Source organism: Centropristis striata, chromosome 7 (assembly GCF_030273125.1).
Source record: "Centropristis striata isolate RG_2023a ecotype Rhode Island chromosome 7, C.striata_1.0, whole genome shotgun sequence".
Classification (NCBI taxonomy): Eukaryota; Metazoa; Chordata; class Actinopteri; order Perciformes; family Serranidae; genus Centropristis; species Centropristis striata.
Genome location: NC_081523.1, coordinates 13247528 through 13371721, shown reverse-complemented (window position 1 = coordinate 13371721; position 124194 = coordinate 13247528). Strand labels below are relative to the sequence as shown.

The following is a 124194-nucleotide window of genomic DNA, read 5'->3' as shown; positions in this document are numbered from 1 at the left end:
GTACTCTTATGTGGTGAATGAGAGAAAGAGACAAGGTGCAAGTCTTGCCTCTGGTTCTGAGTATTATATTAAACTACTGTACTCCATGCTTCATCTGCATATTACAGTAAAATGTTTCAATAGATAAACTTGGCTCCCTCCATAATGCCCATAAGAACAGTGCTTGTAATGCCAAATTATTCAGAGAGGTTAGTGTATGATGGAGTTTGAATGTTCAGGAAGAGAAGGATTACTATTAAACATTTCAAAACCACGACACTGGGCAGATGGTGCAGCTGCTTATTTTTTTAGTTTTGTTTTATTAACTTTGTACCTGTCCCCTCCACACATCTGGCATCCTGCCTGCCAGCCACAAGACAGTAAACGATATGTGGCAAATGGAGCAGAAGTACAAACACTGCAATCTGTTCATGTGCCCTTAGAAAACTGTCGGACCTCCGTGAAAAACCCAGTGACCCACACACCCTTCCATTAAGAACAGTCACTCCCTCACCGCATGCCTGTGAGGATGGAGGGGAGAGGGAAAAGAGAGAGAAGTTTGACTTTGAGAGGAAGTCAGAGGAGAAGACAGACGTGACAGACCTCATGCACTTGGAAGACTTTAAGATGTTCCTGCTTTGGTCATCGAGTCACCGGTGAGACCCCCCCCCCACACACTTTTAAAGACCCAGATCTTGCATTAATTCAATATGAGCAATTCATGGGTGTGTTCCTGTATTTTTCATTAGAGCAAAACAAAAACAATGACAAAGAATTTAACAGCTCATGAATATAAAGCCCTCTGGATAGAATTCCAAACCTCTAGCTCCCTGCTGAACGTCATAAGTCACGTAAACAAGACACAGAGAAACAAAAGGAAAGAAACAAAGAGAAACAATGGAACAAATAAGGAAGGAAAAAGAGCGAGCAGGAGAAAGACAGGGGTGGGGGGTGGTGGTTGGGGGGGGAGACAGAAAGAGATCAGAGTTTGTCTGGAAAACACAACCAATGGATGTCAGGGCAGAGGTAGCCGTGCTCGTCGCTGTTTCCATGGCGACCCGAATGTGCTGTCGGTGCAGTGACGCCAGTTGGGAGCATTGCGCTGCGGCCGTGCTGACATGAGCCACACGTGCCAATGCCCAGCTGACAGCACTGAGCATACGCCAGTGTCTATTCATAGCACCTAAGTGACACCCGGGAGGGACACAGACAGCCTGGAGTGCGAGCCAAGGAGGCCAGGTGCCCAGAACTGGGATGGTGCTGGCCCAGAACTGGATGGTACCCCTTGATGGAAGTGGATGTATGCATGGAAAGAGAGATGAACTCATAGTGGGGGTTATGTCATCCTTTCTCTGATCTCTGTCCTCACTGACAAAGTGACATCTGGCCCCTCAGTCACGACAAAGAATTGCACAAATCCCTGCTTTTTTGAGGTCTCTAAGCATATGCACATGCACAATGTGTGCATATGTTCATGGACACCATGGAAAGCTAGTCCACATGAACCTGGTGGGGTCATGAGGGGTCAGCAGCATTTAATTGAAGCATTTTGGTTCAGGGTTAAAATAGGTCTAGGTCAGATGCAAAAAAGTAGTTTACAAAAATGTAACATGCTCTGAGACCACATAAGAGCATTGATAAAGTAAGCATATGGCATAAGGAACAACACTAGCACAAATAGCACCAATCTAGGAGGTAGTACAGCAGATAAGAAGGGCTGTAGAGTTTTGGGGCAGTTTTTTTCTCCAAACTGCCAGTTACTGCAAGATAAGATTAGGTAGTTAGTTAATATGAAGAACTGTCAGTCACCACTTCCTGTCTCAACAGAATGATGGGAGATGTTTGTGCTTTCTCACTCTCTGACGCACAGCTATTACTACTTCATCTCAGTCATATTTCCTGTTTTGTTCTGAGATGTGTAATTGAAAGAAGATTCCCATACAATTTAGCTGTCTTAAATTAAAAGACTGAGCTGTGGTTCAGTTGGTAGAGCGGCCACCCACTCATTGGATGGTTGTGGTTTGATCCCTGACCATGGCAGCCGACATGTCGAAGTATCCTTCGACAAGATACTGAACCCCAAATTGCTCCCGATGCTGCGTTCATTGTGTGAATGAATTCCTGATGGTGGCAGGTGGCACCGTTTAGGGTAGCCTCGGCCACCAGTGTATGAATGAATGGGTGAATGAGCGTCATCTGTAGTGTAAAGTGCTTTGAGTGGTTGCAAAGACTAGAAAAGTGCTATATAAGTGCAGTCCATTTACCATTTATATATAATTTTGTGTAAATATTACTATCACAAATAAGGAGTGCAGCTTACAATTTAGTGTTCCTCCTCACATCAAAGCAGACTGGCACTTTGCAAATAAAGTAGAATTGTTTTACTGTCAAATGGCAAATATGTGTCTCTTAGTGGTTTTACATTTCTTTGACTTCTTTTTTTATCTCTTCGTGGTCAGGACATCTTTCTTCAAATGACAATTTGCTGGTAGAGGCCAGGGCAGGTCCTTGACATTTTGTGCCTGCGGGCCTGTGCCCGGTAGGGTCATTCAGTAATCCATCAATGATAATCACCTAACTAAACCTGAATCTGAGACTATGAGTCATCTCAATTGGAAAATCTCATAAAATAATTATTTAAAAAATTCATAGCTATGCAACAAAGTCAAGTTGTAATCATCTTTCTGTGCATGGCTGCATGTGATGCCAATTTTACCTTCACACCACATTGCCCTGAATGTGGCTGGCAAGAGTGCTGGAAACACCAAGTCAGTGCCTCCTTTGTGAGCGATTGTTCAAGCTCAATTGGTACTTCTCTAACACTGCTTTGTCTGAGAGATCAGGCAGAAGAATAGCAGAGGCTCTGAGGCAAAGAGAGGCCCATTGTGGTCAGTCAGCGCCCAAAGTTAGATGTCATTGTGGTCATTCGATGGCTGGTGTCAAAGGCCATTGTGGCTCCTAACATGCCACAGCGGAGGTAGAAAGTTGCTGAGTGAAATTGATCTGAGCAGGGACAAAGATCATCGTTTTGTGTGTATTTTGTATGGTTTGTTTTATGTGTGTGCATGAGCTCGTATGTGTATTTGTATGTGTGTGAGTCTGTATTGAGTGCTGTGTGCTATATTTGTTTGTAGAAATTCAGCCGACGCAGGCCTTTCACACCCCTGGGATCAGCAGTTTGCCCCCTCAGGAGAGAGACTGACAGAGAGACGGGTGAACCATGTGGACGCCCCCATTGTGCCCCTATTGTGCCCATGTGGCTGCATCAATAGTGCTATAGAAGAGGCCACTGGCAGTGAAAAAGTGCTGTACAAGACACTTTGAGATAAAGGTTCGGTACACCTGTGTGCTGCATGAAGAAGAGAGGGGACAAAGAGTCTAATGAGAGCAGAGAAGTGGATGGACTGGATACACACACAGTCATATGACCTTCAGTGTGTCGTATTGAATGTCAGCAGAACACAGGAGACAAAGTATATAGAATAGAAATGGGGCATATCTTTTAGGATTTACAGGAATAGTTCATGCTAATGATATCCATGTCATGGCTACAACATGATGTTCCACCACACGTCTATACTGGCTTGTTTGTTTCTGTCTGTATGTGTGTATGTGCGATGAGTCCCATGTCCGCTAGCCACAGCCTGAGGATGGTTGCCTAGGACTTGCATGCATGCTGAGATAGCAGCAAGCCCGGGCAGGTCGCTTCGTTCCCTTCACAGGACAATGGCTGTTTCAGATGCTTGGCTGAGCAGGAGTCTTAGAGAATCTCTGAGAGACAGAGGGCCTCTCACAGCCCCAGCCTGACATTAAGGCTTTTGCCAAGTTCAAGATGGAGTATCTGCAAATCTACACAGAGAACAACATTTTTTATGAACCCTAGTGATAACAGGGACAGCTCAAATAGTAAGATGACGCCAAATATTGACAAAGTGACACAAGAGATTTTGTGTTGTGTTACTTTGTACATGGACATCCTGTTCCTACTTGTTTCTAAATTAAAGTTTTTTTTACTTTGTAATTTGATTAGATCTTTATAACTACTTTCAGCAAAACCTTGAAAAACATTAAGAGTCACTAAGTTTCACACAAGCTATCTCACTATTGTCAGTGTGTGGCAACTGAAGAAGTTCCTCCATACAAAGTGACCCAAAATGAACCCATACAGAAGGATCTTGTGTACTGCTGTCATGATGTTTTATTAGGCATTTCTGGTGTATCAGTGTCACAACAGTTTGAATGTGTTCGGTTTTAATCTTCCTTGAATTTATAAAATTGGCAATGTAGTACCACTGATAAGAATGAGCACAAGCTGGGAAATTAGTCTTAATAACACAGACAGGGCACACTCGTGGCACATTATTGAAGAGTGATTAATAGTTTCTACTGTACACCACAGTATTTGTACTGAACAATGGCAGCATCCTCCCTTAGGGTGTTAACCTACTGTACTACACAATGGCAGTTTATCCGACTTGAACATCCATCCAAAATAGTTTCTAAATTAATCGGGTGGATAGTTGTTAGGATCAAAACAAAGGTGTAAAAATGCAGTTCTCCAACCTTGCACAAACAGGCAGGTTCAGCAGGTAAACATAATGAAGTCAGCAATGTGACCGACTGAGCAAGGAGGACCTGCTTTGAAACTACAGAGATGGAGAGCTCCAGCCCTACTGAAGGGGGTGAACAACTTCCTGTGCATTTTGTCAATGTGTGTATTGCTATCAAAGTATATAAATTGTCACATTTTATTGAAAAGGCAACAACCAACAATGATTTTTGAGTAATTATATGATTACTTTCCTGATTATATGTCTTTAAATGTCTTGTTTTGTCAGACCAACAGTCCAAAACTAAAGACATTTAACTAACCATCATAAAAGAGCAATATATATATATATATATATATATATATATATATATATATATATATATATATACATGCAATATATATATATATATATATACACACACACACACACACACACACAGATTGCCTAATAGCCTACAATCATTTACCTCACATATAGTCTAAAATAAAAGCTATACTGTAATTCTACATGTGGACACTGGGTACAGCTGCCACGTTTCTCACCAATGACCAATTTTAAATTTCTTTCTTTCAAAATTATTTGTATTGGATTTTCCTTGGATGCATAATTATATCAGCTGTCAGAGCAGTTTTAAGCTATTTAGAATTTCTTAAGATGGTATGGCAAGCCATACAGTATTAAAATGTACTATTCTTTTTCTATTTAGAATTTGAGACGTATGATATGAGGCATGTATGAGATGCTCGACTTCCCAAAAGACTATCATGACCGTTTTATATGTCCCTATAGGACTATAATGCATCTCTTACTACGCCCTCACCGTGCGCACTGTCCGGTCTGGAGGCTGGCACTCTCCCTACTTTATGAATGGATGGGTGTGGCACTGGTGACTAGCAATGAGGCTTTCGTCACTGCGCTGGCGTGCTGTGGGTGAAGGCTGGTCTAGAGTGAAACATAACTGGGCTCTGCCACCGCTTGGGAGAGACAACGAGAGAAGGAAAGGGGAGGAGAGGAGAGAGACAGAGACAGCAGCGTCAGCCCACTCCCCAGCGAGGACTAAACTTCTGGCGAGACATTTGGTGAGATAGATAGGGGACTTGGGTGCGGTATAAGAAAAGTCAAACAGTCTTTCATTTTACGCTGTGTTATTCTTTAAAATGGGATGTAAATAAATACAATAAATATAAATAATTAGAGACGAGATCAGACAGATGCGACGTGGATGAAATGCATGTGATAATATTTCGTGGACAAATCCCTCGTGCATCTGTGATGTAAAGTCAGAGACGAATCATTTCTTAAGAAAAAATAAAAGACTCATCCAGCCATGACGAGCAGCGCTGCTGTGTAAAAACAAACAGACAGACAAAAGAAAGTCGAGGTAAGGGTCCCCTCCTCCATGTGCTCCCTCCTTGTAGGTGTGACAGAAACAACAAAGGGACGTGGAAAAAACTCGCATCAGGACCACAGGCGGACACCAGCCCAGACAGATCGCAGAGCACAATAGCGCGGGCCTGCAAAACAAGAGCATGTCTGCTGCTTTTGCAATATGCAGCAGTCTTCATGTAATTACATTCCTCCTGGCGTCTCTCGGCTGCAACAGTCGGGAGTATTTTTCTTCTGTCAGTTCTGGCAGATCTTCACCAAACACGCGCATTTAGAAACGAAGCCGATAATTTGAGGACGTTCAAGTCCAGGCTGAGACGGAGCAAGTGTTTTAACATGTGAGTTGTGACTAGATGTTGTCATCCAGAGGAATGCTCTGAAGTGATCGCATGTGTTTGTGCCTTGCAGTTTAATGGGGAGAAGCGAGAGACGAGCGCTGCCCAGAATAAACTGAAAGGAAAAGAGCAGCGGAGAGGTGTGAACTGAAAGTGGACGTCGAGGAGAAAGAGACCTGAACTGATTCCAGAGGTGAATGTCTGTCAAAGGTAGGAGCCACATGGGTTATTAACTTGTAAACTGTATATGCTCGCAAGAACTGTCTACAGTGCAGACCACATGTGCATAGATAGGCTATGGGTTGCATAACAGTCCAGTCAGTTTGGGTTCTTCACAGGTTTGCACTTATGAACAAACCCCATGCTTTTTTTCCACTTCTGCACCGGACAATGTTGATATGTTGAGCTTTGTTGGGACATTAGACCCCCAAAAGATGCCTTAAGGCATCTCAGTGTGCATTGGGCTGTCATCTGTATGACAAAAATGTCTGCAAAAATGTATAAAGTAAGAATAAAAAAAAAGGTTTTAAGCTTAGGCAAGGATTAAAACTTTATTAAATTAATTTGGGTGTGTGACTTGAAGTCAACCCAAGTCAAAAATCTGTTAGACGTTGATAAGAAGTCACATGACTTCTGCCCCAAGGAGAAATTTTATTTTATTGCAAGTTAACTTTTATTGCCTGTTTTCATACGGCTTTGGTTCTTATTTCTTGTTAAAAGTTTTGAGATAATGAGTTAATAATGGCTGACTCACAAAGGAATATTCAGTAGATGTCACGCAATGTTGCAATGAGGAACGATGATAATAGCATTGTAGGAAAGTCAATACAAATTACTTTTTATGAAAAAAACATGATTATAATTAATAATATGCCTACTGTATGCCATCAGTATTACAGTAATCCAGTGATGCCAAATACTTAAACTGCCACAATCTTAATATCATCTCACTGTAAGTACCTCACACTCAGTCTATTTCCCTGGGGAAATATATTTTAAAAGGCCTGCATTAGATAACTTTCTTTGGTTAAGCCCAGATCTGCTTTATACCACCTTGATCTTGCTCTCTTTGTTGATACTGTAATCAATCAGTAAGTCAGTCTTTGCTATGCAAAAGTCTAATTTGCTTGGCCTTGTTAAATACAGAATCAGATAAGTCAGCCACCTGTAGCCTGGAAGATTGAGTCCAGCTCAGATGCATAGCTGAGGAGCGCAGTCTCTCAGTGTCCACAGAGCCAAACAGTGGCTGCTGCAGTTACTGTATATGCTAAAGCACACAAAGGCCAAAGCATGGGTGGAAACTTGGTATCTCTGACAACAGCTAAAACAGCATTCAGTTATCAGCTATGCCAGCAATGCCCACAAGATTAGAATATTTCCCTCTTTTTTTGTCCCTTCCTCTTCAGTGTCCTAGAACAGATGGGTGTGGGGGGATGGTCTGATAGAGTTGACATCAGTTCCTCCGCTCTGTCCCACTCTACTGTGTTTTTCTATCAGCTGTGGAATTTGAACCATTCTTTCTTTGGGGTGAGGCCCGTCCCTCTGTCTGCCCCTGCTCAGAGGAGTAGGTTGTCTCCAGAGGAGGTTGTGAGTGAGTGTGTGTGTGTGGGTAACTGGGGCTTTCCAGTAGAGTTGCGCACCAAACATTCCTGGCTGCTGTATGGCCGTCTAGTGGGCCAAGTCCACACAGCTGGGAATCATATAAGAAGCTGTGTCTTTGTGTGAGTTAAGCAATATCGCACACACACACACACACACACACACGCACACACACACACACACACACACACACACACACACACACACACACACACACACACACACACAACACACACACACACACACACACACACACACACACACACAAACACACACACACACACACACACACACACACACACACACACACACCGAGAGTCTGCTTCGAGCCCACACTTCCCCTGAACTGGATCCAGAGTGACTGGGGCCTGTGTGATGTGTGCACGAGATTGTACCAAATTTGTATCATTTGTTTTTGCATGCATGTGCATATGTATGCAAGGACAGAGAGTTGTTATTATTAAAGTACTAAGGCTAAACTCATTGAAAGACACTGAAATGCACAGCCTTACACACAGCACAGGCCATCATGTAGAAAAGGCAAGACAGAGACTAACAGAGACTCACAGTCACCATACAACAGTGTCTACTTCTCTTACCAGCACCACATGATGTTTGTCCTCTTGAGTAAGTTTCGGAGAGAGAGAAATCATGGTGAGGGGAGCAAGGGAGAGAGAGAGAGAGACAGAGAGAGAGAGAGAGAGAGAGAAGCAAGTGATTGTGCTTGTGATGGCAACTGTACAGTTTGTTTCTCTCTTATTGGCTCCCTCTTTGGTTGTTTTTTAAACAGGGTGTCAGTGAGCAAAGAATGTGTATGCAAGAGCAGAAAGCAGAGCAAGGCAGCAAGGGGAAAGTTAAGGAACATAGGCATTGTGTGCTGGGAGAAGAGAAGGGAAGAGAAGACAAGAGCTAAGAAGGAGAGATTGTTTGAAAATGAATAAGAGAGAAATTGAGCTGTGGAGAGTAGAAAGAATGGAGGAAAAAGGAGTGCGGATCCTGAGGAAGAGGGACTCGAAGGGGTTTTGGCTGAGGGGAAACTAGAGCAGAGCAGGCTGAGGGAGTGAGAAAGAGAAAGAGAGGTTGAGAAAGACAGCAAGTGAGAGAGGGTATGTCAGGCGCTAGGCTGCATATAGCTATAAACACACTAAATCGGGGGGCAAAACATCACATCTTTTCTTCTAAGTTTAAACTGAAAAAAAATGCAAAAGGAAGGACTTAAATAGAAAAAATAAATTGGAAACAGTTAACCTCTCTTCTTCTGGAAGAAAATACTTTACTTCTCAGAGCAAAACAATAAACTCTTCCCAACCTATTCTACATGTAAAACTCATTTGAACATCTGTATGACTTTATCTAATGTGATAATACACTGCACTGTGTCACTAACACTCTCTCTGTTTTTACTATATGTGTATAAGAGTGAGTGTGATTAGCTTTATAGGCTCCTGCAGCTGGTCTGACTTACGGAAAGCAAACAAATGTCATCATTACTTTGGTCCACTTTACAATAAAAACATAATTATTATACCAATCAAACACAAATTCCTGCAACATTTTCCACCTAATTTTATGTATGCAGGAAGTAAAACACACCTTTACAAGGCCAGACAGCTCTTGCATCAGGTAGCAGTTTGTGTTTGTGGTGAGAGACTTGGATAAGAAGGTGTCGTGTCGCCAGCGAGGACAGAACAGAACTGGGCAGGGTCGGACCAAGAGGGCGAGAAAAGATAAGAGAGCCAGTTCATTTCAGGGAGGGTATCTTCGTCCGGTCGTGGCCGCTCAGACAGCTCCAGGCTGAGCTGAGGCCAGGGTCTGACAGGGGGGGTTGTGTCCAGAGATCCAGGATGGCTGCACTGATACGGAGGCGTATTACACAATCTCACTGTTGACAGAATATGGGGAAAGAGTTCTGGGCCAAAGGTTTTAACCCAGAGAGAATGTAATTATTTAACAAAAGCACACAATTTTGCCTCTGTATGTCAAAATAGTTTCTTAAATCCACTTAAATTACTTAACTTAAGTCACCTTAAAGTCCCTTTCTGTGCTGACGGGTTCTGTGTGTATTTCTGTTTCCTGTCATCTGTAGGAAACTCTGCTGTCTGCTCACGTTTGACATTGTGTGGCTTCAAAATGACAGATTACCACAGGCCTAATAGGGTCAGGGTCAGGTAGCGTTCCAGCCGAAGAGGAGCGAGGCTGCTCTTTAAAGGAAATGGCTGGTGGATTGACTCAGCATTGACTTACCATAATAAAGGTTACTGCTGCTTTATTTCACTCCTTAACCCCCACACAGTATAACACACACGGTGCTGATTGCATTTCTTCTTTCGCCAAATCTATGTACCTTACTGGGTTGTATGTGGGTACTTGTGTGTGTGTCTGCATGTGTGTTCAGAAAGAGACAGCATGTTATGCCACAGACACCAAGAAGCACAGCTTGGTTGCTTGGCTGTAGCTCCTCTCTATTTATGTTCATGTTTGTGTTTGTGTGTTCGCTTCTGTGTATCATGGTGGTGTGGATGTATCACTGCAACAAATATATCTTCCTGTGCATCTGCGTGCCATTATGCATGCATATTTTTGAACGTGTGCATCTCTGTATGCAATTTGATCCCTGGGTGTCTCTTTCTTTAGCATCTGCTTCCCTCGTTTGTGGCGGAAAGCCGATCCCCTTGGGTGAATTGGCTCCAAAGTCATATGATTGAGGATATGCCAACTAGGTATTCGAATGTGTGTGTGTGTGTGGTGCAATCACAGATAGCATTCCACGCTATAGGAGGTTGTCTGAGGGTTTTTAAGGTAGTTGTGTGTGTATGTTTTGCTGAGAGCGTGGTTGGACGGGTGTGGTTGTCCTCACATCCCCTACAGGACTTAGGAAGCTGACCCACGCACTTATCACTTCCCATGTCTGTATGGGACCAAACAGCCCCATATGTCTGGCTTATGTGTTTCTCACACGCAGTGGTAATCTCGAGCGTCTCTCGTTTTCAATGCCTGCAAGCCTCCGCTGTCTGTCTCTTTATCTTCCTGTTGTTTTCACATCTTGTCTGCCTGTCTATCCACCTGCCTTCCTGTAATAACTCACATCCCATCCCACACGCTATTCAGCGTCTGTGGCTTTCATTAATTAGGAATTAAGAAACCCCAATTAGCACCCTCAGCAACATAAGTGATTGGCTGTGTTTGTTCACAGTTCCATTTTCTTGTTTATCCATGAAAGAGAGAGAAAGATGGTGAAATCTGGGATCTGCCACTGCATGTTTAATGTCACGTAGGCATTTGCTCTCATGTCAGTTTAGCACTGATTGCGGGTGTTAATGGGACACTTAAAAATGTGACAGAGACATAGAAATAGAATAGGTCCTCACAGTAGTTTCCCATTTAAATCATTATAGCAAGATGGTCAGAGAGGGGGAACTTTTTCGGCTCATATCCTGGAACTGTAGAACAATAATTTAATTGTTTTTATAGGTTTTCTGTGAGCTCTACTGCTGCTGTGTTTTGGCACTTACTTTCTTTGTTTCCACCCAGAAAGCATCTAATTCCTCTGAATGCTCTCATCATATTCCTCTTACACTAGTCCCTACTCTGCCTTCCCCCGAAAGCATCTCAGGGATGCATCCAAAAAATCACTGAAAACACCCAAACTCATACGTGCAGACAGGCACAGATACAAACACAATGACTCACATGGAGTATCACATAAACTCCAAAACCCACACTTACAAAACGCTTTCATATAGACATAAACACATTGACACATGCATATGGTCTCCGCCTGTCTACGTGCCTCAGTCTCTTCTCTAGTAAGAGCTTGAAGCTTTAAACTAATGTGTAGTGCGAGAAACGCCCAAGGGTGCCATTCCTGCTAATCAGGGTCAGACCAGTTTCAGTGTTGGCAAAGGCACTCATGAAACCACAGGCTTTTAAGCTCTAATTGTTTCAATATGTGAGTGTGACTGTACACGTTCACAGGTTAAGGTGTTCCCCTTCACATCTATTTTTATGCATACGCATTGTTGTCTTTGCGCTCGTAATCGCCCACATGACATTTGATCAAGGACTGCCTGATTTTTGCTGTTTCAGGAGGCTGATGCAACCTGACTGACACCATGTGTCTCTCTCTCACACAAGCACACACATACACACACATGCACTGGAATGAATGAATCAGATTTGCTAACTGAGGGTAGCAAGTTGCAGATGAGAGCTCTGTCATCCTCCCAGTCAGTGTTTGTCTGACTCCAGTTGTGGTTCGCTAACCATAAAAAATCTGAAATTGACTCACCATGTATTTTGTGGTTTGACCAGTTTCAGCTTGCGTCTATTTTTAGTTCTTGCATACTTCAGGAACCTTTCCCTTAATTTAAACAAATTGAAGGGGAAAAAACATAATAATAAAGTTGGTTCGCCGCTTTCATTTGGCCTTTTTTGTTCATTAAATGAGACTACAATGGAAATATAATTCAGAGTAAGCTGATTTTATGTAAATCAATAAAATTCAAGGACAACAAACTGACACATTGTTATTTTCTTTTAGTTATAGCTTTTATATAGATCAATCTAGATACTAAATCAAACTGTAAATCAGTCAAGGAAAGACATTTTTTTAATTGTCATACAGTCTGGCAATACAATAATCTCCCTCTTTGTTTTTCTCTCTGTGTCTCACTAGAATACATCTCTCTCGTTTCAACATAAATAATTAATCAATATCATCAATATCATTCCTATTTAATATCATGTGCTACTTAATAGCGATGCATTTCTCAACAGAGGTTATGCAGAAATATTGGCTTCCTGAGTGGTGTTATGCTCCATTATGGCTGTTATGGTTCTCTGTTAAATTGCTTTTTACTTCCCCCTCGCCGCAATGATCAATAGTACAGTAGGGACATAGTGTTTATCTAAACCACATGGTCAAAAGCCACATTGCACAGAACATTTAGAAATATGAATATGTCACACTTTGTGTACAAATTCCCACAGTATCTCAGTGAGTTTCATCTGAGCATTTCTCTGACCTCTGTTCACAAGTGGTTTGGATTAGCTAGGATCAACAGTAATGCACCATCCAAAAGAGCTTCCACCCTATTGCCCCTTGCCCTTATTCAAATGATTATAGCCTGTGTGGCAGTTCTGCAGCTTGGCAAATGAATGACATGTGGTCACAGTGTGAGGTGACTATTGTATGCCGGTTGTATCACCATGCTACGGCGCGGCAGTGCGGAAATAACCGGACACCAGTATAGATTTTTCCATCACACTATTTTAGGATGCCTACTGTGCATAGTGTTATACCCTATTGTGTGCAAGCATGTGTGTGCATGCATTTGCTATCTTGTTTAACAATATTCCTGCAATTGGATATGCATATTGACTTCCAATTTTGACAGATTCAGGCAGCATGTAGGGTATTGCATTTCACTGCTGTCAGGTGAAAATCACTTCTCTATATTTGGTGAATTCTGTGGCCAGCTGGAGGATTATATAGCTCCTCTACTGCCTGAGAAATGCTTTGACCTCTCGGGGTTATAAAACCCACTTAAAGCCCTACTGGATAAAATCAAAACTGCATTGCCATTGAGATAAATGCGTTTGCTGTTTTACCCTGACTGTGAGATGCAAGGTTTTCAACTCACAACAGGTTTGTTTTTGTTTGTGCAAGTGTGATACAATATGAGGAACTCAAACTAACAGAATGGATAAACAACATGCAGGCTATTTGAAGTAAACACAACAAAGGACCTTCCTGTTATGCCTCAGCCCTCTGTAATGTGGTTTATTTGTCGGTCTGTGTCACAGTCTGTCTGTGATTTTTGCTTTTTACACTCCTGTTCTTTCCCTCCCGTCCATTTCCTCCTCTCTATTTCTGTATCTGTGAGCAACAGCATGGTTTAAATAGAGGCAGAGGGATACTGGTTTTCTCAGGCTGATACCAATATAGATATTTATGCTGTGTGATATTGAAAAAGGACAACATATTGGAAGATATTAACATTTTACATTAACATACATCCCAAATACCAAATACAATAGTTACAAATTGCAATGTAATTTTCATATCTGGCAACATATATGACAATACTGATATACTGTAGTGGTTCTCAGCCTGGGGGACTATTTTTAGAACTTCCTCAATTTTTTTGCTTTATTTTTTAGGAATTACTGGATAATTTTAGATTCTTACGCCTCTAAAAGTTATTCACACTAAAACTATGAAAATAAATCACTCTTGGTCACAACTGGTGGACATATGCAACCGATATTGATCAGGGGTCCTAGGTAGACTTTGCGTGATTTGAACGGGTCAAAGGATGGAAATCTCTGCTATACTTTGCAGATTTGCTGGGTTGTTGCACTCACTGTGTGCAGTGTGATCTCTGCTTCTCTGTGCCAGACTGAAGTCCAGAGGTGTTTGGCTTGGCTTGGCTTCTGTTTGATCAGGCTGTTTCTAGAATACTGCCTGACCTGTGCCAAGGCCAAATGCATCACTCTCCTCACAACGTTGGCATTTTTCCTGTTGCCTCTGCTGCCCCGACTCCTGGTGACTGTCACGTAGGTCATAACTTTGCACAATTTAGCTCAGTTTTAAAGAATTATAAATCTAGCAATATGGCTGTCCATGTATGTTAATGCATTAACATATGATTGCAACTTTAAAAAGAAAGGTTTTCTTTTCCGGTCCTGTGCTTCAGAGAATTGAGAGCTCCATTTGCCCTCCCACACCTTTTCCTGTTTGTCTGATCTCAACCCCAGTCCAAAGTTTACTCTGATAAATTCTCACCAGAGTGGGAGAGTGTCTGCAGACCTGTCTGAGGTTCAGAGAGGTCAACAACATTCTCAACATCACCACAATTAGCAGTAAGGTGTCAGCACCCAGTAATAGATTGTATGTAATATTGAAAAAACCTGCTGTCAGATGACAAATTACAGTAATTTGTTGTTGACCACCCATTGATCGGCCATTAATGGGCTGGTCAATAATGCTCTTAAAGGTACCTTATAGTATACAGTGCTACAAAGCATGATGTTAGCTATAATGGTAACTTATCTGCACTGAAACAGTGATTATCTGCTGTGTGCTGGGTCAGGTAAGGCTGAAAAAGAGGAAACATCCCCCCTTAAATCAGTAAATGCTATCACAACAAATGCCAATTTGTAATATATCTGTTTGTTGTTTTGTGGCACATTCCCCTTTTCCTGCAAAGTTATCTGGTGACTGCAAATGGTTTTTCATTTGGCCGGACATTTTTTTAATGCCATTCAACTGTTGCTCAGAAAGAGAAAAAAAAATAGTAGAATTGAAATAATAAATGTAGGCAAATGCCACAGTAAGTCATACCAAAGTAACACCTGTACCACTTTGTTTTCAGTTTACCGTGTGGGGGTCCCTCTTTTCCACAGGCCAAAAAACGTTTTTAATATCTCATCCATTTACCTTTTCCTGGCTTTCACCATATTAACGAGCTCCAGGGATAAAATATTTAAGGCACTTTGCAGGTAGTCCGTGATAAGCTCCCTTCTTATCCCTGCTGATTTACTAAAGGGCATATTAAGAAGTTGCTGGGAAATATATCTGGTGGATTAAATCAATTTCAAACTGACACTGAACCCACTGTGTATCCGGGGAGTAAGTGTTATAAATCTAATCAGATGTGACATAGAGAACATGTTCAGTGGATTACACTTGTTAAACTTGTTAAAGGCATGATGTAGCAGAGATGTTTGACATTGTTATGACCTCGATGAGTCAGAATCCCACCATCAAGAACCAATCCTGGGTCTGTTCTTTATTCGTCAGTGTTCAGTGCTGTACTTTGCCTTTCTGCCACTTGCGGTGCAGTCAAACATCTCTAAGGAAAGTGCAGATCAATTGTTTACAGGTGCATTGTGACTGTTAATATTTATTTTATAAACTTTGGTATTTAAATGCCCCCAAAGGGTAACATTGGACCACCTGAATACTGATAATAGCATTCATATTTTTCATATTTTAGACCAGGTCTAAAATCCCAAATTGGTCAGGTCCTGCACAAGATCATATGAGACTTTCTGCAGTTCATAAGCATTAATCTAATATAATATAATAATCATTACCTGCTTCTGCAGTCGATGTCCTTATAGGCAAGCGCTACAGATGTGTGTTCTCTTGCTAATCTAAATTCTGTCCTCTGCTTCCTCTGCGCTCCCAGTTTTAGCTCTGGTCCTATATCCACTTCCTTCCTAAGCTTCATCCCCATTTCCATATCTGTCTCAACCTGATCCTCACATCTCACCTTGATGTCATTTCCAGCCTGACCCTTAACCTAAGCACCTAGCTTATCCTCATCCCTATAATATCCTCCGACCTGCACAGCAAATGAATCCACCAAGTCCCCTAACTAGCTCAGTACTCACTTCGCAAGGTAATTAAAGTGATCTTTCACTTTGATGGAGCATTTGCCACACCATCTACGTGCTGTCTTATGAGTCTACCAGCAACTGTGATCTATGAAGATTCTATGTGGAGCACTCTATGGATATCTTATTCTCCATACTTCATTTGCTTGCATTGTTTTTAGGAAGTCATACAGCTGATCTAATCTAATATAGTATTAACAGGACACTATTTCCCCCAGCAAAAGGGCAACACTTCAGGTTTTAAAGATATGCTTGAATTCAAATGTGCTAATTTTCCACTACCACTTTAAGAGTTTGGACCAGTAGCTGAAGAGAGCCTTAATAAGATTAGCCCTGCCACTTGACAGCCACAGCTTAAGAGGCACCTCCACTGACCTGTGTGTCTCTACCCAGCAGAGAGTGTGCATGCGTATTTGTGCGTGTCTGTATTCTAAAATTGTGTTTGTTAGTGAGAGAGCCTGTTTATTGTGTCTGCATATATTCCCGTGTGTTTGATTTGATGCAGAAACCAAGAGTCAGTGAAGTCAAGACTTTTTTTAAATGTTTGTGTACGTACATCAGCTTGGGCATAGCAAGACATGCCTCTGCAACCCCAATCCCCTCAAGTAAGAATGCAGACATATATCATGCCTGTGCTATGCACACTTTGTCTTTTTCACAATAGATTTTTGCCATTCAAGAATTTAAAGCATGCACTCAACCCTATAACCTCTCAAATACCCCTGTCCACCTTGTCTGTCATTAGGCACTCTCTTATCTTTGGATGTGGTTTTGAATAAAAGAGGCTAAAATTACAGGAAAGCTATTCATCACACAAAGAGGAATCACTGGAATTTCTCACCAAAGTGTTTCCTACTTAGCACTGGGAGATGTCTTAATCACTGTTGCTGCTCGAGGCCGTGCCACGGAAACTATAACCACAAGAAAGCTGGGGTTAATTTACATGGTTACTGTATGGGTTGTTGATAGCGATAGAGATGCTGCTGGTTGTTGGGTGTGCCCGTCCCGATGCCACATGACTCTAAATGGGCAGTCTGACGGCAGCTAGTTAGGCACAGTGAGTAATATGCAGCACTGTGTTCTTGTTCACCCCAGGCATCGCTTGGCGAAAGCCAGGCACCTCACTAGGAAACATTTAAGTTGGCATTAATAACATAATCAGAGGCCTGTTTATACTCAGGTGGGCAGCAGGCAGTTAAACAGCCACCAACTACCCCATCATACACCCTCAGCAGTGCTGCTTTTCTCATTCACATCCCACCCTCTCTTCTGTTCAACTGTTCCCACCTATATCCAGCCTTTGCTCCACAACCTCAAGCTACTTTACATTCCCGACATATTCCGCCGTCAGGACCCATCATCACCAGCACAGACCTGACCTGGTCGTACATCACTATTATACAGGACCTCAGACTCAAAGGGGAATAATACTTGTGTATGTCAACTGAAGGGTTTTTAAGTTTGATGTTCTGTTTGGGATGCTGAAGACCTTGGACTCAGTTTAAGAACTAATCATTTCCCCCCCATAATTGGTTTTGAGGGGACAGGTGTTAAATTAATTTTAAGTTATCCAGTTGGTGGAAAATTTGATCCTTTAACATGAATTACAAGCACTTGTGAATTTTAACTAGTGTGTTCTCTAAGAGAATAAAGAAATGAAGGTGATACCTACAAAACATAAGATTAAGTTACCTGGTTTATAAAAATGATGTTAAAAAGCTTTTTCGACATGAAAAAAATATGCTAATTTTTTTTTTTTTTTTTTTTAAAGAATTAATACATTCAGTAGCTGTCCAATGTGCTCTAGTCTTTTACACATGGTAGTGTTTTTCTGTTTTCTTTTTCTGTTGTCAGCAATGGGGTGATATATCTTCATTAGGATATAATGAGGCAACAACAGCTGGTCACATACATGGAGTTTTCCAACTGACTGTAGATAAGACAATCTACTGATAACTTACTAAGTAAACAATATCCTCAGTCTCTCTGTCTTGCACTCTGTCCGTCTGTCTCTTTGTGTATTTTCTCTCAGACCTTATCTAGTGCTGAATGTTTTTTACTTAAACTCACACTCTGCTAACATGCAGATCACCCATCGCCAAATAGGCCGGCTGTTACAAAACACTCTGTTTCGTGCCAGGGCGCCAGCTCTGGCAACACATCTCAGCCACCTCTCCATGTCAAAGTGTGTGTTTATGTGTGTGAGAGAGAGAGATTAAGAGTGGGAATGTAAAGGAGATTCAAGTCAGAGACTGACAGACATATGTGCATTTCTGTGCATTTCTCAGTTTCTCACTCTTCTTCTACCACTCCTCATTTTGGAATGCCAGTTTTGCACAGGCTCCTTTCACTTTAAAACCCTGCAATTCCATTCTTACCCTTCACCTTTGACCTCTGAATTTTCTTCCCAGAAGAACAAATTTAAATTCCTGTGTTGATGCATTCTTTCTCATCACTTTGCAAAACAAAAATGCATCATCCTACCAAACAAACAAGTGAATGATCTTATACAGTATATCTAAATATTTGTTGTTTGTTCATGTGTGTATCTGTCCGGGCTCAAGGTAGAATTTAATCTTTGATACTGTTATCAGTTCCGTGGGGCTGGAAGACTGTTTGAAAGACCCACTGCAGCTCTGACCTACTTGTGTCAGTGTAGAGGGCTGCATGTAGACTGTTTTTCATTGAGTGTGTGTTGCTTGTGTGTGTGTTTATTAGCGTTGAGGACGGTGTGTGTTTGAGGCGAACTCTCTGTGTACGTGGGGAGTGTGAGAAGCTGGGTGTTTTGACAGCTTTAGAACAGTTCCAGTACAGTGCTGAGGCAGGGGGTGTGCGGGCCTGTTGGATATTTGGGCGAGCTGTAGGGGTGAGAATAGGGTCAGTGGAGGAGTGGACAGAAGGGGATGAGATGAGGGGAAGAGTTTCATTCCAAAGTGCTCTATGACCATAGAAATGATACCCGATATCCATTGCTTAATATAAAATAAACTCATGATGTCATAGGAAATCAATCCATCTGAGCCCGCTTTCACCATAATGTAAACAGAACAGTAGAGAATTTTACTGAAACACCAGCAATTGTTTTTTTAAAAAAAGGTGTCACGTTTTTAAAATGGTTGATCATTGATTGCAAAATGAATCCTTATTGAATGTTTGATGAAAAATGATACAAAGACATTTGCACAAGTAAGATGAAAGCATTGTAGAAGGAAAAATGGTTTCCCTAGGATAATAATAATGTGATAATAATGTGTTTTACTGAACTTGAATGAAAGGGCAATTTTACAACGATTGCAACCACATACCGCATGAAATCATGTGTTTATGTATTCACACACACACATCATGAACATTTGATCTCCATGCTCATGGGTGGGTGGGTGGGGTGTAATCTGCACCATCAACACAGGAACGGTCTGCTGAGACCAGTGCTGCCTTGCAAAAGTGTCTCAAACAAACGGTTAATACATTATGAATTGGGGAGAGGATGTGGGGCTAACTCATACCGTTGAAGAAGGAACTCTCTGCTGAGACCCATGATGCCTCCTACAAGAGTCAACAAGAAAAGGGCTTACCCACACCAATGAAAAGGAACTTTCTGCTGAGAGCAACAATGCCTCCATCAAGAGCTTACGACAGACCGTTCATGAGTCTGGCCATGGTCCCTGTATCCATTTAGAAGTTATGCGCCTTTTTTGTTATAGGCCACTCCCACTGTCACTCCTCCTTCTTGCTGATTGGCATGAACAGTCAATCAGTCTTCTGGCTCATAAACAACTTTCCCACAAAATCTTGTGCAAGTCTGTGAATCCATTTCAAAGTTATGCTCCTTTTTGTCATAGGCCCCTCTCTTATTAGCGAGCCCCTTTTTCTAGCCAATTGGCATGACAACATGTGCACACCTTCTCACAAACATACTTGCGCTCCATACCAAATTTCATCCTGATAGATGGCTTTGAGGACCGACCGACTGACCATGACCAAGGACAGAGAGACTTATCTGACCTGACTGATCAAATTCAATCTTTCAGTACAACTTGTCTAACATTGGATGGCAATGAATATACTGCAGACTGCACTGAGTATTTGTCCAAGCAGCAGGACACTAATGTCGGGGTAGGTTTGCCAAAGAATGATCTCAGCTCATTCTCCCAACTTTAATCTCACCAAAGTGTAAAAGCAATGGGAGTAGTCTTCCCACACAGTTAATAAAAGAGCGATAAAGCTCATAAACAAAGCCACTCAGTCCTTTCCTTACTACTGTAGCTGAAAAGGCCAGACATAAGCTCAGCCTGTGCTGCTTGAATGTTCTCTCACAAGTACACCTCTCCAACAATGGGGCTGCCTCTCCACATTTCTAAGCCCACTCAGTGCCAGTGCTGTTGAACCCCTGCTTTCTCCAGCAGCATTCCAGCCTATCTTTCATGCTGTTTCATTCTGACCATGCCAGCCAGGTCAGGGGCCAGAGTTTTCTCAGGGCCTCAAGACAGCACTGGACAAATAGATTTAAAAAAAAAACCCATCCCCACATTGACGTTTTGTTCACTTAACCGTGGTGTTGTTGCTGGGTCATTGCATGTGTGCTTTTGCATGTTGTGTGCAAGAACATACATGAAAACACACATCCTTATTTGTTTGTGGGGATAGACTGAGGAGCAGAAGGCTCAGGTCATAGGTTTGTGATTTCTTATAGCATCATGCTGCTTCATTTAACTCTTTCACTCGAGGCATATAGTCTGGCAGCCACTGCTGATCCGCACTAGGATCTGTCACAAAGATGTAGACTCTCGTTGCAGTGGCCTTGAGTGACAGCACTGACATGGTGTAGCAGAGAGTGCTTATACCTCCTTTGTTATAGAGACGTCAGTACCAAAGTCTACCAGTAGATGTCGGTCTTCAGTCTGTCATGAAAGGAAGTTGGTAGATCAGACTGCCCCTTGGTCCCCTGCATGGCCAAACACTGCAAAATGTCCCAAAGGAATTGTAAGATAAAATTTAACCTTATACAAATTCCACTTTCATGTCATATCTTGGATTACAGGCATGCCTGTCATGAAAGGCAGATGGATTCAGATGATGGCTATAAAAAAAAACATGCCTGGGCAAAGACCTCAGCTGGATCAAATCATATTTATAAAGCAATTTAAGTTTAATGTTAAAAATAGTTTGTAGGCTGAATATAGAGGTATTTCACCTCCTGGCAACATGGCAGCATTTTTCTTCTCTGGTACAGCTTAACATTCCAGAAATGAATTCCCAGACATCGAGATCTTGGAAAAATGTGAAGGGTAAAAGGCTGGGTATTTTCCGCAGCATTCCATGATCAGCCTTTTTTCTTGGCTCCTGCATTGGCTTTTGTAGCAATACACAAGTGTTGCTATGTGGTAGCTAGTTGCTATGCCTGAATACCCAGAATAACCATAGAAGAAAAATGCTCTCCATTGCCCATGAGTAATAACACATGATTGCATCATTTATCTGGATTTTAGTTTGATAAGGGGATGACTTATATGCTTGGGCATTGATTAAAGGAGAAATAAAGCTAAAATCTGATGGATATTTATACTTTTACACATTTAATACTTGATTTTCATTAATTTAGGTAAATGTTTGCGATGCTTTTCTGTGCCCTATCCCTCGTGTTACAGTAATGAAGCGAGTCATAATGACAGAGTCTACAACCAGCAAAGCGGTGGATGTGAATGCTCCACTAACAAAAGGCAGCATGCTCTGCGGGATGTATTGAGTTAACAGGATGGAAAGAGCACAGTTTCGGGGCGGGGATACTATCGTCTTTGCACGATATGATTGGCTCTTGTGTCCTAATCTCTTATGAGACCTTCAAGTGGCCCTCTTCAGCTCCAACATCCGTCATCCAAAGACTTAAATACTTGATTGGGATGTTTATTCGCTTTTTTGGGTGGATGACTTTTTATTTGGTGGATGACTGTCTAGCCCCAAGACACACAGCACAGCAAAACTGAAATTGCAAGAGAAAATGCAAACGTCAGGGGTTGAATTCGATGTTGGAATCAATGCATAACCCAAACGTTGTATACAATTTTTTTCTTCCCAATAGTGTCTTGCTGTAAGCCATGTCCTTATGCTTTGTAGTTTGCCCCAAATATGTCACAGACTCGTGGCTTAGGTGTCTGTTAATGTGGACATGGCCTAAGGCGCCGTTTTACTCCAAATATATTTATTTCTGACGGCACCTGAACGCAGCACAAAATGAGTTGGGCGACTTGTGTCGTGACGCGCAGTCATGGAGGCGTGCCTCTGATGAAATCAGCTGGGGAAACAACAACAAAAAAGGAGGTGGCTCAGACCAGAAATATCTTTATGCCAGTTATGTTTACATTTCATTCTAAACAGCGTCCGATTAAATCCACATCAGCTTTACACCAGGTCTGCTGCAGCGAGTCGCTACTTGTTGAGGACTGTGAGACGCTGGATTAAGTAGGCAACGAGAGGAAGGGAAGTAAGAGGATATGATGTGACAGGGCAGAGGTCCTGCAGTTATATGCGCTCTTTGACAAACAACGGGACCACCGCGACCACATCTTCATTCCCCACGCGTCTTTGTCCGGCTTGAGTGACCGGCTGAACCACCAGCAGAGTGGAATGTGGGTCAATTCCGGAACCGTCGGAAGGTAGGGACCCCTCCTGCAGCAATACTGGGTCACATGCTTCCAAAGCAATTCTTGTACTGCACAAAGCAATCCACACATTGCTTGTAATATTTCTTATTGTAAAGATTGTGAATTCATCAGCTGTATTTAATTCATGTCACGGTGACTTTATTGTACTTAATGGGGTTTTAATCTCTCCTCTTAAATCTCTATAATGCCCCAGTAATGATCTTAAATGTTCTTATATTTTACATGTATGACATTATTTCAGCAACAGACGTTACAATGGCAGATTATTTTTTTTAATCCCACGCGTGCAGCACAGGCTGCTTTTCGATTCAGTGCAGCGGATGGGCTTGGCACATTACGCAAGACTTATCAGCGCATCATTTGGGATGTAGGCTGACATCCACCTGCCTTTAACAACATAGATATGTGAAAGACATTTTACCACGGCGCTGAATGCGGTGTGTAGGTTGCATTTTATTTTCCTGCACACTGGGATGCAGATACAATAGATTGTCTGGTGTGTTGAATTGGTTTCCACCAAAATATGAATGAGCCAGGTGGTTATGAATGGCTGCGGGGAGAGGGAGCGCACGAGGTGCTTTTTCATTGATGAGTGTACTAGTGATACTACACCACAGTATTTAGTGAAACAGCATGCGGATCAAAACGGTGACAATACAAGACGTGCATAATCTCAGTTGGTAAGAATTCACATGCACTCGTGCACGCACGCGCATGGATACTCGCACACACACACATACACACTTGTAATGCTGATCCTGTGGCTATGACGTCACTAGAGGGATTGTGTTACGCAGGTTGCTGCTTGGCTGCTGAAGAAGCCTCTCACTTTTACCTGACAGACTGTTCATACAGGAGGAGCTTTTATCTGACCATATATTCATTTCCAGTCATCAGCAATTAATCATATCTGCAGTATGTGGTTGCATAAACAATTTGGCACACGTCTCCTCCATATTGTGCAATCTTTGTCTTTTGGCCAGTATATCTTCTCCTGAAAAGATGTCTATTAATGGCCACCCTGTGACTGTGGCTCATCCTTTTGTGGAAACACCAACTGTTCGATTTCATTATTTATTTTCGCATTACTAAAAATTTTCACATCCTGGTAAAAATATTTTTTTTAAGGTGTTTTTTTTTTTAACCTACTACTACTGTTAATGAATCAGTGATGGGGGCTGTCATTATGTGTAATGTCAGATGGATCTGGGACAGAGCTACTTATTGTCCTGGTTAGGCACTATGCCCAACGCTTTGACTGTGTCAACAGCTTTGAGATAACATAGTGCAGCACTGACAGACCCACATGGAAGAGTCAGCCAGCATTATATGGCTGGCTTGAATGTTCTGACCCCTGTATCAGGCTGAAGTGGAAGGTACATGGGGGTAATCGACCTTGCAGTTTTTTATATTTTTCATGTTTTATCCTTGTATCCTCCTCTGTCTGAATCCCAGTATGTTATTTAACATTAATTGTAGAGCTTTGTTTAGCTCTTGAGGAGGTATGATTGTAAAGTATATATTGTATCATAGTTTGACAATCAAGTCCGGACTTCTTTTTAGTTGGAAGGATCAGAGTTTTATATTCGAGTCCGTTTTTAAAATGTATGTCACATTATATCCCCTAGAGATATGCGGCCTGGAATATTGTCTTCCAGACAAACTTAATCCACCTCCAATTGAATAAAGTTGCAATAATATATGGGTCACTGCATAAGTCAATTTCAGACAAAAACACAACACAGTATCAAAACATGATATGTATCATCGTTGCTTTTGAAATACCACTTTAAAAGTATGTTGTCAAACATTAAACATCAAAACAGAGTATGCAATGCTAATTGAAATGTTTTACATCTTGTATGTAAACAGAACATTTTTTATATAATGGAAACAATTTTGCTAATAATAATGATCTATTTGAGTGGACACTGGAAAGAATACTGGCATGAAATGGAAACAGGTTAAGACAGCAAGAGAGATGGAGGGAAAGAGTAGGTGGAAAATATGGAAAAGGGTGGAGGAGTAGGAGGAAGATGGGGAGGGATAAAGGAAATTAGGGCATCAAGAGGAGCCTTCCTGTGTTTACAAAGCATTATTGCAGCAGGGACGAGGAAGGCTTTCTCAAGCAGGCTGACATGCTGCTCCCAAACACCCTCTCATTCATTAGGATTGATGTGTACATATCGCCGTCTGCCACAGGCCGCACAATAATACCAGTACCATCTGCAGTGGGTGAGGCAAGTACGTGCCGGCATGCATGCGCATGTGTGTGTGTGTGTGTGTGTGTGTGTGCATCTCTGAGCTAGTGTGTGTGTGAGTCTGAAGTCTACTGTCAGCCATCCAGGGAGCCAAGCAGAGGCTACAGACCAGGTTATGTAACCAGTCTGTGCCAGCTGCGCCTGTGGCAGCCACTGTCTCAAACACCCACATAACGCACACACACATTTACTCCCACACACACACACACACACACACACACACACACACACCTGAAAAGCATACACAAGTACGAATGAGTAGACATTTTCTTTCACAAGAGCAGACGTTGGACAAAAAAAGTTCAAAAAGAATTAGATTGCATAGATGGCTGCACATGTAGTCATCATTTCTTCCAACAATTACACATGGACACTTTGACTATGCAGTCAAGCCTGTGATAGTGTAAACCCCATAGCTCTGTGTGAGTGCGCAAGTGTTGGCCCGTGTATAAAGTGGGCGGTTATTGGGGTCATTTTTTTTTTGTTGCAGAGTTGGATGGAGGGAGTGGAGAGGCAGGCTGCTCAGTCAGGGTGTATGGGTGAACTCTAGCCCCAAGGAAGAGGAAAAAAAGAGACGGACGGGGGCTGTGAAGGGTTTTGGGATGAGTGGTTGCTGCCAGTGGATCGCTGAAGGTGTTACATAACAGAGAGAGGGAGACAGAGGGGGAAGCAAACCGGGTGTGGGAGGGATGTCTGTTTAATGCTGCTCCTTGATTGCTATCCAGAAAAATGAGGTCATGGATAGATAGATAGATGGATAGATGACCTCTAATAAAAGGAAAGAGGTTACTAAAAGATAATGAGGCAAGTAAAGGATGCAATAACTGTGAGCTGGAGCATTACATTTGGATGATGAATATAGAATAGGAAGGAGAGCGGAGAGAGTTTGTGAGCGGGTCAGGAGGTGTGGTTGAGTGGACACAGCTGGGAACAAGACAGAGGGATAAATGAAAGGATTTAGACAGGAAGTGTATAAAAAAAGAAGAGGTAAAGATGCCAGGAAATGTGCAGTGAGGTAGAGCTGTAAGCCATCTCCTTATGAAACCCCCTCTGGCCTTAAAGCAAAGCCATACTGAGACGCTCACTATCCAAATTATGCATGAGCTTCTTTGTCTGTCTGGTTCTCCTGCAACGAACACACACACACACACACACACACACACACACACACACACACATTGACTCAATCCGTGACATTCCAGAGTAAACCAGAAGGTCGGTGTTTGTGTGTCGAGTGGGCGTTTGAGTTCCTGTCACAGCGTTTCTATCACTGTAGTCTTGCCTACACCCATCAATATGCCACTATAAGAGTCAGAAATACATGCACAAAAAGTGGGACAGAATCTCATTGTCTTTTCTCACATATTTTATTCTTACATGCCAACAATTATTTGCCCTTGCAGCCTCCTGTTCTCTTGTTGGGAAGATGACACTGGGCAGCAAATGAAGTCTAGACGTCTATGTACAGTTTACTATAGGTCGTTGGCTAAAAATGAAACCTGAGCTGTGCAGCTTCTCTTTCTGCTTCTCTGAGCTGCACTGCTCTGCCCTCACAGTCTCGGGCTTCTGCTCATCCTTTAGTCATGCAATTAAAAATAATTGTTGAAGTTTTTGAAAGCCCATACAGTTTAAATATAACCATGAGAGCAGGTGCATATCCATCAAGTGCAGTGGTGCGAAAGTAAACATTTGTCTTATGTGTGTTGATCGACGCATGACCAGACTCTCGCTCGGAGCGTGATGCAGAGCCTCAGATGGAGGATGATATCTGGGAGCCGGGTACTCTTGATCCCCCTGAGAAACTGTCCGCACCACCACCACCAACGCCGCCTCCTGGTTACATCACTGCTAGCATCATTCCATGCCTCACAGACCATCCCTAAGCTCATTACCACATGCGCGCGCATGCACGCTCACATGCCCATATGCGTCCCGACTTCTAGAACACTGTGGGTCAGAGGTAGAGGATCTGAACATCTTTTTCTCTATCTGTCTTTCACTCTTAGAGAACCACACATTTGACGGCAAAGAGAAGCCGCAGCAGGAAAAGCTGTGATATGTTCCCATGAGCAACCTTGGTTATTGCTGGTCTTGCCCTTTTGATCCCAGTGGCATGACTGACTGATTCTAATGCTGGGATGACAGTCTCTCTCTTTCTCTCTAAGACTCTAATAATCCCCTCCCTGCCTTGTCTCGCTTGCAATCCCTTTAGCTTATCTGCTATTGCTTTGGAAACGCAATGAATTACCAATACTACACATCCTCTCTTCCCCTTTGCCACATATTGTGGCTGTTAGAGGACCACTTGTATAATATGTCAGGCTTCATACTTCATCCCTGTTTTCCTAATATGGCACAAAGAGGACTGCTGCTTTGGCAGCTGCCATGACTATTAGGCGGATAGCTGTTAGATAAGTGCAAGGTTGTGGTAGTTTTTATTGCTTCGTCTATCTCCTCTACCTGTGGTACGTGTCTCTAAAGGTGTCGCAGCCAGATAGGTGGCAAGGGAAAAAGGTTATTTATAACTCTGTAAGGCACAGTTCTACCTGTTCTCTATGGACCATTCAGGACTTTTCTTCAGCTGTGATAGACAAAGGTAGGCTTATTGTGCTGTACTTCCTGGTTGACAAAAGCTGGACTCCTTTTGACAGAAGGGATGTTTTTGTCATTGTTGATAAGTGAAGTCGTTGTCTGAGGTCTCTGGGGAAGAAATAAGTTTTATATCGCAGCAGGTGAATTATTGAACAGGTCGGAGGTGTGTGGGGACATGGAGAGCAGGTCATGGCTGATTAGTTGGGTGCACACATGACTCCTGTGTCCGATGAATAGATGCCATTTTTAGCTGCTGATGTCTGTCTATGCTGGACTGAAGTGTTGCACTGGCATCCACGTCAATGGAATAGCAAGCAAAGGCATTTATGAATGTTTCATATGCTCTATTTATGGGGCTTGGGGTGGGTCTTTGAACTAGTTGCGAGGACGGGTGGACTTATTAGCTGACTACAGGTCTAACTCTTTGTGTGTGTGTGTGTGTATGTGTGTGTGTGTGTGTGTGTGTGTGTGTGTGTGTGTGTGTGTGTGTGCGCGCGCTCATGCGTGCGTGCGTGTGGGCTGGTTATGCAATACAGCAGATTCCTCCAGGAATGTTTTAGAAAATGGGTATTAACATGTGTTTTGACATGTCAGAAATGTTTGTAAGCAGTTTATGGAAAGGGGATTTTGATAAGCTTTTCACAGTGATGTGTGGTTTTAAAAGAGGAAGTCAGTTGAGCTGTGTACATAGCCACATAACCACTTCTGTCTTGTGCCACAGTTAAGTCAGGAGTTGACATGTGGTCAAACATGCAACAACATTTTTTTTGCCCCCTCTGTATAAGCCTACAGTAAATGTTTGACCCTGACACATGATGCACAACTTCCCCCTGGGCTCCCGAATGACCTAAAGGGTTAATTACAAAAGCCTTTTATGAAGGATTTTATCGTCTTTCTTTTGTGCTGCCAAGGTAGGTGTTTCATCACTTTGTGTTCAGTTTCTTCTGAAATGAAGATGCTATCAATGCATCAGAAAGGGGAACAGAAAGGGCAAAAGACAGATAAGGAGAGAAAAGGACAGTGAGCTCAAGGTGAGTCTCTGTCTTTCTTTCTCTCTGTGCTGTTACAGAAATAGCTCTGCGGTCCCTCCATTCCTCAGCCTGCGAACCATGTGTTCTGTTGAGGAGTTTGGCAGAAGCCTCTGTACACTGGTCAGTACAGCTACGGGTGCTTAGAGCCTTAACAAAGCTTCCCTAGCCTGGACACGGCGAGAGTTAGAAGCTGCTGTGCTTGGTGCCGGTTACTTTTGTTGTCAAAATGCAGTGTCAGTCCTCCCGGGATGCGTTATCAATGTGATTGTAATTTTCCATGAATACTGAATTAACCTCTTCTCCTCTCTCTCTCTCTCTCTCTCTCTCTCTCTCTCTCTCTCTCTCTCTCTCTCTCTTTTCTCCTCCTCTCCAGGGCCCTCTCCATGGATATAGACACAGACTATGAGCGGCCCAATGTGGAAACCATTAAATGTGTGGTGGTAGGGGATAATGCAGTAGGCAAGACCAGGCTCATCTGTGCCCGGGCCTGCAATGCCACCCTCACACAGTATCAGCTGCTTGCCACCCACGTGCCAACCGTCTGGGCCATCGACCAGTACCGTGTATGCCAGGAGGTGGGCACACACATACACATAAACACACAGCCAAACAGAGTGTGGAAAGAGCCACACATAGACAAACTCTGGTACACTTTTTTGACATCGTACCTAGGTGAATTTGGCTTATTGTGTATATGTATCACAGGGACAAATATATCTATTTTCAGGTCTATGAATTACAACTTAATTTAAAAAATGCAGTTTAACTCTGAGCATTGTGTTTTTTTTTTATTTCCTGAGTGATTGCATAATCCTTCAAATCCACTAAAAACAAAATCACATTGAAGTTAAGACTTTTCGACGTGCTTACAGAGATATGTGTTTGTGTTGCAGGTGTTAGAGAGATCTCGTGATGTCGTAGATGAGGTCAGTGTGTCCCTGAGGCTGTGGGACACATTCGGGGATCATCACAAAGACAGACGATTTGCCTATGGCAGGTGAGCAGACATGTACATAAAAACAGGCACACATACACATATGGTTTCAGGCGTTCTAGCAGTCAGAACCTAGTTACTGACCCAAATAACACAATTTCTGGCTGACTACAAGGTTAACTACCTTGCAACATGTTCCTTTTTCACAACTGGTGCGGCCAAGAGATTGCTTTGTCTTGGCTGTAGAATTTTTAAGACCTTGATACAGTTTCCTTTGTCTAATATGCACCAAATTCATTGCTGGCTGGTTCAGGAGAAAGTAACTTCCAATGAGAATATAACTAATCCATCACACCCACATGAACATGGCCACATAACATTTACTTACCCAAAAGTTGTTTTTTGTGTAATCCAGCTGCCACGCTTTTAAGTTGGCCTCTGCCCTCATGCTGTTACATCCTTCCTCCACCAGACATGATTGGATCATCGCTCTATCCTCTTACTCCCTGTCCCGTCATCAAAGCTGCTTTATTGGCATGAAATTCAAAAGTATTTGTTGCCAAAGCAAAATCAACATATACCAATTCGAACGACAGTGACCAAACTTGACCACACGACAGTAACATAGAAAACAATGTTGGAGATATCAGCTATAGAGATCTCTGTAGCTGATATCTCCTACACTGTGCAACTCACAAAAATGCAATCTATATTTAAAAATAGCACTACATGTAAGCATCTTTCGCATCATCTACATATATTCCATCTACCTATGCATATCTTTTATAATTTATTGTGTCTGTACATAGTCATACACCAAAACCAGACACAAACATCAACACATGCATGTGCACATTGTGGGATCTGAGAGTCCTCCCAGGGGTGGGGGGTGCACTTTTTGTAAGGTTTCACCCTGTCACCTTTTTGCAAGTGTGTCTGTGTGCCAGATGGTGCATTTGTACATTTGTAGGCTGCATGTAGTTCAGTTTGTGGCTCAGGATTCCTCCCCTCTGTGGTGTTCTTTCACCCTCTCTCTACATTTGCACAGCCTCTGTTTGTGTGTGTTTTGGTGTATGTGAGCGTGTCTGTCTGCATGTCCTGTATGCTTTGTAAGCCTGCAGTCAGCTGATAAAGACACAGTGCCAGCTCAGCTGTTTTCTGCCTCCCTGGCGTCTGCAGCTCCAGGCACCAACCCCCCTCTTCCTCCTCCACTTCCAGCTCTGTTCATACTCGTTCATCTGGGCCATGCCCTCTCCTCCAACCTGCCCTCAGACTCCTCTCCTTTACCTCACACCACCTCCCTTCTCCCCCATCTTCCTCATTACCAGTAACTTAACTCCAGTCATTAGCCTCCTCTGTACCTTTGACACACCGCTGCTCCTAAACCCTGTCCACTCCTTCCAACACTCTGCAGCCTTTTGTTGATATCAAAACTCAAAACATCACAGTGTTAGACAATACCCAGACTGTCACATGCCTTGTTAGGAGAGGAACATTCTGGTTTGGAAAACAATCTCAGCCAGAAAATAGGCTAAGCCAAACTTAACCTGAGCCAACCTCAACATTTTTCAGTCAGCAGAAAAAAAAAAAAATCTAATTTTGCTTCTAGACTCAATAATATAATATTGCACTTGTAAGCATTGTTCTTGCAAGCTGTTTTAGTAGCCTGTTATTAACTTTCATAATACTGTTGTGATAGACTTAATGTCTGATGAGGGGTGTCATACCAGGCTGTGTGATTGCAGAGTGATACATATGTCTGCATGAGACCCATTAGTTTTTTATTGCAACAGAAAATCTTATTATCTGGGACATCTCTACTGTGTTTGTGTGCGTGTGAGTGCCTGTTTCCATATATGTGTCTCTTCTTACATAATCTGGCAGCTGATGACCTTTGGAGTTTGAAGCTACCACACACACACACACACACACACACACACACACACACACACACTAAATAACCAGTAACTGGTGGAGCTATTTATTATGAATTACTGCTGGTGGTAAATTATTATTGACAGCAAACTGGACTTGTTTGTGCTTTCGGATTCAGATGAAACTATATGTAAATATACAAACATCTTCAGTGTTGCAAACATCCAGTAATAGTCCACACAGGTTTTCCAGACCAGACTGTAAACAGAGCAACGACATGTTCATACATAAATACAATATGTAGGTCATCTGGGTTGACTTGTGGGTTGAACCTGGAAATGGCTCTGCAGTTCAAAGCAGCAGTATTAATGGATTATTCTGGTACTAATAATTACCTCACCTTAATTCTCAGACTTATGAAACATGATTCAAGATTGGAAAGATTCCAAAGCCTTTTGGGCTACACTGTTTATATTTCAGTACAGTGCTATGCTAAAATAAAGTATATTGGCACACACTATGGCAGTACAGCTTAGGTTTTATAAAAAAAACCCTTTAACCACGAGAACAAAAGCACGTACACATAACATGACCTCAAACAAACTAAGCCATGTAATGATCCTTTGACAAAGTGTTAATGGGCATTCCTGTGTGTGTGTGTGTGTGTGAACTGTGATGTAATGCTCTGATAGTGTATATTATGTCCTTGGGAGTAGGAGCTTTTCAGAGATTACATTAGTGGGAGTAAAGCTGGACTATGGAACCTGTGTCTACACTGTAAAAAAAATTCTTTTTCATTTTTCATTTGGTGATGCATGCATTCATAAGTAATTCAACTTGTCATTCAGGTGCATGTTTGTAATGCTAATAGAGTGTTTCATAAAACCTCTTTCAGGATCCTTTCCTTTTTTTTTTTGAAGATTTTCAAACACTTGAAACTGTTGAATTTCATCCAAAACAGATGGGATTTACTCTTTGTCTTTTTATCTGATTTGCACAAAGTAAAATCAGCTTTTAAAATGAAATGGACAAAACTTGCAGACATAATTGATTCTCTTTTACAGTGGAGCCTTTATCTGCTCAGTAAATAGGCCATGTTTGCAGGAGCACAGGTATTTTGCCCACCAGAGGGGACAAAGAGAAGTGTTAAAGTGGTGTGCAATGTTGAGCTCAAGTTCAGGATGTGGTTTAGCACCTCAGATCATCTCATGTATAACACATGCTTGAGAATTGTCAAAAACAGGAATACATATTTCATCATCATTATTCAGGCGATCAATGATGGTTGATGTAGCACACTAGTTACATAAGTGATGTTAATGCGAAATAGGCCTTGGCTTGTGCTGCTGGGGTCACAAGCCCTGTGTTGTTGTGTTGTTTTAAGAAGTAGATCATTTATCAATTATAGATTATTTCAATGTCAGCATAGTTCTAGTACTAAATGATCCATCTTACTGGCAAAGCTTGATTTATCATTACCCAGAAACAGAAAAACATGCATGAACATGCCACAGACGTTTCAGCACCAGAGAACAGCTGTAAGTGTGACTGTCTGCCTGCTCAAACACATCGGTTGAGGAAATGAATTTGAATGTGTGTGTATCCTAATCTATTCTTAGCCTTCTCTTTGTGGTCCATGTAGCCTTGGAGGGCTTAGGGATATTTACGTAAGAGAGAGAGAGAGAGAGATGGGCCACACAGATCACCAGCCCAGAGGCCCAGAGGCCCAGACACACACACATACACAGTCCCGTCCGCCCACGCACACGCGTCTTGTGACCCCAGCTTTGTCGATGGCACTGTCCATGCTCCCACAATGCCTTGCGGTAGCTGAACAAGCTTCTTCCATACACATATCACACATGTTTTAACATAAACTGACAGGATATTCAGTGACTCAGTTCTGACCCCTTTTTTCTTTCTCTCTCTTCTGTCACCTCTGCTTCATCAAAGACCACATGTCTTCTTTCTGCTGACATGTCTTGCTCATGACACAACAAATCAGCTCTCCTCTGCCATCGTTTTCTTATCTTATCTATGGTTTCTGTTGGGTTTTAAGTACATGAGATAAAGACTTTTCTCCCCCTCCTTTCCCTGTAGGTCTGACGTAGTGGTGCTTTGCTTCTCTCTGGCGAATCCCAATTCCCTGCGCCACGTACGCACCATGTGGTTTCCGGAGATCAAGCACTTTTGTCCCCGTACACCCATCATTCTGGTTGGCTGCCAGCTGGATCTGCGCTATGCCGACCTGGATGCAGTTAACCGTGCACGCAGACCCCTTGCCAAGTAAGACATCTTCTTCTTCCACTTCTTCAGGCATTAACAGACAAATTCAGATAGATAATGCACTAATGTTGCTTTCAGTGAATGTTGCATGTGGAGTTGCTCCAGTTATTTATGATAGGTATTTGCAGCATAACAATAACTGAATCTCTCACAATTTTGCTACCTAACATTCATGTTGTGAAGAAAAACCTGTAAGGTGTTCAGAGTAATTTATTGGCTCCTAATTCTTCCATCATATGAATCAATAAAGATAAATGTTATTAAAATGAGTACTGAGATGAAGACAGTCTTGTTTGTGTAAATTGTGAAGAAGATGCTCAACTTCCTGTTTACTTTTTATACTTGTACCTCTTCTTTAATTGTGGCTTCATCTGAACACTGTCATCTTTAAAATCATATTTGCTTCCTGTCCCACAGACCAATCAAACCTACAGATATCCTTCCCCCAGAGAGAGGCCACGAGGTGGCAAAGGAGCTTGGGATTCCGTACTATGAGACCAGCATTGTTGCCCAGTTTGGAGTCAAAGATGTTTTTGACAATGCCATCCGAGCCGCCCTCATCTCCCGTCGTCACCTGCAGTTCTGGAAGTCCCATCTGAAAAAAGTCCAGAGGCCCCTTCTCCAGGCGCCGTTCCTGCCTCCTCGCCCACCTCGTCCCATAGTGGGCATCCCAGATCCCCCTCCCACAGACGGCGAGGGCCCTGATTCCCTTTTCTGCCAGCCACTGTGTACAGATGTTCTTTTCCTTCTGCAGGGTGGTGCCACTCGCGTCTTTGCACACAAAGTATATCTGGCTACTTCCTGCTCCAAGTTCTATGACCTCTTCACCCTTGATCTTGGTGGATCAAGCGTGGGGCCGCGGGGGGAGGAACAGGACAACAAGGAAAACTTGGAGAGTGGGGAGGAAGATGAGCAGAGCAGGAGAGGAGCCAAGGAGCAAGCTGGTCGCACTAAAAGCCTGGACATTGATAAGGACGGGGTTGATGGAGGAGTGCGGGGCCTGAATCGACCCCAGCTGCTCCAGCAGGGCTCTTTGAGGACTTCCCAGAGTGATAATGCACTCCCTTCACGAGCCCACTACTCCCTGGGAGCACTAGGGACTGGTCGAGCACTTTCAGGATGGGGAAGGGGGTTCCTGAGTGTGTGTCTGGAGCATGTTGATGATCCCATGACTGGACGACCACGACTCATGACTGTGGTCGCCATGGATGCGCTTATCCAGGAAGAACCATTCAAGGTGATGGATTCAAAAGCACCAAGATTACAAAATAGAATTTTTATACTAGAACCCAACTGGTCTGGGATTTTTGAGACAGATACCAATTTTAGAGTGAAAAAAATGACAATGAAATTACTGATATGGTGACAAATAGAGTGAATATTTTGAGCTAGAATGAAAATAAACGCTTTTTGATTGTGCTCCTATTTTGCACCTGCTTTCATAAATACAACTAGATTTTTTTTAAACATTATTAAACATTTTTATGCATTACTAATACAATATTTTGCATTGTCAATCTATTCTAGAATATAAATTATTTAACAAATAACCAACCTCATTTCGAAGCATTGTTTTCTGCAATTATATGTTCTGTGAAAAACATTTTTATATTGGTGCATTTCAGACAACATACAGTCATGGAAAAAATTATTTGACCACCCTTGTTTTATTGTGTGATGTGAATCAAAATCATTATCAAGAAAACCACCTTAAATTAAACTCTTATGAGCTATTTATGTGGTTATCATTATATTTGTCCAAACAAATGTACCTTCAGTTGTACCAGCCAGGCATTAAAATGTACAATAAATTGAAGAAAAAGGGTGGTCTAATAATTTTTTCCATGACTGTATACACCGATACAGGGCTCTAATTCATACTTTTCTAGGGAGGGAAAATAATATAAATTTGTTGATGTGAATATCAGAAATGTTATGCATCTTTTCATAGTTCTCTAAAATCTGTAAATCTGACTTCTCAATTTTCTCTGTTTCCAGGCGGTTCTCCAGTACCTGTACACTGGCAGTCTGGACGAGGGCCGAGGGGATCTGATGCAAGTGGCCACCATCGCAGAGCTGCTCGAAGTGTTTGACCTACGCATGATGGTGGCAAATGTCCTCAACAGAGAGAGCTTCATGAACCAGGAAATCACCAAGGCTTTCCACGTCCGCAGAGCAAACCGCATCAAGGAGTGTCTCAACAAAGGGACCTATGCTGGTAAACCACTGTGCCAACCATTCAGTTTCTCAGTACTTTCAACTGGTGTCATTGTCGATGTTTCTCATGTATGCATCAGTAGGTGTTTGTCTGTAGGTGTGTGCATGTGTGTGGGGGTGTATGTGTGTGTATGTAAGAGTGTAAGATTATGAAAAGCTGATGAGAAGAATGTACTAGAAAAGATTCTGCTAATTTCCAGCATTCTCTTTCAGTCTCTGGAGATGTACACTTGGTGTACATTTGATCATACTTGCCATTGAATATAACATATGCATTTTGTATGTTGTGGTTTATCTGTTTTCTGAACTCCTTTAAAGTCATCAAGTGATTTGATGACTGTTGTTTGAGTCTGCTCGTTTGTCTTGTGTTCGCTCTTGTGTGCTTCCTGTGTGTCTTGTGTTTGTGTGATATTGTCTGTTCCCCTAAGCGGTTGTGTATGCATGATGCCACAGCATTTGCAGCCAGAGCCAGACATCAGCTGTGTCTGAACAAAGCCTGTGTCACATTCACTTCTTTCCATACTTTCTCAGATGTCTTCATAATAATAACAATGGGAATCTTTCCTATAAAATGCTTTGAAGAAATTCTTTTGATAAATGAAGCCAATGGAACAATTGTATAAACAGATCTGCTTTATCTCATTTATGATTATTCAAGGATTGATTTAAAGGTCCTTTGTATTTCAGATTTAACCCATTACAACTTATTACACTGACATAGTTGCTGTGTTTCCTATCAATACTTTCTTTACCAAAGCTCTAGTCCACACAGGGTTCATGACCTACTACCTGCGTCCGCTCTCCTTCCCTTACTCTGTGTCAAAAGCTGCTCTGCCCTTCTGTCAATTTATCTCTCTGTCTGTCTACCTGTGTCTATGTCTCTGTGTGTGTGTCTGTCTGTCTGTCTGGCCTTCTGCCTGCCTGTGTGTGTGTTTGTCTGGATGTCTGCCTTGTCTGTCTTTCCCCCTCTGTAGCTTGGGCTTCTGTGGCACTCCACGAGATGAATGCTCTTTTCCCACCCCGGTTTTAGATGTGGTGTTCCGACTGGACGATGGCTGCCTCCCGGCCCACAAGCCCCTGCTCATCTCCAGCTGCAACTGGATGGCCGCCATGTTCCGTGGCTCCTTCATGGAAAGCTATATTGAGGAGGTGAGTTCAGATATAGCGGACGGAACTTGAGGATGGAGTTACCCTTAAGTTTTGAGCAGAGATTTAGTTTCTGTTTCTGTGTCCTGAAGTCTTGGAAGTAAACTCAGGTCAGCCATAAATTAAGGGCAATCTAATCAACAACAGGAGTAACATCTAATAAAAGACGAGATTAGGCAGTAGGTTAGAATAGGTTGCCTGGATAAGGTTTATTACTTTGGAGATGTCTTACCTTCATTACATTGTACAACCTACACATTGTTCCCACTTTGAGCTTCTGTTATGAGAAAGTTTACAGCTCAGGATGCCTTTTACCAGATTGACCTACAAACCGTTGTTTCACCTACAAATGGGCTTGAAGCTCTGCAGTTCCCAGAGCTCGGTAGTCCTTGCAAACATAATGAGCACATAAATACATACATACTTTGTAACATACAGCAGGGTAGCCAGCAGGTGGTTGCAGATGTAATTTCTTTCTCTGTAGTACGGCTGGACGAAATATCGATATAAAAAATATATCAATATATTTTTAAATGTGATATTGAATTAGACCATATTGCCTATATCGATATAGTTCAAATTTGCGCTGTGATCTTTGCCCCAGTCATGCTGCTTTATATGTAAATGCTGCCCTTACAAGGGTATATTTAGTCATATTTATGTCATATTTAGTTATTTTGTAATGGTCCTTATTCTTTTCTCATATAAATATATTTATTTCAGAAAAAGATTGGCATATTTTATTTCATAGACTATTTTTATTTAAGAAATTTCTTTATTTAAATGTGCACTTTATGGAGCTTTGATTTAAAATAAAAGGTACTCATGTTGTTATACAGTATTTATGTTCACTTAAATAAATGGTTTCTATAAAACTACTTGTGACCTGTCATATTTGACTTTGACTGAACATTTGCTCTCACTTTGATAAAAATATCAGGATATATATTGTATATCGATGTTCAGCCTAAATATATCAGGATATGACTTTTGGTCCTTATCGCCCAGCCCTACTCCGTAGCATTGTTATCTCGTCAACAGACACAATAAACCATTCACTTTTTAACAGATCAATGGTTCATTTAAGGTAATGCATCCTCCCCGCTTAATTTAAGTGATACCCCCCTCCCTCGCCACTCGACATCACTTATCGCCAGATCGTGCCCCAGCTATGAGAAGGACACACTCAGATGGGGGGAGCTATATTCTACTGAGCTTGCATGTCACATAGGAAGGGGAGCCAAATCTGAATGGCTTGTTATATCTATTTTCTGCCCACAAAAAAAACTGTCTGGATTGTCTTATTTCAGAGTCAGTAGGCACTCTAGACACATAAATATATGTGTGCAAGCACTGAAAATGTGAATTGTTCATGATATGTCCCAGTTAAAGTAAGCCCAGATGAGTGCCTCTTTCGAGGTCAGCATCCTCCAAGTGGTAGGTCTGATTACTTTAGGTGTACTCTCACCTGAGGTTCAACTTCTGGTCCCATGGTGCTCCTCTGGGGCCCCAGCCTGTGCACCGGACCTGACCTAATCAGAGAGGAAGTTCATGTCTCCGTCTGTCTTTAAGTTGCCGCTCCCCGGACTGTGTTGCAGAACCAGATCCCTTGGGGTATGGTTACTTTCAAGGTCAGCGGGGTTAGGTTACATAGATTCAGGCCCTCAGAAGGATTGGAAGTGATCAGACAGTGAAGGACAAGGAATACAAATGTTGTGTTTATCTGATTCAGTTTAGGTGTAAAGCGCAGAGTTATAGAACGTTTGTTCGAAGAAAACTGAACCATTTAGTTTTTGTATTTCCGTGTGCATGGCCTGGATTTTATTCCAGAACGCACCATGTGAGTGGTTGTGAAAAAAGCCTTTGCAGCTATTGTGGATGGTGGTGAAAACAGGACATCAGCATCACTGAGGGGGCACAGTGTTTGCTGCTGGTGGGCTGCCGGTGTCTATGGTTACTCTCAACGGTTCATGTTAGTGACTATTGTGGCATTGTTTATGGCATAAAGCTGGCGCAGCATAGAAGGCAGGTGCCCTGGAGACAAAGACTCAAAGACTGACTGCACAATGAAGCTGTCAGCACACTTTCAGTGTATTTATATTTACATGTAAATGTATCTGCATTTTTACATCTCAATTAGTACATTTGATTTTACATGCTAACAAAAAAGCTGCACTTACCGGATCAAATAATCATAATTAGATACTTTTTTCAAATCCCTAGTAGTCTGTTGGGCAGGACACAACAACTTTGACACAGCAGATAATTCTATTCAGTTACTCTAAAAGACAATCAGTGCTGGTGAAAGTATTAAGAGATGTTGCTATTGGAGAACAAAGAAGATCTGGTAATCAGAGAGGCAATTATTGTTTATTGATGTTCAGTGGAATCATTTCTATATGTTATAGTAGTTATACATTTATTTAAAGGTTATATGCTTAAGCCACCTAATCGAGTGACAAGATGCAGCTAAAAATGGGTCTCATTGAGTCCACTACCAAATGAAATGAAGCACAGTGCACTAAGCATTACATGTTAACAAATCAACTATGCACTTTCTCTAAATTCACTCATTTACTAAGTTTTTAAACAGGGGGATATTCTTAGACCTTTTCAAAGAAGATAAAAATGTTAATTTGCACAAAATGTATCAAATTCAACTGAGTGGGCTTTGGTTATTTAAGGACACAGCAACATTAACAGTAAAATGGTTTAAGCATTATGCATATTAACAGTCTATATCCTCATATTATCATATTTTCTTAGGTTTAGGTTAGATTATTACATAAATCTTTTATATGAAAAGTCATTCAACCTGCAACTATAATTGTGAGAGCAGCATGTGATCAGCCAGTGCGGTTCTATTTTCATGCTCATGGTCACACTTCCCTCCCAGTATTTTTAGGCTCACACATTTCAGTTTTCATGCTGTTGCATGGTGACTATTCTATTTTGTGCAGAACAGTATTAAGATAGGTGTTTCAAACTCCATTATTTGCATTGTGATTATTCTTTGTTGTATCATTGGTAAACAACATTGTGAACACTTCTTTCAATGAGCGTTTGTGAAAGGCTTCATGGGCCATAAGTCATAGTTAAAAAGATTTTATCTGTGGTGTAGTATTTAAAAACCATGAGTCAAAAGACAGGTTTACAGTCTGGGTAGGCGGCTACCACTGAGTGTGTCATGATACACCCCTGGATCATGTTTGAGGTGTGTGTTTTTGTGTTTATCACGTGAGTGTGCATCCCAGTGGAGTATTACAAGTTGAGAAGCTCCTGTCTCACTCAGTAAAAAGAGCAGATTTAACAGGACATCTTACCTGTGAAAAGCAACATTTTTTCACTGTAGAGGCAAAATGATGTCAGGTTTCTTACTCTATCTTAAACTTAGTATATTATCAGCGGTGGTGGCTGGTAACTCACTGTTTTTTCCTCATCCACACATTATTTTGAGTTATGACCACAATGTATTTGAGAATAAAAAATAAAATAAAATACATTTTCAATTCCATTCAGGTGAGGTTTTTTATAAGCCCTTCAAGGACTGATTAGATTTAATCATTGTTTTTCACTCACAGCCTAAGATTTATAGACATGCAAGTAAAATAAACTTGCACTAAACTATTAATTGAGGTCTAGGACGGTAGACTGAGGGGACAAAAGAACACCTGTCAGTACAGCTGATAGGTCTTATCCATAAATGTCCTGTCACTGTGAATGTGTCCACTCATTAATGCTTCCCGGTCCCAGCTGGGGCTTCAAGCTCTAGAGACCACCCTTGTCTTGGTGTTGTGACTTTTTAGTCGTAACGAGAGGTCGCGCCAAGCTGACATTCTCTTAATTGGCTGTGGTAGTGGAGGTTGGAGAGCGTCTCAGTGGGTACACTCAGAGAGCTCCTGGAGGGGTCAGGTCATCACTGTTATCATCATTTACCTTACTTCCGTCCTTCCTGGGCTTAGACTGCATTACCTGCTGCTGATTTTCTGTTAGTCCCATGTGGTTAGGCCCATAAAAAGGTTTTGGTCATTTGTGTGCATTTATATATATAATTCCATATGTAAAAGTGAGATACACTAGAAAAGCAGCATGACCACTGCCTTTCACGGCTAAGGTCTTATTGAGGGTATGGCGACATCTAGAGGTCATTATAGGTAAAAGCTCCACTAAAAAAATATTGCCATAATGGTTGTTTTACCCTCATGTTAAACATGTAAGGAGTGGTCCAGTCAGCACTATTAATCACCTCAACCTTTTGGATATATCTGTACGTATTAGGGCTGGGTATTGTTTAAAAAAAGGACAATACCAGGACCAATACTATTTCTAACTCATTCAACACCCCATATGCCAAATACACCACTCCAATCTCTCACATGTTGCATTAAATCAAATAATGCTTAAAAATGATTGGCTAGGAGCAAAACCATACAAATTGTATTTTACCATTTAACTGGAGAAGGTTCAAGACTTCTTGGGTTATTTCAGTTGGTACCTTAAAGGTATCAAATACCAAAAAACATCCCTGGTAGATAGGTCCTATGTTCATATATTATTTTCATTTTATTATGCTTGTGCATAATGTAATACACTGTCTTAGGAGAACATTGATAGTCTTTCTGGGTGACGCATTCGTGAAAAAGGTTAGATTGCACGGTTGCATGTGTGCACTTTGGGGTCTTTAGCATTAACCGTATTGCTCACATCACACGCCACCAGACAGTGCTTTCATCTGAGCCTAGATCAAAGAGAATCCAACCAGAACAGTGTGTCCTCTGCCCTTTACCTCCAAATATTACTGCACTGCTTTCATTGATATAACTGTTTTTCTGCAATCCACCCTATTTCTAGCCATTACACTGAATGTAGCATATATGGATGCAAACATTATTTATTACAAATATGAAAGTGTTGGAGATGATACACGCCTGCAGCTTTTATGGGCTTAGTATGAACTCGTGTATATATTTTCATGAAAAAAAATAGGAATTCTTGAAAATTGATGCCTATATTGAAGTCCTACATACAGCCCTTCCTTACTGATGTTTGGTGTGTTCTGGTCATTTTCCAGGTATCCATTCCTAACACCAGTACAGCCTGTATGCGTGGTGTATTGGAGTTCCTGTACTGTGGCCTGCTGACGCCCTGTCCTGGTCTGGATCCCATGGAACTAATTGTTCTCGCCAACCGTCTGTGTTTGCCACGCCTTGTCGCCCTCACAGGTACAGACTCTCTGCAGTGTTAGAAATTGCATTGTTGCCAGTAGAATTTTATGATTTATGACAGGGAGATAAAAATGCTTGCTCATGTCAGAAGTGCATGTAAACAGTAATACTGACATGATTATGTGCATTTTGTGCACCCACAGAACAGCACGCTGTGGATGAGCTTCTCCAGTTGGCAGCGAAAGGAGGTGACATTGATGGACAAGTGTTGGCTTACCTCGAGCTTGCACAGGTCTGTCCTTGCAAAACTGTCATTTAATTAATTCATGTATAATTTACCAATGAATAATTCTAAGTTTTATTTTTAAAAAACGATGAATAGTAATCACGATAGAGTCATCTGTTAGAATTTGTGCCATTTTTGTCTCTTATCTCACCTTTTAACTTTTACCTTGTCGCTTCTTTCACAGCTGTAATAACTCATGTCTCCCCTGTTTCTCCTTTTGCAGTTCCACAATGCCAAGCAACTATCGGCTTGGTGTCTCCATCACATCTGCACTAATTATAATAGCATCTGCCGCAAGTTCCCAAAAGACATGAAGGTTATGTCTCCAGGTACGTGCACCTCGCCTCTCTTCTGCCCTGATAATGTGCCTCTCCCAAATCCCTTTCACACGTGCAGCTATCTTCTCTCAAAGAAAAAACTCTTCTAAAGTTTGCTTTGCTGTGCTAGTTTGAACAAAACTAAGTTTTCTGGGTTAACCACACTGCTGAGGAATTATAGCATGCTGTGACTTGTTCATGGCAAGCATTTGGTTGCAGTGGGAGGGCTGATGCAAGGAAGCTAAGAATAAAAATAATAGTAGGAGAACCATATGATCCCCACATAGGCAACATCTGTCCTCATGTTTCATGAAGGTGTGAATACAGGGAATTTGACCACAGGGAAGCACAACAACTGCCATAAAGCCAAGCACTTTGTTCTCATAAGTTTATGTGTACTTGCCTCATTCAACGTCCTCACACCAATAATGCTGTTTATATTCTTGTGTCAACTTTTTTGGTGACTAAAATGATTCCACAATCTCTCACTGTTCAACATTCTTCCTTTACTTTATGATTATTTCAAATCTGAAATTAAACCTGAAATCTTTCAAGTCTTTTTTTTTTGTCATCTATTTTAATCATTTTTCTGTACATATTTCTTGTCCCCCTCCCTGTAGAAAACCAGAGGCACTTTGAGAAGCAGCGCTGGCCTCCTGTGTGGTTCCTGAAGGAGGAGGATCGCTATCTGCGCTCCCAGAAAGAGCGCGAGCGCGAGGAGGAGATCTTGCGCAAGCAGCACACCAAACGAGGCTGGTGTTTCTGGAGACACCCGTCCTCCTCTCCGCACATCTCCTAAAGGGTTTCGTCCACTGACTTCTTCATCCTGACCTGGGTCATCCCACCCAGGATAACTAACCCCCCTGTAATGCATATAGAGGAGGTCGACTTCCAACCCTCTATCAGTGGAGAAATGACTCTGAGTGTTACTATGCCTGAATGTCAGCATGTTTGGGGGAATGTATGTGCCTCTTTATAATTGTGGGTGACTTTATGAGTGCATTTTGGTATGCTTGTGTGACAAGTGTGGACTTAACTGGTATGTGCGTGGATGTGTGAGTGTATGTTTGCGGTTGGCATGATTGAGTGATGCTTCCGAGTTGAGTGCTTCCCAGACGCCCTGATCTTTAAGGGCCTGCAGCGTTGCAGTTGTCCCCTCCACAAGAGCTCTGTCCTTCCACCAGCACTCACAGTGTCCCAGCCTTTGAGTGATTGGACTGGGAGCAAGGGCTCTCTATCTCTCTCAGTCTCCTTCCGTCACATTGACCTTAATGACTATTACACATTGACCACTGCAGCTCCTCTCGGGAGCTTACCTCTGCCTTCACTTCTACGCAGACTGTTAGCTTGCACACGCAGACCGGTGCAGAACATCCACCCCTCTAAAAACCAGCACTGGATTCCCAGGAACTGACACTTAACAATGTAATTATTATAATTTTGCTATTATTTGACCTTTTTGTATATTTTGTTGCGCCTTCTAGAACACTCTTATCAGGGGAAATGGCGCACATTACTCCCAGGAAGTGTTGAGAAACGTGATTGTCATTGCAACACTGGGACTAATTTAGAGCCCAGGTTTGGGTGTAAGGGCAACCTTAAAACCATAAACAAGTTGTGATGCTCCAGTCAGGAGGCTTGATCACAGCTATTAGCCTCGAGTGTAGTATTGAAGTGGTCCTCGGTGTCCATCATCCACCCCTGCACCTTCCACCCCCCTCCTCCTGCACACCACATGTGCAAAAAAGCAAAACACAAGCTCTCCTTGATGAGTTGGATTCACCAATCTGCACTTCAGAGACATTCAAAGTGACCACTCTATAGCAATGATGGGGGTAAAGAGGGCTAGCCTTACTTGATACCTCTGCCATTGAGGAATGATGGATGCAGTATTAAACAAATGCGCTTGTAACGTCCATGACCACTTGGTTGCATTAAAGCACCTCAGCCAGCCTGCCTTTACACCCCTACACCACTAGGGGCAGCACTGCTCAGGGCCCCAGCATTAACCTTCACACTAAGTAACAGGAGTTTTTGTGCCTGTGATTGCTTCACTTTAGATTAAGATCAGTATAACTTCAATCCTTGCAGTGTTAGGAGAAAGATAAAGCACAGTGTTATTAGTGCATTTAAAAACGGACTGTACCTGACTATTAATTTTCACCTAATTCTGAATACCAAAGCTGTGATTCTCTTTCTTCCTCGCTTTCTTTATTTCTGTGTCCCTGCTTTCCTTGTTGGTGAGAAGGGATGGAGGAGAAAAAGAGAAAGTGGTTTGCGGGAGAAGGAGGCAGTATGATATAATATTTGAATCCCTCCTTGTGGTGGCGTTTTCAGTCTGTGGTGTCAGGAGAAAAGTGTCCCTGTTGGACATTGCCTTCCATTCCTTTTGCTGGAATTGAAAATGGTGCTTAAGACACAATAAGACAGTGTCCACATGAACACAGAGACACACATTATATGTTCACAGTTTAAACGTCTGTCTAGTTGTTTAGTGTTTACTTGCGATGACCGTGCAGATTATTAATGATGGTATTCAGATTTGACACATTTTTTTAAACCTCAATTTTTCTTCTTTATGTGCTTACAGTCTGTAAGAGGTCATAATAGGTCACTGATTTTTAGAATGTGTAGATTTTGATTTTACATACAGTGGTTATACCTTTGTACTGTCTTTAACTGCTTTTTGAATTCAAAAACAGTGTGATCTGTTTTGCTTCCTTGTTAACCAGGAAAATATTATTATTTAGATTAAATTTGCAATTGTGAGTGTTGTCTCAAAGGATATGATATGTAACTGCATATGAGAGAAAATCAGATTTTCTTATAAAGGGTGCTAATTTGTTTGGGCTTTAGCACCGAATGTGAAAACGAGACTTTGTGGTGATGAGTTTCTATTAGCACGTCGTTCTATTTGTGGGTTTGCGCCCCTCAGCTTTACCCAGGCAACTGTAGGAGATAGATAGATTGTGTGAGACATGTGGTGCGTTCTGCCGTTCTCCATGGGAGATGTGTTGAAGTCATTGTCGGCTACCGAAATAGAAGTCAGATAGGATCTCACGAGACCCAAGTGAGAATTAAGCTGATTCCTCTCTGAAAAGAGTGAAAGTGGAGTAAAAGTGAACAAGTCTCAGTCAACATTACATGCAACCTAAATGATTAGGAATTACTCCACAGATATTTCAGACCTATCCCAGTGCATTGCTTCGGGAATTTACAAAAGAGACATAAAGAGGACAAAGCTAGGGGACAGTTTTTGAGACTTTCATGGCCCCCTTTTAGTTACCCATAGAAGGGAAGGCAATTTGATTTATCCTATTGATGGTTCTCTTGGTCCGTGTGCCTTATAGATGGACAAAACTAAAAACTAGATTGGGATTTTAGCAGCATCTTAGTGCAAACCTGCAGACAGGTTCTGCAGTGGTTGACATGATGGATACAGTAGACAATGGCCATGGTCATGTTGGATCTGTATAATGGGATATGGTGTTGCTTTATGCACTCTCAGCCATTGTCCTTCCTGATTTTTGAGCAAAATGGAGCCATGGCTGTGGAGAATCTTTAGGGCCTAATGCTTGTTTTTATGCAGAAAGGCCTTAAATTGAACTTTCGTAGATTGTAGAACAGTAGATTGGTCTAATCATATGGCCTTGGGTAAGGATGTTTTCTAGATTGCTAATTATTTGGATGTAGTAGTCACACCATGGTGGGATATATCCACTGGTGATTGAGAGGTAGTGATTAAATTGACTTACAGGTTAATTCCTTTACTATTAAATTCAAAACCACTGACTTTGAGAAAGCAAAGCTTTTTGATGAGCACTGGCTGGCCTGTGTGCTGGGAGAGTGCAACCACTTTTGGAATGTGGTTAATTTGCATGGTGGCCTAACTTTTGTCATTATAATGACTCTTGGTGTTGGAATGCACTTTCTTCTTTTTTTGTCTATGACTATACCTTTCTGTGCTTAGCATGAATTGTTCCTTATGTAAGATTGTTTTTAAACCTGATGATTGTAGCACGATATTTCCACTTAAGTCTTTCATGATTTCCCACAACTTGCTCAGTGAGGAGCTGAATCACCTGTCCAGCTTCTTGTTTAAGGTCTAGTTGGCACTGAACCCCAAAGTAGCTCTGTGTCTTTATGCACAACTCAGTTTTATGAAATAAACTCAGCACAGCTCAAGGTAGCATTAATTTAAATCATATGTTGGGACATTTGCATGAAAAACGATTGCAGATGATCTCTTGCTGCTGTGCAGCTGTCCCCTCTGTGCTGTTACTGTAGTTACTAGAAACAATCAAGCTTATTCTTGTGATTTTTAAGATAATGGATACAGGGCCTAAAATTGAAAATCATAAAAATCAAAATTCAAACTAAGCATTGTAATGCACATATTATAAGAATGTCCTAAATGGCTGAAAGCCAAGTGTAATGTAATGTGAAAGAGGAATTGGGTAAAGCATGATGCATGTTTTTGGGGTTAGACAGGGACGTCTGTATATAAAGCAGCGTTTCTTAACCTTGGGGTTGGGACCCTGTCAGGGGTCTCTTGGTATGCATATGGGGTCGTGGGAAATTTCTAAAACTGATATAATAATATTTAATAAATTAAACACTGTAGACTTGAAATATATGTCATAATCACTATAATATTTATTTGAATATTTGAACCTCCAGTTAATTGAGTACTTATTGGTGAAATTTTAGAGTTGTGGGAAAAAGAGATGGAGTCATGGGCCAGAAAAGGTTGAGAAACCCTGATATACAGAGAGATGTGAAATTTTAAACCTTGCCAGCTTTATTCAGCTCTAAATATTAGCTCCACACTGACCCCTACAGGCCAAAGTCCCATTCTGATGTAGGATGTAGGGTTGTGTTATTCATCTGGATTGTCTTGTTCTATCTTATCACATCCTTTTTACTGTCACATCTCCTCATTTATATTGGGTGGAGTTTTCTTCCTTCTTAGCAGGCCTCACCTTCCTTTTTAAATGTGAGGCCTAGCAATTCAGAGAACACCTTGTTTTTAGTCTTTGGTGTCTCCTTTCCTGTGCCTTCAGTGAAATCTCACTCTTTTGGCTCTGTACAGGCTGACGGTGCTGCACCTGCAGCCTTCTGGGCTCAAAATAAAGTCGATTAAGCCAAGAAATACACACGTGAGCACAGAAATAAAAGTAGGCAGCTTTCTTTAATGTACAGTATCTTAGCATAGTTACCGGCTATTTGGGTCATAGTGATTACTTCCAATGACAACACAGATAAGGAGCTTTACAAGTTCAGTATGTAGTATCATTATGCTAATGCTACGCAACTTAAATTATGAAATGACCAAGAAACCCAGCAAACCAGCAGTTTAAAAAAAATAATGTTTTTGCACTGTTTCTGGTGCCTGCACTTTCTATTATGTAGCCTAATACAACTTTTTTGATAAGTATGTTAAGTCTTTATATTTACCAGTTTTCTTGATCAAAATTATAAAAAATATCTTATTACTTTTCCACTTTCTTGTGATCTGTTTCTCTCTAAGCCAAATTCAACGTTATACCCTATTGCTTCCACTATTTAGCTGCAATGTACTATGTTGCAATCATGCTTAAAGTCAGTGTATTTTAAGTTGGAGAACAGCATCTGTGGACTACTGGTTGGATAAAAGGCAGATATTAGCTGTGAAAACTATAAATATGCTTTAATGAAGATAGTTGTTATCCAAAGTACAGTACAGTGTTGTAAATTTGAGTCACAGCTGGAATTAACCTCTCACCTTGTAACTGCTCGCCACACTGTATGTATTTTCTAAGCTGGTGTATACATAGGATTGTGTGCACAGGGAGGCCCAGGACAGATGGGGTGTTTATATAGACATATGTGGTGTGATTAACCCCTGGTCTATACTGTCATTTTTAAGTGGATCGTATATACTGTATAGTATTGTTATGCACTTTTGTTTCCATTGACTCATAACATCAATCAGTAACATTACCTACTCATGTTATTGTGTGTATTACAAATAAAGGCAAAAGAAAAGAGCACACCACACTTATTAAGGGCTTTCAAGAAAATATACAACAATCAGAATGTTTTGCTGCTGTTGCAAAAATGTTTTGAAACTAAAAATTTGTAATATTTTTGAACCACTGTGATTTGTACAAAATTAAACAAAAACAAAAAAAAACTAAAGTTAAAAAAAAAAAGTTTTTTTCCTTTTTTTGCCATTTCAGTATTTTGATGTTTGACATGGATTTTATTAAAACTGTTAATCTTTTGAATTTGTCTCAAGTGTTTGTTATTGTGTGTTTTTCTGTATAATTTATAGAACAAGCTAAGTAGGTAACTAGCTACTGTGTAAAGTTAGTGTATTGAGAGGAGACCCCTATTTACTGTAACACCGCGCAGCACCCGGAAACTTTTAGCTGCACACCGTTATCAAGATGCTGACAAGTGAGTTGAACTACGGCAAGCGTTAATGGAACAGCGGAGCTGGAAGACCCGTCTGCAGGTTTGCAGTCAGCGACAACAGCAACAGAGAGAGAAAGTTGTGTATAACAGGACGGTGTGTCGGCGTTGGTCCGCCGTTTTAAAGAAATGTTTTACGACTTGAATAAAACACGTCCAACATGCTAACGCCATTCGACAGCGTCACTCAGGTGGGCCAGTCACCTGAACCGGAACACCTTATCAGCTTTAATGACCAAGTAAGTGTTAACACAGGTATATCAAGACACTTTTTTTCTGTTGCTGTCAATGTACTTGCACACAAATCGACATGCAGCTAAAAACCAAGGACAACAAATCTGAACAGGTAAACAAACATTTGACTACTATATACATATATATATGTATGTATGTATAAATATATGTGTGTGTGTGTGTATGTATGTATATACATATATATATATATATAACTTTTTGTGTCTGGTAGTTTTGCTGCACAGTGTTCTGTAGCGCCTATAGGGGAGAAGTTTCATATTATATCGTCATCACTCTTTGCTTTATTTGATGGTAACTACTCCATGGGCTACATCTCCATTGTGTTATCTCATTCGACAATACATAGTGACTCAACAGATCTTCGATGTTGTCGTTTAAATGATGCCAAGATGCAGTTAATGTGATGGTCTTCTAGGTTTAAATAATTAAGGAGAAAAAGTCAAATATATCTCACGGTTGTGCATGAAAAAAAATCAATAACATTCAAAAACGAATCCACATAAATGTTCTTTGTTGTGAATGTATACTTTACAGTACTTTAATCTAATGACAGATTCTATATTGTGAAACGTGGTAATTTTAACATGTCAACATAAAAAAGCAAAAAAGTATTTTACTTTTGTCTCTTTCAACCATTTATCTCACACTATACATGCAAGCCTACACACACTGCAAGTTTGATGCAGCAGTGCCACCTAGTGGGAAAAAAATAACAACAAAGTACATAAAATACACACCTATTTTCTTCATGTTTAGGCAATCTATTTAAAATCTAAATTTTATGTTTCAGAAATGCAATGCTAGTTTTTCAGTTTGAATGAAAGGCTTCATGGTACCTCCTTTAGCATCTCACATACATGCATAAGCAGACAATCTCTCTGTTTTGTTTTTGTGATTTAAAAAATACAAAAAAAAACCCCATAAATACTACAGAATAAAATCTTGGGCCCAAGAACGTGTCAAGGTTTAAGAATTTGTAAACAGCTGCTGTCTCCCAAATCATCAAACACCTATACATATTATTTTATACTCTTTTGATATTTTCTTGAAACTCTGGATCAAAGTGAGACTGAATCAGGAACTCTCGTCTGAGCATATGCATAATCAACATCAACATGCTGTGAGCTGAGATTTTTAATAGAGTAAGTCTGGTTAGAGATCCCAGAAAGCCACAGAAACATGGGGGTAGTGGGCCGAGTGTTGCCATGGTGATGTTTAGTGATGTGGCTGATGATGAGTTACTTTAGAAGAGTGATGAGGGAAGGTGGTGGTTGCGGGTTGTGGAACTTGTGTATCCATATGCCATCTCAACATATATGTGTGCATGTGTTTTACAATAAGACTCTTATAGGAAAACACAGCAGTAAAGCTGGCGACCACGAAACTCTTAACAACCAATGACGTACACCAGTTTTCCCCTCATTCTCTAGTAAATGGAGGAATTTACTAGCGTGCGTTTTGCAGCAGCACAGACCTCAGCGTCATCCTTGGTCACAAGCTTCGGTTTGAATACTGATTACAGACCTTTATGCTGCGTCAGCTGTTTGATCTGTAGGCTGTGTTCAAGTTTCCCATCAACCTTGCCCCTGCTCTCGCACCGCAGCCTCGCTTAACACAGCTTGAGAGTCACAGACACGCGCTGACATCACCACATCTGGCTCTCATTTTCCAGGGTTCCCTTGGGAGCAGATAAGAAGATCTGACTGTGAGACCAAAAGACAAAACACTGCCTGAAATTTGTGAATAGCACAATGTGAATGGGACTCTTCTTAAACCATATAGGTATGATAGAAACTGAAATAATCAGATAGTAGGTGAATCTTTGCTGCTGAAAAGGAGGGAGTTTTACATTTCACTGAGCAGGGATGGGAATCTAAAACTGGTTCCAGTTGTAAACCAGTTCCGAATTGTCTGATCAAGCAGAATTGTATACTTCCAAGCATTTCAATTCCTTTTTTAGTTTTATGACAGTTGCGCATTACAAAACAATGTCAAACTTGTGCATCTTTGCTACTGGAAAGTTGCAACAAGAGAGAATCAGGGTGGAAGGAAGAAACGGTCCAAAGCATGGCTTAATTTGTCCATAAAATGATCACACAGTATGAAGTAAGCCTGGAAACACCAGCAACAGGCAGAAACATCTTTCTATGCAACAAAGATTTAAATTACAGGAATGACATGTTATTGACACCCTTTATACAAGTGCAACTGCTTCCGAACCAAGCAGCACATCCATTTACTGAGGACACATATCATATATAATTTTCTTTGATGAAGAAAACATGAATGAAAATGAATTCTCTACAAATATTCTCTGATTTCATCTGCACTGTGTTCAGACTCAGAAATGAGAAAGTAATTTAACTGACAATGAGAACCTGTGTAGGCCTAATCCTTTATTCACACAAAAACTTGATTATGAATTAATAAAAATCTTACTTTAAAGCAGAATTGATGCTGCCAATACAATCGTATCATCCCTTTCAGAGAGGATCAGACCTGGGACAGCACGTTTTTATGTTCACAGTCTTAGCTGTTTAAGGGCAGATTATATTTTCAGAGCTTCCAATAGTTCAGGGTTAAAATAATACACATGCACATGCCATAGACATTTTATTAAATAAAGTGGACCCACAGCTAATAACAAACATACAAAGGAGGTCCATTGCTTAAGGAGTGACAGACGCATTCCTCTGTATATTTCACCCTCCTCCAAGTGTCATCTCATCTCATCTACATGTTGTTGGTCCAGACCTCCCCAAGGTCTTCTCCATAAACAAAACTGTCTGCCCCCACTCGCACACATGCATACACCTCTAAATCATGGCCTCTCAGAGCAAAGTTTATGAATACTTTATCAACCTGACACCATGGTCTAATTTAAGGCCTGTTTTGTATGGGAAGCAGACGCTGAGCTCCTTTTTTTAAACAGAGATTTGTGGTCTCTTTTTATTTCCGCATAGCCCTGCCATTTGTTTATGCTTGTCATATTTCACCGAAGCCTCGAAACCATGAGGAAGTCAAAAACTTATGTTGACTAAGTTTAGATGAATAAAGAAAGACAAAGTCAAGTAGAAAGAAGCAGCACACTGTTTTCCAGTACTTGTGTTTTTCTGTTTACAGAGTTAAAAATGTGATTTTAAAACTGTACACAGCACATGCATTTTCACAGAGACTCACACATGCTCATTTTCACACTGAGGCTCAAGGGGAAGATTTCTCAAGGTTGTTATGAAGGCACATAGCTGAGCAGTGACCTCACCTGAAAGCCTGATGAGAAGACACCCAGATTCACAGAGTGTAGATCTTTTTCTTTGTCTGTCTCTCTCTTTCTTTCTCTCTTTTTCTTTCTCACACACACAATCAGAGACAACGGGTATATATTTAGTGACCATAGTGAGTCTTTTCTTTCTCTTTCTCTTTCCAGTAAGTGCCTATTGTTGCCAATTTTGCTGCATATCTTCTGCTGCTTCCTTCCCTTATCGCGCCTGTCTGGCACCTGCTTTGACCTCCATTGTCTATCAAGGCAGAGTCGTGGTTTTGCTGGCCCTGAGCTGCTGGTACTACATTTGTGAGGTCAGCTGTCAGATCAATGTGCGTACACGACATTGTATCACTAACTTCCATCATCACCACCCTTGAGCCTCTCCCACATCCACCTCATTATCTACCTCCAAGAGAGCAATAACACGACTCCTCCACTGAGCTTAGAAAGGAGGGTGCAAATCACAGTATCTTCAGACTCCTGAAGCAAGAAATCACACACATTCACATCTCATTGAAACAAGAAATATAGTGAGTTAAAATTTGACTCAAGTTAGCAAGCTAGAAAGTTAATTTATATGATTTGTATCATTCACACACATGTGCATGGGCAGACTTTATACTTGTTGAGTTGTTGATGGCTCTTTGTTGTCGTTTTTTTAATCTTTGTGGTTGTTTTGCCCAATTTCATATTGGTTGCAAGGCTCTTTGTAGTCTCTTCGTGTTTCTTTGTAGTCTCCATGTTTCTTTCATGTTTCTTGTGGTCATTTTGAGTCTCTTCCTCTTAAGGGACTTTTCGGAGTCGAAGGCCGGGGGGGCCTGACACTTTGGTTGTTCAGTAGTCCATCCATGCACCATTGCCCAGCCAATATGGACTTATAAGACACCAACACCAACCACCAACACTGTTGTGTAACATTTGTCATACAACTTCTTACATGATAACATCATGTTGCAGACCACTTCTGTGCCAAGCGTTGCACACGAAATATGTAATAAATAACTTCCCCTTCCTAAAACATAACTAATTTTTGATTCATTAACCCTTCTGTTATGTTAGTTATTTCAGGAACAGCAATAACCCTGGTCATGTTTAAGTATCCAAAAGTGTCAGAAACCACAAAATCCCATTGAACATTGTTTATATTTCATTATTAACGCCATTACTAACCATTTCAATCAATATTTAGTGCAATGGTGTTGTTTACCTCTCAAAGATCATGGTTCAATGAGGATAATTCAGTCTTTTTTCATAAACTAGTGCAGTGCCCGTAGAAAGTATGTATTTGTATAGTGGGAGATTAAGTAGATTTTTCAATTACGGCCAAATCAAACCTTGTAGTGCACTTTAAAACTCCGAAAGACAGGTAGGCTAAATAGACTTACAGATGAAATGAGTCAGGCATGGAAATCCAGAGCGAATTGAGTTAGTGACCAGGTGTAGGCCTATCACCCAATGGCGCGGAGCTCCCCTAAAAGGCGCCCGATCAGAAACAGTGCAATGCCGCAACACGTCCTATGTAAATAATGATATTTTGAAAAAATAATTCAAAAATTTTCAAAATCGAGGATGCACACCTTCATGCCATGCGCAAGCCACATACGAAATAGACACACACAGACACACACACACACACACACACACGCAGTGACGTAGGGACGTAGGTCATTTTTGATTTCATTTTTAGATTTTTTAAACTTTGAAATGGGTCAATTTAACCCACAACATAAGAGGAGGGTTTAATAATTTGTATAATGGCCAGTAAAAACATGAAATGGTTTCAATAACTACTGTTAATTTGCACAAGCTACGGCCCTTGATGGATTCCATGGAATGAAAAAATGGTACAGCAAGATCTAACTTGTTTGAAATACGGCTGGCACATAAGACACTCAAAACGTTAGACACATTCCAGCTGTTCATACTGTAAAACAGTAAATTCACAAGACAATCGGATAATGTTATAGGAAAGGCTATATTTATGACAACTTGAACAGAAGATTACAGCCATTGCAATAGTTCATACACACGCAAATATGTCAGCACATGCTCACACATAAGAAGACAGGTAGAGGAGAGGAGCAGTGGTAAACATATTATTAGTGAAGTGTAGAACAACAGGAGGACAAAGCTCAAGCTGTGACCCCTGAACCCAAACACATCTTTGACCTTTTAACACCGCCCATCAGGTCTGAACACACACAAACCTGCCACGCAAGCCTTGCCCCAGGAAAACAGGATTTGGACAAATCCATGTCTACAAGGAAGTGGTTTGTTTAGTGCCAGAGGTTTATTTTGTCAATTCAGAGGGAGATTATGTTTTGGGTGTTATGCAGTGCCACCCATCATTAGATAGTGGAACACTCACATGTACAATAACTCACTGAATTATCTGAGAGACTTGCTGATGAAGGGATCATGGATTTAAGAGTGGTCTGAGAGACTGTCAGAGGATGTTGCATGTGACTTGACCACTCAACACTCTGTCACCCACACTCTGTTAGTTTAGACTATGTCAGGAAGGCAGGAAGCTGAACAAAATGCCTGTGACAATTAGAGGAGTTTCAGTAAATGAGAAGAAAACCCCCATTAGCACACGCACACGCACACACACACACACACACACACACACACACACACACACACACATACACACACACACACATGCATACACACACCTCTAAAACCCCACTGGACATACAATCAGTCCCACATTTAGACCCCACCGCACCCCAGCAGAGGAAATGCCAAAGTCTTCTGAAGTGGAGCATAACAGCTCTGCAGTTCACATCCACAGTGAAGCTCTGAGAGGCTGGAAGGGCAGGAGAGCCTCTAATAGCAGGAAGTTGTAAGAATAATAGCGGCATGGGGATGTCATGCCCCCTGTCCCTCTGGCATGCAAGCTTTGGCCCAAACAGCACAGTCTGTGTATGATGCATGCTTGCTTTCACAACTAATGCAACATTTTCACACAGCTCACAGTAAGGGTTTACCAGATATGGGCTTTTTGGTGAGAAATATACAATATATACAAAAAAGTGGTGAAAAAACAGGCCGTTAGAGTGTTATGCAAGATTTGTATCACTATTTTTGATTTGTCTTCAAATTATGGCAATTATATGTTGTTGTTTTTTACACACCGGAGAAAAAAAAATATTGGCCCTGGTTTTTTGAATTTAGACAATTATTGACAAATTCTGAAAAAGTTTTGTGGGATAAAAGTTCTGCTTGGTTTTCTAAATTAATGAGACAATTATCTAAATTATGTAAAAATGAAAAAACAACAACATGACGATATTTTCTTTGATTGAAATTTCTCCGAATTCTGAGATAATAATCTTGTTTATATTTTCCCAAGCAAATTAATTAAGCTTCTGTAGTATTTGCAGTATAAACTTATTAATCATTTCCGTGACATTGATAAACAGCTGCAACCCTAATAGTGACTACAAAGATGGAAATGTAAACTCTTTGCCTTAAAAGGTAATTTTCACAAGTGATGATGTTGAGTGACTTTCAATCCAATATTCACCAGAGGATTATTCATGAGCCACTATAAATTATTTCCAGATCAATTATTAGCAGTGAAAAGCACAGCAAAGAATACTAAATGTTGAGAGAAGTGATCTGCAATCAGATGTCATCAGGTCAAATCCGCCCTGAGCCTGACACATTGGAAAATAAAAAACTTGTGACTTTTATCCTCTACATCTGTCCTGGATTATCTAAGAATGGCTGCTAAGTAAATTAGGGAGCTCAGGAACATTCCCATAATCCAAGATCTTAAACCCCTGTGCCACTGACCCATAGTGGAATACCAGTGCATGAGTGTGTCTGGAGGGAGTTTGTCAGGAGTTCACAGCTTGTGCGTGTGTGCATGTGTGAGCCTGTGCATCAGTGCATGGCAATGTTTGTGTGTATGTGCGCATGATCGTGTGGTCAGTGTGTGTGTGTGTGTGTGTGTGTGTGTGTGTGTGTGTGTCACTGCTGGGCAGCCACGGCACAGACCCCCAGCCGTTGTTAAACACTGAAACAGCCTTTTTTTTTATGTGCAGCCTGCTTCAGACTCAGTTCCCATGAAATTGGCTCTTCTTTGGCTCGTTCAGAGATCGCCTGCACTGTAAATGGCTTCTCTGGAGTCTGCCAAGGGCCAGTGGGGGCCGATTCAAAGACAAAAAGAGACAAAGAGAGACTGACAGATCCAAAGGTGCCGCCCTGCCCCTGCAGCCCCTGTAACCCACATCAACAATTCCTATTCTGGATTGGGCAAACAAAAGTTAAGCAATCACAATTATAAAACAAAACACAAAACAATAATTTGCAACGGATATATTAGGTTGTTTTATGCTGTTGACCCTCAGCTGTCATTCATTTGCTGGCAGTATTGTGTAAAAAGTTGTGATGTGGTGCAATAACTCCAGTGCTTACACTTTCACAATAAAAGGTAAATTGCCTTATAGAACACAAGAGTTACCAAGTGGATATCAGGGTAAGGAGCACGCACGAGACAGCGAAAATCTGTACTTGTAGCTGAGCTCTTTCCTCCTGGTGACCCAGCTAGTGAAGTCATTATGCTTTCCACTCTCTCAACGGGAGGTGGGGCTTTATAGTTAAAACGTATTCTGCCCCGCTGCACAAAGACCAGTGTGCAGTCGCAGTCCCCTCCACGCTGTGAGTGCGCAGCGCCTGCACATACAGCTCCAATTTGGAACTTTAAGCCCACATTGCATGAACCTGCACAGCTTTACTGCAGTTTTCTTGGCCGTGAACGACCCTCAGTGATCCGCTGTGGCTGTTTTCCAGCAGAGACTCCGACCCTGAGAAGCGTCGGGACCAGTGAAGAGAGAAGCTGCGGGAGTGGTCTGGAAACTTTTGCCATCATGAGCTCGCGGACGGTCAACCTTGATACCTACAGCCTGTCGTTGCTCACGGCCAAAGAGGACATCCTCAACCCCCGATCCTCCACCAACTGGTAAACACACGGTGCTATTGAGCAAAACTGCATCTGCTTCTGCCTTACCAGAATCCTGTTTATCTGCAGTTTAACATATACTATACAATGCCAGTTTAATATATTTAATTATAATGAAAAGAGTACGTAGACGAACAGAATTAGTAACTTTAATGAAACTTTCATGTCCCCCATCTTGTTTTATTGTGTGAGTCGTGGTCGTTTACGCACAACCAGGTTGGCTGTTGCGTAAGCAGAGGCTTGATTTCAATTAATCCAATGAGGAATACGTAGGTGGCTAGCACAGGCGCGGCACGCAACCTGCACTATATTTACAAGCCCACTAATGACATGCATGCTGGTTTAGTAGCACAGGGATGTATTGACTAGCTCCATCCCCTCAGAGAGCTGATGCGAGGTGTGGATTGCCGTCCGTTACGCACGCCGGGCGGCTGCTGTGGCTCAAAGCGCAGCACCTGGCCGGCGGCCTGCTGCCCTCACACGGGCCTGGTGCTCCGTGACTTTGCTATTCTCCCCCAGGAGCTGTGAGGCTTCATTCTTTGTGTTCAGGATCATGTTTCTGCTGATGTGCTGATCTCTGACAGGGGTTGTCTTTCAGGGAGAGGCTCTTTAATTTGACAGACAGCACTGTACACATGCATGAGTTTCCACATGATTAACCAATAATAGACTAATGATTAAGATGTTAAGCCATCACCAAGATGTGTAGAACAAGTAGGTTATTTAGGGATAATAAAGAGTAAACAGTATTCAGACTACAATCTATTCAAGTATAAGTAAACACCCATTACCAGAAGAATTAGTTCACAGTTTTAAATTTCAACTTCAATTGTGACTCTAGATGATTCTTCGACACATGAAAAGTTGAAATGTTTCATGTTCTGACGTATGTGAGACCACCTCATGCTCTAACCCAACCACCAGACACTTGACTTATTTCTTTTGTCACAGGGTTTGGCTGTAACTATAGTGACCTATCCATCTTTCCCAAACAATACCATTCTCTCGGTCTTATCCTCTTTCTCCATTTCCCTCTTTTCTTATACTATGTGTGTGTGGTATTGTCATCTCCAGCTACAGACATGTTGTCACTATTCTCAGCCTGCACAGGAAGAATAACACATACTGGTATGTCCCTGCTCTTTCCACGTCCCCACTCACTTTGATGAAGTTATAGTTTATAGAACTAGGCCAGGGCCCTCACACACACACACACACACACACACGTGTGCTCATGTGGAAGTTGAGGTCTGATTCTGTCCATCTCTGTTTCATCTTCCTCTGCTTCACATCTCTCGCTGCTACAGGGTTTCCATGCCTACTTTCTTCCTACCTTCTTCCTGGCTTTTCATGACACCATGTAGACTTGAAGAAATGGGCTTCAAAACAATATAAGTTAACCTTGACAAAGTCAAATCTGACATCTTCATGAATGGAAAGAAGTTCCCCATCCAGGCAGAACATGCTCAATTTCCATTCTTTCTTGCATTCGGAAAATCTCTCCATGTTCAGTATCACTATGGAGCTTTGGTCCCATGACAATACCTCACACACTGATACCTCACTGATCCAGCAGTTTCTCATTGGAGAGCATTTCCCTGAAGTTTCACTGAACAACAGATCTGGTTTGTGTCTCTGCCAACCCGCTGCCTGTCAAACAATCACACAAACTCACACACACACACACATGCACGTACGCACGCACGTACAGATGCATCTATCCTCAGCAAACACGTGTTTGGTTGAGCTTACAAGAGAATAAAGAGAGAGAAAGAAAAATAGAGACAGAGAGAGAAATCCCCCAGCATTCACTGAGCTCACTTTAGAGGGCTAAATAACTCTTCTGGGCCTGAATAGAGAGGAGGGAGGGGGACGCGATGATGTCATGATTCCCACTGTCAAAACCACCAAAACAGACACCCACCTCGCGTGCGTGTGTTGAGCGGATTTTATGTGAGTTTGCATGTGAATGTATTTGTCTCTGGTTGTGCATATGCATCCTGCAGAGACTATTAAAGTAAGTTGGGGGCGTCGTGAAGTTTGCACGGAGAGGGGTAGGAGGCTTGTTTTGTTGAACGATCCCGCCCCCACTGTGTGGCCTTGAGGTTCCTGTATGTATTATCTAATGACCTTGTGTCCTGAATGGGAAACAGACCCATTGTGGGTGAGACTCTGAAGAAAAGAGGAGCAATTTCAATGCATCCTTCATTCAGACCTCTGTGCTCAACATACAGCCTTGGAGGTCTCTCCTCAGTCTCCCAGACCACTGAGGACTACAAAGTGTCTCACTTTTAGGCCAGAAACCAGCACTGTCTGCATGTGTTTTGTGTTAATGTGTGCTTTGAGAGACAGAAAGGGAAAGAAACAGTGATAATGCATGTTCCCAAGGATATTGTCCAATCCTCTGAATAGGAAATACCTCTAATTCTTGGTGCAGAGATCCTGATTTATGTCAAAATAAGCATATCAATTACCCACTTTAGGTAGGGTCAATGTGGCGATGCACAAATGTTAATGTTTTCTATTCCAGAGCTGCAACAACTAACAACTAGTTGATTTATTCATTAATCCTTTAGTTAGTTGACAGAAAATGAATTGGCACCTATTTTATAATGTAATAAACATTTCAATCATTTTTTAAGCAGCACCGTGCATTGTAGTTCTTGTTTTGAAATCAGTTTTTTTACAATTCAATAAAATACCTCTTTTTTCTGCACATTTCAAACTCAGCCAATAAGACCAAAGCAGCATGCACTACCGGAGGTGTCTTCCTGCCAAGTATCAAATAGAGTGCAGCACCAGCGTAGCCAAGCATGATAAAGAGGGCGAGAAATAGTTCAGAAAAATGTTTACAGCATTGTTTCGGCCACGCAGAGCATATCAGATGTGAATTCCTATTGAGCTGTGCAGCAGTTTGACCTTTATTTATCAGACTTGGGTGTGTATCCAGACATCTTTGGGGCCTGGTGACTCTGAACACACCTTGTTCATAGACTTCTTTCTTGCTGTCCACACATTGATGCAGTGTGCTGTGTTAAGTGTTTCACTATGTTCTCTCACAGGGATTATTACAGTCAGCAGGCAGTGACGCATAAAGTAAATATCTGATTTCATTGTAGTAACAGAGTGATTCAGTTTAGACAGAGTTTTCAGAGAGCAATCAATCTTGTCTTTATTCATTCCAGGTTAAAAATTGAGTTCTAAACTTCAGAGGTCAGATATAATGATTTAAATGTACTGTAGCCATCAAAACAAGCAGTTTAGAAAAATGACATTACAGATTATATTATTACATTATTAAGGTATTATTTTTTATAATTTAGTGTTCCTAGATTTAGTGTTCCTAGATTTTCGAAAGTTAAAAAGAACTTACTTTTTAATGATGTTAATTCTCCACTTATGAACTTGTCTCGGAAGAATGATAGCTGCAAAGTGATCCATCCCCAAATGATAATGGTCAAGGGACTCCAGATATTAAGTTCAGTTTTCATTATTTTGAAATAGAAATTCACCTTTGGCAACACTTATTTTTTTAAATGCCTGCACTTTATTTTCGCAATGCTGTATAACAGATATCCAAGATGGTATCTAAGATACCAGGTGTTGGAATTAAGCCTCCAGTATAAAACAACATGTCATTGAACCCACTGAATTCATTAATTATCCAGCTACAGATCATTTATTTTTATTTTTACCGTCATTTATCTTTTCTTTGATTTTGACAGTCTGTGGGAAACGTAAGTAATCACTCTTACCCATTTTCATTTAATAAGCAACACACTATCCTCTCCTCTCCAGGTCTCTGATCTCCTGTGAAGGGACTCTCCCGTTGATAAATGGAGGAGCCTTTATTTCAGCATCGGCCCGGGGTGTTTGCTATGCTCCTACTTGCCAGAATTTCCACAGGCTCATGCATGATTAACCGAGACCTAAAGAGTTCCTGGGTCTAAAGTTACACACTACATGGAATACACCTGTGGTTGTGGGGAGAGGATGGGAGGGAGGAAGGTAACACGCAGGGCTGCCATTGTGCATGGATGCACATGTTTAGTGTTTCTGCTTGTGTATAGGTTTACAGAATTTCCTGACTCCGGAGGGAGGTTAGCTGTGCGGCAAGTTAGTTATCTTGTATGTAAAGATAAACAACTATTATCATCACACTGTTATCAAGAAGTTGCTCACTGCATGAACTTCCCTGCACTTGGTTCTGCTTTTTGTTCAGTTCCTTTATTATCCAAAATAGCCACATGTCAAGAAAGAGACTTAATGGTGTATTAGTTTTAGCTGTCGACACATGAGCTGTTGTGTAAGCTTTACCTAGCTTGGTAAAGGTTGTCATAGCTTTCTAAGGTGAAACTGATCACCTGACTGTGGAATCCCGCAGACGAAAAACAAACAGGCTGGTTGGTTTCCTCTGGCTGTGCAGGATAAGGCTTCAAAGGCATCACACAGTGTAGTTAACAGGACATGTTTGATCGATCGTACATATAAATAGCAGTATACTGTAAATGGGAAGTCAAAGGGCAGTTGCACTGGACCAATGCCCAGTCCACTCTCTCACTATCTCTCTCTGTTGTCCTGTCTCTCTCTCTGTCTTTGCTACTTGTGCAATACTTTGCAGTAGCTTTCTGTGAGACATAGGTTCATCCACTGGTTTCCAAAGAAGCATGCATCCTGTTGCTAATCACACTGTTGTTGCTGTGAAACCCAGCAACAAAGTTGCAATAATGCATGGGCTGAAAAATCCAATGTCGTGGCTGCCTTTTTTAGCCCAGTAGCCAGAAAATAAGGTTGGCATTGTATGTTTCTGCAAACCACAGATTTGTTTGATATGAAAGATTTTCAGCAGCCTTTAGCTTGGGAGGCAACATAATTATGGGTGGTTGGATGGGTCAGACAGATAGTGGACATTCACACAGAGACTGGTATTCAGGTCCTGTTTGTGTCCCGTGTGAAATATATAGTCAATTTCAAGTTACTTTCCTTAAGTTTTAAGTTCACATGTCAATTACCTTCTAATCTACATAACCTACTTACATGCGTCCAGCAGTTTTTAAAATATGTTTATTAAAACTACATGCAGTAATACATACAGAAATTGTTTTTAAGCCTTTCTTTTAACATTTTCTTAACCTTAACTAAGTACTTTTACTACCTAGAAATAACCGGGTTTACATTCCCAATGTTAGCCATGGGTTTAAACCTGTGACCCAGTGCGTCTGTATGTTTTATCCTCCCAAAGCCTTATAAGCTAGAATGGGTTGTAGTGATTCACAAAGTTTGAGTTTCAGCACATGTTTCAGAAACGTTGAGATTGAACGTATCTGTGGTTTGCAAAATGTACAATACCAACATTTATTCTGATGACCTGATTGGCTTTTTTACTCTGTGGTGTGAAGAGTTTGTAAGGGGCAGCAGTGAAAATTACAAGGGATTTAGTGTTATACTTTAAGTTCACACCATCGTTGCAAGAGCAAGCAGGACGGGAGCTTGGCCCCATCAGAGGGGCTTTAATTCTTGGCTGGACACTGGAGTACTTGAGCACTACAGTAAACTGGGCTGACCAGAGTGGTGCTTGGGCCATTCAAGGGCTTCTAGTTTGACGTTAGGGCAGAAATGAGCATGAAAGTGTCTCATTAGAGCACCGACTTTTCTTGGTTAAATACACGTTTTTTAAAAAGCTTTTGGATACCACCAACATAGTCCTTCTTTCGCAAAGTTTGCCCTGGGCAGCAGCAGTGTGTAGGTTGTACTGCAAAAGAGTACCATCAGCTTACCTAGCTGCTTGTGTGAGTGTGTCTGTGGGTGGCATGTTGAAAAAATGATGACAATGATGGCTTTAATGGCTGTTATATGTATCTCTGTTTAGATAGACTTAGAGAATGATTCTAACAGTAATCACTAAACAACTGCTTACTACTCTTTTAAACATTATTTAGGTTCGTTTGGGGTCTAAGATGAGGCTGCAGGGTAATAGCAGGTATCAGGCATGATGAGGCACGACTGCAGAAGGTTATACTGTATGTGTGTATTGTGTGTGTGTCTCTGTATGTTTGTGTGTCTTTGTGTGCAAACTGTTGGGTTCAAGACCACAAATTGACACTGTGTTGAAGTGTGACTTGTAATTGCCCCATAGAAGATGCAAAGCCTTGGTAATAAATGTTTCATGACTTGGTGGCACGGCTGCTGTTATTCTTCTTGGTGTGAATTTCTATTGGTAACAAAATCACTTTAAGACAAACACAAAAGAGCTGCTACCTTTTGAAAAAAAAAGTATCCAGCAGGTGTTGTCATTATAGTAAAAGTTTTATATAAAGATTGCTGTGAACAATAACCGTCAAAGTATTTTGTCAGTCGCCCTAACACCTGACCTTTGTATCAAATCCTCCTTTTGTTCATTCAAGTGCCTCAGAGCAGTTGACCTTAATCCAGATGCCCCTCTGCACATTGTTTCCACACTGGAAATCTGTCCTTTTTATGCCTACAGCAGTGAACACAACAAATGCATTATTGTTTCCCTTGCAGTTCAAGATCAAGGCTGAGACTCTCTGCTGGAAAACTTTGGCTGTGTGTTTGTGAAACCAGATGAATTGTTCATGCAAATGCCATGAAAAATGGAAGCTCGAGTGAGGTGAATTGCTTGTTTAATCTAACTAATGGGCCTTGAGTGTAGCAGAGAGTGGTATTTCCAAGGGTGTGTCAGATAACTGTCTGAAAACATCTGTATTCTAGTGTTTCTTCAAACATTGGCAAGAGGATGAATATGCTGCATGGTGTGTGTTAGTTTACGTGTGTGAGGCTCTTTTAGGGGAAGTCTGAGTAACAAAATTATATCACAGAAATAGATTCTTCTGCTGATATTTACTTTTTCTGAGCTGCAGAGTTTTCCAAAGATATAATCTGTGAAAACAAGCCTTTGGCACTCAAGTACATTGCAAGTCATATTCTAGCGTTGCAGATATGAGTGTGACCTACCTACATTAAAGTTGTTTCCACGCTTGGATTGCAAAGTGCTGAAGCAGGAGATAGTGAGACACAGTGTTCTCTTGTGTTGCTCCCACATCCTCCAGAGTAGCTCCCACACAGCTGTCTAATTGGTAAAAAAAAAAAAAAACACCAGGAAAGATGGTCTTAGCATCAGGAACCAGAAATAAACCAAATATGTGATATCTAGAAAATGCTCTACTTCTTACAAAAGTTATGATGACTCCATGATTTAATTCTGGCACCTTTGGCTACTGAATGATCAAAAGCCTGCATTAATGTTGTGAAAGGAGTAACCAGGTGCAAGTTGAAGCGCCTCGTCATGTTCTGTGTTGCTGCGAATCGTCTTTTTGCAAGCGAGCCAAGCACAACACCAGCGGTGTCTGTCAGCCACAAATCTTTTGACACACGCTAACATATTTATTGTTATTTTGCTCTTAATTACGCAGTTATGAGATCATCAGACAGACTCTCTGACATCTTCATGCATATTTCATACAAGCGTGCACCGACACATGCAGAAACCTATCTGTGCACACACAGACAGAAACTGGGCAACTTCATAAGGACACACCCCTCTCTCATTCCCACAGCTGTCCAGACACTGTGAGGTATCATCACCATGTTTGCCCAGTTGCTTAAACAATTTCTCCTGCTTTACCATGGTTACAAACAGGACTGTGGTTGTAATCATGACATTCTTAGGGTTAACTATTGAGATCTTGCAAAGTCACACTGCGGGGCCTTGACTGGGAACTCCACTTTCCTTTTTGCTGCCTTATTTGTTCACTTGCTTGTGGTGGAATTGGGTGGTGGGCGGGTGAGAAGAGTCGGGGGGCTCTGTTGTCCTGACGACCCTGGTGGGAAAGCTAGGTTGTTTGTTAAGAGAGAGTGAATGAAGCGGGTGTGAGATGTGTGGAGAGGGACTGAGGAGGCTGGGAAGGGTCCACCAAATGAATGGGTGAGGACACTTAGTGAGAAATATAGAGGAATAACGACATGAGAAAGGACAACACGTGAGAGGAAAGAGTGAGTGAAGACGGGGGTGGTCGTGATGAGAGGTTGTTGAAAAGCAGAACGCTTGAAGTTGGGGGAGTGACGGAGCTAAGAGGAGGGAAATATGAGAGGACAGGTGGAGGGGTGAAGAGGAATGAGAGGAAGATCAAAGCATTAAGAGAGGCAGCAGAGAAGACGGGCCAATGAGGACTAAGTGGGTATGTGATACTTGGGAAAGTTTACCGAAAGGAAATGCTTGACGATAAGATGCCATCATGTTTTTAATGGTACCATAATAACTGTAATATAGAGACATGAGGCTGTGTGTGTGTGTGTGTGTGTGTGTGTGTGTGTAGCAGTGTGGGACAGCATGCACAGGAAATGCCAGAGAGATCCCAGTGGAGCAGGATTTAAAAGGATTTATCGTTACTCATTCCTCTCCTCTCCTCTCCTCTCCTCTCCTCTCCTCTCCTCTCCTCTCCTCTCCTCTCCTCTCCTCTCTCTTGTCAGGTGTAGGAAAAAAAATGATATTCCCATCCACTCTCCCATAGCTCTCTGACAACAAACCATATACCTCCCTGTAAGAGTCATAACAATTTACCCCATGGAGACCCCTGTAAACGTCCATCAAGACACTTACCCCCAAAAACCACATACTCTTCTGCCCCCTTGGAAACCTCCAAAACACTCAGGCTGTTTCCCATTGTGCGCCATTGTTGAATGCGCCCCTCTTACCCTACCCATTTATACCTATCTACATCCCCTGGTGCTTTTCATCGCTTTCCCCAGTGTGAACCCTATCTTTGAGTGGCTTTTCTCCAATCTGAATAGGTCGGTACCCCCTTCTCCATGTGCCCCATCACTCTTAAGCACACACCCTCATGTCACTGAACCTCATGTACCCAACTTTTATTAAACACTGAACACTCATTTCACCACTGTTTTAGCCCCCAGTGCTGCTGTCTATCCTTAACAAATACAAAAATTGTGCAAGACTGAAAATGCTTTATCAGACTTTGGCTGCATGTTTGAGTAATAGAATATGTCTCTGCACAGCATTTGCACATGGAGGGACACACTGAAGAGAATGTCAGTTGTGCATACACTTTATATTCAATGGGGAAAACCTTTATCATTTAAAATGAATTTGTTTATGATGCCAATGCTCACTTTATAGTAGTCTTTTCTGTTGTATGTAAGTTTACGACAATATAAATGCAAAATGTACTATTTTATCTACTAAAATACATGATGATTTAGTGAACTGTTGAGTTATAGTTGTGTTACACCTTTAAGTGTAAACATACATGGGTCCTCTCTGTTATCAGCTATGGATCACCCAACAGGGAAAGTCTAGACAGTTTCCTCTTGCTGAATTGATATAAGTCTTTTAGTTCTGAGAGAGAGGGATACTGTTTCTGTGAATCTCTTTAAACCCAGTGAGACTCAGCTGCTCCAAGCCTCAGCCTGTCCAAAGTTTAAGATATAGTGCAACATGTCATGGTGCGGTAATAAATATTGCTCTCACATTCGGTGTCATTCTGACACAAGCACCTATACTGACACACACTTGCCCTTCTTGGTGGTGTGGGTTGTATTACACGGGGAGAAATATGGTAGCAGAGTAATTAGTACATGTGCAGCTCTATTTACACAATGACTGGCTAGTGTTATCTGTGGATTAACCCGTGGCTGTAACATGAGATCAACTGTTGTCTATGCAGCCCACCACTGCACGCACTGCCTCGCAGTTTATCACCTGACAACACAGTGTTCACTCCTGCCCAACTGTGTCATACACCAGTCTTAATGATATGTTGTCTGTATTTGTTGTTTCGGGACATTTTGAATTTACATTTGCCATACAGCAGCATGCTTTTTGCCTCTCTCTCTCTCTCTCTCTCTCTCTTTGTCCATCCCCCGCTCTTTTCCATCCGCCTCAGCACAGAGAGGGCTGTTTTCTCTCCCTGGTCCTTGGCACTGATTTAATTACTTATTTGTTTAGTTTGTCATATTCTAAACTTCTCTGGCTCCGTGTTTTGCTGAGAACAGACATTTTCCTCCCTCCCCTCCTCCTGTCAGCATTCCATCCAGTCTCTCCCTCTGCCCCTCTATGCTTCACCCCCCACTGACTGATATTGTATGCACTCTGTTGTTTTACTTTTTTACCCACGTTTTCTTACATTTAATTTAGCTACACTTGTGTTATAATTTTGCTCTCCAGCGCCTCTGTCATTTCTCTCCCTATTTACCATTCCCTCCAGGCCAAATAGCTTCAGTGGTCTGTAATAGTCTCCAGGGGAGTCTGCTGTGTCCTCCACCCAGTCAAATACTGTACAGATCAGTCAGTGTTACTCAGTGGGTGGATCTGAGCAAGTGCTCTTATGGGTCAAATAGGCCGCCAACTTATACTTCAAATTAACTTGTGCAGCTGTCGTTGAAAGGGGAGTCAAACATGATTTATCAGTATGAGAATAACTCCATCATTGCAAAATAAATAAAGCAAAGACATATTTTCATGGTGACAAAGTACAGGTTCCTTTAATTTATCTTGCTCAATACATGTAGAAACAGATCCTTTTAGCGTTGACTTTTCTTATTTATTTTTGAATGAATAGCCAACACAAGATGAGATAGGACACACCTAAGAAAAAGACAGTTGTGACTTTGTGAGGTCACATCTCTACCCCAGCATGTCTCAACATCCTGCAGTTTGCCTGTCAAACTTTTCAAAAGTATTTGAAACATGCAAAGCAAGCAGTGGTTTTTGCATTACTTTGTTTGCTCTGGAGTCACAAGAGCCCTGCAAGTTTCCTTGACTGATTTTTACTGATACATGATTTTTTAAGAACATTAAAAGATAATTCATGTCAATTCATGCCAATACAGAACTCTATAAATACTACTTTTATGTTGTGGCTTCTAAAACAAGTTTGATCTAACCATTTTGTGTTGATCTGACTTGTCAGAGCATAAGATAAAGCTTTTCAAAGTTTTCTGTTTGTTGCCATCATGGTAGGATTACTGCAGGCGCCTGGATTAAAATGAGTTGAAGATCAAGTTTTTGTGTTGTGAAATGTCACTGAAGCATGGTGGGTTTAACTGAAGTATTGTTTCTTATGTTGCATCATTTTCATTATTGAAATGGGAGTTTGCATGTTTATTCTCAGAGAATATTAGCCTTTCATCTTCAGTTACACTGCTATGATTTATTAAACCTAATTTTAGCCTTGACTGAATGTGAAGTGTAGACTTAATGAAACTCCTGCTGTACAAGTGTGTGCGTGTTTCCAGTAGGATATCCTGAGCGTTTGGCCAGTGTAAGTGCTGGGACTTGGCATGGTTTGGTTATTGGATCGAGGTTCCTGTGCTAGGCACTAGCGTCACATCATAACCCAAATGTAGAGCCTCTGCCAGAGGTTTACATAAAGCCTTTTCCTTGGCCGGCTTTACTTCTGACACAATAATACATGTGGAATAGACCAGACACAGAGTTTGACAGTATATGTTTTATAATGAAAGCTTGTTATTTCTTGAATAATCACTGCTTTTGTTGTACACTGGCCTTCTTGTGGGGCATTAGTTGGATCCCATCTCAATGGGAGAGGGGCATGTTTAGTATTGTCTTCAGTTAAAATGACAGCAAAGGGATATTACACCTTACTTCATGAACCACATACTGCTGCTTGGCTTGTTCATATGTGACTTTACCTCACATCATTGCGGGGATCCAAAAAAATGTCCCCTTAGCTATTGTCTTTAGTTTCTGTCTGCTCTAAACTTATAACTTCATCAGAAGATCAACATTGTTTCCCAGTATTTCTCTATTCAATTAAAAACCAACATGCATTTAATGAATGGCAAGTAGAAGAATATTACATTGCTAATACAATTTTAAGTTGTCCTTCGGGAAACTATAGTGGCGTGTTTCAATCCCCTCCTGCTCAGCAGCTTGTATTAAGGGGCCCTGCTGCTTGGTCTGCAGGGATTACAGTGGTTACAGCCCACTCTCTGCAGGGCACCTGACTGAATCCTCTGCAGCAAGCCAAGAGTATTAGAACCAAGACAATCCACAAATATTCTGTGTATTTCCCTACTTTGTTTTCTTTGCAACTTTCCTCTTTCCTTTATGCCTTTCTGTCCCATCTCTTCTCTCCTTTGCTCACTCCTAACCCGTCTCTGTGTTTGGTTGGCACTCTTTCTCTAAGTGGGATATTTAATAAGCACAGAGATGTTCACGTAAACACCATCCCTCAGCAGCAATCTTCATCCTTTTGACATCCACGCTTCATCACTTGATGAGGGGCCATAGAGAAAAACACTGGGTCACTGCAGTTGTAAGCATTAGGGATTGTGGATGATGTTGGAAAGCCTTCATACCTTGTGTAAGGCTTCCTTAACCAGAACAATATAAAACCTAATGAACTCTAGCAACATCTTAAAGCACTTTACAACTTCAACATACCTGTGGTTCACTGTTCTACGTTTTTCAGTCATGATGCATCACCTTAGAGCACACTGTACCAAAAGATAAATGTACTATTCTCTCTTTTTCATATTCTCCACTTTCCTGCCGTTAATGCTCCATCATGCACTGATTTCGTCACTTCCTCTCTATTGCTCACATTTCTCAACCTCTACCCATAAACCTCCACATGGCTCTGCAGTCCAGACGGATGGAGGAATGTGTGCACCACTGGGGTCGGCGCATGGACACTATATGACTAACATGCCGGACAGGGGGGGAAATGACTTTTCAGCAGTCGAGTCTGGCTGGACTTTTTTGCCCATGTTTGGAGAGAGGAAATGAGCGCTGTGCGCTGTGGGGACGTCTCTGAGTTCCACACTCCGGCACAGACAGAGAGGTAGACGGAGAGACTAAAAATAGCACAGGGAGCCCAGGTCAGCTTTGAGCCAGTAGTAAGAAGTTGGGGGGCTGATGGGGGAGGGGAGAAAAACATATGATGTAAAATGAACAGAGGGAAGCTTGTAGAAAGGTAGATGGAAATACAAGAGCATTTAATAAGCATTCAAAAGACTGCATGCTAAAATCACAGGTCTTGACAAATGCCTTACATGAGAGTTGGTGGGACCACTGGGGATGTGAGTGCCGTATGTGCAAGGGTAAAAGGAATGAAAAGACTGATCTGATGGAGAGCTTAATCTGGGCAGTGAATCCTGGTGGGAGCTCCCAGACTCTCATCCATTTTCTCGTGTCTTTCTCTTTTTGCGCAGTTTATCATATCGCAACAGCGTGCATAACCACAAATCTCTCATATCTCCCCCGCTGGCAACGATGGAATGAATAAATGACCCACGAGCCCACAAGATCTTCCTGTCAGAGAGACACAGAGGGTAGGAAGTGTGGAGTCGAGGGAGAAAAGATGAGGATGAGATATTGCTTCGGTTTGTGAAAGAGGTATGTTGTGCTACAGGATTTAAAGTAGGAGGGAAAGAAATATGTGTCGTAGGAGACGGGGGTCAGAATAATGAATTTAGAGTAGTAATGATGGCGAGATATCAACAGAATATATGGAGAGAGGTAGAGTGAACAAGGAATATGACAAACTATTATTGGTTCTGGGCCTCGAAATACATTCTCATAGGTTCATTTTGCTCTTTCTTATTGTCCCGAGTACAATGAAATGCATTCCTTGAGAGCATCAGAATAAAATTGGATGAGAAAAAGAAAATCTCCTGTAAAGTCTCTTCAGAAATGACAATACAAGAGAAGTGTGCACATTGTGTTCAAGTATTTCCTGCGTATTACCACACTAAAAACGGTTCATAGTTAAGCCTGGTGTAGTGGAATGCTTGCATAAGTGAAAACAAGGCCTTCTCCAGCTCAGCTCACCATCTGCTTCTGTTATGTTCATCTTGAAATGGTAGAGCGTAGCATGTTTGGAGGTATTGCAGGGGCTCTGGTAGTCCAAAACAAACAATCCCTATTGTTGCTGGCTCAGGCTTACAGTATATTTTGTGTGCATGTCTGTGTTTATGTGCTCTATGTATGCCTTTGTCTCTGTATACTCTGAGATGAATGGCTGTTTATTTGCTTTATAGCTGCACTGAGTGGTTGGCTGTGGTAATGATGCACAGATTTCATTCCTCATTGTTAATTACTTTAAAAAAAAAAATTGACATGGTTTCAGATTATTCCATCATTGTTTTTTCTTCTCTTTGCCTCACCCTCTCCCCTTTTCATGCCCCTCACTCCCCTTAAGGATGGCCTCTTTCCCCACATTTAACACTTCTCTTCTCTTCTCTTCTCTTCTCTTCTCTTCTCTTCTCTTCTCTTCTCTTCTCTTCTCTTCTCTTCTCTTCTCTTCTCTTCTCTTCTCCACCCTCCCTCCCTCTCTCCCTCCCTCTTTCAGAACTGAGGTCATAGCTGGCTGAGTTTGGAGGTGGGCTGGAGTGCCGACATAAGAGAGTCTGTTTTTCTCATCAGACAGGGCAGCTCTCAAGAAACTTACATGTGTGAAAGAATAGGGATCTATCTTCTCGGTTAGTTGGGCAAGACTGTTCTACTACGAATGGTGCTGCTGCAACTCATAACTGTAAACACAAAAACCTACATTCACAAACCTCTAATAGTGTTCAGGACATGTAGCTACAGAAAAAAACTTTCTTATTGTGCAAAAAAAATGCATTTAAGAAAAAAAAGAACATTTCATATTCACAACATAGTACAAAACAATTTTATACTGTACCGCAAATATCACTGTACAGCAATACAGACGAGGGATTGAGGGATTCATTCTGCCTCAGCATCATTCTTTGTGCTGTGTCAGGCTGGAGGACTTTGGCAATTGGGCCTTCTGGTGTGCTGGATCCAGCCATGACAAGACTGCTCAAAATGGGTCATAATCTTTGTTCTGCTTCTGTCATCATTATTACATAAAGAGAACAAGGTTTATCACAGTTGCTTGAATTTCATTTGAAATAACTGTTCTTGTTCTTCCTCTTCCCACTTTCCTTCCTCATTGTAAACCATCTCTTACACATACTCTTCCTCCTCTATGTCTCAGACTCCAATCCATAGTTTCAAGTCTTTACATTCCTCTTACCCAGACCTTGGCATTAGGCGGCCCGCGGGCCACATCTGGCCCGTTGGCTGTCCCTGTCCAGCCTGCGTGAGGTTACCCAGAAATTAGAAACCAATATGTTATTATTAATGTATTATAATCATTATTATGTATTATTATTGTATTATTTATTTTGAAGGCGATTCACGTATGTTCATTCATTCATTCATTCACCTTTATTTAACCAGGCAGGTCATTAAGAACAAATTCTTATTTGACAAGCGACAAGGGCTACTTGAGGGAAGGAGGTATTCTTACCAGTAGCAGCTCAAAATCAGATAATTTACTGCATTTTACAAAGTGATTAAATTCATTTTGAGCAGAATTTAGTTCAGAGTATTGGTCCGGGCCTTCGCAGTGTCTCATGTGGCCCCTTGGGAAAATGAATTGCCCACCTCTGCTCTTTCCTGTGTGCTCTCTGAACTGGCTTATATTCTATTGATTGGTTTAATCACATCATTATAAGCAAGCGTTACCAGTTTTGAGTAGTTGTGTGTAAACTATGAAAGCTTTGTTATAATTGTATTCAGCTTCTACCACATGTGGTTTGCAACACAAGTGCAAAATGTGTTTCAGTGATTGAGCATGTTTTTAGAGTTTTGCCAAATGAGTGAATGATTTGATAGATGGGTGCAAGGCACTGAGGATTTGTTTTAGAGAATGACTTTGGTGTTTTAGCAGAGAGAGAATAGGCATCTAGTTGGCTTACTTGGATGTTGCATAAAGTTAGCTACAGAGGAGTGACCCCTAAAACTGTTTTGGGTGCTTTGTCTTGCTCAACAACACTTCAGAAGGATATACACTTGTATTGTGAGCTTGAACCCCAACTGTCTGTGTACTCTATAGAGGGAGAACCATCCCTCTGCACTTACTGCACCACACCGCTGGCATATCCAGATTATCAATCAATGGTTTACCACAGCTTCTGACAGCATCCTCTGCCACAGTAAATAGCAGTGTAGTAGAAGTGCAGTTTTAAAAACATGTAATATCCAGAACTGTGAACTTTTGCCGGCCTTCTTGTCAAAGATAATCCTCATTTCATGTCAGCATCGAGGTTTCACTGAACCATCGAAATGCAGTAATGGCAGGTTGTATTTCAATTTCAACCATGCAGATAATCTTTTGATAAAACCAACTGAGGGTGCTTGAAATGAGACTTTCAGGAAAGGAGAAAAAGGTTCAGGATTAGGGGGGTGACGATACACGATACTGGGTTCACGAGAACGAGTCGAGACGAGATTTTAAGAAAACCACAATGACACAATATATGACTGGACCAACAGACTTTTATTTAACCGAGTTGCATATGCATTTTGAAATGTTTTATTATAACTCTTTACATGCATGATGTAAGCATGAGCTTTTAATTCACTTCTCTGAAACTAAAACTAAAATGTATAAAAGTTAAAATAAAATAAATTAAATTAAACATTTCTTTCTTTTTACAAGTGCAAACAATATGAGCCGCGTTTCCTTTGAAGAGTGGCCACCGAGAAAATCTCAGACCACGCCCTCTCAAATGTCTGCTCTCTCTGCGTGTCTCCATTACAAAAAGCATATATATCTATGACAAAACGAGACTCCGAAGGTGACGTATGGTCGATCGTCGCATAATCACTTAGCAACAGTTTCGACCGTGATCCGTGGTCACATAAGCAATGGATTAAACACGGGAGAAGCAACTGTGGCCATCGCCGCTAACTGTGCACAACATCAGCAGCTGATCAAAACAAGGCAGCATGCCTAATTATGCATAGTCACTGATCACAAACATAGCGATCTTGAATTAACCGGCATCGCTAACTGTGCGTGTCCTCCCGACGCTTGTCGTAAACAAACAGAGATTGCTAAGTGAACACCTCGTGCAGCTGAAGCACATACACACTGTACTGCTACAGAGCTAACTGTTAGCCTGTTAGCAGGACTGTGCCGCTTCGATTCGTTTTTACTCTTCTTAACGAGCTGCCGGCCACTGCGACATCATTCTGGCTGCTTGCTGCTTCCCCTCCTTCTCCTCCTCTTCTTGTTTTCCTTTTACTGCACCCACAGGTCACAAATAGAAGTTTGGATAGCTCACAAATCTCGCGATACAGATTTTTAATGCTACGAGAAATATCATCAACTTTAATCTCGCTAGATCCACGAGATCTCATGAAACCCTTATTCAGAGACCCTTATTCAGGATGTAACTTGATCCCCTCAATAAACTTTATTGTGCCAGTGCATTTCAGAGTTATGTAGACTTCCTCAAGGCAGTAAAGAGGAGATTGGAGATTCTTCCAAATGTTTAGACACAGATTTAATACATTTTGACCATTTGTTTCCTTGGTTGCTTTTGTAAAATCATTGCATTTGTAATTCCTGACCTTAGTTAGTATCTAATAGAAAATTAAGTAATGTAGTAATGCAGAAAATGCTGGTAAATCTTTGCAAACTTCATCAAGCTGTGGCAGAACAAAGAGTCTTAAACATCACAGTGTATCCTCATGTGTGAGCCTGTTCCCTGTGGGTGGAGAATTTGCACATGCAATTAAGACTCCTTCAGAGGCAGAGTGACCTTTGACCTTGATTGCTTGTGAATGGTGACCTTTAGGAATGTTTTGAGGACCAAGCGTCTGTAAATGTGGATTGGTGTCTAAGCTCTAGATGCTGGTAAGGCTAATGAGGGAGTGGAGCGTGTTGTTTAGTTATTGTGGCTAGACTAATCCCTGAAGAGACATGCGAATGATCCGGGTGGCACAAAGCTCACATAATGCTGCAGAGCCTTGGAGAATTTTTACAAAAATGTCTTCATATTCTCACCAAACCTTATGAAAATCCTCAGTTTTGCTTGATGATATGATATGATATATATACAGTAAACATCTGTTGCATTTCAGCCTGCCTCATCACACATGCAGGGACAGCGTGCAGCTTGCTCAATAGAGTGCACAATATGGTTATTGTGTTCTCAGCACACTCACACACACATACCGATTGACTTTTGTTGCTCTTTGTTCTTTGGACAAACAGAGACTTGTTGTATCTGGAAAAAATAACTTGATTCAGAGATGCTTACTGAGTTAGCTGGCCAGTTGTTTTCCTGTACACCAAACTACTGTTGTTTTTACTCTAGATTTATTTTGTATAGTATTCCAAAATCTTACGCTATATAAATTATTTCTTTTTTCCCTCCTGCCCTGAGTCTCATTCTCCCTGTCTCTCATTCCCTCCCGACACACATCCACAAACACAGGCCATTCACCTTTGGCCCATTGTAATAGCTGCTCATGGCCTTACACTCTTGCTACCCAGCTCCAGATGTTATTGACACACCCCCAGGAGTCCTACAGAGAGAAATTTACACAGACACACAGTCAGACACATACCCATACACAGTCCTATAAAGCTTTGACAATTCATCTCTCTGCAGGCCACCTCGTAAAGTCACTTAGACTCAGACACACACATTTACCCCCAGTAGGGCTTCAAACACACATATGAATCAGGATTATGTTAGAAGCACGTCATGTCAAATAGCACATGGGTATCATTTTGGCAGCCAGGAGGATGTATAACATTACAAGCACCAAAGTAAGAATCCCATTTCTCTTTTGGTTTGTTTCTTTTTGGTTGATTAGGGAGTTACACAATAACCCCTTAAATAATCAATCTGCACTTAGTTTGTTCAGCAGTGGATTTGTGTCTCACTGATCTCATAAAAACACATCATGAGTTGTTGAGTTGCCACAGTGACCTGCAGTTTGACTGACTCAAGGGTGCGGTAGGACAGGTTTTCACCTGCAAAATGTCAAAAACCCTGTAGCTGTGAACAGCACTGACTGCATTTATTTCACATTCAGGGGCCATCCATCTCTGAAGCAAACACTATGAATGAAGGTTATTGTGCTTCTGAGTACCTTGCTGTTTTATTCTCACACTGTTAAGGCCTCTGGGAGAGGAAAAAAGCGAACAAGTGCATTTGTCACAGTTGAAGAGAATTCATTTTCGCTGGTGCATTGTAGGGATGCTTTGGACTGGAGGGAAACTTGTTATAAAGTCTGACAAAGTCTGTGCAGTAAAACATCTGGCTATGCATCATGTGTGCGTGCCTGTGTGTGTTACCCTGTGAACAATGAAAAATTGAACACATGGTGAACCCAGCTGTCCACACACTCATGCTGAGATATGACAGTTTTGGATGATCTTTACTCTTGGGCGTATGGAAATCAAACAACTAGTAGTTTAGTCCAGAAAATTCAACCTGCACCTTGTTGACACTGTCATGCTTTTGTTACCGATATTTCTCAATAGGTGACCTTTGTGTTTGTATGTCCACAGGGCAATATTCGCATATGATGGAGTCACTAACAAGCTCAAACTGGCTGACTCAGGAGGTAAGACAGACTGTCGTATATGGTATGTTTATTAGAAATGTAAGATTTGAATTTCTAAGCCCTAAATACAATGGAACTTATCAGCTTCCACACTTTGGCCCCAATGGAATTCACATATCCTCTGGGGTTGTAAGAATATTTTAACATTCTTACAATTTGTTACTTACTACAAAACCAGCCCATTAGTCTCTTTTTTCCTTTGTTCCCTCCAACTTCTCCCTATCTCTGTCTCCTTTCTCGCAGCGGGTGGTGTGGCAGAGCTGGCAGGGAAGTTTCACATCTCCAAGACTCAATATGGACTGTGCAAAGCTGGAAGTGTAGAGACAGGAGGCCCTCGGATTGCTCTGATCAGCTGGGTGAGTGGCTAATGGGGCTTAGCTCATGTAAGCACAAGCTTATCATGTTAAAGAAACACACACATACCAGCACAAATAACAGAAACACACAGAAGCTTTGCACATACATATGAAAAAGCAGGCACATACACACACACACACACACACACACACACACACTCAGACATTTGCATTCATTTAGATACAGCAAAGCCATTTAGCCATTTAGCAGTCTCAATATAATAGGTTTAAGTGATCACATATAGAAAAAAAAATATATGCGCTCATTATTCTGTAAAATGCTCAGGAGAAAATCTTAAGCTACTTGACTTATTCATATTCTATGGTCCTGTTTTGACACAGGCTTATTTGGCATCTGACATGTGGGAAAATACTGTGAGAATGTGATATTACGTCATTGTAGCACACATGAATCACAGGGCATGTCTAATATGTGTCAGGCAGTTGTGGGACACAACTCAGAAGGTGGGGTTTTTAACAGGCATATTGGCCTTGATTGATTGACAATCTACCTTTTCCAAAAACTATCTAATCATGAATTGGTCCAAGAAATTGATAACTGGAATAAAATGGAATCTATATATTAATATATTATAACATTTTTCCAAGTCCCCACAAGCGTTACTCATATTGGAAAATTGAAGGCTCCCCAAGCTATACATATTTACAACTATATTAAAAAAAAGGGGGGAAAAAAACTCTATTTGCCTGATAGCATACGGTCCTAATGGACTCAAACTTAATCCATGGCACTTGATCATGAGTCATGAGTTGTCTTTTGACTTGTTCTTTGCTTGTGTTGTATGAACTCTCAACTCACGTTGCTTTGGATAAAAGTGTCTGCTAAATGAAACTGTAGAATTGTAGAATTTACATTTTTACAACCTCACTTCTCGTCTCTTGACCTCTCCTCACTGCTCTGTGTAAACAGCCTTCATTTCAGTTGAAGTTTCACTGAATTTTCGTCATGTGGCTGTTGAGTCATTCGTGGCATTGAGGAGCTAAACACCATTTTTTATTTTTATTTTTTCACCATTAATTGAATATTGTGATTTTAATGATATCACTATTTTAAGCTTAGATTTGGTTATTTTTCCTCATGGAATCATTTATCTCACATAACTAATTTGAGGACCATTGGAAATGCTAAATCTATCTGTCTCTTATTTCTGTTTTTAGTGCTTGGCTGCGATACATTATGTAATTTTGGCTATGATGAATCATGTAATTGTGATGATTTATGCTAAAGAAAACATGCCTTTCAAACCTGCCACAGGGTCGTGAGGTTCAGACAGTTAATAATCAAGCTTTTATATTTTTTAGTCAGTCATCTACTGAAATGTTGAAACACAGATCAGACTACAGCAACGTGAATCCTATTGTTCCTCATCTCCTCTTCCTCCTGTTTTTTCAGTCCCCTCTGAGAAAGGTATGATATGAATGTAAGTGTCTACATCCTGTGTTTGTCTGCAGGTCGGCCAACATGTGGAGGACTTCCGAAGGACAGAATGTGCCAGCCACATTCCAGCCATCAAAAACTTCTTCAAGGTGCAGTAAATCACAATGTGCTTAATCACAAATCACTAACCTTTGTGCACTTAAATCCGCTTGTTTATTTTGTCTTAATTGTGCATTAAAGATAATTCCAGCTGAGACACGTTTAGCATTGAGGAGGGGCAGAAGCAGTCCAGGTCATGAAAATAACATACCTGGCACGCTTTGTTTCCCCAAATCCCTGGTATAGAAGGAAAAATTATTTTCTTCATCCCTCGACTTTAGACTTGGTACTCACAAATGCTATATTTACTCACAGTAGTTTACTCTGTATTGTTTTGAGAGTTTCCTGTCCTCAGTCCACTTCCTGTTGCATTGCAGCGTTGGTCATGGCGTTTGGTTATGTGACTGATCTAACTGCCAATGTCGCTACCAGGAGGAGACAGCTGAGTTTGGGCTTGAAAGCACCATTGTTTGTCGTGCAACCTGAAGTTACGTCACAAACTTAAATAGCGATAGGAGAGGCAGGAAGTAGAGGGAATAAAGAATAGAGGACCTCTTTATATTTTTATCATTCATGATGGTGTGTGAATCAGCAACTCCGCGCATCACCATGTTAGCTGCAACTTCTCCTCTCCATCTGTTTCCCGCAAACTGTGTTTATTTAGCGTTTCAATCTAACTAGGAGAGGTTCAGCTGACCCCCAGGTTTACCAGTTTCCATATAAAGGCATCACCGAGTCAACTGCAGAAGCATCTGTGGAATGTTTGTTGTTTTTTGTCTCTTTTTTTTAAACAGCGAATGTCGAGTCTGGGATTTTGTGAGCCGATGTCTGAAAGCGCCTAACCCCTCTGTGAGATTGTGTGTGTGTGTTTGTGTGTGTGTCAGCACCCTTGGCCCTGTGTACATATTCATGTGGGATTTCGGAATTGTAGATAAATGATTACATGGTCAGTATAGCGTGGAATTAAAAAAAGTTTCCTTTCAGGGTAATTGTGGGAGAATTATGACCCTAACCTTAGCAAAGACACATGTACATGAATGAACATGATCAACTTGTGGTCACTGCTGTCACTACTACTGTTATTTGGGCAGTTATTAGCTTAAACTTTAAGAACTAGAAAAATAATGTACATTTTGTTTTCTTTACACAGCAGTTCAGATTTATTAGTTATAGCTGGTTCAGATTAAAATACAGCATACTGTATAACTTTGCACAATTGACATCATAGCCAAGCATATGGATTCCATTTGCACAGGCTGTAAAGATGATACTTAATGTGTTATCCGGTCTTTGGTTCATTCTAACTATGCTAGGAGACGTGACATTTTTCACAGCCTGTTAAGGCCACGTAATCACTTTTACTCACCTTTTCCATCATGGTCATTGTTCATGAACAAAAAAGATCTTTGAAAAATTGCTTCATATGCTGTCAACATCATGGGAAGCTTGTAAAACAGAACAGCAGTCTGCGTCATACTTCTGTCTGGGAAATTATCTGGGGTTGGCGTGTGATAAATTCCTGAAAAATTATTACTCAAACCATTTTGTTTTAAAGTTCTTATCAGTCTTCACCAAGATATCACAGCCACCTGGCAAAAAATGTCAGTCCAAGACCTCACAAATAGCTTATGTGTTAAGAATAACAAGAGCCAAATTACTTCTATAGGAGGCTCCATACAATGACTCTTGTCTATTAAAATTAAGCAGCAGCATAATGTTGAATAATTGATTAGTAATCGATCAATTGATTATTTTGTCAGTGCTAATTTACAATTCAAACTCTCTTATTTACTAAAGATCAGAATTTGGTGCTTGTAATTTAATGGATTTTTTTCTACTTTTTTTCTGCTTTTTCCACCAATGCTAATGCAAAGTTCAATACATTACATTACATCATGCAGTTATGGGAACTTATTGTCTGCTTGCTTTAAGGTTAATCCTCTCTCGTTTTGATTATTTTGCAATCTAAATAAGTTGTGACTGATTTAACATTGTCTCAGGGGACCTACAGCACAACTTATTTTTAGAAGAAAGAAAATGAGAGAAAAAAGGGAAAAAAATGATAACAGAGGGGTTGTAGGATATGTACTGGTATGTGTCACTAAGGCATGGTTGTATTTTCCTGTTGTCCACTTTAAGCAGAAAATAAACAGATACCACAGCCTTCAGCAATCCTGACTGTCAGCTAAATTCCTACTTGACCTTGCAGTGACCGGGAAACAAAACTACTGAGATAACCCACATACATAAATTGAGTGATGATAATAGCTGAGGGCTCAATTAGCTTGTTTTCTTAGAATCTTGGCTTTCACAGCCTTGGATATAGTTAGTTAGAATTTCCCTCGGCACTTAGTTAGTTTGTATTTGTTATTTACTCCTGGCCCTCTCTCTTTCCCTCTTTTTTTCCACTTTGTCTCTTTCTGGCTTGCTATGCTGCATGTCCCAGCTGGCAGTGAGGGGGTTTTGTTAAGGCGAGTCTGCAGCAGCAGATTTGGCTATGTTACATACTGTACTCCAGTGTTGCACTTAGTTATGAAAACTAAAATCTGAATAGGGTGCAGATGTTTCCATTGTTCTCCATTTCAACTGAAATAATGGGAGAATAAAATGAGTCAGGAGGGTGTGTGTGTGTGTGTGTGTGTGTGTGTGTGTGTGTGCATGGCATGTTGATACTGTGAGCAATACACTGGAGGTAGGCATGAGAGATCTAATAAACAGTAGTCAGATATGAGTATGGGCGTAGAACAGGAAATAAAGACGCAGGAGAAGTTTAATCTTTTCTGACCTTTACATTTATAAAATGCATGCTTTAATGAATCAAACAAATTATAAGCATTATCATATTTGACCGCATGACATCCTGGCAAAACGCCAAATGTCTTTTAAAGTGGAGCAGGAGATTAAGATTGCAACAAAGAACACTACTTCTATTGTAAATAAGGGATAAAGCAACATTTTAGGGTCATTATACTAATCCCTGAAACATTTTAGATAACTCATGTCTGTCATCTCGCCCTGACATGCACTTAAGAAGTAAGACACTTTTGTCAACCAGCATAGGCCTACATTGCTGCTTTTTTCTTATTTAAACTGAGGATCAACATAAAAGTATTAATGTGAGAACATTTTTATTCAGAATTCTACATGCAAATGTATGACATTTATCATAAGTGACCCATCAGTCAACTGGGTCAGACTTCAACTGGGGACACTTGAGTATCCCCACATCCACCTACTGCCTCTCACAGTCTGAGCAACTCCTGACTAGGAGAGAGGCTGTATGAAGCAGTTCCACAGCAGACAGTTTGTGCAGAGTTGAGCACAATTATATCGAGCTGGCAACTCTCAACCTGTCACATTACCGCGGGCTCCTTTTCCTCTCAGGGAGGTTATATTCTTATACCCATTGTGAGTTTCTATTGCCAAGGTCATCAATGCCACAAATCCTAAAAAAAAGATTGTTAGTTTGCATGCATCATCTCGCTTGGACATTATGCAAAGATTTTGCCATGAAAATATCCAGGCAAGGATTATAATGATGACACATTTGCCTAAATAGAGCAATTTCATACTGAAGCAGTACTGTGAGCTCACATACAAATAGTAAAATGCTGCTTAGCAAATGTGAGGTCATTACATTTACAGCAAAACAGGGTGAAAAACGAGGAGGAAAAAACAATGATGGGAAGGCGAGAGACTCAGAGGAGGTGAAGGAGCTTTATTTACTCGTTAACACTTTGGATTTACATCTTAAACAGGATGATAAAAAAGAATCCTGGCATCTGAATGCTGTTGAATGCCTTCCAGTCATGTCATGTTATGAAAGCGGTATTGAAAAAAATTAAAGATGATTTGAAGTATACATGGAAGAACATACAGAGGGTGAGGATGCTGGGTTGGTGTCAGTAATGGGTAAGCATTTTCGGCTACTGGGAGCTTTTGCTCTAGATTGTGGTTATGTCTTTTTCCACAATTTTCCCAGCATCCCTGGCAGCACTGTGGACTGCTTGTCTGATGTGTGTGTGTGCAGTTGGCAGTGACAGCTAGAGTGATATGGATTATACACTGTACTGACATGTATTATAGGGCACATTGAATGCTCTGTTCAGTGTCAGTGTCGGCGTTGTCACTCAGATAAAGCTGTGGTTTCCTGTTGGAGGCTGACAAACCTGGCCCTCCATCAACAAGCCTGGACTTAAACTCTCCATGGAAATTATTCGGAGGTCCCAGGCCACATACAAATGCCTGTATACATGCATGGGTTCAGCTCATGTTTAACACTTATCCGTCCCATAGAAATAGCGGCAGTGGAACATGGTGTTTTGCTTCTTTGGTTTATGAACATGATCTGTCAGTAGTGGGTTTTTTTCATATCTCAGAATCTCCTTCAAGCTTGACTTTCAGATATTGAGCAACTGTTGCATGTTAAGTGAGGCTCTTTGTCATGCTTTCACGCCCCCCTTTTCTCACTTTCCCCATCTCACCCCCTATTTTTCAGTTTTTCCCATCCTCCCCTCTGCCATCTATAACCATCCAAACCAATGCATTCCTGTCCTCATACTAAAGCCAGGGAGTATTTTCATTCTCTCACAATCCTTAAAACTGAAGCAGTTGCACAACTGTTTGGCTCCAAGTTTGCATAACTCCAAATCAGACCAAGAGAAAACCACCAGAGGAACTGTGTGTACTTGTGTATGGATTTCTAGCCTTTGTGTGTGGTTGTCTGTGCGTGTGTGTACGTGAGAGGCTACACTGCAGCATATACTGGTGGATTAAATTCACATCTGTCTTACGCTACTTGCCACCTCTTTTAATTCCCTGCTCTCCGTTTTTTTAGGAAGCACATGTGTTCATTAGTGCAGAGAAAGTGGAGGATGTGACAGAGGAGAAGATAAAAGCAGAGTTCAGCAAGGCCCGGGCCCAAACTCCTACACAGTGGGTGAGAAGGAGCTCCAGGTCTGCGGACAAGGAGGAATTAGTGGTGAGACTACTGCAATACCTTATCTGCCCAACAGATGGAGACATAGACTTTCATATATATATATTTTGACACAATTTGAGATTTGTTCTGTGTTTCGCTTTTAATTTCAGTATGTTTATTCAACCATGCTCATGAAAATAATGAAATATGTGTGAAAAGATTTTAAGTATAGTTGCTGGAAATAATGCAATATAATACAGTGACACAACAAAATGCCTCTGTGTGCATTATTTAAAAGTGCATTTACTATTCCTTTGTTTTTTTCTTTAGGGTACAAACTACAGAAAAACTAATGCTGCAATGGAGATGAGACTAATAAACAGAGACTCCTTCTGGGCACGTGCAGAGGTATGCAAAAGCCTTCTCTCTGTCTGGCCACATTTAAGTGGCTAAAATTTATTTTAGTCTGATTTATTGTTGCCATTTACATTTTGAAAGCTATTGAAGAGAGCACTTTTTATTTGGAAGTGAAATGAAAGTATAATATATTCTGCCATTGTTTTTCCATTCTGTGTGTCAGCGTGAAGAGGAAGAGAGGAAAGATGAGGAGAGAAGACGAGCAGCAGAGGAGAGACGGCGCCTTGAAAGAGAAAGAATTTCAAAGGAACGGAGGGATGCAGAAGAGAGAGACAGAAAGATGAATGAGAAGCTACAGATGATTGAGGAGCAAAGGTAGGAACAGTGACTGTTTCCTGTCAATGCTGCCCTCCAGTGGCTATGTGTTGTAAAGATTGAAAGAACAAAGTGGATTCATGTTCAGAGTAAATGCACTTGCAATGATTATTACTATACAATTATAAGTCATGCTGTTTTATTGGTTTTCCTGTCTCGCAGAAGAAAACAGGCAGAGCAAGAAGAGGAGCTGCGCAGACAAGAGAAATTTAAATGGGTAAGTGAAAAAAAATTAAGCTTTAATTAGGATTCCCTTATTAGTCCTAAAATGGGGAAATTCAACCTCTGCATTTAACCCATCTCACCAACACACCATGAACACACCATGCTGAGGAGCAGAGGACATCACTGCAGCTGGGGAACTGTGTGGGGGGCTTAGGTGCCCTGCTCAAGGACACTTCAGTTCTTGACCTGTCAATTATGGGATTTGAAGCCCAATTCCTAACCTCTAGGTCATGGACTGAAATTCATAGATTTCATAGAATTGCAAATATTTTGTATGTGAAATTATGCGTGGTCAAGACATGTTTTTTAAGCGTTTTGCTTTGTGGCAAAATGGGGCTTCTGTCTTTTTGTAGTTTGGTCAGACTGGCCCGAACTCATTGACCCCTGTGTAAGAACTGGATTGACCTTTAACTGTGAGAGGTCAGATTCTGAAGCTGTAATTGTTTCTGAGCACATTATAACTGACCCTTTGAATCATGTAAGGGCCACATCATCTGCTCATGTTATAACGGCCTTATTTATTATTATTATTACCATTACTATTATTATATATTGATATATTATATATCATATTATTTTATTTATAATTATTTTAATTATTTTAATTTTATATTGTTACTAGTTGTTATTACATATTATATTATATATTATATACTGTACTATTATTATTATATACTGTCTAGTCACTGTAGCATTGTTGCCATCATATCATAATTACCATCATCTTGCCAACCTACCAACTGATCTTCTTTTTTTAACTTCTTTGTTCTATTCTGTGTTTTTTTTTCTATTGTTTTTATTTATGCTACCTCAGTATTTTATTCTATTGTATTTTATTGTACTTGAATACCGGACTGCTGTGACAACCGAATTTCCCTTCGGGGATGAATAAATACTCTATCTATCTATCTATCTATCTATCTATCTATCTATCTATCTATCTATCTATCTATCTATCTATCTATCTATCTATCTATCTATCTATCTATCTATCTATCTATCTATCTATCTATCTATCTATCTATCTATCTATCTATCTATCTATCTATCTATCTATCTATCTATCTATCTATCTATCTATGTGCATAGACTCATAGATTAACTGCGACGTGAATAAACAGCGGATTGATTTAAATTTTAAGGGAAATGTGGACTATGAACTCACTGCTGATCATTCACTTTCTAATGACATATTGAGGGGACTATGTAAGACCTTTGTTATTTTACACCTAAAGCAATCAAATTAACTTGTCACTGAAACATTGTCACACATTGGATGGTTGCAATGCATATCATTTGCTTGAAATAGCAAGACATGACAGACTTCATGACATTTTGACATACAATTATATAGTATGCTGAATGCATAAACACTTAAGGGTTGTGGCCACCAAGTTTAAACTGTGCAACCCTAAATATGTTGTTTCCAAATTTGAGCTAATTCACCAGATGTTATTCTAAAGGAGAGTACAACAATAATGGGTTGCCCCTATGACCACGGTTCCTCATTAAGATAACAAAGCTACCACTGACCTTTACTCGACACTGACCCTAACAATGGTTATGAGTACAGACTGCTTACAGTATGTTTATATTTGTGAGAGGTGAGCGTGAGTATGGTTATACTTGTGTGTAGTCAGGGGTTTGCAGATGTCAAAGATGCCTAAGAGAAAAGTAAGAGTGCTACAAGGCAATGCTGTATTTGACATATTCTAAATGGGTGCTGATTTCTGTATTCTGAATCAATTATGGCTAAATGTCAAAACATTCATGTTTCACAAGTATTGTGTCTGCTCAAATAGTACTATTTTAAATGAATACATGACAATGTGTGTGAATATGTTAATATGATTGCGGCTGTGTTTCTGCCCTGACAGGAGCAGCAGCAGAGGGAGCATATGGAAGATATGAGGGCTCGTCTTAGGAGGAGTGAGTCCATTGAGAAGGCAGCAGTAAGTGCATCTTAAACTGCTACAGTATTAATCGGAACAGCTAGTGTTAATTAATATTAGTTTGAATTAGCACTTTGTCCAGTTCCCGGGCCTCAGGTTTGTCATAAGAATGTGAATCTGTGAAAAAGTCTGTTTTAACATTTAAATTTATTGCCTCTACTGTACGTTTCATGACCTGTAGGAGGCAGCAGCATTAGTGTCCCAGCGTTCCCTGAACCCAAGGGAGTTCTTCAGGCAGCTGTCATCATCATCATCACAAAGTCCCACCAGCCCTGGATCCTCCCGCACTGGTACTTACACTGTTCCCTCTTCTCTTTTCTCAGTTTCTGCATCCTCCATTCCTTTCCTCGTATATGTATACTGACAAACTGTTTTCTTCCTCCACAGGCAAACCATTCAGACGATACCAGCGCAGCCTGACAGACACAGCCTTCATCTTCTCTAAAGCAGAAGACAGCACGTCAACCTCCCCTTACAGTTCACCCCTGGTCTCCCCCTTCTCCCGGGGTCCTACCTCTCCCATCTCCCGTGCCATGTCTCCCCCCACAAGCCCTGCTTTCCGCCCTGTCACCTCTCCACAAAGGCCCAGAGCCCCCATGTCACCGCCCACATCACCGCTTCGCCCTGCACCTCCAGTCTCAGCGCTGCCCAGCGTTCCACAAACTAACAACCAGGTTCAGGCTGTTGTTGAGCCCAAACCTCCATCACCCACAGAGCCTTCTGCGCCTCCGGCTTCCCCTAGTCTCTTGGCTTCCTTGTCTCCCAGTTTAGTAAAAGACAACCCCTCTCAGTCACATCCAGAGGCTCTGCCTGCCTCGCCTCCAAATACCCCAACCGAGCCAGAGCACTCAACTTTCTGCTTTGAGCCTGTTGTTGCTCCACAGGCTCCAACAGCTCCTCTTCCAGAAAGACCACAGCTAAACACAGGTAGGGTGGAACAGTACACAAACACTTGCACTGGGATTATACAATGGTATATATTTCCGTTTTGATGTTATCTACGTGTCATTATGGCAAAACAAAAATCAGGGTGATAGTGCAATGTGAAGAAGAGCTTGCTACTCTGCTTATTACTATGTCAAAGACATTAATCATTTGACATTAAGGAGTGGTTGTTAAAGTTTTTATTACAAGCTAAAGTGACTTAGAAGCTTTTGCCAAAAACTACTCCAGAGTGTGTAAAGCAAGCCAGGGGCTATGAATCAGTGGCCTGTAATATAGAAATGGCAGAGCTAAGAATAATTTTAAAGTCCAATTACAATTAAATATTCCTAAAGTAACCACATATACTTTAGTCATACCAAGCTCAACTTAATGTGCACACAGAGAACCGACTTTGCATTCTTTATAGTTCAGCTTTTCTCCCACAGACACACACAGTCATTGTGGGCTCTTTTACAACATGTAATCTCATCAAATTCACAGTTATGTTTTTAATGATATAATTCTCCAATCAACAGACCTCAACACAGCCACTCAAGTGCACACTGAGCTGGTCTCAGACACTGGCTACAAAGTACAGGCTGTACTGGTGGAGGAGGACGAGGAGGAGGAGGAAGAGGATGTGGAGGAGCACGAGGAAGATGAGGCTGAAACACAACCACAGCCCTCTACTGTTACGGCAGAACTGGTCCAGGCTGAGGTAGTGGAGCAGGAGGAAGAGGAGGAAGAGGAGGAAGAAGAGGAAGAAAAGAACGAAGAGCAGGAAGAAGAAGAGGACAAGGAGGAAGAGGAGCAAGGGTTAAAAGAGGAAGCTGAGCATGCAACAGTGGAAGAGCCAGTGGAGGTAGTGCAGGAGGAAGAGGAAGCAAAGGAAGATGAAGAGGAGAATAACCAATCAGAAGAGAATCAGGCCCCGTCTGAGCCCGCAGAGGATGAATCAGCAGTCACTGGTATCCCTCTTGTTCTTCTATCCTGTTATTTTGACTTGTTTCACATTGTTACACTGTATTGTAACACTGTCACACTATTCATTTCTAAATGATGTACTGTAGCTTTCTAAAAGTTACAATGACATGTGATAATACTTTGCGCAACGACAAAAAATTACAACCGAGTCATTATTTCAGATGCCGAACCAATTTGTCAAGTAATCAAACACGAGACTGTCGTCGTGTCAACCAATGGGATCACAAATGGAGAGGAACCAAAGGAACAGAACGGAATAGGTTAGGCAACAAATCAGTTTAAACAATATACAATTAAGAATTATTCAGATAATAATTAAATATATTAACTCTCTGTGCTGATCCTCCTCAGAGCGATCTTTGAGTCCATCTGATACAGAACTCAGCTCGCCGGAGCTGCCTGTGTGCTACGATCTTCACGGTAGAGCTGAGGAGGATGGGGACGTCATTGAGGAAGAGGAACAAATGATTTCAGAAAATGGACAAGAGGTACTGTAACTTCTGTATCTGTATATATTGTTCAGTGTTTTGCCCAAAGCCTGTTAGTCCAAAAAGGTCTGTGAGGTCTGTGCCATTCAAACTGGAGAGCACAGACCTCCACCAAGGCCAATGGCTCATTCACCTGCTCCTTGGTGCACAGCTCAGTAATTCTCTAATTAATTTGGGGTACTGTAGATTTCAGCAAACAGAAGTATATGGTACATTTATTGGGGTACTATTTTCAGCAGTGGATTAATACACATTCAGTTTACTAGTGAGTATTTACAGCAACAAGACAGCGTATGTGGTACTTAAGATAAAAAACATGCCTGTGTTCATGGTAATGTAAGAACATGTCATTCAGGTTTTGAGGTTTGTTGCACAGAGGAATAAGATATATCAGGCAATACTTGTTTGTAAGATCAATTCATTAATGGATATCTGTTAATAGACTGTAAAACATGAATGTAGTCTCAAATTCACCCATAGGTTAATGAAGAGCCCAGTGGCTGCAACCCGCCACCCGTGACAGCAACTACATGTCACTGAAATGCATAATTTAAAAAATTCACCCTGCAGTAAACATGTTTATTTCTCCTGTAAAGTTGAGGATTTTAACATTGGGGTCTATGGGGATTGACTCGCTTTTTGAACCAGCCTCAAGTGGCCATTTAAGGAACTGCAGCTTTTGTAGCTTGGCTTTAATAAGAAAAATATGGAGTTTAAGTTAATTTGAAGAAAGTTTCCCTGAAAGTGATTTCATTTTCTTTTGTTCTGTCTTGTAAATCTTAGTTAAACAAGACGTGTATTTCATGATTACAGCCTTTCTCTGATTCCATCTTTCCTTTTCCACTTCAGGTTTTAGCCGAGCGACAAATGTGCGTCCGGGCTCTGTATGACTACCAAGCAGGTAAGCTGCCATTTAGAAGATAATCGCCACACATGTGTACATAGAGTGCCTCCACTTATAGTAATTACTCTATGATTAGTGGGTCTTCAACATGTTATCTTGCGAATCCCACAGAGGACGAATCTGAGATCTCCTTTGAACCCGGTGACATCATCAAGGACGTGGAGACGGTGGACAAAGCCTGGTGGAGGGGATGGAGCAAAGATGGCCGTCAAGGATTGTTCCCTGCCAATTATGTGGAGACCTTATAGGCAGGCAGACAGAGTACCACACACACAAACTCACACAGTGCACACACACTCAGGGACACCATCTCCCCTCACATTGTGCATGCTTTTACCTTAATCCTCCCACTGAAACTTTGTACTCTCTACTTTGTAGGAAGGATAAAGAAAAATGTGACTCCCTGTTTTGTAGAGAGCATAAAGAAAAGTGTGAATCTCTATTTTGATGTTTTTGAGCTAAACAAAATATTCTCACAAGTATGCAGAAATTACCCTGCCTCATTTTCTTGGATAAAATAGCGGAGACCTTTTCCTGGACCAAAATAACTTATTTTCTTTTGAGATACAGCAGATATGTTGGTAGGAGGGATCAGATCACAATGACAAAGGATCACAAAGTTGCTTTTCTTGTGAGAAACACAAACAGATTTTTATAGTGTATCGTCGTCTTTTTGATCCACACGTATAACAAGCATTCCACTCTGCTCACCGTTTTCTTTGTGTTACATTGCTAAAAAATAATTTACTGCTCTTGACTGGTATATATAATCAAGAAACATGTATCAGACATCATCTTATAATCATCTTTCTGTATTCCCTGAGTTATTTTATAGCACTGTTTTGTTACTGACAGCACATTTTAATTACCAGAACAGTAGAATAATGATAAAGATAAACAAGCAGAGGAAAAAGCACTGTGTTGACACCTGTATTTCTCTCACTCTTTAAGACGGGCTATGTTTTGTTCATATTGTTATGTCCTTTACATTTTGTGATTATGATCTTAATTTTTCCTAGAATTTAAGAAATCAAGGCATTCTGTCCCTACACAGACGTTATGAAAAAAAATCTTCCCATTTTAATCTTCTGTAATATCCTAATAATCTACACTGTATATAAGAATGTATAAAACAAACATCAAAGATCTTCTCTTTTTCTATACTTGGCTATGTTTGTATGCTGTATGCTTGTTTGATGGTATGTATGTTCTTTGTATTTACTCTAAACTTACAAATATATAGCATCTACAAACTCAAACTGCCTTAAAGTGTTTGAATACAGAAACTCTTTGTATATTTTTATTTTTTTATTATCAACTGTTTTTTGAGTGTCCACGTCCTTCAGATATTAATTTATAGTGTCCTTAATATACTGTCATGTCAATGGGTTCAGTCTATTATAAATATCAAGGGCGATTTAAAAAAAATCTATTTAGGGAAGCACAGTCTAAATACTCAGAAATCTTCATTCAGACATTCAGTTAGTCTAAAATTGTTCTAAATTGTATAAAATAAACTGTAAGCTTCATACATTTTAAATACAGAAATTGAAATAGAGTATAGAATACTCTTTAAAGTGCACAAAAAAAAACAGCGACTAAAAAGGATAGCACATATCCGATTTTGTCTCATAAGAAGACAGTTGATCTGTAAATGTCTCATTTATTCCATAATGGGAGCTGATTTTCAGTAAAGATTTAAAGTTTGCATTTTTAGCCTATTTTGAAACTGAAGTTTTTCATGAGTAAATATGATTTCAGTAATATTTTTCTCATTGAACTAAAAAAGTTGTGAAATGTAGTGCTGCATTTGCACCTATAGGTGGAGACATTGCATTTTCCAATTTGTCAGTGACAACATTATTGAGAGAGAGCTCAGTGAAATGAACAGATTCTTCAGGACAAAAGGCAAAATATTTTGACAGGCAGAGAGGAGGCTCATTGTTACACATGTTTTAGAAGCAGGATATATAGACATTTCCAAAAGCTAAAAATTGCTAATGCTGCTACACCTCAAACAGGATTTTCCCTAAGGGTAATAATGATTGATTGAACATGACATTAATATTTCTTAACCGTACACCTTTAATATTTATGTGAGGGCTAGGTTACGCTCTTGTAATGCCAGTTCAATAACAGCGTTTGGCAGATGTGCCTCTGTTCTGAAATAGGGAGGTAATGTTTGACATGGGTCTCATCCTGCCTGAACTGATGCCTGTTGACAGACTGACTAAATCTATCCAGGAGACTATTCTGTCGAGGTTATCCCAGAAGGCTAATCATCAGTGATATGTGTGAAAAGGTGATGAGCCTCTTATGAAATACTAATTGGGTTGCAAGGAGAAGACCGTGAAAAGCTCAAATGAGCAAGATTGAGAGATAGAAAAAAACCCAACTTAATTTGAGTTTTAAATAGGCAGAAAAAAATGATTAACATTAATCGTATAACACCAATGTATATAATTTTACATTGGTGTGCGTGAGAAAGATAAACAGCCAGAGACAAACTGAGAGGAGAGGGGACATCTCCACACAGGGAATGTGAAGGCAAATTAATCTCGACAGTTGCGTCCCCTCTTCCTTCACTTCGCCATATCCTGGTTCCCATGGTCATCCCCACAACTCAAGAGATCCCTTGTCTCTTCAGATTAAGCAGAGTGATAGGGAGACACCGGCTAATGTGCCAGTCAACTTTCTCTTCCCTTTCCCTTCTGTCTTTAGGCTGTTCCTTCCTTCTTTGACCCTCATCAGTAACAAAAACCCTTCGACTAGGGTGCTAAACTAACAGAAGAACGCCCCCCTCCCTCCTCCTGACTTTCCCTTTATCTCTTATTTAACTGACAGAGCCTATCTGACCCGTGAAGGACTGACAAGTGTGGGACGGCTGAGGTGAAGTGGCGGTAGGGAAGTGCCACTCATTGTAGTGTTATCAGCACAAAGGCCAACAACAGACACCTAATCTGACCTGGCTGCTGATGGCTCATGGCTTATTGGCTGGGTTTCTGCTCTGAAGCAGATTCTGGCAAACCTTGGAGGGGAGGATAAGCACATACACACGGATACACATGTGAAGCACACATACATGTATAACAACCGCAGACGCCCACTATTCTTAGCCTCCATTTCAGAGGCACCCTCCTTCTCCTTGCCACTCCTCAACCCCTGCCTGTCATGCCTAACTAATAGTTTGCTGAAACTTTTTGTGATTAATTATGTGTTTCGGAGAGTGTCAGTTTACAAGAGACAAAAATCTTACCGCAGCAGTCTTATAACTCTGCGTTCAGCCTTCCTTCTTAACAGTATTGTAGCTGCAAGCACCTGTGTGCAAGTGCAAGGGAGCCTGTTTTCTTTTTGACTCATTGTTCTGCAGAAGGAAACATGAAGGACAGGGTCACCCCGTCCGTCCTGAAGGCTTCAGGTTACCTTAGCAGTGTTTGTGCCAGAGGACTGCCCGGTTGGATCTTCCCCACTCCAAAGTGCTATGAAAGTTACAGTACCCACAGTGCTCTGCTTTCGCAAAGGTTTGGCAGAGCTCACGCATTCAGTGTTATTTTTAAAAGACTTAAGAAGCTCCTGTTTTTCTCTTCCCTTGCTGAAATAAAGATCAGCGTTTGTAAGCACCTGTACGTAAGAGCACTCACTGAGAAAATGGGTCTCATTTTCTTCTTGGCTCTTTGTTCTGCAGGGGCAACAGTTACCACAGGCAACATTTCATCCATCGGATCAAACATTGCCCGCTGGCGATAGAAACTCCATCGCAACCCTTGGTGCTGTTTCAAAATGTGAATCCACCACCGATGCTGTTTGCTTGTGAGACGATCTCAAGGCTACAACTGTTATCTGGGAAGAATTTCTCTAAACTATTATGCTTCCTCAACATAAATCAGCTTTAGCTTAGTGAAAATTCCATCTGCTGTAAGTCTTGATTAAACCTTTGCTTTTAGACATCTCTCTTGTTCTTGACATTGTCATTTTCTGTTTTCCCTTTAAAGATAATCTTCAAAACCGCTGAAGTAGATAACGCCTCGGAAGCTCCTGATGGCTCCAGCCAAGATTTTACTGTCAGCATAGAAACCGGCCCATTAACTTCTGAAGCCCTCTTTGGCAAAGCTCCCTTTCCCCTCCATTGCCATCAAAAAGCTATTTCCCTCGGCCAGTCCCACACAACCTTAACAATGAACAGAGGATTAGACCATCTCTCTGTCTTGAAGCGAAAAAAAAAAAAAGTAAAAATGGATTTTTAAAAAATCTCTCTTTACCAGTCATTGGTGAAGACGAGTTGGCAGCGTTTCCTCCCCGGGATTTTTCCTGACATGATTCCCAAGAGGCGGTTTTTGCTTTTACGATACAATTCCTGCGCTTACAATCAGCCAACATGTGGCATTGTGATCCAATCACAGAGATTTTTCTCCCCCCTTCAGTTCGTAAATGGTTAAGTCTTTCAGTCATTGTGAAGGAATCTTCAAAGTGGCTGGAAACCACAGGGGAACATTGGTAGTTGTTAATTAATGCAACAGACTCTGTACAAATGCTTTATTTTCCTGATTCTAAAGATGAAAAAATAAATCATGCTTTGAATCTAGCAACAGGCGCGTCCAAATCTGTTACCTCATCTTCAAGCAAACCGTTATCCTGGACAATGAAATGCTGTTGTTTCTCTGCAAACCATAAGTGATTTTTATTAACTGTGGTGGTTCCAGAAAAAATATATCTCCCTTTCTGGTTTGGGTTTATTGGATTTTGTTCATACCGATCATTTATGTTTCCATTCAGTAAATTGACGTAAAATGTGTTTTGCTAAAATGATCTTTTCTGGTCTTTATGACTGTCATTGAATTTGAAAGAAATGGGAAACATGACAGAGGCTGTGGTAACCGATGAAAGGCAACTAAGGCAAAATTGGCCAAGATGAACGACGGATAATAGGGTTTAATCTTAAGATTTTCTAAATTGCTTTCAATCCAGTAAATTACTTTAAATGTTTTGGATTGCTTGTGATTGTACACATTTTCATATTTTTTAATAAAAAGCAAAAGCAAAAGAAATTCTATGAAGAATAGTGAAATATTGTCAAAGTAAAAAATGACCTTAAACTGAAGACTAAATTGTTTTCAGAAGTCACCAGGCAGCTTGTAAACATAAAGTCCTAATGGTCAATAATGGGGTGAGCTGTCCCTCGAGACTAGCAGGGGTGAAAGCCCTCATTCTCTGTGACTCACACATACACACACACACGCTCTGGATTTTACACACACTGCCTGTGGCACCACAATCACTGCCAGATGCTGTGACTTTCTCTCAGACAATTCATTTCACAAGTATCTCTGAAGGAGCGATGCCGATGGTGGCATTTGAGGGAGACAAATGTACATAAGCGTGTGTGTGTTAGTGAGTGATGGAGATTTGCCGGTGGCAGTGCGTGAAAAGGACACATATGAGATCAGATAGAGTTGAGACTAATTCACAGCCTGGCCTGAGGACATTAAGCAGGATAAAGTGAGACATCTTTTCTCACACCATTTAGGCTAGGCCCATGGGGACACATTGTTTATTTCTTGGCTGAACTACATGATTTCAGGCTATAAGTGTGGTTTTGAAGCACAGAAAAAAAACATCACATCATGTAGCTACAAAAACCAACAACTGCAAAAAAAATTTGTTTCAATGCAAAAAATGTTTTTATTTATTATTAAAAAAAATTTTTAAACCTGCCATATGACATGTGCAAGAACTTGTGCTTCACACTGCTGTTCCAATGATTGTGATGTTAACCGTGCAGATTTATAGTGGATGAGACACCCAGAGCCAGCTCTTGGCAGGCCAGGCACGGTGCCCGCCCCAGGGGAGGTGGATGATGGAGAGCAAACAGCTAATAATTAATACCATGATTACACAGGCTGCAACAACACAGGGAGACAAACCTTCACACACCCAGGCAGGGACCTGACCAAGACTGATAGCACAGGAGCATGCAAGTACACACACAGATGCACAAATATACAGACACAGGCATGCACACACTGGGTCTGTCTCACACACACACACACACACACACACACACACACACACACATAATAAGAGCAACCAGAGGGAGCACTCACACAATTATTATTACCACAGCATCTAACGGCTCTTTGTTCACACAGAGATCAATTAGAAAATGTGAAAGCCACAATGGAGAATTAGAGGAATAAAAAACTGTAATTGTATTGTTCTGTTTAAATTTTACAAGGCCTGTGCAGCATGGATATTAAACCTTATCCTCTATTCTATTCTACTCAGCTTTGCTTGGATGAACTAGTGTTTCACTGTAAACAGAGCACCAGTCCTTCTGTGTCAGTTTGGCTGCTGTGAGGCATTTAAGGTAAATAAATCCAGCTTGCTAACAAACCTCTAAACCCTACCTGCCATGTGTACCGCTGATACTATAATTCAAAGGCTAAAAAGACCATAAAAATGTGTTTAGGCTCTAACAATTCCGCCTGGACCCCCCTGTATGTGTGTGGATGAAACCTCCCATCCTATACAGCCATTACCTAAGCCACACAGTAGGATAACAACATAAAAACGTCACGGTTACCCTCATTAGCAGTTGGGCTGGAGTTCCTTTGATTTGTACGTGCATGCACGCAGTCTGCGATGGCTTCCATATGGGCACCCCTTCATTTTTTAATATAACCAGCATCACGTTACTCCGAGATGAGGTGATCCCAATTTCTCCAAAACCTCAAGTATTTTTCTAAATGTGCTCGACATGTCCAGGATTTCCTACCATTTGAAGAGATGCAGGGGCGGTGTGTGTTTTCACTTCAGTGCGGCTTGTCGAACTCCCTCGTAATGGTGTATATATATGTGTGTGTGTGTGTGTGTGTGTGTGTGTGTGTGTGTGTGTGTGTGATGTGTCAAATCCAGAGAGGGAGAAAGGAGAGAGGGAGAGAAAGACAGGTTGTGTGCAGTAATGTGCATGTGTGTGTGTGTGTCTGTGTGAGTAGAGAGATGCCAACCATGGAGGGGCCGTGCAGGGCCCAGGGCCCACAGTCCTTGGCCACCACTTCCTCCCCCTCCGTGCCACATTGACTCTGTTTCCATTACCACAGTGGAAGGAACAATAAAGGGCTGATGTGTGGATGTGTGGTCTACGAGCACAGCACAGGCCTGGACAGCCCAGGACGGATTGGACTAAGCTAGTGAGACCTGGACAGCTTTATGTGTGTCTGTGTGTGTGTGTCTCTGTGTGTGTGTGTGCATGCTGCCTGTGCTCTATACCTGACAACAGCTTGTCAGACACAGGAGAGTAGAGGGGAGGATTAATGCAGGAATCTTATACGTTTTTGCCCTAATCTAATTTTAACACCTCAGCCTGCTCATATCTGATAATAATTGAGCTCAAAATCTCAGTACTGACCAGCCTAATTCAGTTCTTTGTAAAATTCCATCTACCTGGAATCCAAACAGGAAAAACCAATGACAAAAAATGAGTCATGACATTTATTCTGCCTGTTTGACTGCAGTTTTGGTTTGAAAACAAAGCCTCCCCTACATGTGCATGATTAAAAAAGCTAAATCATGGTTGAAACTGACAGAATTAAATTAGATGAGAATTGAAACAAACAAATTAGCTTATGGTACACATAAGAGTTTCTCATCTCTTTGTTTCTTTGTTTGAGGAGATGATGACACATTTGATCCTGTCTCGCAGTGTCACATGTCAACCTCCTCATGCCCTGTCACTCTGACAGCTCACAGCCCGCGAGGCAAAGGATCATGGGTGCTGTGTCAGACGCAGCGGGGAGGTCGGAGGAAGGCAAGCTAAATGCACGTTGTGTGTTCCCATGTGCATATGTGTCTGTGTGTGTGACTATGTGTGTCAGTCTGAAGGGATGGATGCATGCCAAAGGCGAGAGCAACACCATGTCAGAGTGCTAGCAGACGATGCCCATTTCAGATACACTAATTCAAACAGTCAGCTCAGCCATGAAACCATTTCCTCCCATGATTCCTCCACTCCCTTCCTCTCTGCTCCATGTGCGTCAGCAGGGTATTGCAAGGTGTAGCAACAGTCATGCCTTCACATAGGTTAGTCTAAATGTCGTTATCTTATCAGGCTGAAGCTACCTTCACGAGAGCAGGTTTTGGGATTTTTAAACAAAAACATGCTGTACAGGATGACTGACTGAATACCAAGCTAAGCGCTAAATATGCATTCGTAATTAATAATTGAGAGAATGCAGGACTTGTGTGCATCTGTGTATAAATGTTTGGTGACCCAGGTCAAGAAACTTGTCATCTTGTCAGGCAACAGCGATTACGACACAATGTCCTCAGAAATGTAGGCAATATGGCTGAATTTTGAAAGTTTTGATGGCAATTAATTTGTTATTAGCTAGAGTTTTGGTGCGGCCTGCTGCTGTATCTCCTTCTCTGAAGCTCCTCAGGCTTATCAGTGATGTGAAAGCCCCCTCAGTGGATAACCTATCAAAACTACTGGCCATGACACTCTGAAGTTGATGGGGTGAGTGTGGGGGTATTGGATTTCTTGGCTGTGTTTGTATATGTACCCTGCAGGAGGCTTTCCCCCGACATCAAAAGGGGCTCTCTGAAGATAATTTAATTTTTTTCACATAATAATTGATGGAAGATTTAAGAAATAACTGCCTACAATGCAATGAGATTTATCTGGCAGATTTAATGTCTATGCATGCAATAAGTGTGAACTTGTATTTATTTCCATATTTGTCTTCCAGGTGTGTTTGACTTTCTATATGAAGAACCCCAACCTATATATACACTGTACTGTATCATATACAAATCATTTTCTCTGTCTTACTGCCAAATCCACTTTTTTGTGCCATTGAACCAGACATTGTTTTGTTCTTAGTGTGTTCTTGTTTTGCTGCTGTTGTTCAACCTCAGGTCCAGCTTCCAACCCATGAAGCCATAACCATCACTTAGACTGACCAGCTCCTTACATGGCACACAGCGCTCATTTGACCATGGCCATCTATCAAAACATATTTGCACATTTCTATTGGCTGTACATCCAATTCCCTCCTCCACACATATACACAAACAGACATGAAAAAGGAAACTAAGTCATTGACTTTTCCAACTTGTAACTGTAATAAGTGGAAAAGTGTCTTCCTTTGTTGACATGACGATGCCTTCAAAGTCTGTCCACAAATGTGGAGATTTAGGAAATTAAATTAAATGCTAAATGACAGCATGTTAGTATGAATGAGACGAACGCCATTGCCATGGTAGCAATGGTATTAAATAAATAAATGGCCGGGCCTACAGTGTAATTGCCCATCAGAGCCTGGAACATTGGACGATTATGAGATCTGTCCAACAAAGACCATTCTGTAGTTTAAACCAGAGAGCAATCATATTACATACAGAGCTAGTGTGGAAATTGTGATGGCCTCATGCTAAGATATGAATAGTAGGCCTATAATAGTTGTGGCTTTGCCTGAATGATCCCTTTTGAACCAACAGTTGGTTATAGCATTGCCTTGGAATCGCTTTAGCTGTCCGCCACTGTCAGACAAAAAGAGAACCACCTCCTTTCAGTGTTTTGGTCAAGATATAATGTGTTTCACAGGTGTGGGAGTCTTGGGGTAATTGGTAATGGGCAGCAGCAACTGGGGCCCCTGTGTGCCACCTGGAGAATCACAGTACCCCGCCAACCACCAGCCATTTACTCCCCCAGCACACACACACACACACACACACACACACACACACACGTACACACAGTAGTCGCAGAAGGATGTTCCTTGAAAGCAGAAAGAGCGAAAACTGGCTCTCGATGTGGATGTATAAATAGTCCTCACACTGCACAACATGTTCTTTTTGATGTAATTATGGTGCAGGAAGAGCCTGGTTTAGCAGGGAGCGCTCTTGGGCAACTGTTGTGGGGTCTCTAACAAGGGATTTGGTGAGGAAAAACGGTTGCACCTGGCTTAGCTTGGTGTGTTTTGGAGTAGGGAGGAAAAGCAAAGACGTAAGGCGGTAGAGTGAGTGAGACATGGAGCGGAGCAGGAGAGAATGAGAGACTGTCTTCTCAACACACACACACACACACAGTTACAAACACATGCACACCCATGCACTTATGCTGTTGCAGGAACACCTGGACTTGATGACTTAAACCTGCTGTAAAGTGGAAAACACAGAGAATTTAGGGCTAACACAAGCTGGGGCATGAAGCAAACACTTTATCTATAATCTCATTCAAATGGATCATTAAGCCCCCCACCCCACCCCCCACTCCAGTCGGTGTCAGCTTGCCAACATATTGGACTGATTAAATTTACACAAATCCCCTGAGAGCAATAGGCTTGTTAACAAAAGTTGAGGAGACATTTCATTGGCAGACTCTTCAGACAAGGGAATGGAGGACAAAATGAGGTAATGCTCACTATACTAAGAAGAAAGGAAGAGCCTGAATGTGATGTGAAAAACTGTATTCAGGTATCCATAGTGACAGTGCAATATCATTTTAATGTGGCCTAGAGTTACAATGTCCTATAGAGTATGATCATAGTTTATGAAACCAGATTGAGGCAGGATTAAAAGCAGAAGTATGTGTGCTGAACACAAGGGGGAGCACTTATCCTTTCCCTGTGTTTCCCTAGCTGAACAGCCTGCCGTCACTTCAGAGCAAAGCAATCTTTTCCAGTCCATTGTTCCCTCTTATAAATCATGAAGTCCTGAGTGTGTGCCTGTGTGTATGTGAAAATATACTGAACACAGCCTATCAGTCTAATCAACCTAATCACACCCACCAACCCACGCACACACACCACATAGATATGGAATATATATATATATATAAAAAGAAACAAACTTTTGAAAAGAATTGAGCACTCAACCTGAAAAAAAAGTATGCACATAAAACAAACACAAGTCAGACCCTGAAATGAAAGCTGTAACCTTTTCAGGACATGTAAGGCAACTGTAGTAATTCCAAAACACAATGGAGCTCAACGCGCTCCCTTTTAACACTTGTTCAGGCCTGTGGCATTGAATGATTTGAATTCTTACTCTGGTGAGTTTCCCCCCTTCGTGAATTAATTAGTCTTTGCCAAAGCGGGCCACATTTGTCATTCGAATTTATGCTAATGAGTGCCGAGGTCTCGTGGAAGAGCTGATAGGCCAGAGCAGCTGCTCTGTCCTTGCGGGGCCTAACTGTCTCCCCCTTTTTAACTGCTCCATCTCTCTGTCTACTCCTCTGTCTGGCTCCTCTTCCCATTTCTCTCTTTCAGGTTTTGTCCGCCTCTCCCTCCCCCTCCCCCTTCTCTCCCCTGTTCTCTCTCCCTTCAGCTCCTTCTCCCTCTCTCTCTTTCTTCCTTGTCTCTCCTCCTGTGGCCTTATCATCCCACCTCCTCCTTTTCTCCAACCTCCCGCTGGTCCTGGGCTCCATGACCTGTCAGTGGAGAGGAGACTGCCCGTGTCCCAGGCTGATAAGGCAGCTAATTATCCAACACTTCACACACCAGGGGAAGTGGATCGGCAAACAGACAGCCACACGCATACATATATGGGCTGCAAAAACAGTGTCAGACATATGCATACAACACAAAGATTGATAGATAGATAGATAGATAGATAGATAGATAGATAGATAGATAGATAGATAGATAGATAGATAGATAGATAGATAGATAGATAGATAGATAGATAGATAGATAGATAGATAGATAGATAGATAGATAGATAGATAGATAGATAACTTTTTTCACACATTAAAAAATTGAAAAACCCAAACAAAAACACATGAACTTGGTCAATAATAAAAGGTAGTTGAACTAATATATTTGTATCATATTTACCCCCAACAAAAACAGAAAGAACAGAGAGGACCCTCCTCTCCTATCCTGCATTACACTGCTCTGTAAAGTGAAAGCAGGTTAAAAAGTCAGTGGCATATCTTGGCAGCAATTTTCAGAGCTGAGCACTCCAATCCTCCCAGCCTCCCCATTTGATGGAGTAGAAATAAGCACTTTGGTGCTCTTTCTGCAATGTCCAAATGCATCATTGGTAGAGGGAGAGGTCCACATTCTGTAATGCTCTATTTTGAAGTTTGCTTTAAGTAGTGGCCAAGTGGTTGAGACAGTGTGTTAGGGGACAATTCAACCAGCCAATATTATGTATTTTCCTTTTTTTGTCCTTTAAGTATAAAACACAGTTTTCTGACCTAGTGTTTCACGTTGGTGGTTTTGGTTGGTGTGGTAAATTATAGAATACAACATAGCATACGAACAGGATTTTTACAGTGTCTTGATCCAGTGTGATCAATTACATACAACTATAGCCTGTATATGTATTTTTTAATGATAATATCCTGTTTTATGCTGGTGTGGTTTCAAGGCTTCTTCTTAAGAAATTATAGTGACCCATAGAGGAAAGTTTATCATAATAAATGCTTACTATTTTATAAGATTTATTTGACTGCTGAGTAAGTCAAGTCAAACTATCATATGGACCAAAATTAATTTACTGTAGAGCTTCTAATTGGCTTAGCATGGGATGCTGAGCAGACATGATATTTATACTTTTTAGACTTAATCAAATTACATTGGGAACTTTATGTGTTTATCACATCGTTCCCAACACCCTAGAGTGTCTTCAGTAATTTGGCTCAGATACATTCCACCTACTCAAAGAAGAGAGTGAGGACTAATGTCATTTCGAGGGGATTATTGTGATCTTTCAACACATCTTTGGGGGGTTAAGCATGTTGTTAAAGAGAGGAAAGGAAGAGCAAGAAAAGTGATAAAACCCCACCATAGATCCTCTGTTTTAACTTCCACATTTTCTCCCCTCTCTCTCCTCCGATCTCTCTCATTTTCTCCCTCACAGCACCAAAAGCCATATTATGTGCTTGTCAAGATGGATAAACCCCTCAGCCAAACGTTCAGATGAAAACAAATAAGTAGGAGACGTTCATGTAATCGCTTCTGCCAGAGAAAGGCTTTAAGAAGAACATAAACACTTTCTGGAAATGTGCCTCGCATGTACTAATTCCCTCACGCTTTTGTTTGAGTCTCATTCAACTTCAGGACCATTTCATACTGCGCCATGATGAGATGTCACCATAGGAGACACGCTTAAAACTACTTTGCAACACGGTTAGCAGCGCTGAACAAAAATATGAGATCATATTACCTTGCTGCTTGTAAAACTGTCATGATTATATTCTGGGGAATTAAGAAAAGGATTCTTTAATTAACCTGGCTGTGATTTTGGATGTGGAGACGGCAAAAAATAAGTAAATAAATACATTTTAAAAAGGGTGAAGTGCCACTACTTTTTAATATGATGAAACTCAGAGTGCCACATTAGCAGGTCACGGATGCTCTTTGTTTGTTGTGGTGTGTTTTTCTATGGGACGGCCGGGCCCTTTTCACATGAGAAAAGTCCCCCAACTGTCACTGCACTCCCACAATCTTTCCAGCTAACCCCTCTAGTAAAGTTCCCATGGTGGTCCTTGGAAAGCTCACAGAAAAACACTCCAAATGCCTCAGTCAGATAGGGAGTTTGCCTCGGTCGTCGCTCCACAGTGGGACTCAAAATTCTGGTAGTGGATCATGGAATTATTAAGCCAATGTATGCAAACTATTATATTTAAGAAAATGTCAAAAATATTTTATCTTGTGTGTATTTTCAAGCTTGAAATATAAATATTTTATGTCAATGTTAAGTGAGAATATTTTGTTTAAGTCTCAATAAATAAAGTTGGTCTGTTAAAAAAAAAATCAGGTATGCATGGCCAGCAATCTTCTTTGTCCCTTTTACCCCGTGTGATGCGCAGATTGTCTTCTACAGCAAAAGTAAAACAGAAATAGCATGCAACGAGAAAGAGAGAGAGATAGAGAGAGAGAGAGAGAGAGAGAGAGAGAGAGAGAGAGAGAGAGAGAGAGATGAAGAAAAAAACATACTGACCAAGAGGATGCTGAAAAGTTTCAAGGAAAAAGCTCTCCTCTTGTTAAATATTTAAGCGTTAGGACACTCAACTTTCCTAACAACTTCCCTGAGTTTCTGAAACTCTCTCAGTGTGTGTGTGTGTGTGTGTGTGTGCATGCACAGTCGATTTCTCTTCTGGATACTGGACTGAAACTAAAAGGTCTGTATCTTTGCCTTGCCTCACTGCTCACAATTAAAGCTTTAAAGCAATGTCTGTTTCGGCTAAATGTCACATCTATATCAACAAATCAAGTAAACCTTACATGACTTTTAACGCTAAACCTACAATCATTTTCTGTTTATACAGTGAAATGGAGCAGCTCCAGAATCGATTTCTCTTCAGCAGTCAGATGTCTAAAAAGAAAAATAAGTGCATGTGATGTGGTTGGAATTTTTAGGAAAACCGTAAAGCCAGGCAATGGGTAAATCCCAAAAACTAACAGTCGGCTTGTTAAAAGGGAGCATTGAGAAGGCGATGCTTTGGACTAGCCTGATTTCAAAGTGATGTAATACACACAGAGCGCAAATAGCAACTGGATGAAGGGCTGTGGCCATGACCTCTGTGTCTAGGGAACTCATTTTCATAGTAACTAAACACCAATGAAATATCTTCCCTGGAATGAGCCAAGCCAGAGCACCGACCATCCAATAAAGGGGATAGGGATACGTAAATATGCTGAACAGGAAATAATATTGGGGATGAAAAATGAAACTGCACAAACCTGTACTCATGACCTCTTTAATTTCCTCTGAAATACATTTCATCTGCCACTAATTCATGTATTGAGAATATTATAGAGGATACATTTGTTGAAATAAAAAAAATACTACTATATGTCTCTGCTTGTGAGTCAGAGCCATTTCATAGATAAAAAGCTTCTCTTTGAGCATTAATTTGGAAGTGCGGAGAAACTGCATTAGACCTTCTGAACCTCAGATTACCTGTGGTTTAAAATAAAATATAAAATAAAGAGTCTGCGTTTCCAACACGACAACATCATAAGGTACGGATAGCACATCACAATAATAACCCTTATTCAATTCAGTTAATTTACTCCTTAATAGGACAGCCACATGAATTGAGCTGTGGATAGCCATGTAAGCCTGGTTTTAGGCCTGTGGCGTGTTAACTAAAAAGCAGGCAGAGCATGTCAAGCCTGTGGGCCAGCTGGCAGGGCTCTAGTGTTTGTGTTGTGCTAGTCGGGATGTCAGGGCTAGAGTGGGCTGAAGGGGGCTGGAGGGGCTACAGGAGGACCAGGCCTCCCCCAGACTTGGCTGCTCTGACTAAATGGACCAGATCAATCACATTGGACGGCCCTGTGACAGTGAGTTAAGGTTCTGTGGCACGGCACAGCGTTTTTGGACGCAATGGCCCTCGGCAAGGCTAGCTGGCTGGCTGGCAGACGCGTGCGACCATTCCTCTCGCTTTCCTTGGGCTCACCAAGCAGATGGCGATGGCAAGGACGGAGGCGACAAGCCTGCCGTCAATCCCAAGCCCCCATTCATCCAGAGACAAGTGATGAGAGAGATTAGGGTGTGGGAGATGCGGAGAAGGATGGAGCGGATGGAGCGGATGGTGTGGACGGAGGGTGGACAGTTGTCAGCCAGGTTTGGGCTGGATCACACACAGCTGGGCAGGGCCGGCCTGGCCTGAGGCTGGATCTATGAGGCGTGGTGCTGGATAGTGGTTTGGGGATACAGTGGCAATGGAGGTCCCAGACAGTGGTGCAGTTTGGTAACATGTCTGAGGTCTGCCTGGCACCACTTCTGTTGGAATGTGTGTGTGTGTGTGTCCCTAGTGGTAGAGCCAGCTCTGTGTTTGGTGGCATCCAGAGATGGGGCAGGGTTAGCCTCATGCTGAGACACTCAAGAGGCAGAGTTAGAGGAAAATATGACCTACATTGCCATAAGGGAGGGAGGATGCTTAGCTTTCACAATATACACAGAAACCAGCTGAATACGTAATGTGCACAATAACTTTACATCTTTTCCAATTTTATCTCAAAGACATTTTTTATATACGTTTCTGAACAGCCTACAATTTCCCGTCAAATAAATTCTGTAAATTACTTTTTTTCTGTAAAGTTTATTATATTTCAAGGTTGGCAATGTCTTTTTCATCTGTTTCATCAGTAGCACCAGTATCTAGCACTGGTAAAAGATACAAGTAAGAGAGTATGACCTGATTTTCAATAAAGATGTCTGAAAAAACGATCCACTGCGATTCATGGTTTACACAGAGTAAATAATACCATATAGAAGAACACAGTTGTTGCAGATAGTCTTCCTTGGTAAGTATGAAGCTTGCGATCTATACAGTTGGAAGGTGCATGTAAAATGCCATAGGCGTTTTATTCTTAATCCAGATTTGATCTGATTCTTTATTGTGTTACACAAACTGGGGGGTGGGTGGTGAAGTATTGGCTTGTCACACTGCTTTGTTTACTTTCTGACAATGAATCCTCCCACTTATTTCTCTGTAAGTGGCAAAGATTGTTTTTATTCCCGAGAAGCCAAATTTCAAAGCTCCCACATACTCCATTACGGCATTACAGAGGTTCTTGTGAAAAATCTGCAGTGTATTCACTATGCAAGAGGCTTTGCTGTATTCATTGATTTTTCCATAATAATGTTGTCAAATTGATTTTAATTATTATTCAATCCATGTGTATCAAGAAAATCTAATCCAGCTATTGAGCACCCATCATTCCTTTCAATGTGCAGTACATCTGTTTGACATCATTAAATGGACTGAAATGAATGCCGTTGCAAAATGATTTTAAACCATGCACAGTGGTTATAATATTGAATTCTGGTAATAGTTCTGGCCCTGCAACCTAAAAATATAATTTGGCATCTGTGATCTGCTTCTTGGTTAAAGACAGATTCAGCCAGAAAATAAGGTAGTTTAAAAAGTATAGACAATGTAAAGCAACAACATAAATGTGAACTGTTCCTTGAATGTTATTGCAACATACACTGAATACCTTTTCTGGAACTAAGCCTGTATTGTTTTTTTACTTTTTCCCCACTCTGTAGTTTGAAATCCAATTAGATTGTATGGAAAAGTATTCAACTCATCTCCCCCAATAACTTTGGATGATGACCAGCACAAACCATTGGGCTCTAAGACACATTACAAATATTTATCAGAACCGTCACAGCCGCCTGTGTCTCGCCATGCTCTGGACACTGTAACTAATTGGAGATCCTTTTTTGTTATCACTCCTCTCTTGGTGGTTGAAATGTAAACAGGGTGTTATGAAAGTGCCCTTATGGCGTGGAGGGAAGCGAGCGAGGCCACTCTGGCACTTACACGGCATGCCTTATAAATAAGTAATGGTACTGGACGTGTAGCGGTTAGTCATAGAGGAGGAAGGTCTGCGCATCAACCCCACCTCTGTTTGCCTTGTACATATTTCATAAGATGCTGGGGTGGGGGGAAGTGGGAGGTTGTGGGGCATATGGGAGGGTGGTTGAAATAAAAGGCAGCTCACACAGGCTCCTCTCTGTTCACTGTCATGGGTCTGTTACTATTAATAATACCAAGTGTCCTCTCTCTTTCTACTGATACAAGTTCATGGTGTTTTTCTCCTCCCTGCCTTCCTGTATTTGACAACAAAATAGAGCCAGCTGCCGTTGTGCCCACTGTAGCCCAGACAGAACACAGTACAGGTTGCACAGTGTTAGTTTTAACAATTAAGACAAAGTTTCCTTTACAGAATCCAGATGACCATTTTCTCAAGGGCTCAGATCAAAGTTGGCGTGGAAAAGTACACACAAGCTTTCATACTTCAGACTGGAAATGAAACAGTGCAAATCATGAAACCATAAATCTGTTCATTGACTTTTTTTTGTCACTCAGTATATTCAGTTTGTTTTTAATCATTTCTATTAGCTTGTAAAAATGAGCTTCAGAACCATTTTAAAACAGTTAGCTTTGGTTACAGTGGCATGTATTGATTAGAAACAGTAGGGGCTTGTCGATCTTCTTACCCCTCCTTCCACAATCATGTTGTCTATTAAATGGAGCTGCAGATGAAACAGCTGGAAAGCCCCTAATGATTCCACACCAATCAATGAGCCTCATGTCTTCATGATAACATAATGGAGGTCATGTTATCTGAATAGATCAGGATACTGTTCACAGTTTACTCACTGCTTGAAAAAACACTTTGAATAATTCATTGGAAGAAAGGAATAAGTCCTTCAGAACAATATTATTTCAAATAATACTTAACAGAAGAACAGGCAAAAAGCAGTAAATTAAGTGGCCTCTCTGTGGAAAGGAAAGTATTACATATGTGCCACCAGTTCACGCAGATTCATGTCTTTAGGTCCAAAAGTCACCTCTGGCACACTGATCAAAGAAGATTATAATTATAGGAAAATATGTCTACATACTTAACTTGTTTTCCGTATATTACATAAAAAAGAGACTATGCCTCCTTTTCTCAGTCTCAAAATCCAGTGCTCTCATGCTGTAAGTAGCAGCATGATAAATGGCCATGCGAGCGATCAATCCCAGACAAAAGCATGCTCTCATACAAACGTTGATCTTGAATAATGTTGAGGATAGTATTTCCACCAGAAGAGTGGAGCAGAGGAAGCATGAACATGCCACATATATGAAAACCTACTCTAAGTAAAGGTGCTCATCTAGGCCACAGCTTCAATATCACAAAACCGTAGTTTCCTCTTTCCTTTCCCCTTCTCTATCTTCTGGGTTGACTTTGTTAAAGGTCTTTAACCTCCAGTTTTCCCCCTGACAGATTCTGGCTGATTTAACTGTACATAGTTTGACAGTATTTTATATATGTATATATATATATATATATATATATATATATAAAAGCACACAATCAGTGAAGAGTACCTAACCTGTTGCCAGGTTACTGCTAGCCTGCAAACACTGCCTCTCAAGTTGGAACAAAGACGGAACAGATAGCTAGCAGAGCCTCAGCAGCACACCTCTAAATATAAAGTCTTCAGCTCTTGTCTGTTTGCAGTTCTCTCCCCCCTCTTTGGAGGAGGTTAATGGGAGGCGATGGTCGCGCGGTCTGTTGCCAAGGGCAAGTAAGCCTCAGGCCACTACACATCTGACTGTGTGTGTGTCTGGGTATGTGTAATTGACCAGTATATGGACAATGTTAGATTTAAATCCACTTTTAGAACAAAAAAGCCCATTTTCGCAACAACTGGAGACTAACACTAACTGAGCTGCAAGCTACTTTAAAATTACACAGATGTTGCACAGATAAGGCAATTATTCCCTGTTTTTTTTAATGTCCTCACAGGTTCATGGGTCATGTGAGGACAGCCTATTCAAGCAAGTCATTCAGTCTACCTGGGTAGCCCCTTCAAAATCATTTTCTTTGTGCAAACTAGAGTGCATTATGTTCGAGCTGTTATATCAGGACATAATGTCACCAGAAATGTTAGTTTAAGTACAAGTTGTGAAACTTAATGTATGCTGGTGCTGTACTGTACCTGGCGTCGAGCTATGTGGGTCAGACATTGTGCTCCTGGGGGCCAATTGTAGCCTGCAGCTGAGGGATTTGGCTGAGTCAGCATCTCCAGTCCACTCTCTGGGACCAGGATGCAGCGCTGTGTTCCGCTGTGACTAGGCAACCAGCCTCAATGTTATGTGCACACATGCAACTGCTGTGCCTCTCTCTAATTTAAGTCTGGCTGTGTCCCACTTTTACTTCATGTAGTCAGGACAATACAGCTATACTTCATAGTATGAGTCTATAAAGGTGACTTATTCAAAGAAAACAACAGTGCATCCAGTTTCACTTCTTGATCCAATTTTTTGTTGCTGCATTGTTGTATGACGACTCTTTCTTCATTTAGTCATTCTGATATTTAGGATTTACATCAACGTTTAATTGCCATGTGTATGGCCAGGTTATTTAGAACCATATATATCGATTTAACCAGTCTCCCTATACAAAAGACATGGTCTTAAACAGGTGCTGCACATGCACACATTTGTTCCTATGATTAAACTGGAAAGATGGAGATTAACTCTCAAAACATGACTAATTCCTATGGAGACTTAAATCCTCTCTTACCTTTTTTTTGTGTAACTAGATACCTGGTTCACTGAAAATCCCTTGAGGACAGTGAAAAGTCCGTATTGCCTTGCCCATATTAGCCCTCAGTTAAATTTTAATATTGTAACATGTTTTAATTTTGGTCAGGCCCAGTGACAAAATATACTACTTATAGCTCTAATCTTATTCTTTCATTCTTTCATTAGATACCTGTAACCAAAATAGAAATAATGTATGTACATCCAAAATGTTTTTACAATTAAATCATAAAAGTTTGATATGAACTTGTGTTTTTACAGTAGATGCCCACACACCAACACAGAAAAATCCTCCTCAGTTGCTACAAAAGTTAAAATCAAACCAAGAGTGTTGTCTTAATGCAGAGATTTGAAAGGGGCTGACTAGGGCTGATATATCAAGCTCAATTCTTAATGCTGGGGATGACAGAGGACTGAGTTGTTAGGATGATGAAAATGGATATATTGTGTTCAGTAGCTCGCCCTGCCAACCTTGTGATGAATAATAAAGTTTTATTCATTTTCTCCATCTATGGTTCCATGTGATGCATCCTCACACTGACGTTTCCCCATTTCTTCTTCATGATAGGATACATGCAGGTGTCAAGGAAGTCCAGAAATTTGTTTCTTCTTTCAGAACAGTGAGGGTAGCTATTTCTTGGTTATCAAAAACATAGATGTGAGGGTCAGAGGCATGTAGCATAATTTCCATAAAAGCTAGCTTAGTCGGTTTCTGTGACTATAAATACAAATTCAATTAACTCTACTGAAAACAATATAGGCCTACTGTATATTGTTTTAAGAAGAGATACAAATGTTAGACCACTCTTGTTATCCTTGCTTTCTTGTTCATGTAAGTGCCTGGTACAACTGAAGGTACGTTTGTTTGGACAAATATAATAGTAACAACAAAAATAGCTCATAAGAGTTTGATTTAAAAGCTGATATCTAGCCATTTTCCATGGTTTTCTTGATAATGATTTTGGTTATTATCAAGAAAACCATGGAAAATGGTTGTACCAGGCATTAAAATGAACAAGAAATTGAAGAAAACAATGGTCTAATAATATTTCCATGACTGTATAGTCTTGGTTCATCCTCTTCCACAATGCTCTTTTGTATCTTCTCTGCTCTCTCTTTCTGATCAGGTTGGGCCATATTATACAAATAATACTTTACTTCAGAAAGGTTACTGTGGATACAAGGATATTACTTAATCGCTCAGCTTGTGGCATTTTGAGCCACTGCTGGCTTCCCCTATAATTACTCAATTCCAACAATTCCATCCATTGCTCTTATTCAGCTGTGATTTGAATAATTGTACAGTGAACCATTTCTGAGTCCAGTGGAGTGCCTTGGATATTGTTATGGGTCATTGTGATTAAGAGGTAGTCAGTAATTGTGGGAGCTTTTGCAGTCAATTGAGGTTGATAGCACTGGCTGTCACTGGCCATCTGTCTCACTCGCTGAATCAACACATTGGTTATGATGGACACCCGGGAATCATAGGGTTATATTGTATGGTTAGTCCATGGCAGCTATTTGGATTGAGCAATTTAGCCTGCTGAAATTGTATCTAACAGGAGCACTGACATGCACTAGAATATTATGTAGAGACTAACTATATTGGACCTCTTTGTAGACTTTTCCAACAACCAGACTTTTCAGCAACGTCCACAATCACATTTTGAAACCCTAAACTTGAAAATCATTGTCAATATTTTGAACATAATAAAAATTGTGTCTCTCTCTTGCACACGCAGTAAACACATTTGCACACAGGGAAGAAAAACACTATATATATTTGTCAGTTGGGTGGTTGTCTCATAAAGTCTTAGATCATAATGTGATGAAGTGAATCAAGACAACAGCAAGCAGCAGCGTTTCATTACATTTCATTTACAACTGCCACTCCATCAGCATGCCTTTATGGGCCCCAGAACTCCTTCTTGTGTGGCTTTGCTTTTGCATACTTTTTTTTTCAGTGTATGTGTGTGTGTATGTCAACAGCTCACATTTCAGAGGCCGCCCGCTTTTACAGTTATGACAATGCCGTGGTACACAAATTACATACACAATTTTTTTCCAGCCCTCCCCACAGGAATAACAATTTGTTTCGCCCAACGTAAACACAATGCCATAATAAGTACTCATTATGAGGCGACTAGATTCATTTTGTCTGTAACAGGAGAAAACGCTCGGGAGATTTAACATGACAGCTCTTTACAGGGATAAACAATTTTCTTGATACATTGTTGAATTTTTTTTACATATTCCAATATCAATAGCAAATCACTGAATTATTGGATGGAAAAAAACATGTTTGTTTCTTTCCTTTGATGAGAGATGAGAGTCATTAAGTGCTTGATTCAGTTCCTATGGTTACTTCTTAGATCAGTCTCACACTGGCTGATGTAGTGGACCAAGTAAAAGGTGGCATGTTGTTTTTCTATATTAAATGTATGCACTATTCATTTGACTGCTTGTTCTGTGAATTATGATAGCACTGTAATGTGATAACACAGAATCAAAGTAACCCAGATGTAGTGAGTGTTAAATGCTCTCAGTAGACTCTGAGGTCTTTTAGTCGATGAAAATCAAAGAAACCAGCGCTTTCCTTTTGCACTCCCCCTGCGCCTTTGTCTTCCTCTAAGCCCTTGGTAGTCCTCAGCAGACAAGTGCAAGAGGCCGCTTGCTGTTAATTTAATACTCCTCAGCGGAGAATTTATTTTAGCAGGGATACAGTGCATCATGCCAAAGGGAAGACTTCCTGACCCACAATCTGCTTAAGCCCCGACCAAGGATCTTAAGCATGGAGTTACGGCTCCCCACAGCACGGTGTCATGGAGAGAAGCATGGAGGAGCAGAGGTCTGGGGAACAGCGAGGCGCGTGGCAATCGATTTCTCCTTGGGGGAATCCAACACAGACACTCTTGTCGCCTTACTGATTCCTCTCTTCCACCTCTCTCTGCCCTCTGTTGCTCTCCCTTTCTCCACACTTGCAATCTATTTATTTATCTTCTCTTTCGTCTCTCTTTCTGGCTCTCTCCTCTGTCTTCCTCCGGCCCACCTGCCAGATTCAGAACTGGAGAGGTTATTCCACAGTATCTGCTTCCTCGAATCCAACAGCCTGAGCTTTGTGACTCTGGCCTGACCCAGCCCTAATTAAACACAATTAGATAAATCCCATGGACTCCCGCGTAATCCTCTGGACTGCAACAGGAGCAAGAGAGAGCACAAGTAAGAGAGATAGTCGAGGGAAAGAGGGAGACTTGGCAAGAGAAGGGACAGCACATCCCTGCAGAACAAAGCCAAGTGGAGCGTCTAATGTATCAAACACATGGATTAGCGGTTAGCTGGGAGAGCTGGGGCTGAGCGAGAGCCTGCGGTTTCCAGCTTTCTTGGAGGCTGACTTGGCCCAGTGAGAGACAGGGGCCCCGGTTAGTCTTGTGGGAGGCCGAAAATCCATTTCTGAATGTGTAAATTGACAACTGTATAAAGATAAGTAAATATATCATAATTCTGTCTGCGTGGATTTATTTTTGTTTTAAAAGACAGGTGCCGTGATTATTAGTTTTCCACATTCACGTAACAAGAATCCCTTGATGAAACAGAAAAAAAAGGAAAGACTGAGACATGAGGTAGACTGCGGATTTACTCATGCCATGCTGAACAAAGGCAAACTTCTTGGTCCAATCTCAGTGAAAAGCAACATTATTACATTTCTGTTTTTTCAAGAGGGCTTACATCAGACTAGTTTGGATGGAAAAATATGATCTCTCTACAATACCTGCCTAAACAAGGCTCAACCCAAGATGAGCAGGATAATAATTTCAGAAGCTGCATTTGAAATTTAACAAATTTTTCACACAGAACAGTAACTGTGAGCATGCTTCTTACGATCATCTTCTCACCTCCCCTATTGTGTTACCAAGGCTGCAATATTTTCATAACCGTGGAAAGATAATCTCGCACTTGACTCCCAGTATTGAGTCGTTTCAACAGACCCACTTTTGGCCATGTATTATTCACGGGTATTCAAGCCCCACTCTGGCCCAGGGAGGAAGTGCTCTCTCCCAGTCTCCGTCACAGGATATCAGCCTCTAATTCATTATTCAACATTCTGGAGCAGGGCCACTCAGTCTAACTCACTGAGAAGCTGCCTGGACAGGAGAGGATAGTGTGGGACTACAGAGGCTGGTCTGAGGGCTCCAGTGATTTCCCTTTCCCTTTCGAGATGGACCAATGGATGGATGGATGCAGTTGCATTCTATCTGGGTTTCAGATCTGGTTTCAGAATTTATGCTGCAATCACAGTTGTTTACTCACCTGATGAAGACAATGATGATGCCATTAGTGATGATAATGACGATGCAGCTGTGGTGGCTGCTGCTGCTGGAAATGATAGCGATGATGGCAATAACAATAATACTAATGACGGCAGTGTTAAACAGTGAAAAACTTTATAATTAATAATGTTCAATATTTTTAATCTTACCCTAGTTCGTCTGCACCTGCAACATCGCTTGTCAGTGTGAACTCAGTAACACGACTTCTCCGATTAGCATCGGCAGATGGCTCAGTTACGCAATGTGTCAGATTTAACTTATAAAACTAAACTTAGCGGGGTGGTCCGTAGCGTAGTGGTTTACACAGGCGCCCCATGTATAGAGGCTACAGTCCTCGCTGCGGTGGAGCCGGGTTCGAATCTGGCCTGAGCTCCCTTTACCGCATGTCCTCCCCTCTGTCACCCCCTTTCTATCTGTCTCTCACTTTCATTAAAGCATGTAAAAATGCCAAAAAAAAAATAAAACTAAACTTAGCATTTTTCTTAATAATATTCAGTTGTCATTTAGGAAATATACTTCCTGAGTCACTTTGTGGTGGATGTGGTGATGACAGTGCTGCAGGTTGTTAGCCTGGGTATACCCATACTGCCTTGCGTGCTCGATTTCATTTCGAACTGTGAAAGGGTCTGGTGTCCATGGCCGTTTCTTAGCCTTGTTTTAGGGATCCAATCAAAAAATGGGGAGGGACGCCAAGACGATGACGCGTACTACTCGACAGATGGAAGCTTGTAGTTTTGTAGTTTTCTTACGGATCCAACATGGCTGAAGCAGACGCGAAGCTCTCTTTCAATCTAGCTGTAGACAGTGTTCTAGAAAGTTTAGAGCCAAAGTTTATTTTAAAAGAAGAACAACGTTTGACTTTACACTCCTGTTTCACCACGCCTTGCTTCCGACAGGATTTGGCAAAAGCCTAATCTACCAGCTAGCCCTGCTACCGCTCACTGCTGTAACGCCGGTGATCTCGCCGGTGCTAGGGAATAGTGTCCCCTAGTAATCCCACAGTGCTTTTAAAATTATCCCATCTTCTTTTAATTTATTTTAAATGTAATTTTGTTTTGTTTTTTGTTTGTTTCTTTTACCTTTGTCAATTCTGTATTTTATTGCACTTTTATGTGAAGCACTTTGGTGTGGCTCAGCCGTCTGTAAATGCGCTATATAAATAAATTTGACTTGACTTTGACTCATGTCATTCAGCCACACACATCCACTGATTTTATGGGCAATAGACAAGCTGCTGCGGGTCTCTCGGCGGCTCCGCTGTCCCCCGGCTCGTAGCGAGATCACCGGCGTTACAGCAGTGAGCGGTAGCAGGGCTAGCTGGCGTTAGCCAGGCTAGCAGGTTGTACTGATATAAAATAAAGTATTGCATAATATTTTAAGTTTTTCTTCTCTTAAGATGTTATGTTGCATTATGTAGACAGATTGACATGTTTTACCACCACCAACACAGCATGTTCACCTAATTTAGATTCTTCCAAACCTAAATTCTGATGGGTTCAACAATTGCAATAAATTGAGAATTAATATATGGTTCTGTTGTTGAACTTCATATCAATCACACAGAGGAAGTGACATCTAAAGATACTTGTGAAGTAGAAAAGGGAAGAAATTGCTAATAATGTACCGTGATATTATTATGACCAGAGTTTGCGCAAGTGGAGAGAAAACAAAAATTCTCATATATAATTTACAACTTTGAACTGGATCAACAGTCAAGTGAAGTACTGTCAGACACGTCTTGTACACAATATGGCACAAATTCTTCAGAAAAGTAAACAACATTTTCCTCTCAGAAACAGGCTATCATGGCAATTCTTGAGATGTACTGCAGATTTCAGCACATTTAACCTTGTTAAACAATAACAATGTCTGTTCTTACAGCAGATTTGCTAAACACTGCTGTTCTACTTTCTGTATCTTTTTTACGCTTTTGATATTAAACTGCTTTCTCACTGTCAAGTAAAAGCACCACCAAAAAAAAAGCAGCAATAAAATAAATAGACAGCAGTCAGATAGACTTGCTGATAAATAGATGCACACATTTCTACATCTATACAACTATGCAAATATATCATAAGCATAACAGATCAATTAACACATTAACACCCTGAAAAATGAAAGTTTCCAATCCAGATTTGTAGTTGTGATGTAGAGGAAAGTGGCTGAGAGGTCATATTTGAGGGCTTGGAAGAAGATCAATCAGTGTAAATTAGGTCAGTGCCATGGAGGTCTCAGGAGGTGGATGACAGCAGGGAGAGTTTCTGGTTTTGGGTCATCCGTGCCCCTGACAGAGCTAGCTGCACACCAGTGGGCAAACAACAGACCACCATCCATTTCCATCTTCTTTCCTGAGATTTTCCTCTCTTGCTTTCTTTTATAGAGCTTTGCTCCAGTGCATTGCCATCATCCTTCATTCATCCTTGATATCTCTCACTTCCCTTTCTCATTTCCCTTTCTGTCCTATTATAATCACCCTCTCCATATTTTAATCACTCTCTGCTAAAACCATTAAACCTCTTTTGTCCTTTGTTGGAACAAAACATTAAGTAAATTAAAAAAATACATCAATCCATTTTATTCATTTTCAGACATATTTCCAGGTCTGAGTCACGACTGGATGTTTGCTCTCATCTCCTATTCGGAGACACAGCAGTGCTCCGCAGCTAGACAGAATAGAAAGAATGTATAAGAAAACATTTAAGTAAAAAAAAAGGATTTGAATAAAGAGAAAGTACTGGCGCATAGGTGGGTCATATTCAGTTGCATGCTAGTCATCAGTTAAACCTGTAGGCTTAAATAGCCAGTGCATAGAGAATCGCCAGCGTGAGAAATTTGAGTTCTCTTCACTTTTTGGATAACAACATATAACCTATGATAGCTATTCATATTTTTCCACCTTACAAAAAGAGGTTTGTGGAAACAGTGTCTAAGATTTTAGCCTCAGGGTTGGTATGTCAATGGCTGCTGTTGACTGACAATGGAGAGCCAGTGTTGCTAGGAGACGGACTCACCTTCCTTTGTGGTCTAATGGCCATAGCTGGTCATATGCTGCTCGACATGGGGTCATGTTTACCATATTACCACATATGAATTCTCCCTGCATAGACTGTATAAATAAGGCTCCCTCTTGTGCCATTCATGACCTGAGAAGTCCAAAATCTTCTAAAACTCTGAGGTCACGAGTCCTGTACACAACGTCCCATGACGTATTCACAATCTCACAATTTGCATGGTAAATGGTAAACACACACATTCATACAGGTGGCAGAGGCTACCCTAAACGGTGCCACCTGCCACCATTGGGAATTCATTCACACACTGATGAACGCAGCATCGGGAGCAATTTGGGGTTCAGTATTTTGCTCAAGGATACTTCGACATGTAGGCTGCCATGGTCAGGGATGAAAGGGTCGCTGGACAACCACTCTACCAACTGAGTCACAGCCGCCATTTCAAGGCAGCAATAGTCCTGTATAGCCAAACATTGTTTTTTTTTTTTTTTACTTTTTAAACAAGCCCACATATAATTGAATATGTTCCATTAAGACTTGGACATATGCCTCATTACAACATTCAGTATTTGTGCTAACTTGCTTTTAGTGGAAAAGTGCATTCTAGTTATCGTACTTGCTAACATTTGCACTGATTCCCACTGCATCTACTCTTCAGGCATGTTACACCCACACAGTGTTGATTGAGTCATAGCAGCTTCAGCACAGTCAGTGCTGTGCTCCTCACCAGGTACTGCAGCTGTACTTTTAACGTATTTACCTCCATTGAAACATTGTATAAAACAATGAAAATTAAGTCTTCCAAATTATTTGGGAAATAAAACAGCACTTAAATCACGCTTGTATTGGTTGTTACTTGTCAGGTGTTGGCAGTGCTTTACAATGATTGGCTCACAGTAGCTAATGTCCAATCACATTCATGCAGGTGTTTGGCGCAGTAATTGCAACCTGTAGTTTATAACTATTAATTCGTTTATGGCAGCGCTGTTTGCCGCTGACCGGACACAGTATGGGACGACTGGATTAGGGAGTAACGTGAAATAATCACTGTGAGCCGCGCATCGTTTGCTGCGCGATATCCGCCGCGATCAGCTGATTGTCCAACAGCAGAGATGCAGGACAGAGGCCGAGTTTCCATGTTTACTGTTTGACCGAGACCTAATGCATTGGGAGACTGCGCATCAGATGACGTCTACACTAAAGCTAAGTCTGCCAACTTGTTTAAGTATCTCATTGTAGTTTTGATCGTCGCATGGCTCACTGCAGGTTGTATCGTGTTTACTTGGTAATGCTAGTGCTTGGCAAGTTAGCTATGGCTGCACTGTTGTTTCCTAGTTTTGCTGCTGTGATGTTGCTGATGATGGTACATGCTGCAGGTGATGCTGTGCTGCTGAATCTCTGGATATAATTTTGCAATGTATGTGTATTAATTTGCATTGATATTAACAAAACAGAAAAACGCGTATGTATTTCTTGCAGTGTTGTTTGGCATGTGTTCGCCTTGCTAATGTCTAATAATTTGAGTACATATGAATGTGCTGAATTGGTTTTGGCTGTTTCTCCCAGTCACCAGTAAGTTGTTTTGGGGTTTCTATTTTATCATGCATGCTACTTAATCATTAGACAGTACTTTATTCAAGCTTTGTATAATTGTATAGCTAAACATTGTCTCATTGCTTGGCCTGCATACGAATCAACATGCATGTCTTTTACATTGTCTAGGTTGGAGTTGGGTTGATTTCCGGTTTTGCTGTAGGCTACTGGTCCGGTGTATGAGCTAAAAAACAGTTTGATTAATGCCAACCGACTGAACTGTCATTTGTCATTATGTCATGTTCCATCAGTTATAAAAGCAGGCCTATCTGCAACCTGTGGCAACAGTGTCATGGCGCTAAGTCCAACTTGTATTTCAATATTTTCCACACGTAGACTATACCTGGATGAGCCTCTGAGATATATTTACAGTCGTCAAAGGATATTGGCGACACATAATCACATTTTTTGTTGTTATTTTTTGATGCTATCTGCAATTGATTATCTCCCCTCGCTCTATTGCACATGCTCTGCAGTCAACACAAAGTATGTTCATCTGAGAGTAATTAGCATTGAGTTCAATCTTAAATGAGAGGGGCTTTGTGAGCAGTCATGGAAGGTTGCAATAAACTAGCAGAATGCAACGGGTCTGTTCTTTTGGGGTTTCCAATGTGCTCTCTATTAATACTTATTAAGCAGGTAGGAATCATTTTTTAGGGGAGGGATGATGTCTCAGCAGAATCCTCGCCACTGCTGAGATTCTTTGAAAGCTCCCTCAAACAGCAAATCTGTCAAATCTAACTGTATACCACTTGCTTCAGTATATCTGGTCAATCTCTTGACATGTCTCTGACTGAAACACTGTAGTTCATAAGTTCACAATATATAGAAAGTAAAATATTTTTGTAAATGTCTGTGGATGTGGTGACAAATTGCATTAAAGGAATAGTCAGACACTATGGGAAATGCACTTATTTGCTCTCTTGCTGAGACTTATCGAGTTATAGTTACTGCTTTCATATCTGTGGTTTTGAGTATGAACCTCGAGCTGTGAGGTGATTTGCTTAGCTTAGCATGAAAAGTAGAAGAAAAGGAGATATAGAATATACGTAACACTGGCTGTTCCACCCTGATTCCACTAATCACCTTCTTGCTCAAGCTTAATTCTTGGCACTGACATTAAAGGGGTGTTGATCTTTTCATCTAACTCTGCAAAATAAATAAATAGAATAAAATTGCCTTTCCTAAAATGTTGAACAGATTTTTATTCATCCTGAAATGAGAGAGCATTTTATAACTAAATCTACAATGAATGAGGTCTGCTTCTCTTACACTGTGCAATAGAAGAAAAATCAGATGGGTACAAATGGCAAGGTTGAGGTCGTAATTGTGGTTTGCTTCACAACTGTCCCTGAGCATCTAAAGCACAGGTGCAGTAGAGAGGGGGGCAGGTACCAGATGTGTCCCAACCACAGCCTGTCTCTGAACAGATAGGGACGGGCATCTCCACTTGCCTCTCATATCATTCATGGCTCATTAAGTCCACACTGTACACTGGACATCTGCTCTGCATTTGTGCGTGTGTGCTTTTACTGTCTGTATTTTTTTTATACACGCTTTATACTGTATACTATTTCATCTCTACTCTCTTTCTCTCTCCAAAACACACAATAATGCTCTCTCTCATTGCATTTTCTGCACAATGGGGTATTTGATGTATTGCTCCAGCCAGGCATCAGTGCACAGAAGAGACTGATATGAGATTGACCTAATAGGCAGTTGGGATAGTTATACCTCTAGCCTACTTTGGTTTCATTGATCCATGTTTTAAGGAAGAATGATATGAAGAAGATATGCCCTCTGACTGAGTCTCATTTGAAAAAGGCAAGTTTGGCATTGTGCAACATGTCTCCTAAAAGCTTTTTCTCAGTCCATAGTTACATCTCATGGTCTGGGTCTGGGTCTGCAAGGTCTGTATTGTTTGGTTGGTAGGCACTGTGCAACGTTAGTGTATTGAAAGGGGACCTCTATTAACTCCTACACTGCCTAACAGCAGGCCGACAGGTTAGCACAAGTGGATTGGCATGTGTGTTAATGTGTCTTAGTCACAATATGACGAGTGCAGTCTAGGCCTGTCTGTCCCACTGTGCTCCTCAAAGCTTTCCAACATGTTCAGCTGAATGTAGTCACATCAGGTATGATTGTCAAAAACGGTCTAAAGTCCTCATACACCTCACTGAAAGAAAATTCTCAATGAAAGCTTAAGTGAAAAACTATGCTAAACTAAAACTAAACTAAAACTATGCCCGGGAATAATAATGATAACCATTAACCAAACAGATGTGATCCTTATGCATTGCTGTGAATTTGTGCTGTCAGCCCCAGCCCAGGTGGGACTGCCGTTCTGCACCCACCCACTCCCTGACACTTGGTCAGTGAATGTAAACATTTGTCTTTCAGAGTGTCCGCTAAGTGCAGTGTCACCTTTATCAGTTGCAGTAGGTCCATAGACACACAGCTTCTTCCATCCTGCAGATGCTACTGGCAATACAAGTTAAATTGTAACATCACAACGTCCACAGATCTGGTGTCACTGTTCTGTCTTCTGTCTTGCAGTTTTGTGAATGCAGCATTTGAAAACTACTCAAACTGGGTGACAGCTAGGGTTGCAAAGGGGTGGAAATTTTTGGTGAATTTCTAGAAACTTTTCATGGGAAGTTAAGCTGGAAAATATTGGAAACTTTCCATGGGAATTATAGAAATGAATGGGAATTTGTGGGAATTAACTGGAAACTTGGGGAAATTTAAACTATCATATCCAAACACAAAAAACATAATATTTAGACAGATTTATTTGTAAGTAGTACTTTATCAAGTTTTATTTTTTTTACTGAACAATTAATTATTTCATTGCACAACAAAAGACAACGATACTCATCCCCCGACCCCACCCATAAAAAAAAAATCTCCAAAAGTCTCATTCACCATAATCACCATAATTAAATGAAAAGAGCCCCTCTTCCTCCAAATAAAAGCCCCATTAACCATGTAAATGTTGAATTGAACATGTGATGGAGGAGTGCACAGTGCATGATGGGGGCGTGGCTTAAGTATGGGGCGTGGCCTCAATTGCCCTTCAGTAAGCAGTGTGCTATGTGTATGTGATTGAGGAATAGCAGAGATATTCAAGTGTGCTTGCATACAATATGGTTATTTTCTGTAATTTTAGAACCCTAGTGACAGCTATTCATTTTATTGTCCATAGCATACATACATACAAATTAAATTGTTGCAGTATGTTTTCAGTTATCCAGTGATGTGGTCAGTTGATTGACAAACCAGCAGAGACCAAGTAGTCATTTTGTTGGTGACGGACAGTGGTTTTTCAAAAACCTAAAAGATATGGTCTGGATCGCTTTAAAGAGCTGTAATATGATCGATCCAGTGCTGGCATTATTGAAATAGTACAGTATAATGTGGATGATTGTTTGATTTATTTGAACATATGGACACTTCCTACATTAGCTATTCTAACAATAGCAAGCACTGTCTCACTCAGACACAGACTCCTGCTTGTGTAACATTTTCATCAGACAACTTTATTTAGCTGACACATTAGTGCTTTACATAATGTATAAAAAAACAAGGTTAAACATGCTGAAAGACATTTTCTAAAGCATCACATACAATAAATGATCAAAGAAACACATGTGTAAACAGTTTTCCAGCTGATATATTGAATAATATTAATGGTCAGTGAGGTGAAAAAACCCCAAAAACCTTCACCTTTCACTTATCTTAGAGCCACTGCAAGTAAATGAAAAAAACCCAATGATGTCATGTACATCCAAAGAAGTTCGGAGCAACACAAATTAATTTGCTATAAACTTTATAAATCTTCTCGGTGCTCATTATATAATCAATGCTGTGATATTTTTTTTACAAGCAACATGTTCAATTAAGTGCAAATAGACTGTGAAATCATAAATATTTGGTCTTTTTCAAACACACGATAATTAGATACATCAGCCATACATTAATAAATTGTTTACTTGCCTTAGCAGGTTCCTTATTGCGCTAATAGGGCATGACAGATTTTGCTTGTTAATAATTCTGCCTGTTGCCTGCTAGAGATGATGGATGGGGTGCAAACAGCTGTGGTATCAACATGCATTTCATGTAAAACAGGGACATGAAGACATGTGGTGTGTATGTCTGTGTGTGTTTGTGTGTGTGTTTGCACTATGCGTTGTTTGGCACATTTTCACGGAGGGGTGTGTGTTATCCTTGTCTTTTGGAGTCAGACCCGAGGCTATGTCTAATTGGAGTCTTCACACTTTCAGGCTTGACTCACACTGACACGCTCGACCTTGGCTCTCCTCCCTTTGCCATGAAAAGGGAAAACAGTGACACAGAAACATGCCTTCTTCTTGGCTGAGAAGAAAAACTTTGCTGCTACTTATTTCTTTCTTTTTTTCACTTTTTCTTCCCTCTGCTTTTCTACCGCTCTTGTTGTCTGCTTCAAGAGACTTCCACACTATTTTTTCCTTTTGAAGAGATGAACTTTTCAACCACAGAAGCACGATCTAAGAGACGTGCAGTAAGGTCATAACTGTCTCTCAGCACCATGTTGCAGCTGGACAGATTCTTTATCTTAATTACATGTATGTGCACATATATTTTCCAGCCAAAAAATGTACAGTTCATGTACAGGTGTACAGCACATGCATATTACAATATAGGGAAAGTGCTATAGGGTCAAACACTTCTACTTCTCGGAAACACGGTCATCAATACACCTCTCACCATACATTTCAGCTCTCGGTCCCTCAGGTCTCACTCCCCTTTTAGCAT

At 41.1% G+C, this 124194-nt stretch overlaps 2 protein-coding genes across 5 annotated transcripts; both read left to right on the top strand.

Moving 5' to 3' along the window:
• Positions 1-5485: 5485 nt before the first annotated feature.
• rhobtb4 (Rho related BTB domain containing 4) lies at positions 5486-49296 on the top strand. 4 transcript variants are annotated; one of them, XM_059338117.1, is made up of 12 exons: positions 5486-5611; positions 6327-6463; positions 29175-29376; positions 29695-29798; positions 33711-33896; positions 34314-35133; positions 35895-36114; positions 37144-37262; positions 42331-42481; positions 42628-42716; positions 42934-43039; positions 43648-49296. In XM_059338117.1, exons 3-12 carry the CDS (start codon positions 29185-29187, stop codon positions 43824-43826), a joined length of 2166 nt encoding a protein of 721 aa, XP_059194100.1. In that variant the 5' UTR covers positions 5486-5611; positions 6327-6463; positions 29175-29184; the 3' UTR covers positions 43827-49296. The 4 variants fall into 4 exon arrangements, with proteins under 4 accessions (XP_059194100.1, XP_059194102.1, XP_059194101.1 ...); XM_059338119.1 differs by lacking the exon at positions 5486-5611 and adding an exon at positions 5648-5913; XM_059338118.1 differs by lacking the exon at positions 5486-5611 and adding an exon at positions 6012-6256.
• Positions 49297-57649: 8353 nt separating this feature from the next.
• Positions 57650-91645, top strand: si:dkey-40c11.2 (drebrin-like protein A). The gene is made up of 16 exons (XM_059338115.1): positions 57650-57975; positions 77364-77419; positions 77663-77775; positions 79249-79323; positions 84111-84254; positions 84525-84602; positions 84775-84926; positions 85089-85143; positions 87029-87103; positions 87285-87393; positions 87491-88030; positions 88564-88995; positions 89173-89271; positions 89363-89499; positions 90349-90400; positions 90515-91645. The coding sequence occupies exons 1-16, from the start codon at positions 57884-57886 to the stop codon at positions 90649-90651; spliced, it is 2346 nt and encodes a 781-aa protein (XP_059194098.1). The 5' UTR covers positions 57650-57883; the 3' UTR covers positions 90652-91645.
• Positions 91646-124194: the final 32549 nt, after the last annotated feature.

Excerpts from the sequence above, each read along its gene's own strand:
- si:dkey-40c11.2 (XM_059338115.1), top strand. The coding sequence starts at position 57,884 with ATGAGCTCGCGGACGGTCAACCTTGATACCTACAGCCTGTCGTTGCTC. Across the intron at positions 57,976-77,363 it reads CCCCGATCCTCCACCAACTG|GGCAATATTCGCATATGATG; the intron begins GTAAACACACGG and ends GTATGTCCACAG. Across the intron at positions 77,776-79,248 it reads GGATTGCTCTGATCAGCTGG|GTCGGCCAACATGTGGAGGA; the intron begins GTGAGTGGCTAA and ends GTTTGTCTGCAG.
- rhobtb4 (XM_059338116.1), top strand. The coding sequence starts at position 22,880 with ATGTGGGTCAATTCCGGAACCGTCGGAAG. Across the intron at positions 35,134-35,894 it reads TCCAGGAAGAACCATTCAAG|GCGGTTCTCCAGTACCTGTA; the intron begins GTGATGGATTCA and ends CTCTGTTTCCAG. Across the intron at positions 36,115-37,143 it reads CAACAAAGGGACCTATGCTG|ATGTGGTGTTCCGACTGGAC; the intron begins GTAAACCACTGT and ends CCCCGGTTTTAG.